The sequence below is a fragment of the Cygnus olor genome, chromosome 16 (genome assembly GCF_009769625.2).
Source record: "Cygnus olor isolate bCygOlo1 chromosome 16, bCygOlo1.pri.v2, whole genome shotgun sequence".
Lineage (NCBI taxonomy): Eukaryota > Metazoa > Chordata > Aves > Anseriformes > Anatidae > Cygnus > Cygnus olor.
Genome location: NC_049184.1, coordinates 13,974,805 through 14,112,872, shown reverse-complemented (window position 1 = coordinate 14,112,872; position 138,068 = coordinate 13,974,805). Strand labels below are relative to the sequence as shown.

The following is a 138,068-nucleotide window of genomic DNA, read 5'->3' as shown; positions in this document are numbered from 1 at the left end:
CTGACAGCTGCCTTCACACCGACCCCAAACCAAGACAGCAGTGCCTGGCTCGGGTGCCTGGTGTCAGTGGGAGCTGTCAGCAGGAACAGATTTTGGTCTGCTCCGTGCCTTTATGGACATGGAGAGGAACGAGAGCCCGCTGGCTGCCTTGGAAGCCATGCCAGCAGTAACCAGTGGTTTTCAGATAAATTTAGTTACAGCGGTTGGTGGATGAGCTCCAGAGGCTGGTTCTGTGTCCCCTGCCTGGTTTCATGGTGGCACTGGTGGCCAGCACCAGCAGTGGTGCTGGGAACCATTGGTTCTGCTGCTCCCTGGACACCAACTGTCCATGGGCAGACTGGTAGCATGAGTCTGGCAAGCTTGTGCTGACTTCTGCATAAAGCCAATATCAGGAGATGCACAAAGTCAAGATTTGAGAGCAGATCTGGGCAAAAAGAAAATCAAAAAATGCTAAAAAGCTGGGGTACTATATGTGTTATTTTTTAGTATTTGTGTATTTATCCCACTTGCCTTTGCCTGCCTGGTCGAGATGCCGTAGACATGCCTTCTCACCGGGCAATGCCTCCTTGCTCCCACCCGCAGCCTACAAAGCTGCCCTCTAGCAAAGAAGAGGAAACTTCAGGATGCGGAGGCCGAACACCTGGTGTCGAAGCGAAAATCCCACCCGCTCAAGCTGGCCTTGGACGAAGGCTACAACGTCGACAGCGACGGCAGCGAGGAGGCTGAGGCGAAGGAGTCTGGCTCCGATGAGTCGGAGGGGACGCTGGAGGAGGACGAGGCGGAGGTGGTGGAGCAGGAGGAGACCCGCAGCCCTGAGCCAGCAGAAGGTGCTTTGTCATTATTGATTGCTGAGCTGCGTTGTGGAGATGAATAAAGGGCAGTGAGTGTTAATAACCAGGAGTTATAGCTCCTCTGAATCGCGCGTTCCGCAATTATTGTGTTTGGTGGAAGCAGGGCAGCAGAGCTCTGGTTAAGCAGTGATGGGTTACAAGCAGATTGTCTCTGGAGTCTTCAAAGTGAGAGCTGCTCCATCAGGGACGCTCCCTGGGGAAAGACCCCTGGGAAGCACAAAGGAGCCGTGTGTGGTGGCGAGGGCGGCAGCCCGGGCTCCTCCATCGCCGCCCCGGTGCAGGATCTGGCCATCCATCCTCTTTCCAAGGAGACGGGTGACAGGCGGATGCGCTGGGTGTCTGTCCAGGGTCCTGGCACCGCCTGGTGCAGAGCCCCTGGTTTTGGGAGCAGGGGGAGCGCGGGGACAGCTGGCTGCTGATGGTCGGGGGCCAGGAAGCAGTGTACATCTGAGCACCGTGAAAGCTTTCGTGAGGAAATCCCCTTTCTATCTGCCCTCCCCGAGTGCAATAAATTAGGCTGCTCCAGGGGTATAACAGCAAGGCTCTGGTTTCAATTAAGCTTAAGGAAGACAAAGAGATGTTTACAAGCTTATATCATTACTTTATTTTCCCTTTTTTCCCCTCTCTTTTTTTCTCTCCTTTTTTCTTCCTCTCCTTTTTTTCCTCTCTTCTTTTTCCTTCTTTTGTCTCCTTCCCCCCCCCCTTTTTTTTCCATCTTCTTTTTCTTCTTTCTTTTTTTACCTCTTTTTTCCTCTTCCTTTCCCTTTTTTTCCTTCCCCTTTTCCTTTTCCCACTCCCCCCCCCCCCCCCCCCCCCCCCCCCTTCTCAGAGAGAAGCCCAGCAAAATCAACCCATTATGGACAAAAACCAGCAACAAGCACATCTGGGCCCAGCAAGGCCAACTATAGCAGCTATCAAGAAATAATTGCCAACTCTCTCCTAAACCTAGGCCAAATAGCGGAGGAAACCCTCGCCATCGAAGGGCAGCTGCCCGAAGCAGAGCTGCAGGTCTCCAAGCCGCCGTCCAACGTTGTGCACCTGGTCCACGAGGACGCGGGAGAGGAGATGGTGGAGGAGTGCGACAAGGAGATCATCATCCAGACGGAGGACGCGGAGGAAGTCATCGAGGTCACCAGCGAACGCAGCAGCAACGAGTTGTGTCCAGAGCACCGGGACGACGCCAGCTGCGAGGAGGCCTGCAAACTGCCCAAGGCCATGCAGGCTGAAGGAGAGGAGGAGGAGGAGGAGGATGAGGAGGAGGAGGATGAAGATGAGGAGGAGGAAGAGGAAGAGGAGGAGGAGGAGGAAGAGGAGGAGGAGGAGGAGGAAGAGATGGCTCCCGAAGTGATCTGTGAAGAAGCTCCTCACACTTCTCAGGACGCCCAGAAAAGCCACTGTGAAGGGCAGTTCAGCCCGAAGCCCGAATACTCGGTCATCGTGGAGGTCCGCTCGGACGACGACAAAGACGATGACGCCCGCTCCCAGAAGTCAGCCGTGACCGACGAGTCGGAGATGTACGACATGATGACGAGGGGGAACCTGGGGCTGCTGGAGCAAGCCATCGCGCTGAAGGCCGAGCAGGTGAAAATCGTGAGGGAACCCAGCCGGCTGCTGGGAGAGCACGTAAAGCACTTCCAGGTGGACGAGAAACAGAGCAAACCACTGGACAGCATCCGAAAGAGCTACTATGGCAAAGGTGGGGTATGGGGGTGAGCCTCCGTGGGTCTCCTTCCTTCCCATCCCCAGGGACAGAGCTGTTCCGCTCCATGAAGAGTGGGCTGCTGGGGTGGGTTCATGTCCCACAGTGGGAATTTAGCTACAAATCCATGCCCAGAGAAATGGGGACATCCTAGAGGTCAGCAGTGAATGCATGAAATGATGGTGGTCTCTGGGTCTCAGCAGGGGAGTTACCGGGTTAAAGGGCTCTGTCGGCCTTGCAAATCTCAGCCTGGGCTGGAGGGCCGGTTTCAAAGCCAGATGGGTTTTGGAGCAAGGGCAGGCGTTGGGCATGGCCAGGCAAGGGGTTCACTGTGCACTGCAAGCACTGCTGCTGGGCTGCCTGCTCGGTCTAGAGAGCAGCTCTGTGCTGCCAATTTGTTTCCAGTGCTACAGCTCCACTTTCATAAAAAAATCTCCAAACCCAAAGGTTTCTCCCTCATTAACTGGAAGAGTGGTAGGAGGCATCCGGGGCAATTTTGCAATGAAATGTTCCACACCTTTACACCTCTTCCCCTCCAAATCCGCTGACCTGCCTCCCACAACCCCTAGATCCCTCGAGACCCGAGAAGAGAGAAATCAAATGTCCGACGCCCGGCTGCGATGGGACTGGCCACGTCACGGGACTCTACCCTCACCATCGCAGCCTCTCTGGTTGTCCGCACAAAGACAGGATCCCCCCTGAGAGTGAGTACATGCTCGGGTGCCCAGCAGGATAGCACAGGTTGCTTAAATTAGTCCGGAGCCGTATTTCCTAGAGGGACTTTTACGTCTGATGGGTAGAGTCATCTCAAGGGTAATGGGCACTCCAAGGAGTCCAAATGGTGTGAATTTTGCAAATGAGTCCCTAGCAGAAGTCTGACGTTAACCCCTGGGGTATAATGGTGTCTCTGGTGTGGTATGGTGCTTTTCCAACTCATTCCAGGACGCTTCTGTCCACCAAGGTGGTACTGCTCTTCATGGGAAATGCTAAGGAGATTACAAGAGAGTCAGACCCTTCTTAAGATTTTAGCACCATCCTGTGGAGGATGAGGTCCCTTCTCTGAAAATCAAAGGTGCTTTGAAAATGACTGCCCACCTCCAGAGATGTGTTGAGCAGTTCCCACCTTTACACTGAATTTCTTGTATTTTTCTCTATTTGGGATATCATATTTGGAAGGAAGAGAAAGTGTTCTCTCCTGATGTCCAACTGTGATGAGGGGGTTGCCATCCGGCAAAGGAGAGGAGGTGCTCAGGACGTGTAAGGCAGCTGAGTATCCTCCTATGCTCTCGTTGCTGTAAAATTCATGAAGCACTATACTGAGATTCATCTCTTCTCCAGGAAATATTTATCAGCATCATAACAGATTTTTATACACATACACATAGAGAGAGTTTATTTCTACCTCTCTACCAGCATCCTAAATAGTTTTCCTTGTGCATATACATAAAAATCAATGTTGTATGTTTACGATAATGGCATAATAGACCAAAAAATGAAACCACCACACTTCTTTATCAGTAATTTCAAAGGTTGCAGACCTGCTATAAAGACAGACTTGCAGGAAACGAGGAGGAAGTACAGCTATCTCCGCACAAGTTCAAATGCAAGGAAAAATATTAATAAATAAATAACACAAGCTGTGTGCTTCAGAAAGGCTTGCAAATCAAATTATTTTCTTTACTTTTAAGGTCAGCACTGCAGGAAGCAATAATCCTGAAGATTAAAACTTTAAAAAAAAAAATCAAACAAAGACTAGTCCTCAGGATAAAAGCAGAGATACAACTTCAATCACTTAAAACTACCTGAAATGGGGAGGCCTGGCTCCAAAATGATGGAAGGCAGGAGGGGCTGGTTGGGGAAACTGGACTGCAATCAGCAAACAGGGACAAAGCCCAGGATGTGCGCAGGGATGCTCTGACCTGGGCAGTTCTGCTTTGAAAATCTCTTTTTTTTTTTCTCCACGCAGAAAAATTCTAATTACAGCATTTCACATTCCCTGATTTCTAGGAAGCCAGCGTACAAGTCTTGATGATTTTCTTTTTTTTTTTTTTTTTTCTCTGATTTTTATCGAGTTGTTTTTGCCTCCCTTCCCTTCTCCCCCTCCCCTTCTCGCTCCGAAGTTTTGGCGATGCACGAGAACGTGTTGAAATGCCCCACGCCAGGCTGCACAGGACAGGGTCACGTCAACAGCAACCGCAACACGCACAGGAGGTACTGCCTTCCACTTCTTCTGCCCTGCAGCCAGCCCCAGGGGCACAGGTTTTGTTCTGGAGCTACAGCCCTCGTGCTGGGAGATGCTCCAAGCAGGATGGGCAAGGAAGGGGTGATCCTAAGACAAAGAATAATACGGGAAAGCACAGATGGGGCAGGGATTTCTGGCTGGGAAGTAGGGCAGAGCAATGCTTCCAGGCTCAAAGGTGGATGTCATGGGATGGGGGCTCAAGGAGGAGACACATGGAGCCAGGGGAGCAGAGGGTGCCTGGTGATGTTTGCTTGTGTGGCACTTTGCAGGATTTTTAGGAATTGACACAATACTTGGGCTGAAATTAGTCCACAGTACAGGTGAGCTGGGAGTTTAGGCCCTGCTGCTCTATGCCCTCAGCCCAGGTGTAGCCAGGAGGGGACAGGCCGGTGCTTTGGGATCAGTAATTATACCCCGTGCTCTGGCTTCAGTCAAACCCCAGAACTTTTACAAATGGGAAGGCTACAAGGAGAGGGGATGGTGTTGTTCAAGCTAGAAACCATCCCAAAAGCCAGACTAGCCTGCGCTACAGGGATCTGCTCACCAGTTTGTGATTTATTCATTGTGCCCACGCTTCATTAGCACAGAGTGCCAGTTCTGCGAGCATTACCATGCCGGTAGACACGAGGTGAGAGTTTACTGTCACCCATCCAGACGTGGCTGGGGACCACGGGGGCAGCCACCCTGGTGATGCCTCCCTGTAGCTGTAATTGCTAGAGGAAAATTAGGGAAATCTCCTGGGTTAATTGAGAAACATGGTTTGCTGCAAGCAGTGAGATCGCAGGGAGATTGAAGTGAGGGGCTGCTCCCAGGGGGTTATGGAGAGGGCTTCGAGCAGGGTGCTTTGCTCTGCCAGCCCCAGCCCTGAGCCTGGCGGGGGTCCCTTGGTGGTGGATTCTCTGGGGATGGGGGCACCTGAGATGGTTTGGGGCTGTAAACCCCTTACACTGCTTGTAAGGCATTTCTACCTTCCCTGAGCAATCGCTGCTAGAGCCAAGCTGGTCCCGAAGAGGCACAGCCAAGCTCATGCAAAGGGTGAGTGCAAGCAAAAGCCCTCGTAGCCCCCGACCGACCCCAGGCACCGTGTGCTGGCAGCTGTGCACATCAGAAGTGCAAATGTTTCCCAGCCAGCACCCCTCAGAAGGCTCCCTTCAAACAGCCTCAAAAGAGACAAATAAACACAAATCAAAAATGCCATTTAACTGCTAAAACTCCCCGAAGAAACCAGCCTGGCCTCTGCTGTGCTCAGCCCTGGGCAGCTGCCTCCCTCCTCCATCCCCGGCACTGGTGATGCTCCGGGGCTTGCCCCAGAGAGATCTGGCAGCTCTGCTGCTTGGCAAGACTAACAGTACACTGGGATAATGCTAACCAGAAAAGCCTTAAATGCAAACATTTTTCTCATGGGCTCAGTGCAGCTTTGGGTCTCTGAAATGAGAGAGGATTTCCGTGTGCATCCCTCATGCTCTGTTTCCTTCCCTCTCCCTTTTTTCTTTTTAACTCACACAGTTTATCTGGGTGCCCCATTGCTGCTGCTGAAAAATTAGCCAAATCACATGAAAAGCAACAAACCCAGCCTGGTGACCCTTCGAAGACCAGCTCCAATTCTGACCGGATACTCAGGTACATGGCGTGGGAAGCCAGCACCGGGGACCCGCGCCCACAGCGGGAGCCAGCTCGCTCCAGCTGTATCCTGATACTGCTGAGTCCTGTTATTATGATCATAGGTCTCGCCAAGGTGGGGAGATATTTAATTGATGATCCCAGGGAGGGCATTGAGGACAATGAATTGCTTCTGTAGCATCAATTAATGCTGAGGCTACAGGCCAAAGGGTTTTAGCAGCGCAGCAGAAGGCATTTGTGCCGATAGCGCTGCAATGCAAACTGCCAGAGAATTATGGCTATTATATTAGCATTATAAGTAGGGTGGGCCTAGGGAGGGGGAGGAGGAGATTTCGGCTACATATAAATCACTCGATCACAGTTTCACACAAGTCCTCCCACTTTTCTTCCTTAGCCCGCACGGGTCAGAGGAGAGGAACCTGCCACTCATTGCCAAACCGCCCGCATTTATTTTGTAATTTCACCCATCTCTGTCTTCCTGGGAGAAAGGGCTGTCTCACAGCAAGGATGTCCCTGATAGATGCTGGCTTCCGTAGCCGACGTGATTCATGAGGCTACAGATGGATTGTAATATGGTTAGTTATTTCACAATGAGAGCAGGAGGATAGGAACTGCAGCACGAGCCCTTTCCATGCTGCGCTGAGCAGCGCTCCCACCAAGGCATCGAAGTCGGATTAATTTATTTATTTGCTCCCCAGGACTGCTGAGCACCTCGGTGCACCGGCGCTGAGTGCTCGGTGCTTTGCAAAGGAAGGCCATTCGGGGCGATTACTTATTTATTTGCAGCGGAGCCTGCGATGGGCGCAGCGTGCTCTGAGCACATCACGAGGATGCTCCATGCTCCAAGGAGCTCCCGCTCCGAGGACTCGCTGGTGGAAAGAGGTCACGGGAAGGAGAATAACAATGGGCCATTTATATACAATTTATATGCAAGACAAATTGATTCATGATAGGCAGCCCGGCAGAAGCGGGGCTTTAGGAGGGACTCTGCAGGCAGGGGAGAGGCGCGCTCGGCTTGGCTGTGCGTCAAGCTTCCCTTTGCGGCCATGCTGCAGAGGGGCTCAGAGCTGGATTGGGGTCCTGATGCCTTCATGTGCTGTCCTTTGGCACAGCTCCCACGGGCGAGTGGCACCTGGGTGTTTACTCACTGCTGTTGGAAACATGCTGCCATGTCACAGCAGCCTGCGGGGGTATTTTGGATGACACCTCAGCTTTTGGTTTAAAAAGAAATTAAAAATGAAAAACAAACCAAAAAAAAGAAAAAAAAAAAGAAAAATGAATTTAATGGACCCAAACCAGGTGCAGACTTGCTGAGGGACAGAAAAGGGCTGTCACTGCCAGCTCTTCCCCTGCAGCCCCTGGGGATATCCCCACCACGTTGGTCCCCCCGCACTACCCCAGCCGCTGGTGCCACCTCGGTCACACAGAGGAAAAGAGAAATTACCAGTGCTCATTGTTTCGTCCTCAGGCCTATGTGCTTTGTGAAGCAACTGGAGATCCCTCAGTACGGAAGCTACCGGCCCAACATGGTCCCAGCCACCCCCCGGGCCAACCTGGCCAAGGAGCTGGAGAAGTACTCCAAGGTCACCTTCGATTATGCAAGTTTTGATGCTCAGGTTTTTGGCAAACGCATGCTTGCCCCAAAGATTCAGACTAGCGAAACCTCACCTAAAGCCTTTAAATGTAAGTTGGGCGCAGGGAAGGGCTGGGTTTTGCATTCTCTGCCTGTCTCAGCACCTCGCGTGCCGTGAGGCCCTGGGGAGCATCGCTTCGGGGTGCGGGGAGCGTCCTGGGGCTGAGCCTTGTGGGGTGGGAGGAGAAATGGGGACGGGATGGGGAGGCTGAGCTGGGTCCTGCAGCACATCCCCGCTGTGGGGAGAGACGCACGGGGCCTGTGGCTGCTGTGAGAGCTTGGCCTGGGGGAGAGGCCCTCGGGCTTCGGGTTTGGGAAGAATTGCCTGGAGCGGTGGGAGCATTAATCTGAGCGATGGCTCCAGGTGGGATAAGTTACACAGTTGTCCTCAGTTGGTCCCCACTGCTTTGCAGTTCATATCTATTGATCTGCCTTTTCTCATCTAGCTAAATGGATTATAGTTCTCCTCTCTTTCATCTTACGTATGACCCGCTCCACCCATTTGTCTTCTCGGCTGCGCTGGGCTCTCCAGCGCTGCTCCTATCGATCACCCCCTCCCATCCTCCTCTCCCTGTCGCAGCCACCCACCTCTGCTCCGCACCGAGGCTCTTGCACTGGTTACAACACTGCGATGACAGTGTGGGTGAAAATGAAATTAAACCCTCTGGGATGGGTTCTCAGGAGCTGTGCAGGGAGCCAGCCTGCCCCAGCCCTGTGCCAGGGGACCAACGTTTAACGTCCCCCCTCTCTTTGACACCAAACATGCTCCTGAAGACATCTTGCTGAAAAAAAAAATAAAGATTTAGGAGACCAGTTTGCAGAAGTCAGCAGCCTCAAGAGGGCTTTCTGTCTGGCTAATCCCACTTCCACAATCCTGTTTAATCCTGATGCAGCTGCTCTCTAAAAAGTGCTCGTACTTGAAAGCATCCCGGTTGTTGCACTACAATGGAAGCTGCCTTTATTACAGTACTAAATCTGTAAGGATCAGACAATGAAATTGGATGGAGGCCAGAGAGCACAACTGCCACTGTCATCCTGGGTTAGGGCTGATGGAAAAGTAATTTGTTTCCCAGCACAAGTGATTCTCTTGCTGAATAGATTGTGTTATTTGCAATATTAGCAAAGAATTTTCAGGGTAATTGTACTGACAAAAATAATTCCAGCAAACCCACTAGGATAATCCTTTCTATTTTTTCTCATCACTTATTTTACTAATTTGCTGATTGCGAGTCTATTAGTGGTAGAAATACTTACGAAATGGAAAAGCATCGCTGAGTCTACGGTGTGAAATTGAAATTGGCATCTCGCGATCCTGGATATTGTCAGGTTGGGCTGGCAAACACCCGCACTCCGCAGCGAAGATGTGGATTAAACCGGACTCAAAAATAAGCAGCCATACACAAGAATAACCATTTGGGCAAGCTTCCAATGAGTTAATCAAAGCGACAAGATGAATATGATTGCCAATCATAGCAGGGAAATCTGTTCCTTTCACTGAGAACTTATTTTAAAGAGATCTTCATCCAGAGGGATTTATACTCCCCTGCATGTGTGTGCATCCCTCCCATTAATGTCAACGTGCATTATATACGCACACAGCCAGGAAGAAAGCAGTCCTCGGGAACATTAGCATTTTATAGTGCCTTATATTTCCAGTTTGTGATGGCAATCGTGAAGTCACTCTGCTCTGCAGCCACAGCTGCCCGGGTCGTCCTGCTGCTCTGCCACCAGCAGGACAAACCTCACGAGTCTTCCCTGGGTGAGACTCCTGGGTTTTCCCTCAAAACGTGCAGAGGGAAATGAAATGAGAATTGGAAAATTTTGCTGATTGATTCCGAATACAATCCTGCGGTGGTTCAAAATCAGATGATCCCATCTGCACCCACTGAACTGCTGACTTCAGAGCCCTCCTAAATGGGTCCAGTTTTTAAATTTAATTGTGGGTTAACCTTGGGAGCTACTGACTTTGATTTCATAGGGTGCGAAGAGAGCATAGCACCTCCAGGATCGCACTGCTATGTGCTGTGATATACAGTACCAGTGCGGAGTAGTGACCATGTGTGGCTGTGCAATAAATCTGGTTACTCAGACGTATTTAAATTATATGTCAGCTGTCGGAAAATCCATATTTCACCAGTGTCATCCTCAGAAGCTCATATTTCATGGCCATGGGTTTGCTACAAATGTAATTTTTTAACTTACAAGTGTTCAAACATGCTGCAAGAAGTCTCCCTGCAAGTCAGCCCCGTGGCTAAGTTAGGAACAGAGAGAGAGAAAAAATAAAAGAGCTGGGAAGCTCCTCTGGGCTTTCTCCTTCAGCACCTTCCACCGAGGGGTAGCTTTAATGAAGAAAAGTGGGTTCTGGGAGGCTTGATGGCAGAGCCAGCTAATGAACTGACTTTTCCCACCAAGAAACCATCACACAAGATCCCAGCAGCAGCCAGCATTGCTCCTATTGCACCTCCCTGGCAATCCAGGGCTGGTAATAGCAGCGGGCTGGCGCTGCCGATGCGCTGCATCAGACTGACTTGCCCGTGCCAGTGATACCTTAGCCTTGTGTTGTTCCTTCTCTTTTTATTCCAGCCAAACCTTTTCCAAAGGCCTCCTCCCCCAGCCACAGCCCCTCCAGCAGTTACGTGAAGAGCACTTCATCTTCCTCCACAGGCTTCGACTACTCCCACGACGCCGAGGCCGCGCACATGGCCGCCACCGCCATCCTCAACCTCTCCACCCGCTGCTGGGAAATGCCCGAGAACCTCAGCACCAAGCAGCAGGAGGCCCCTGGCAAGGTGAGCTTCCAGCTGCAAGCGTTGGAAGGCAAAAAGACCTTTTTTTTTTTTTAATCCTTCCCTTCCGTTTTGAGCTTTAAATAGACAGAAATGACAGGCTTATCGCTTGCCACCCTCTCCCTCCCGACGTGCTTTGGGTGATGTAGCATTTAGAGGACATAATCTTGGCTTTTTGTGTGTTCTGGAGCTGCATTGTAGTTCAGATTTACCCTTTGGAGGTGAGACTCTCCCAGGGAGATGCCCAGGGCTGGTTCCAGTTGCTCGCTGCTCAGTGTCTGGTGCCATTTGAGGTTTCCCAGTTGCATCCAGGCTGACCTCCAGCTGCTTTTCAGAGGAGCGTGGGTTTTCCAGAGGTCCTGTGCCACACTCCCAGCTTTGGGCAGATGTCTTGGAAGCCACAAGACATCTTAAATAGCACTGGATGTCTGTGTTCAGGCAATTGATGCAAGATGCCATGCTGCTTTTAGTGGAGGGGTGCATTTGCACGGCGTGTTTCTGAAAACCTTTAGAACCTTCTCAGGTCATGCCCATGGCAGGGGCAGGAGCTGTGTGGGCTTTAAGGGCCCTGCCAGACCAAACTGATCAGTGGCTCCGTGATGACTGACTGCAGAGAGGACAGGACACGAATAACCTGTTCCCTAACCTCCCCCATGACAAACGGGGAGAAGATCTCCTTAGGGAATTTCTGGCAGATGCTGACGTTGGGCTTATTTCCCCCTTTTCAGTCCATGGACATTGAGGTGGATGAAAATGGGACTCTGGACTTGAGTATGAACAAGCACCGCAAGCGGGAGAGCACCTTTCCCAGCAGCAGCAGCTGCAGCAGCAGTCCCAGCATGAAGTCCCCAGACGTGTCCCAGCGCCAAAACAGCACCAGTGCCACGAGCAGCACCATGACCTCCCCCCAGTCCAGCCAGACCTCCCGCCAGGATGAATGGGATGGGCCCATCGACTACACCAAACCAAACCGCCAGCGGGAAGAGGAGCCAGAAGAGGTGAGCTCTGGACCTTAGGTAACACCTCACGGCGGGTTGAAGACCATATTTTCTTGCACAGTTCTCCTGTTTTCCCCCAGCACCCCTAGTTAGCTCTCTGAGCCTTGGGAGAGATGTATTACTGCTTTTGTTGGTGTTACCAGACATCAGCTGCAGACTATGGGGCAGGAGGCAGAGCTGTCCTGGGGTGAACGTGTGCTCTTGGCTCCACTGAGGAGCTCTTGCAAAGGAAAAGCCCACTGTGTGCTCTGTTCTGGGTCTGCTGTGCTTGCTTTGCTGTAAATCCTTCCTTCATTTGCACAAGAGGAGCTCCTGGTGATGTTCCCCAAGATCTGATTTCTATGTGCCGTTAGCATGGGTCCCTACATTTCTCCTACAAAAGGGGGAAATTGCAGACTGTTTGGTTTGGGGACCGAGGTGCTTACAGGGCTCAGCAGTGTTGCCAAAGCTGCAGGAGCTCTGAGCTGGGATGAACCGTTACATCCACTTCTCCTGGCACCATTACATCCACTGCATGCCCTTCTCCCGGCTGTTCTCTTGCAGTCAGAGCCAGCAGCCCACTCGTTTGCCTCCTCGGAAGCTGATGAGCAAGAAGTGTCGGAGGAAAACTTTGAAGAACGAAAATACCCAGGGGAAGTTACTTTAACCAACTTCAAGCTTAAATTCCTCTCCAAGGACATCAAGAAAGAGCTGCTCACGTGAGTCCTGCCTTCTTGCCTCTTTCTCCGATGCATATAAAACATGTGCTCAGGGCAGCCAGGCTGGCAGCAGACAAAAATTGTAGGAAATACCTTTTAAAACGTACCGTCTCATGGAGGTTTTGAGCTTCGGGGTGTCTCATTGAGAAGGCAGGACTTCTGCTTAATGCAGAGCAATGAGCTCCATCACCGTGAAGCTGCAGGGCCACCAAACTTGAGCTCTGGCTGTGGCAGGACTGCTGCCATGCTGCATTTTGCATTACAGAGGGGTCTTAACTAAGCTCTCGTCTGTGTATTCACAGTGTTGGATGGGGGAGAAAAATAGACCCAGATCTGTTCTATCCATGCTGACCCTCCAAAGGTTAAGGTTTAGAGCTGGACCCAGGCGCTGCAGCCTGGACCTGTCTCTGCCCCAATGCCCCTTGGGATCCGTTTGGAGGTCGTGGTGCTGAGGTCTCCCCTCCCAGACCACCCTGCGGATCTTTTTCCTGCACATCTGACCTTCCCGTATGCTAAAGAGGGAAGTGTGGCGAGCCTCTTTTTGCTGACCCTATACAAGCTGCTTTTTATTTGGCTGCGCCAGCAGGAACCTGAGGGAGCCATGTGGACAGGCGGGGAAGAGGTCTGGGGAGGGGGGCAGAGCAGCAGCAGCAGCTTCCTAAATGAGCCAAGCGCACACCAACTGCCCTGTGCAAAGCTCTCAGGGCTTTTTTAAAACCCAGCAGTGATGTGAATAGCAGTTTTTGAGGTAGAACCCTTTAGTTGTATTAGAAAGGTAGAGAAATTTCCTAAACAGAAACAGCCCCGGAATAAATAAGCGGTGTCACAGCCAGCCCGCAGCCACCTCTCCCCATTTAGCATCCTCTCTCCTTCCTGGCCCCAGGGCTGTAAGAAATTAGCTGCAGTTAATCCAGGAGCTGGCTGCGTCTGTTTGAAGCTCCGTGTCTGGGTGCAGACCTTGGGCCATCTCCCGGCACCGATGGAGGTGTGGAGGTGCTGCTCACCTCTTGCCTGCCCGCAGCCCCCCTGCTGGCACACGGCAACACATCACTTTCTTCACATTTGCCATGTTTTTTTCAAAATTGTGGAGGGTCCTTGTGATCTTCTGGAAATAAAAGAGGCACGAAAAGAGGGTGGAAGTGGAAGAGCCCGGGTATTTGCCCGTGAGCAGGGCCGATGGCAGGGACAGAACCCGAGGAGGGTTTTAACTGACTGTGTGCGTGCGTTTTCGGGTGAATTCATTCCCTTCCAGCACTTACACTTGTGGTGTTGTTGTTGCCCAGTTGCCCTACCCCAGGCTGTGACGGCAGCGGACACATCACGGGAAACTATGCCTCTCACCGCAGGTGGGTTCGCCTCTTTTCCATGGCTCAGACTCTAAATACAACTTTATTTTTTAGTATATTTTTTCACCATGTGGACGAATTTGGTTCTGTTTCCTCCCCACCTTCTGTTGCCCCTCTCCCTCCCCACGCCCCAGGCCTTTTTCTTTTTCCTTTTTTTTTTCCTTTTTTTTTTTTTTTTTTTTTTTTTTTGCTTATCCAGATATTCCATCTCTTCTCTTTCAGCCTTTCTGGTTGTCCTCTTGCTGACAAGAGCCTCAGAAACCTCATGGCTGCCCACTCTGCTGACCTCAAGTATGTTTGCGCTCAACTTGGATCTCCTTTTTTTTTCTTTTTTCCCCCTTTTTTCTGTCTTTTCCCTCCCTGCCCCCCCTTTGTGCTCTGCTTTTGCTTTTTTTATCCCTTCCCTTCTCCTTCCAAAAGCCGATAAGAGTCTGCCTGCAAGGTGCTCTTTTGGACCCCAGCCTCTCGCTGTCGTTTTGGGATGGCAACAAAATGAGGGAAGACATATTTTGGGGAGAGGGGGATCACGGAGCTGTTCAGAAATAACTCAGACCCCTGGCAGGTTCCATTGGACACCTTAGAAATAAGCTAATTTCTTTTTCATTTGTTCCCTTTTAATTCATCATTTTTGTGTGGCTCTCAAAGAATCCAAAGCCAGGATAAAGGCACACCCTTTAGGACTGGGTAGAAGCACAGCTGGGAAAATACTGCCAGGACATTGCAAAAAGAAGACATTTATTTTGGAGAACCCGGTGTGCTGATTTTATTGCTAAATATAAGGGGCTGTTGGGGATAAAGTGACAGAGATTTGGGTGTCTGATTGGTGGGGCAATGATGGCAGGGCCAAGCAAATGGTGCTGGGCAAGGTTGGATCCTGAGCAGCTGCGAAGGGGCAGATCCGAGTGTGCATTTGCTAACTGGGGGCAATGGGCTCGTGGGCACCTGGATGTCCGCGTGCCCAATTCTGATCCTGAAGGGAGGAATCTAGCCACGGTATTTCCATTCAAATATGTTCCTCCAAATCCCGTTTTCAGCTTTGCTCCTCTCTTCCCAATGCTCCTCGTTTTCAGGAGGAGCTGCTGCTTCACAGGGGAGTTTCCCAACTGCTCCTCAGTTTGCATCCCCTGTAGAAAGATTTATTAGAAATTGTATTTAAAATCAGCAGAGACCATGGGGGGACCCGAGCCCTTCCCCACCCAGAGCACACCTATGGGGGAGAATTAATGGTGAATGTTTTTCCCACATCTTTGCCGTGAGCCAGCCTATCTTTGCAGGCTGGTTCCCCTCTTAGCGTCCTGCTTTGCTGAATCCAATTTTGGGATTATTTTGACGGTGAGATATTCATAACCATAACCAAGGAGGCCTCTGCAGGGGGCTTTGCATTGCATAGGTTCACCATAGAAAAACTAAGTCCTGTGTCCTGTATGCAGCTGGTGATGCTCAGAATAAATAATAGCCAGGTGGGGGCCCCTTTGCTCAGTAAAGGTGATCAGCAAAGCCCCAAATCCCCTTACAGTGAGGGTCTGGGACTGCTGCAGGTGCTGGTGCCAGGAAACCATTTGTTAACCTCCCGTTCTGCACCAGAGAGGTGGAAAAAGTAGCTGGATTAGGTGACATTAATAGAATGTGCCAGTGGATGGCAAGGACTCTCCTGATTAGTGCTAAGTACACTTAATCGTGCATTATAGGTGATATACATTTTGGAAGAAGCTCTTAAGAGAGCTTTGCTGAACTGGTGTTTCTCCAACAGCCTTAAAGAACAGCCTGGCGATCAGGCAATTAGTGGTGAGATATTAAAAGCTCTCAGGAACAGCGCCCATGCCCAGTATGGACGTGGTGAAAAATGGACCAGAGTCATCATTCAGCGTCTAGAATGATGCACTGTCCCGTGCCCCTCGGGCATCTGAAGTTAGTGCTTTTTTATCAAAATACTACATAAAACAGGTAACTCCTGGCCCAAACAAAGCCTTTCAATGTTATTTTCCAAGTGTTGTCCTGTTTGTATATCCTGGTGAGGACGGAGGCAGGGAGCGGAGGAAGGAGGAGGATTCGGAGATGTTACAGATCCCGCAGCCACAGCTCTTTCACAACTTCAGATAAGGCCGTGTCAGCATTTCCATTATAAATTCTATTTCAGGGGGTTAATATCCCTGATATAAAAAAATAGCTCCAGGCTGGAACATGCAATAAAAGGTCTCTGTCGGAATGATTTGTCTCCAGATAATTAAAAATAAAAATCAAATCACTTCTTTCACCTCTTTAACAGTCCTGAAAGGCAAGAGGAGTTGGGTGTTGGTGTTTCATAATTTCATCCCACCCTGAAGCTAGAACAACAAAGAAATAGTTTTGCTTCCTACCCTACCAGGCTCTAATAGGGAAATGTCATGAGCATGTAGTCATCTCCTAAGCCTCTAATGTTTGAGCTGGAGGATTTGCACCCTCACCAGGTCCTGCTGGATGTGGCCCTGTCCCTTCTGCACTGGACCCGGTGCTTTGCTGGGTCTGCAGGCGGAGCTGTGCCCTTACACCATCCCCATGTCACCCTTCTGGGACCAGGACAGGTCCCTGCTCTCCACACAGCCAATATTTTCCTCCAGCAAAGACTCTCAATGACCTTTAAACCCCAAACCCTCAGAGCTGAGACAAAGAGGAGCGTTTTGATATTTTCTGATTTTAAAACCAAATCAAACGGGGGTTGAGAAAGTGGGATATTTTCTGGTTTTAAAACCAAACTAAATGGGGATAGAGAAATTGGGGGCACAAAACCATCCCCCCAAGAGCAGGGGCCCTTTGCAGACAGGGAGCAGCTCAGCACCCCCCCAAGGACCCTCCTCAGCCCCATTCACTTGACTGGAGCAGCGCTGGCTAATTGGCAGGCCGGCACACGCGTCCTTGGTGAGGACTCCTCACCTCTCTTGCTGGTCCCCATGACAACTTCTATGGCTCACCTGCGGCGTTCGGAGCGGGTCTTTGTGCCGGTGGCACTTCAGAGCCCCTCACCTCCCTCGCTTCGATGGCCTTAATGACGCCGTGCTCGACTCGCACCATTATCTGTGCTGCCGCTCGCAGCCTTTGTGCAGCTCTGTGTGATCGCAGGCGTGTTCTGCCAGGCTCGACTCTCATTCACGTGCCTGAGTGCTGGCTGCTTACCTTCAGACCCGTGGTTGTGGATGGGGTCTTCAAAGAGCCCTCTGCAACAGGCAGAGGTGGGGAGGGGGCACCTGAGGGTGCTGGTGATCCCACCTGAGGTCCCCTGCAGGACTCCTGTCCCTACCCATGGTGTAACAGAGGGAGAAGACCGAAGGTTAAGCTCACCTTTTTCCTCGTTCCTTCTTCATTTTTTTCCATTAGAGGCATTGGTTGGTTTTAGAGTCTGTTTTTGGGTCTGCCCCCAGTGAGCTTAGCCCCCGGCTGTCACCCAGACCTGAGCCAAAACCTCCCGATGGGCTTCCTCTTGGCATCAGCCAAGGTGGCCCGGGAGGAGAAACCTCAACAGCCGAGTTGTCCATGGCTGAAAACATTTTTCTGGTTTCTTGGCTGCACTCACATCCAGCCCAATGGTCCGGGAGGGTACCAGTGTCTCCTTGCATCTTCCCCAAGAGGACGGGCACTATTCTGGAGTGTTTTACTCGCCTCTTTTGTTACCATCACCTAAGCTGTCCCCATCATTCTGGGCACCACAGTACAAGAAGGACATTAAACTGTTGGAGAGTGTCCAGAGGAGGGCGACGAAGATGGTTAAGGGCCTAGAGGGGAAGATGTATGAGGAGCGGCTGGGGGCACTGGGCCTGTTCAGCCTGGAGAAGAGGAGGCTGAGGGGGGACCTCATCGCGGTCTACAACTTCCTCGCGAAGGGGAGTGGAGAGGCAGGTGACCTATTCACTGTAAACACCAGTGATAGGACCCGCGGGAATAGTGTTAAGCTGAGGCGGGGGAAGTTAGGCTGGACATCAGGAAGAGGTTCTTCACCGAGAGAGTGGTCGCACACTGGAACAGGCTCCCCAGGGACGCAGTCACTGCACCAAGCCTGTCTGAATTTAAAAAGCGATTGACTGTGCACTTAGTCACATGGTCTAAACTTTGGGCAGACCTGTGCGGTGCCAAGAGTTGGACTAGATGATCCTTATGGGTCTCTTCCAACTCAGGATATTCTATGATTCTGTGATTCTATGATTCAACAAGAAGGCGGGGATGAGGCCAGGACCCGTGTCCCTCCCGATGTCCCCATCCCTTCCCACCAACCATCCCCCCAGTGCCCACACTGGGCATGGGGGTTTCAGCGCGATGGATGCCACGGACCCGACGTTGTTCCTGTGGAGGGAGAAGGGACAGGGAGAAAATCCTGCTTCGGTGCTGCCCAGATTTCTCTGGCACGAGCGGTGCAAAGCCTCCAGCCCTGTGCGTGTCCCCTGGCTAATGGGAGCCTCCTTTTCTTCTGCAGGTGCCCTACTCCTGGCTGTGACGGCTCTGGTCACATAACAGGAAATTATGCATCGCATAGAAGGTAAGCTCTTCCCTTAAATTATTTTATCCTTAGCCTCTTACTGTTTTTTTTTTCTTTTTTTTTTTTTTTTTTTTTTTTTTTTTTTCTTTTTTTCTTTTTATTTTCTTTCTTTCTTATTTTTTTTTCCCTGCAATGGGCAGAGTTGTAAAGTTCTGAATAAAACATTAATGTTACTGACAACTGAAGCCTATTTTCATCTCTTTAATCTGACTACTTTTTTTTCTTTTTTTGATGTTTCCAGCATCTGATTAGAAGCTCCCTTCAATAGAATAAAAGACAAAGGGTCAGATTTTAGCTGATGCAATGTTCCTGTTAATAATGCTACCTATTTATGACTTCTATTATCACTTTAGAGCATTAATAGTGGAGATCTGAGCCTTCTGTTTCAACAATTCCATTAAACATCGCAGGCTGTTAGCAGATATCTTCTTATCTAGACACCGTTAATTACTGTCCATCTCCCTCAAATATATATATATATATATTTTCTCCTGACTTCTGGTGATGTGAAGCTGCAAATCCAGAGAGATCAAAACAGTGTGCGAAGTGCAGGGGGAAGCTGACTGGAGCGGGGGAATTGCGTGCGCAGGGCCCTGCCTCTCAGACAGGCCTTTCTTCTCTTTTCAAACACAGTCTGTCAGGCTGCCCTCGTGCCAAGAAAAGCGGGATCAAGATAACCCCGACAAAGGATGATAAAGAAGACCCGGAGCTGATGAAGTAAGTCTGGATAAAACCACCCTGCATCCCCACCGCTCAGAGCATCACCTGCCTGGGGCCGGGCTCCGGCACTGTCAAAGCTCTTCCACATTATTCCCCTGATTTTTTCCCTGATGCCAGAAATGTTGCTGCAATTCTGAAATTGGATGGGAAAATTGGGAGGTAGGGGGGTAACGATGTTTTGTTTTTTTTTTTTTTCTCATTGTTGTTTGCAGATGTGAAAGGTAGGTTGGCTGGGCACCGACGGTTCCTTTCCTTCCTGTGCTTTATATAATTCCTGAGAAAATCGCTGGTGTTGGGAATGAGGGTAAAAACACGCAGCCAGGTGAAATGTTGGGGGGTTTTCAGGGTGGAAATGGGCAGGTGAGGGGTGCTGGTGGGCTCGCTTAGCTTCCCAGCACCGTGTTGGGTCAGGACCTGGTAGCAGTGAATAAGATGTGTTTTGTAGGGTCTTCGCCACTGCTGAGCGTTCAGAGCGAACTGAAAAAGCCTTTCTCTGCTGCCATGGGCTGAATTTTTCAGAACCACACAGGGGAATACTCCTCCTGGGAACAGGGATTTGAAATCCCTTAGCCCACTTCAAACCCTCTCGTCCTGGCTCTCGGCACACCGCAGCACCACGGGCTGGGTGCCCAGGGGCTGCACCGTGACCCCTTGCACAGCTCCAGGATGTCAAAACCTTTATGGCAGGATGGGGCCAGCCCCAACTCCAGGATCCTATTTTTGGTTAACCCAGCACATCCCCAGCCTTGCCAGAACCCACCCAGTAACCCAGCGGGTGCAGGAGGAGTGGGGTGAAAAGAAGCATGGGAGGCCAGAGCAAACCTTTCAGTGAGTTTCTGGACGCTGCTGGAGCAGCCAGGAGTGCTGGCACTTCTGGCCAAACCCCTTTGGCTCAGCAAACTCCCCAGACATTTTTCTCCCTATTTTAGTCCTTCCCTTGCCAGGGCAGCTCTCACCCTCACCGAATTTCGGAGGGCCAGGAGCAGAGGCTGAGCTGGCTGCTGCTGGCCCCTGCGCTCTGCCAGGGCTGCGGGGAGCCGGGGCACACGAGCTGGGGAAAGGAGCTGTACGAAGCAGATGATATTTGAGCCATCTGCTCTGTTCTCACTCCTCTGTCTCCAGGAAGGAAAGCCTCCGAGTTAAATGAACTGTGTGCCTAATTAGCAGGAGTTAGCAGAGTTTATTAAAAATTAAGCAAACTGCTCAATAATCTGCAGGAAAAAAAAAAAAAAGAAAAAAAAAAAAAACAACTTTTGGACTCAAATATCCTAAATTGCTGGTGGCGTTGCAATGCTGCTCCATTAACTGGTGTCCTGGCTAAGGACAGGAAAAGCAGCAAGTGTGGTCGCAGGGCTGCTGGGCTTTTGCACTGCTGGATGCACCCAGTGGCTTCCCCAGCACAGCTTCTTGGCAGGAGCTCTCTTCCCAGGGCAAAGGGAAACGGGGCTCCTGTAGGGCTGGTTTGTTATGGTGCAGCTGGTGCTTGCACAGGGATGCGGGAGGAGCTGTCGGTGCAGCTTCTCAGAATCGAAACTCCTTCCTGGTGGCTGGGGCTGTCCTGTACCCCAGGGGTACAAATGCTGGAAGCTAATGGGGAAAAGTAACATGCTGGAGCATCAGTAGGGATGGGATTTTCTGGATCCCAGAGAACTGATGCTGTCCATCACCAAACTGACCTCTGAGACCTGGCTGTGGCTCCGCTCCCCTGTTTGCAGCAGGATGGTGGGGTGCAGGGGGGCGTGAAAGCATCCCCTGATGTGCTGCAGTACAAGCAGCAACCCCCGGTCCTCCAGTATTCCCAGAATGAGCATCATCTCCTTGACATGTGCAAGACAGCACGGTGCAATGGTCTCTTCACTGCTGGCTTCCTCCAGTCCTTGGAAGCTGGAGTTTTGTCTCCGGCACAAGGTGCACCCGGTGCACATCCCCTCAGGGATGCGTTAAAGAGCTTTGCCTCCAAATCCTTTCCTCTGCCTGCACCGAGTGCCTCTTGGAACCCGGCCGAGTTTTGCACGTCACCACCAAGGAGAATGTCATTTAGTCCCTGTTGTTTTGCTGCTCAGCCTTCAAGCAATTTGCTACAGATGTGATAGAACAGATCACCTCAACCTTCAGCCCAGCCCTGGCATAAAGCGGAAGCATCCGTGGCTGCCTAATTGATCGAGCACTGCCGTTACTTCCGTTAAATAATAATAATAAAATAAAATATCCAAGCCAGCTGTTTTGCACAATAAGGCTCTGGTTTATTTTTTAAAAAATGGAAGTGTAATGAAAGTTAAATTAACAGTGTAAAATATGTAACGGTTGGGCCATAACAGCTGCATGCTAAATGCTGGGGTTTGTTTCTCTCTCTCTCTCCCTTTTTTTTCCTCTCCTTTTCCTCCTGAGGATTCAGTAATTTGCTCGTGATCATATAAAAGCAATGATGTTATGAATTTACTGAGGATCCTGCTGGCAGGGATATTATAAGTGAATTGTGCTGCATTTGCAGCTGATTAAAATTGAGATCAGCATTTTTCAAATTATCTTGGGAAAATAATGGGTGTGCGGCTCCCCCTTCTGCTGTCAGCTCCCTTTCGTACGAAACATAAACAATAAGGGGAATCATTTCTGTGGCGAAACTGCTGCAATTTTCAGGAGCAGCTCAGTGGTTATTTTGTTGGGGAAACCTGAAGCCCCTAATTGCTTTCAAACTGAGGACAAGAGGTTATTTTCACCATTTCTTGCCTACTTTTTTTTTTTCTTCTTCCCTTTTATAGGGTAACCTCCCTCAAGTAATAAACTTTTAACTGTATTTGTAATTGACTAGCATCTTTAAGCAAGTGCAAGGCACAGCAGAAACCTTAATGGACACTCAGGGCTGTGCTGAGCGGCTGCGTGTAGTTGGTGTGCCATTGGGCTGGCGAGCAGGGGGACGGTGGCTCCTTTCACAGCACTTTTTGCTAATTAACACTGGCCGTGTCAGCACTGCCACCCCACCTCCAGCACGATTTAACCGGCCCTAATCAGTGCTGGAGGCACGGGGACGGAGGGTTTGTGCTGGAACGGACAGCAATTCCTGCTTCCAAAGGTGTTTGGTGCGAGCGTGTCCTCCTTGGGGGGGGTGACAGGACCCAAAGTCAGGACCCAGGTGGCCACCTGGCACCCGAGGCGCCCACCCAGCACGGTTTTTGACCTTCCGTGTGATGGGTTGGGACTCCCCGGCAGCTGCTGTTCACCTGTTTTGCTGCAAGTGTGGCGCTGATGTGGTCTGCTGGCTGGCTTTGGGTCTTTTTGGGGGGACAGCCATCTGCCTCCCATAACCATTGCTGCAAAAACAGAGCTTATATTCCCTGAAGTGGGGTTTCCATTACATATTTGGTAGAAGTAACTACATGTTTGTGTCCCTGTCCCCTGGTTTTGGACTTAGAAAGCACCTCTCCTCCCGTGCCATGCGGCTTCTACCCTGCAGCACCAGCGGGCTGGCGGGGAAGGCTCCCTCTGGCACTGTCCTGCTCTGCTGCCCTCCATCCCCTGCTCAGCTCAGGGATGAGCCCTTGCAGTGACAAAAGGTCTCAGCCTGGTTTCGTTGCCATCTCTAGCCATGGGAATAGCATGTAGAGCCCAGTGAGTCCCCCAGATTCTTAAAACGCATGGGAAGAGACATCCCAGCTGATGCAAAGCGGTGTGATCTTCTCCATCATTAAAGCACCGACCAAATAAAATCCAGATGAGGTCCCCAAGCATGAACACTCACTTCCCACACTTCCCCTTTCCTGCTCATCCCTATTTCCCTTCCATCCCTCTTCATTCCTGTGCTGTATTTTTTTTTCCCTGTGCCCAGGTGTCCAGTTCCTGGCTGTGTTGGGCTTGGACACATCAGTGGCAAATACGCCTCGCACCGGAGTGCATCGGGGTGCCCCCTCGCAGCCCGCAGGCAGAAGGAAGGATCCCTCAACGGCTCCTCGTTTTCCTGGAAATCGTTAAAAAACGAAGGCCCGACCTGCCCTACCCCTGGCTGCGACGGCTCCGGCCACGCCAACGGGAGCTTCCTCACTCACAGGAGGTAAAGGATGGACTTGAGGTCACCCCAAAGGTGGCAGCAGTGCCGTGACAGTGTGACGGTTTGGGGACCAACCTGCCTGCCTGTGAACGCTGCCCGAGCATCGTTCAGCTCTTGCTGAAAGGCCCCGTAACTGCTGCCTCTGATGCTGGCCTCTGCCAGGTTGCTTCAAGGGTTGTGTTTTCTGCACAGGATAAAAATGCTTGGCAATGCTTTGTTCTTGTAACTTTTCAATGGCGAGGTGTGAATTGACCAAAGTCATGAAAAGCAGTGATAGAATGTCATTTAGCACGCCAGCTCAGGAATTTGGCAACCAAAATGGGGGCTTGATGCCCAATCCATCCAGACTCGCTTCACCTTCCTTGCCTGTCATGCCCTCTCTTTTAGGAAACAACACATTTTTTTAAAAATCTTTGCTCAGAGAAAATTGCTCTTGCTTTATAAATGAGGACCTTTGTGGCATTATTCATAAAGCAATTTCCTCTGCACCATAAAAAGCTTTTAGAAGGGCTGTCTCACAGCATGAGCTCCACCAAATGGTACGCACTCTTGTTGGGAACATAGCACCTATAAATATGGAGAGTTTATGAAACCCATTTTTACTTGCTTTTCAGTTTGTCAGGGTGCCCACGAGCTACTTTTGCTGGGAAGAAAGGAAAACTCTCAGGGGATGAAATTCTCAACACAAAGTTCAAGACCAGCGATGGTAAGGATTTTCACTCATTTTTTCTGGCAGGTGTGTCACGTACTGAACCTATATGCCTTGTTCTTTGCTGACTGAAACCTGAAAGCCTCAGTTTTACTAGAAAATCCTGTGCTACGAACACCCCTTTTGGGGTTGCCTCAGTGTTGGGGGTGCTGTGGCACTGATGTTGCTCCCTGATTGACACAGGTGAAATGGCAAAGGAGATCCCATAGTGAAGTAGTGCTGAAATCGAGATGTTTTTTCAAGTATTTTCTGGCATTTTCACAAGTCCCTTTCAGTCATTTTGCTATTTTCACCTATTCAAGACTTCTAATCTCACAGCTATTTCTGGATCTGGAGTTTTGTTAGTGATGGCACTATCACTATTTCTGGTGAGGGGTTTTGGTATTGGGCAAGGTTTGGATGTTTTACTTGAATTCTTATACAGATTGGAAGATTAATTTCTTCTAGAAAGGTTCCCTTATTTTACTAGCCTCATAATTTCTAATTAAGACACGCATTCATTTTTCAAATTACATCTTCCTGACTTAGGACCAGACAGAGCGAACTGAGTTGTCAGGGCAGTCAACCTTGCAGGGCGTGCGGATGCGCTGGGCTCCAACCGCTATGCTCTACTTTGCTTTTGCATTTACATATTGACCTGTAAAGCACTATCGAACCGTGCTGCTGAAAGCCTCGCTTAAAAAATAAATAAAAAATAGAGCAAGCGAGATGTGCGTCCCATGCTGAGGACATGAAAGCAAAGGCGAGGACGTTGGGAGGTGTGATGCCTGACCACACGAAGGGGCTGAACGCCTGCCGCTTTCCCTCCTGCAGTTCTGGAGAACGATGAAGAGATCAAGCAGCTGAACAAGGAGATCAGCGAGCTGAACGAGTCCAACTCGGAGATGGAAGCTGCCATGGTGAAGCTGCAGTCACAGGTTTGTGAGCGTGGGCACGCGGCCGAGCTCCCAGTGGGTGCCCTCGTGGGAGGGCTGCTAACCCTGCCTGCTCCTTGCTCTGCAGATCTCCACCATGGAGAAGAACCTGAAGAACATTGAGGAGGAAAACAAAATCATAGAGGAGCAAAACGAAGCCCTGTTCCTGGAGCTCTCAGGGTTGAGCCAGGCTCTAATCCAAAGTCTTGCCAATATCCGCCTTCCGCACATGGTAAGAAACTTTGTCGGCGCCCGGCCCTAAGCGGGGTGATCGAGGGAGCAGAGCGAGGTCTGGCTCAGATAAGGCTTATGGACCATTAAAGAGGGGGAGAATTTCTCTATGTACACCTACCCGTCCTTTATAAGATCAGTGCTTTTGCCTTATCTCTGAAGCTTGCATTATATCTCCCTTTTGTTGTCATTTTCTGCTGATCTCCTTTTGTATCTATTGTTCTGTCTCATTACATCTGGGAGCATTATCACAAAATAGGAAACTTTATCAAGGGCACCCAGCGCCTTTTAGGCTAAGACAGCACAAGCAGAGATCAGGAGGGATTGGATTTCAACGTCAGAGAGACCTTACAGCTCCCATTATAATGCAGGTAGTTTCAATTCAGTTTTGAATAGCTGGCAGCCAAAGAATAGCATTCTTAAAGAGAGTGTATTTTGTTTAATTTAACAAGGTCTAACAGCCCACAGCATGTTACCATAGAGTTACTGCAAAATGAAAAGGCTGCATTAAAATAGTAAAACCACAAAAGGCTATTAATTACCTTCCCTCTATTCCCAGGAATATAATTACTGTTGTCAAAAACAGGTGTGTGCAGGGGGGGCTGCGTGCTGGTGGGGAAGCTGTCCTCTTGCAAGCCATAACGACCATCACGATGATCAGAGGAATAATCTTTTGATTTATTTTTTTCTGCCATCATTTTTTGGGAATCCTTTTCATTGGGGACTGTATTTAAATTCAGGCTGGTTGGAGACATGCCATCCTCCAGCAGAGCCGTTTTGGACAGTGTTCACCCAGCTGCCTAGCTGGCAGAAAACTGCTCACTGAGTGCTTTTTTTGTAAAGTATTTGACTCATAAAGGTCAAATAAACTGTTCAGCAAATATATTTTCAAGGTTTCAGGCAACTCCAATTAAATAAGGCCCAGGAGACTTGTATGCTTATTTTATTCCTGTTCTTTTTCTTCCTCCTCCTTGTTACTTTTTTCCCTGTTAACCCTGAGATAGATGCTTGCAAGGCTTCCACGATGCCCCTCAAAAGCCAAAGCTGTACAGCAGCAGCGGCATGCTGGCATGGGCAGACACGAGCCCAGGGTGACCTGCTCCTGTCCTAACTTTGCCTTTGATTCCCCCTGGGATGCTGAGCAGTGCCTGCCTCCTCTCGTCCTCCAACCTTTCATTTCCATGGCTTGATTCAGCCTCAAGCCTGTCAAACTGCCTGCACACACTTAACCTGGTGCTGTTAATTGTTCCTCATGGCCAATGCATGAAAAAATGAGTGACCAGTGAAGACTTTGTAGGATCAGGGCTTGCACAATGACTTTCCCGTACCCACAGCACCATGCACAAAGAGTCTCTGATGTTGAGACCATTGGCGGTTGGTAAGATTAATTGCAAAGAAAGATTTCAATCCTTTTCTGCTCTACTGCTAACACTTTTATTTGGCTTATTTTGGCTGCAGGAGCCCATTAGCGAGCAGAACTTTGATGCGTACGTGAACACGCTGACCGATATGTACACCAACCAGGAGTGCTACCAGAACCCGGAGAACAAGGACCTGCTGGAGAGCATCAAGCAAGCCGTCAAGGGCATCCAGGTTTAGTGCCGTGGGATGGAGACGGGCAAGCAAACAGACTGTAAGACGGAACTTTCCCTCCAAGTATTCAGGTTTACAAGTTGTAAAACTTGTTTAATGAATGAAAAAAAAAAAACACACACAAAGGACCAAAACGTAACCAAGAGGCCATTTCTGAGACGTGGAACTGATTGAACTCAATGTTCTCGTTTACTTAAATTTGGACCTTCTTAGGAAAAGTGGGATTTTTCTCCCTGGACCACGAGGTAGACCAGGATGGAAGGTTAAATTCTCCAGTAGGCTGTGGGGCTCGGCAGCTGGTGAAGAGCAGGCGTCTTTCATAAGCTGCCATGCTTTCACAGAGTTGATCCAAGGGTTAAAACGTTACAAGAACAGGGTTTTGTCTGATCCAAGACTAGCGTATGACTGGCTCAAACCCTCATGTTGTCTATGGTCGTATGTCCAGATCACCTACTCACCCATGAATTACGTTATATGTTGCTATAAGTGCTGGAGCTGCAAGCTACCTGTAAATCTGAACCTGTGCTGGGCCTCCCAACCCCAGGAGTTCAGATATCCACTGGGCATGGGAACTCTTAAGTATTATAAAGTAGCTTATTTTTATTTTCTGAAAGAAATCTGAAGAGCAGTTCTGGATCTCCAGTGGAAAGCGCAATGGAAAAAAGGTTCTCAGGGAAGCTTTTGGAGTTTGCAACTACAGTATTCCTTTGTCTGTCTTAAATATGAGAATAGCTATTATGAATAGGCCAATACCAGATATTTCATACAGAAGAATTCTTAATGTGTCATGGTCCGGTGTATATGATTTTTTGGAAGTCTGTTTGATGACAGTTCTGGTTCTTTTCATTATTGTGATCATCCTTACAGTGGCGCAGTACTGCCAGTCCAGAGATCATACATCAATGCCAGAGAACGTTTGAGATTGCGATGAACAAAAAACAAACAAGCAAACAAACAAAAAAGCAACAAAAATAGAAATGTTAATTGATGGCCAGCAAAGTGCTTACTTAACGTGAATCAGCAATTTATTTCTTGCAGATATCCACAGGGCAATGGGTTTTTCTTGGTTTGGCGTTCTACACCTTGTGCAAAATCACAGCACAAGTGCTGTTCTGGAGGAAAGAAAAAAAAAAAAAAAAAAGGAAAAAAAAGCATTCAGGTATTGGGTGTTGTTCCAAAGAAGCATTTTGTAAGCAGCTCGATACGTGCAGCTCCATGAATGTCGCCGCCATGCTCCAGCCTCCAGCTGAGTGTGGTGGGGCTCGGGGGCCATTTCGGCACCTTTCCAAGAAAAGGAGAGGTGGGAGCTCCTTTTCTTAGAAAAAGAAAAGGAGCTCCCGCCCAGGGCTCGCCGCCGCCCTGGTGTAAACGCCTTGGAAGTGGAAGGGGCGAAACCCCTCCGGGGTCCCAGCACGGGGGGCATTCGCCCCCCGCACTGCTCCTGGTGGCGTTGGGGCAGAGCAGAGGTGGGGATGATTTTGGTGACCGATGCTAAAGGCGAGGCCGTGGTGGCGTTTCGAGCCCAATCCTGCAGTTATTTGGGGCGGAATCTGTGATTTGGAGAAGCCAGCGGGGAGCTCGGCCTGGGCTGGTTCCCCTGGGGAGCTCAGCGGGTGCACGGCCACGCCGAGGCCTCCGTGGGCTCAGACTCCGTGAGTTCGCTTATTTTAGAACCCATTCCAAGTGCAAAACTACAAAAGAAAGGGGAAAAAATAATAATAATAATAATTTGAGGTGTTAAAAACACAATGTTCTTAACATGTAAATAGAGTCCAAATTGATTGTGACTGCAATTCAGTTAGTATTTAAAAGTAGAGAAATTGCACTTCCTGGAAGAAAGAGAGGAAAAAAAAAAAGTAGTTAGTTTAATTATCCTGTAAATTATTTAATTTTGGCAAGATGTATGTAATTTATATTTACAACACCTTATGTTAACTTTTTCTATTTATTTAACTTTTTTATTTATTAATTTTATACTTACTTTAAACTGGACACCGCACCATAGAAAAGAAGATAAAAGAAGCAAAAAAAAAAGTTTAAAATTAAAACTTTTGACCATAAAAAATGATATTCCAAAAAAAAAAGAAAAATCCCTATCTACAACTCCTACTTGTAATTTTGATGCAACCAAGTTATTTTTTATATATTTTGTTATTTATTCTTTTAACGATGGGAATTTTTTTAAAGATATTTTATAACTGAGACATTTTGATAATTTTTGGTTTGTTTTTTTGTGGGGGCAGGGGCACCGGGGGAAGAGAGACTTTTTCAGTTTTTCTTTTCTTTTTCATTCATATTGTTTCAGGCACTGATAACAGGAAATGAAAATTCTGTATTTATTATTTATTTAATATTTAAGTCGAAAAAAATGAACTGTGCTCTTGTTGTATATTTATTTTGTCGTTTGTGTGTCGGTTATGTGATGACTGAGTACTTGTTTATGTGAAGGAATACTGTTAATATTTAAATAATAAAGAGTCACATTGAAAGTTATAGCAGGCTACATGTTATTCTGTGAAAATGAATACTGTGATCTACTTTCCTCAGGAAATGTATTTTGCAGACAGAACTTCCTTATGTACTGGCAGGGTTATTTCGTAATAAAACCCAGTTCTGTTTGTGACTTTAGTTCCTATGGTCTTTCTTCGAGCTTCTGCCAATGTCCCCGACGTGTCCCCGAGCAGGGGTCGCATCCTGCACCCCCAGCACTCAGCAGCCCCATGTGAGCAAAGGAGGTGCCGGGGGAGGACGGTGCGCAGGATGGATGCTTTCACCCTCTGGATTTACTAAAAAATCACAAAATTGATCCTTTAGCTTAAAATGCTGGGAGGCGGTTGTTCTTCTCAACAGGATTTCCTCGCTTTTATTTGCCTGGCTCCCAGGCTGTCCTCGTCAAGGAGCGGAGCTGCTTCGCTGGAGAAAGAATCTCGCTTTTGAAGCTGTGGCAATGAAGGGAATTCATCACCGTGCTCTTCGTCGGAGGAGGCATTTCTGAAGTGGCCGAAATTCACTTTAGCTCTGCTGGAGTTGCAGCTTCCGAGGTGAAATAAGGTAAATCACATTAAGGCCGCTTGGAGCTGAGCGAGTCGGGGCAAATGGGAATTTCAGGCAGGTCTGTCATCGAGAAATTCATTTCTCTTATTAAGTGAGCTGAGCCTCCTGGCTGTCCCCGCACAGGGGCACGAGCGGCGCTGGGTCGTGCTGGAGGTTGCGGCAGCGCTGCAACAGCACGGGCATGAAAGGCAGAGTGAAATGGAGGCAGATGGTTAAGGACTGGAGCCAGAGAAACTTGGAGCAAGGTTTTGGGATAGAAACAAGATTCCTTAAAGCCTTTCCTCAAAGATGCACGGCCGTAGTGTTCACTGGAAGCTTTTTTCTCCCTGTCGGGTGTCTGCGAGCTGCAGACTGGGCGAGCGGCAGAGTTTGGGACAGGTTCATGGGGATGGATCCTCCTGGGACTGTGCTGGTGGCTCTTGCTTCATGTCTGTGGGTTCAGGGCTCGCAGGGCAGGCACCTGGCTGCCAGTTCTGCTGCCAGCTCTGCTCCCTCCCTTTGCAGGGCGTGGGCTAATTGCAAAGTGCAAGGCAGGGGGCAATTAGAGCCTTGTAGCCTCAAACGTCTGAGCAAAAACACCCTTGGGAGCAAGGACTGCTGGACAGGAAGCTCCAGGAGCTGGACGTGGACGCTTCTGGGGCTCCACGCCAGAGACACAAAGGTGTCCTGGGACTAGAGCTCCGCATACTTGGCCCCATGCAGCCCAGCATCGTCCCCACCATCCGACCAGCGTCACCAGCAGCTCTCCAGAAAAAAAAAATATATAAATGAGGCTGCCACGTTTCGGGGTGTGAAAGCCACTCCAAACACAAAACCAAAAAATTCGCATCTCAAAGACGTGGGGCTCACCTCCCTCAGGACAAGGTCTCTTTGAGGCTTCGCTGGAGACCTCGTGGAGCTCGTGGGGTCCTGCCCTCTCCACAACGAGCTGCACAACTTAAATGGGAAAAGGGGGCAGACTCGTGTGATGGCACGCCTAAACTGGCTGGCATGGCTTTTTTTCTGAAGGGCATGTCATTGTTTTGGGGGGGTGTTGATAGGCTTTGCACCACGAAGCAGTTCATTGTGCCAATATTTGATGATGATGATCGAGCTAATAGGCACGCTCGCGTGTCCTCTCCTAACGAATTGGCCGTGCTGCATAATGGAGTGGTTGGATTTGTGTTAAATTGCAGCTTTGGGAGCCATCACTGTGAGATGTTATCTTCTCCGAACTGACGTCCTTTATCGCAGGGAAGGGAATTGAATTGGTTTAAGATGGTACACTGTGCGTTTATAGGTGTGCTTAGGAGAGCTCTTAAGCCTCCTCCGACAAGCGGAGGGTGAGAGCTGCACAGCAGAGGAGAGCGGGGCTTTGCTTCAAGGATGAAGGGAAAAGCTCCTTGTCAGCATACGATCGTTTCTAAACATGCCAATAAATCATTGACCAACGAGAGCGTCATTTGGCCTCGCTGATGCCACTGTTAATTGTTAAAAGCTGCTAATGACCCTTCCCTCCGTTCTGCTTAAGCTTCCACATTGACCCAGCCTCTCCTGGAGAGCCACAGGCTCTGGCAAGGGCTTTGGGGGGGAGCAGAAAGGGATTTCTTTCCCAGCCTTGTGCATTATTTCTGATTCTCTTCCCCTAGAGCTCCTCTGGGTGATGTCTCAAGGCTCCCAACCGATGCATGGCCTCCTTTCCATCTGCCTCCTTGCCACCAGGCTGCCCTGTAACACCCAAGCCCCTCGGCAAGCTGTGGTGGTCCTGGCACCACCTGCATCCTGCCCACCCCACCAAAAACCCTCAGCGGACAAGGGGTGATCGTGCACGGTGGCCCCGAGAAAGGCCAGCTATGGTCACATCAAGGGTCCGAAAAGACTGGTGTGGTCGGGATGGGGTGGCCTGCTCCTCCATCAGGTTCTCCACCAGGGAGAGAAGACAACTATGCTTTTTGGCAGGGAATTCACCTCCTTGGGCCCCGAGAAGATGGTGCTGAGGGTGCTGGGGCCACCACAGCCCCCCTGACCAGCACTGAGCCCAGTGGGGCTGGCTGAAGGGCTCTGGCCTGCACTTGGCAATGCACTCACTTCTCCTACACTTGGATGAGGAGATATATCCTGAAACAACCTTCCGCTTTGTACAGCGGGGCTCGTGGGACTGGGGCTGTAGGAAAGCACGCGGATGATGCATTCATCAGACAAATAGCTCTCGTTATTCCAGACGCCTTCACACCCTTCTTTCTGCAGGACAAATACATCACCGACTGCTGTAAAAATGGTACTATCAGATTTAAAGGCATTTTCATCCCTGTCAGCTGGAAAGTATAGCAAGCATTAAAGCCTGCATTCATTTGTAGAACGGCAATGCTCTTTTGTTTGAATGTCAGTGACGATCTGGAGCACCACGAGCCATGAAGAAACAAAGCAAGGACATGCAAACTGCTCAAGATCCAGGACTGGCACCAAGGGTCAGACCACGCCAGGAGGAGCTTGGACACGCTCAGGTTTGGTGTCTGATCCCGCAGCATTGGGGGACATACGGGGACAGACTCAGCCAGACCTGGCCATGGCTAACTCCAGCGCGCCCTTATCGAAGCCACGATGTGCCAAAGCTTTTCCCTGCATCTTCCTGCTCCCAGTGAGTCCCAGAGTCCCCCCAAAATGGCATGAGACCAACTAGTCTGGACCCAAAGGGGGCTACCCTGGACTTTGCACCAGTTTAATGGTGCCGGCCTCAGAGGATTTGGTTTTGGCCCAAAGCTCATCGAGCCCAAGATTGAGAATCAGCTCCTCAGGTTTTGCCATTGCCAGAGGACTCCTCGGGCTTCAGCATTTAATAATCCAGCCCAAGCATGCTGAGGCTGTTCAGCAATTAAATAACATAAATCCAGAAGCTAGATTAATAAACAGTCTAGTCCGTCTAGAGCAGTCTACAGGGTGGAGAGATAAAACTGTAAAATATTTATTACTGGCTCCGGGATGAAGTCATTAATTTAATAACTACCCATTGCTTTCTTCTTGCAGTTGTTAGCAGTCTGGAGGTTACAGAAGATTAGGTGGGAAACTCGCTGCCTCCCCGCTGAGAGGAGCCTTTCCCATGAAAGCCGGAGCCCAGCTCCCATCTGTCACCCTATTACGTCGGAGGTGGTGAATGTATTACCGAAATACAACAAAACCCAAATTTCTGCTGGCCACATGGCAACCCTCCATGAAATTTAATGAGGATGCTGCCCTTTTTGCACGGGGCCATTTCCAACAGCTGTAGAGATGAAGGCAGAAGACCTTCGCCTGCGCTCGCTGGTTGCTGGTGCCTTTGAGCACCGACGCTCCGCTGCCTCTGGTCCTGCAGCGCTGGGAGTGTTGTCAGCTCCCTCCTCTGTGCTTTCTCAGTGGGTTTTCACGTTTTTGTGGGAGGGAACACAGGCATTATTTCGGTCCCTGCTGTGATCTGATATGGGGGAGCATCCAGGACTTAGATATCAGCATCCTCTTTAGAGTGATTATGGACGGAGCCTTCTGATGAGCAAGCTCCCCCGCTGACAACTCCAATCCGCGGCGATGCTGCGGCAAAAGTCGGGTGAGGGGGGTGAGGGAGGGTGCCTGTTTGTGTGTCCTTGGCAGATTTTGTCATTGTTTCACCCGGGGACAGTGAAGAGCTTTCTTTCCAACAAAGTGCCGTGGGGAGGCTGGGTGCGATGCGGGGACGCATGCTCCCGCCAGCTCTGGCTGGCGAGGGACCGAGACGCTGCTGATCTCCCTGCACTGACTGCGGAGGTAACCGAATCGCCTAAATAACTTAATTGAATCATTAGCCTCCTTCGGAAAATAAATAAAATACAACCAGGTGTGTTCTGTGAGTGTGGGGTGCAGACCACCCCACAGCGCACACAGTGACGTGGGTGCAGGCACAGCCAGCCCTGCCAGGGCAGCCTCCAGCTGCAGCATCGTGGGGAGGAACGGCTCCAGCAGCACTTGGCACCTGTCCCTGTCCCTGCCACATGGCACGGCAGGGTGCTGCAGGGCTCCTGGCCAGCTCTGTCCTGGAGGAGCTGCAGGGAGCATTGCCCACGCTCCTGGCTCAGCCGCCAGCCTTGGAGAAGCCCCTTTGCCCCAGGCATCGCTGCATCTCCTAAAGCCTTAGAGGGCAGCAGAGCCACACGGAGCCATACTGAGCAAAGCAGAAACAGGTGGGAGCCCTGAGTGCCTCAAGGAAGGATGAGAGGTTGACTGGAGGGATGGCAGCAATGGGGAAAGGCACCCGTGTGCTCCAAAGCAACAAGGAGCATCTGTAGACCAGCAGCGACGGATGCTGATTTTCAACTCGCAGTTTTTTTTTTGTGGCTGAGGAATGCAGCAAGCACCAAGTAGCCTTGTTTTCAGGTCACACACCAGGTAATCTGTTTGACTCAAATTATTCTCGATGACTGCCTGGGGCAGAAAGCAAAACAACGTCCCTGAAATAATGTTCTGGCTTCTCCGCAAAGGAGACACTCGCATGAGGTTTGCGGGCAGCTCGGAGCAGGCAGGTCTGAAACTGGGTCTCCAGGCACTGGAGATGAGAAGCTCTGGACAGGTGGATGCCTTGGCGAAGACGTTATGCTACGGCTCAGAGACATCAGGCTGTGTTTTAGCATAGGCAGAGTGAGATTTCAGTGGTACCTGAAGCAGGAGGGGAGGGGGAAGGAGAGAGCAAAAATGCTTGTGCACCAGCCAGGCTTCTTTAGTGCAGAACGGCACAACAGACCTGCTAGACATTTCTGTCGCCACCAAAAAAAGTAACAGAGACACTTCTGCAGAGTGCTAACCTCAATTTTCCCTTACAACGGGCTAATTTGCAACTGTCAGCATAAGCATCTTTGTCCTGACCATCCTGTACTCCGGTCCATGTCCAACACGGGCAGGGCTAATGCAGAGGCCCTACCCCGGTATCATGTCATCGCATTACCCTTTCATTTCTCTTATCAACGGCACCAGTCAGTTCCGCTCCTTTTTCCCGGCCGTTATCACAACGAGCCAAGGAAGTGCAGAGCTTCAGCCAGAAGGAAAAAAAAAAAAAAAAAGAACAGGTGAAATTCTGATGTTGTCAGCTAAAATAGTTTCCAGATGAGCTCTGCCCACAAAGAGGCTGAATCTCAGGGATTTGGTTGCCAAATGTTGCATTTGCTCCCCATCCCTCCTCTCGGCTTCCAGCTCAAAGTGGAGCCATGACACTGCAAAGTGTTAATAGAATTAGTTCCCTGCTACAAACTGGTCGCTGGGGCTTGTTAGCTCAATTGTTGATGCTAAATTCTTATCAGAGTCACCTAAAAGAGCACTAATCTAGAAAGGCTGAACTCCCCGCCTGGGAAATTTAATTAAGCCCCAAGTAAAACTGGAAAATCGTTTTGAAAAGAGAAGAGATGAATGCAAAACGGTTTTCATCATTTGACTCTGCATCTTCGCAGTTCAAACCCTCGCCTGTGATTGCAAAGAGAGTTTTGCTGGAGCAAAGGCTGAGTGAAAGGCAAGACGAGACTGATGCTCACCCAGTGAAAACAGAAAAATACTGATTAAGGATTGCTGAGCGCTGGGACCCACAAATGTAAAGGAGCACAATGCCCTTCCAAGTGAAACAGCAATCTCCTTGAGTATGATTGTGTTATGTCTTTGGGTTTATGGATTTGTAACTATTTTCCATTTGCTGTGCAAAAGGACTCGTGCAACTTTCATACTATTTGTTAGAAGACACAGCCAGGTATTAGTACCAGCGTAGGCGGTGCAGTAAGACCTTGTGCGGGATATTGTGGGTGGTTCTGGGACCTGTCTTTGGGAAAACAAAGGATGAATTTACCCTTGAACAGGTGCAGGAAGGACCGGCGGGGTGATTAGCAGAATGGAGAACCTATCTTTGGAGAGGAGATTAAAAGAGCTCGGCTTGTTTAGCCTAGAAAAACAAAGGTTAAGAGGGGATATGATTACTCCTCACAAATACACTCAGGGTGGGAGGAAGGGGAATGATTTAAGATAGAGGATAATGCTGGTGGGAGATCAAATGAAGTGCACCTTGGCCAGGAATATATTCCCATTGGAAACGTGAAGATGCTCTCCTATTGCTGGAGGAAGGGAATTTGGGGAAGGCCTGCTGGCCGGGCAGCCAGTCCCTGTGGTCTTTAAGGGAGATGGAGAAAAGTTGTGGCTGGTGGGGTCTGACATCAATATCAAGAAGAGCTCAAGCACCTTGCTGCTCTATGTCCCCAGCTCTAGGGACTTTCCGTAACTCTTTCTCATCCCCAGAGCAGGTGGTGCAGCCTGGAGACTGCTCCGTCTGCTGGCTGCCTCCGTGCCTTCGACCACGCAGGACTTCATAGCAGCTGCCCTCCTTTCAGCTCCAACGTCTCAGCTAAGTGAGATGAATCCAGGTCTTTATGGGGCCTTTTTTTCCAAGTGGCAGTGGTTATGCACGGGGCAATACAGTGGAAATCAAGACAGATGTGCTTCCTCTTCGTGCAGCAATTACTCACAGAGCCCTTCGATAAGTGAGACAAGAGGAAAGCTTTAGGAGACACAGACGCACATATACCCTCCGCATGGGCAGGAGGATTTCAGGTGATCTGCTGCCAGTCTCTTTGTAGTAATACTTGTGCAAATGCACATGTGCCTGCGTGTATTCCCATGTATGCATGTGTGTGTATGTGTTTATATGTACAAGCTTCTGACCGTGGTGTAGTGCCAAGGTGACTAGAAAAGGCAACAGGCATATTTTGCACAACTTAAAAAAAAAAAAAAAAAAGGAAATGGTGAAAATATAACCCTATAATTTAATGCTCCTCCAGCTCTTAATTTACGTGAGCCATCCTGTCACCCACAAATTGCTGTGTTGACTTAGCCAGCTGCACTGCAAGGCTGCAGGTCAGGCAGAGCTCAGCCTGTTGGCCCCTGGCTGGGCGCGAAAATTAATTGTTACTATTTGCTCTTTCAAATGAATAAAACCATCCCATTTTCACTGACCGTCCCCATGGTGGAATTCAGAAAGTTAATTCACGTTGGCTGGTGTTTTAGAAGTATTTATAAAAGAAATTTGTTTTAAAAAGGAAGGAGGAAACAGTGTAAAGCAGGGAAATCAATACAGGGGAAGCAAGAAAAAGCGATCAGCTCGCCCTCATGAAAACTGCTTGCTCTCAGCAATTAGGGATCTCAGCTAACGAAGGCTGCAGACCTGATCCTTGCTGGTGAGCCTTGGAGCTGGGGGGGATGCCGAGGGGCAAGCGCTGAGCCCCGCAGCAGTGGCCGTGGTGCTGGGGCCACCTGCCGGTGCGGCTGCCGGAGGCGCTGGGTCCCTGGGGTCCCAACCCGACCCTTCTGTTTTCCTAAACGTGGGGATTTTTGCAATAATCCACATTCCCCACATAAGTGGAGAACTACGTGTTCAAAGAACCCAGGGGGGAAAAAGCTCACAGGGGAGCAGAACAAGCAGGTGCCAAGGGGAAAGCTGGGGGTGAAGCCATGCGGCAGCAAAAGCGTGCCTGTGTGGTCACAGCTCTGCCTTACTCTTCTGTTACTCATCCCTCCTATGTTGTGACTTGGGCCAGGTACTGCAGACACACTTCTGAGTTAGAGCTGCAGAAAATAACCCGTCCCTTGGGGGTGCTCATCTTCCTTTAGCCGGCCCCTCCCCAAGGCTGTGTCCTCGGACACATTTGGGGTGCAGGCAACCAGGCAGGGAGGGACTCGTGGCGTGTGTCTTCCCTGGTGCTTCTCCTGGCTCTCTCCTGTAATTCTCTGGAAACAGACGGGCCGCATCTCACAAATCTTGGAAGTGAAAGGCTGTAAAGAATCACAAATACACCTGGGAGGTGCAGCATATTTGGGAATCTCTAAAAAAAACTCCTCGAGCTCTTTCTGGTCTTCTTGGGGTCTTGCTGCCAGAAGAGGTGCTGCCGCTGAATCTCTCTCCCTCAGTAACAGTTTGCTGGGAGGTACAGCAGTGACCCCCATCACCTCTGCCGCTCTCACATCACATCACATCACAGGGAAATTTTTACCCAGCTTTTATTTTAACTATTTTTTCAAGCAGCTCTGCTGGGAAGGGGAGCAGATGCTGAATGGAAGCCCAGGAATCATATGTGTAAGGAGTTTGTCTGTTCTGTGTTTGCAGATTTCAACCGTGTTGCCATTATGCTTGGGTGCTTTTCTTATTAAACAAGACGAGGCAAGCACAATCAACATGTACTGTTTTGGTTGAATCAGCAAGGAGTTCAGTGCTCACTCTCCACAAATAATCCCATTCTCCCAGGCAGCTGTCTTCTGCAAAATGAAAGTGCAGACATCTACAGTATTACCCAGTGCCTGCTTGCACGGAGTCTGCTGTTATCATGTTAATGAAGGGAGCTGAGATAATCACCTTAACGCATAAATACAACTCGGATGCTGATTCACTTTCTCCTATTTGAGTCCAATTTGCCAGGCTATTTCTTTTTTTTCCCCCCACTGCAGGTTTGTTGTGTCTGGAAGGACATCATTTTTTTTTTTTTTTTTTTTTTTTTTTTCCCCCCCACAAATCATCTTCAGACAAATCAAGAAGCCTCTTGTCTAGATGTGGTTATTCCTTCTCATTTCGCAGCCATACACAGTACCAAGACCCTGATCTAAGGCTAGTCCAGACAATTTTGTCTGATCTGCAGCCATGGAGGTCAGACAGATCCCACAGCCTCAGCTGACATCGTGTGGGTCACTTACAGATGAAGAGACACTGTTAGAGGATAATTTCTCTTATTCTGAGATGGGTGAGAGAAATTACCTTTCCCCTATGTTTTGTCAGACCCTGCCAGGTTGGTTACAACCAGAGAAGGAGCCTACATGGTTGGTTATAATTCAAATTATGTGTCTAATGCTCAGGCAGATAATGTGAGGGGACAGGATCTCCCTGCTGCACAAATGGTGAGTCGGATATTGGGGCAGTCTTGCGATAACCCTCCATGTTTCCTACAATCCCCAACCCCTAGAGCCAGGTTAATAAGCATCTCACTTACTTACTTCTCAGCAAATTTCTTTTTCATATCTATGGGTGCCGAAAACAAAGTAATAATAAAAAGTCCTAGCAATCCTAGCAATCCAATCCTTCATAGGCTCAAAATGCAGAATATCAATTAGCCCCCAGAGTAATGCTTTTTCCATGTTCCCATATTTTTTTTTCTTCCAAGCCTGACTAATGATAGCAGAACATCTGGTGTTGGCCATGCTTCACGTGGGAGGCTCAGCTACGGCACGAGGACTGCGTGTGCCAGCCGGAGACTGGCATCTCCCCAGCACCGCCGCTCCCACTGCTCCCGCACCCTAGGGAGCGGATCCGCACCCCAGGGAGCCCCGGTCCCAGCAGGAGCTGGGACAAGGCGCTGTCGCAGCGGGGTGCGCTGCGGAGGCGCCTGGCAGGGCGCGAGGACTGGGAGAGCTGGGTGCTGAGCTCAAAGGGCGGGCGTAGAAAAGAAGCTGAGCCCGAAATTAGGGCAGGGTACAGGGTATGGGATCGGGGGGAAGGCAGCCACAATGGGATGGGGACATGGGCACGGGGCTGTATTTAGACCCAGTCCATATTTAGGCCAGATCTGTGGGTGCAGGCTGTTGGCACAGTCTCTCTTTAGGCCTGGTCTGCCTTTAGGCCTGGCCGGTATCATAGAATCGTGGAATCATCCCCGCTCTGCTGGCCCCACTGGCACTGAGCCCCACTCTGTAGCTCTGCTCCGTCCTGCAGCCCTGGCTGGGGAGGCTCAGCCTGTGCTGAGGCCCAGTTTGTACTTGGGCCTGGTCCATATTTAACTGTGCATGACCTGTAGGGCTGCTCTCCTGGCTTGGTTTGAGGCTAGGTCAGGTCTGTAGGGCCTGTGTGTAGGCCCCACATGCAGGCCCTGTTCGTGCATATGATCATACACAGACCTCATGTGTCAGCCTCAACCAGTCCCATGTACAGGTCCCATACATGGGTCCCATACACAGGCCGCATATAGGGGTCCCTACACAGGTCCCATACACAGACCCCATACATTGGTCCTATACAAGGGTCCCTTACACAGGTCCCATATGCGGGTCCCTACACAGACCCCATACACAGACCCCGTACATTGATCCTATACACAGGTCCCATACGCGGGTCCCTACACAGATCCCATACACAGACCCCATACATTGGTCCTATACACAGGTCCCATACACAGGTCCCATACGCGGGTCCCTGCACAGATCCCATACGCAGACCCCATACATTGGTTCTATACCCGGGTCCCATATGTGGTTCCCATATACAGTCCCCATATACGGGTTGCATACACAGGACCTATATGTGAGTCCCATACACAGGCCCCATACACGGGTCCCTACACAAACCCCATCCCCAGTCCCCATACACGGACCCCGCCCACACCCAGGCCGCATTACAACTCCCCCCACCCCCGCCCCGCAGTGGTACAGCCCTCTCCCCGCGCCTCTCCCCCATGGCACAGCCCCGGCAGCCCCGCTCCCCCTCCGGCTCGCAGTGGTACGCCCCACGCCCCCCTCCCCAGGCCGGTGGGGCGGGCCGCGCGTGCGCAGTGCGCGGCTGGCGCTCAGCTGGGCTCTGTTTACAGCGGCGGGGCCGGGGGGGCCCGGCGGGGTCAGAGCCCGGGGGTGGGGGTCGGGGGCGTCCCGGCCTCGGCTCGGCTCGGCTCGGCTCGGCTCGGCTCGGCTCTCACAGCCTGCGCCTGTGGAGGTCGGGGGACGATGGGGGAGGGGGGTGCTTAATTGGGTGAGGGGGTCGTAATTTGGGGTGGAGGGGTCGTAATTTGGGGTGAGGGGGTCCTAATTTGGAGGGGGGGGGGTCCTAATTTGGGGGGTGTCGTCACTTGGGGTGTGTGTGGGGGGTCATAATCTGGTGTGAGGGTTCGTAATTTGGGATGGGGGGTCTTAATTGGGGGGGGAGACTTAATTTGGAGGGGGTTGTAATTTGGTGGGGGGTTAATTTGGTGGGGGGTCTTAATTTGGGGAGAGGGGTCTTAATTTGTGGTGGGGGTGTCTTTTGGGGTGGGGGGGTCATAATTTGGTGTGAGGATTCGTAATTTAGGATGGGAGGGTCGTAGTTTGGGGTGGGGGGTTATAATTTGGAGTGTGGAGGGTCTTAATTTGGGGTGGAGGGTCTTAATTTGGCTAGTTTGTAATTTGGTGTGGGGTTAATTTGGTGGGGGGGGTCTTAATTTGGGACGGGGGGTTGTAATTTGGGGTGAGGGGTTCTTACTTGGGTGGGGGGGTTAATTTGGGGTGGGGTCTTGATTTGGTGGGGGTTTGTAATTTGGGGTGAGGGGTTTTTGATTGGGTGGCGGGTTAATTTGGTGGGGGAGTTTCTTAATCTGGGCTGTGGGGTTCTGTGGGCTGCCCTGGGGCTCTGCCGGGGTGAGGAGTTGTGTTGGTGGGCCTTGTGCATTGTACTGGGGCTGCTGCCGCGCATCTGCTGCTCCCTGCTTTGTAACAAACCGCTTTAATTTCATTGTTCTGTTTCAGGCGTCTGAACGCAGCCGCTCATGTCAGCCTCGTTTGTTTGTTTTTAAGGAGGAAGATGGCAACAGGCAACTGAAGGGATGCTTCAGCGCTGGAAGGCGGCTTGATTTGGTACCTGTACTGTGATCTGTGATCATCGTATCTGCACGTGAGCTTCATGCCTGCTCAGAGCTGTGGAATTCAGCGTTTGGCCAGAGGAGTGTGAAAAGTGCAACTGTGCAAAGTGTGGATGGAGAGGATCTCGTTTTAAAAGGTTTGTTACGAGTAAATCGTGCTCCAAGTCTATGTGCTCTCTCCTAATTAGAAGGAGGCAACACAATTAAACAAAAACGTGGAATTACTTGAGGAGGAATTTGAGTGAGTCAGTTCTGTGTTTTGCTTATGAAACATTCATTTTATTGGAAGGCAACTAGTGTTCAGTAAAAGTAGTAATTTCAGAAATAACTGACACCTGTTACAGCTTGGATATTTCTTGATCCCATTAGAAAATGTCTGCTACTTGTAGAACGTGGAAGAACGGTTGTTGATCACAAAGCTGAGCTAAAACCAGGTCGGACCCGTTGTCCCAGTGGGGATTGCATACACTGGGAGGAATTTGATTGGCATCCGAAGTGGAACGTCGTTAAAGACTGGGGATTTATGCTTTAAATCTGAAAACGCAGATTTTAATTGCAGGAAGAGCTTAAGTGGAAAAAAGAAGCAAGTGTAGGAACTAAACGTACAACAGGTCAAGGGAATTAACACCTTCAGGGAAGAGAGTATTTTAATGCAGTGTTAGAGAGAGTGTGTTAAAGACAAAAGCAGTCCTCAGTGTGCAGTTGCAGTTTGATGATTTGTATATAAGAGGGGAAAAAACTTGAATTGGCTGATGAACCCACCTAAGTCTTAAATTTGTGGTGTTTCCACTGTGAAGTAATACAGCACAGTAGTTTTCTGTAGAGAAACTGAAGGAGTTACAATAGAGAGGCAAAGGGAGGCTTTTTTTTTTAAGTTGTATTAATAGTCTAAAACTGGATTGATATGTTTGAGACAAGAATGTATTAAAAACTGGCTCGAGTTCCCTGTCGAAGCATGTGTTGTTTTGTGTGTCTCAACAGCAGGTAGTCAGGATGGTATGTTATTTGAGTAACAGTGAAACTTTCTTAGATTCCTGCAGGGTTCTTTTGTTTCCTCTGAAAATGAAAGTGTACAATTTGCTCTCTGCTGAATGTAACAAATAAGCCCCAACAATTTAGCTGTAGGCAGATCTTCTGATCCCAGGAATGAATTCTAAAGCTGCTGCTTCTGTGGTTATTATTGTGAGCTACGAAAGGCATTGTAAATAAATGCATTTAAAAAAAAAAAAAGTTGTGCTTTCTGAAAAGGGATTTTTTTGTAGGTGGGGTTAGGGGAAGGAAAGCTAGAAGAATTCAGAGTAATAAGTTCTTTTGTGTTCTTCTCCCTGTATATTTTCTTCTTTAAAACCTGCAGATACTGTACTGCATGAAGCATATATCTCTACTTAGTGTTCTGCACGGTCAAGGGGGGTGCTCGCTTTTCTTTCCCTCACATCACGGGGTCTGAACTTGATGCTGGAGATGACAGGAAAATCAGAAGTGTTTGTACTTCTTAAATCTGTGTTACTGAAGTGTTTTCAGATTGGGGGCTAGCTCATCTAGGACTTCGGAGGACCTAAAAAATTCCGCTGGCTTCAGTGAAACTTCTCTCTGCAGTTGCTGTCCCTGTCGTTGTCCTTTACTGATGACGATGGTGCCAGCTGTGAAGATGAGCTGTGTGGAAGTACATTTGCTAAAGAGAGGAAGCTTGTGCTTATGTCTAGGCCAGAGGTTTTTAACCTCCATGAACCCCAAATCCTGATGTTTTCTTTGAATGTGCAACTGGAGATTTTCCGGTTCTCCCTGCTTGTCTCATAATTTCCTCTTAACACTCTTGAAAATAAGTCTGCATGTGGCAAGAGCTCTGGCAGGGAAGCCAGACTTGCATTATTGCTCGGATTTGCAATGAAGAATGACCTATAAGCATAACAGCTAGAATAATCTGTTATGTAAAAGGGTTCAGTGGAACAGCTGACACACTCGTAACGTGTTGCTGTTGTATTAAGACAGGCGTTGCACATCTGAATTGTCTATTATGATTTTCCCTGCTAGTGTCAGGTACTAGATGCCAGATCTGCTGCGTTTTGTTCTTCGTTGTTTGACAGGGCAGGGTGGTGGTGGTAATGTTTTTCTGCTGCTTCTTGTCCTTCATGTACCTAAAGGTCTCTCTCAAAGGACTTCATATGCAGCAGCATAACTTAGCATTCAAATGCATGCTCTATACCTCACCTTTCCTTTTTCTTGTTTAGTTTTAGTGTTTACAGAACACTTGAAGATGGGAGGTGCAGTGAGTGCAGGAGAAGACAATGATGAGTTAATTGATAACCTGAAGGAGGCACAATATATCCGGACAGAACTGGTAGAGCAGGCATTCCGTGCCATTGATCGAGCAGACTACTACCTGGAAGAGTTCAAAGACAATGCCTACAAGGACTTGGCGTGGAAGCATGGAAATATTCATCTTTCAGCACCCTGCATTTACTCTGAGGTGATGGAAGCTTTGGATCTGCAACCTGGGCTGTCGTTTTTGAATCTTGGCAGTGGCACTGGCTATCTGAGTTCTATGGTTGGACTCATCTTGGGTAAATACCTTTTCAATCATGTTAACTACTTTCATTAGTTCCAATTTCAAAAGTTTTTTTTGATTTTTAAGAGGGAAGCGTTCTTCAATTAATGAAACAAAATGTTAGTAAAGTAAACAGTGCACTAATCCAGCTGGCCAATTTATCAGGATTCTTGCAGCCTTCTTTCTGGAACTGGATGGTGTCCAGATTTTTGTGGCAAGTTGGAGCAGGCAGCAGTGAAGGTACACGGGTGGCTTTAGTAGATTCCCACAGGACTGGGCGCAAACTTGGGTTTGTTGCCAGTTAACTGAGATCCAGTTTTGGTTCTTATCAACATATAGGTGGGAACAGCTTGTGGAAGAGCAGTTAGTGCATCAGAACTGGCTTTGTGACTGCATCTACAGTAGGTACGAAGTGTCAAAGAACAATCTTATAATTGCAGCTTGCCCTGAAGTATTTCTGGAGTATTTTTGAAGTGATCAATTCAGTTCTGAATAAAAAGCATGAGTGATAAATAACATCTGTTTTTTCCAATTTATTTTTGTTGTTAATTGAGGTATAATTTGTGGTCACTCTTCCTGTTTCCTTGGATGTATTGATTTTTAGTATATCAACAAGGAGGTATAAAATAATATATTTCTGAGGGCTTTATTAAAACATGCAGGCTATTCTACACGTGCAGGTTTTTTCTAGGTGGTCAGTTTTACGACAATAGTATTTCTTCACTGTTGGTGTTCTCGTCCTCCAGAGGAATTTCCTGCGTAGTTAAGACCAAATGATTCAAACTGTTGCAAAACACCTTTATTTGCTGACAGGAGCTGCGAGTGTAGGGTTGCACTTCCCATTGTAGTAGTAAAACATCTGGCCCTACACAAGCACTGACTGACACTCAAGGAGTAATCTGATACAGGAAGTGACTGAAGCTGTGTTCAATTCTGCTGGATTTTGTGTTGTTGCCTGTTAGCATTACCTGTTGCCTGTTTCTTCGAAATTTTCAGGTCCTTTTGGTGTTAACCATGGCGTGGAGCTCCATTCCGATGTGATTGAATATGCAAAGCAGAAATTGGACTTCTTCATCAAAACAAGCGACAGCTTTGACAAGTAAGAACGTTGAATGCCTGTTCAGTTTCATTTTGTGTGCTTGGCTGTAGTCGTGGCAGTTCTTGCTCCCATGTGGCAGCTCTGGATTCAGGGTAATGTGAGGATCCTGGCTCCTTAGGCTTGCTGAGCTTCAGTGTGTGACCTTCTAAGCTGATGTGTGTTTGGGGGGTGGTGGTGGTCAGAAATCGCTGTGGTGTTTTCAACAGCAGTTCTGATGGTGCAGAGCTTAGAACAAGCTGAAAAGGGTTGCTTATTTTAAAATGCAATTGCAGGTAACAACTTGAAACCCACAAATGACAGTAATAGTTATGTTTGTGATCTGAGAGCATGCGTGGTTATTCAGAAAAATATGAACTGATTTTTGTGGTGACCTAATGTGTCTTATCTGAGAAGAAGAAAAATGGTATTTTAAAACAGGAGGGTATTTTTATAGTGATTAAGTTAGTACTAAAGCTGCTTGGGATTTGATTTATGTTCTTTCTTACAACATCCATTCTGCTGCTGTCAAAAGTAATAACTTTCTAGCAAGATAACCACTGCCAAAAGCAACCTCAGCAATGAAAGTTGTAGCTGTCATATTTTTGGATCTGTCTCACAGTTTGTTCAGACATGGAAGTTAAATATCTCTGGCTACCTGGAAGTCATCTTGTTGTGGGAGGAAGAAAATTAGTCTTTAAATGCTGGAATTTAAACTATTCCATTTTGAAATTGCTGTTACTGCAGTACTGGAAAGCTGCCGATGAAAGGGCTGTATTTTCCTGATGTTGGCAACCGACTGAAATTTTTCTGCGTGGAAGGTGCTTGCACATTGATGACCCCACCTCCCCAGAGAGTCACATTGCTATTGTTTGAACAGGTGTTTTTAAGGGAGGCTTTTCTCTTCTCTCCAGACAAGTAAAAGCAAAAGTCAGCTGAATTCAGAAATCAACATGACTGGAAAATTGGCATTGCTGAGAGAAGTGGCTGCTGAGTTATTATGCTGCTAAAACACCTCGTGTAGGAACTGTTAGCCAGCTGCTAGGAATGTCTAGCATGCTTGGCAAAAGCAAAAAGCTTCAGGAAGTATTTAGGAATAAGTAGGTGCTACACTGAGGTGCCTCTCAAGATGCTGGTAGAAAAATGGATATGTTTTACAACTTCTATCAAGGTCAGCTCTGAAATGTAGAGCTTAAAGCTTATGTAGATTAGAGCATGTAAGAAAAACAGAAGCGTCATAAAATTACTCGTTTTGCTTCTAAACTAAATCAGAAATTCAATGGACAAAAATTCCTTATGAAGGATGAAATCAAGCTGCTTTTGAAGCTAATGGCAAAGCTCCCATTGGCTTCAGCACATATATTTCTGAAGCATCAAGCTTCCCCAGAACATCTGAAAACCATATAAAAGGTTTTGAAAATGCCAAACAACTGGTACAGTAGTCCTCGAGACTTCTACATTTAGAATTGCAGGCCAAATGTTTATCTTTAGATATTATAACTGAGTCAGCATTAGCTAACTGAAAATAGCTACTTCTGAAGTTATATGCAAATCAGGTGTGAAATCTTGCATCAATACCCTTTGGAAATTTTTATCTATGAGTTCTCACCTTAAGGTTTTTGTGGTTTCAGGATTTCCAGCTGTGGTCTGTTCTGGCAATCCCTAGAATACAAGGGCTTGGGAGGAAAAATGCCATGAAACATTTTTTTGAGTATTCTTCATTCTCATTTTTTCCAGAATCATGAAAGTAATTCATTTGATATATTGTAATATTCCTGTATGATACACAATCTTCTTAATTTTCAGATTTGAATTTTGTGAGCCGTCATTTGTTACCGGCAATTGTTTAGAGATTTCCCCGGACTGTACTCAGTATGACCGTGTTTACTGTGGTGCTGGAGTACAGAAGGAACACGAAGACTACATGAAGAACCTGTTGAAAGTTGGGGGAATTCTTGTCATGCCTCTAGAAGAGAAGGTTGAGTGCCTTTCTACTCATGTTCTTCTTCCAGTTACTTTTAATTCTGATTTCAGTCAATAGCTCTTCCTTCAGTTTGCACTTCTTACCGCTTCTTTTGGTTCAGAACTGGGAGAGAAGTGGGAAAGCTGGGTGACCCAAACTGCCAGTGTACATATTCTGTGCATATGCATATTCAAGGGAAAAAGATACTTGGGGCCAGTCCCATCAGGAGTTCTGAATTTTCTGGAGGGGGGGGAAAAAAGTGATCCCTCTTTTACTATCTAATTTTTTACTATTACAGTTTCTAGTACTTTAACCACTTGTCCAGGTAGAGGAGTTGTTTTTTTCTGTTTAAAAAATCTAATTAGTTCACACACAGAAAAATAACATCCTTGTTTTGGTTTAGTTAACTAAGATAACTCGTACTGGTCCTTCTGCCTGGGAAACCAAGAAGATTCTTGCTGTTTCTTTTGCTCCTTTGATTCAGCCCAACCACGCAGATTCAGGAAAATCAAGGCTTGTTCACTTGCGTGAGTACAAAAGTCCTTGGCTATGGGGGAGATTTTGTCTGCTCTTTGTTCATAAGATGCATCTTGCTTCCTTGTTCTTAACATTGCTATCAATCCTTTCCATAAAAATTACTCCATCTGCTTCCTTCTTTGAACAGTCTTTAAGACTCCTCTGTTGGATCCCAGTCTATCTTGGAGTCTATCTGCTGCTAGAATCAGAATTGCATAATTAAAATTCTAAATATAAATGACCTGTTGTGAAATTGTACCTAAGCTTCATGGGGTATTTGGTCATTGTCTTTGCATGTTCAGACATCTTTCAGTCTGGAATCATGTACTGTCACAGTTCTCAGGCACTGTGCCATGGTGATGGAAAATACATGGGCAGTACCTGTGAACAAACATCCCCTACCCAAAGGCTCTCACTGCCCAGCAGTTAAGAGTAATCCTGAACCCGGAACACTTGAGAGAAGTAAATTGTGCAATTCCTGGTTCGTTGTTTGAAATGCAGTCATATGCAATGGCCTCAATCTTCAGATTAAGACTGTGTTGTAGAGAGGCCTCTTAAGAATGCATGAAGACAAAGATACTCATGAAGAGATTAGTCAGGCTTTGTTCTTATTCTGGAAAGGTGTCTTTGTGTGACAAAAAGCACCTCAGTAAGCAGTCCGTACAGTACCATAAAGTCCACTAAGAATGTGTTTGAGCATATTTTTTATGGTGTCTTTGTAGAGAGACCTGCATTTATTACATGCTGGGTTTTTTTCTGATTCCTTCATCCAGATTCATCCAGATCACAAGAATGCTTGCTTTTCACTTGAAGATGGTTTTGATTTTTTTTTAGCATATAGATGTATACATTAGTATATTACTTTTTTTGTACTGCGTGGATTATGTTCTGCACTTATTTGCTGCCAGTATATAAATGCATAAGACAGTAGTCTTCCAAGCCGTTAATGTGGAAAGTATTTTTTAATACAATAACTTGATGTTTGCTTCTAAAGTTATTTTTACCAATAGATTTCCAACCAGTCTTCACCCCTTAAGTCTGAAGCAGTCTTTGAAGAGCATAAATAGTACTCGTTTTGTAAAAGAACAACTTGGCAAAGCTGAAATAACTTCACAATAGGGAAGTCATTGTGTGGAAGAGTTAAATAGACTTCACTTCTAGTTATCTACAATAGGAAAATATATTGGTTATTAACTAGTCACAGTATCAGTCCTTAAATCTACATTTTTATAATCTTTAAGATTTGTATATTAAAATAATTGTGAGGACTTGACATCAAGACACACAACTCTTCTTTCATCCCATTCTTTCTCTCCAGTTAATGAGAGAAATGCGTAATTAAATTTTGTTTGGAAAGTTACAATACAGTTTATCGGAGTTGACAGGAGCTGAATAGAGCTGTTTTCGAAATCGCAGCAGGGAATTCAAGTGGCCTGATTTAATCTGAGCAAATGCAGCTTTTCCTCTGAGTGCTCTTGAGGGGAATTTCTCTGTATCTGTTCATGGTTTTCATTTTGTTTTAGCCCCAGTGGCTGTTCGCAGCCTCCAGGATCTGGCTCGCATAGCCATCCGAGGAACCATTAAAAAAATTATACATCAAGAAACAATGAGCAAAAATGGAAATGGGCTGAAGAACCCCCCAAGATTTAAACGAAGACGTGTGCGTCGCCGTCGCATGGAAACTATTGTTTTCTTGGACAAAGAGGTCTTCGCTAGTCGTATCTCCAACCCATCAGATGATAACAACTGTGAGGAGCTCGAGGATGAGAGACGAGAAGAGGAGGAAACCAAACCCTCTGAACTAAAGCCAGATCCCCCTGTAAACTTTCTGAGGGAAAAGGTCTTGAGTTTGCCTTTGCCTGATCCCTTGAAATATTACCTGCTTTATTACAGGGAAAAGTAACTTGTTCTAGAAAGTGGGGAGTAGGCAGAAAATAAAGTACTACTTAGGGCTTGACAAATGCATACCACTTGCTTGCCTGCTAATGTGACCACCCAAGGCAGTAGGCTAGCTGGGGAATGTGGCTGCTGTATACTTAAACATTATAGCTTTTTTTTTTAAGTTTCCTCTTTCTTCTTGGTTGTGTGCTATAGTTTGATCCTGCAGCAGGGATTCCTTAGGAAGCAAGTTGGTGAAATGCTTGGCTGCTTACAGAAAGGAGGATTTAATTCCCTGAAACTAACTGCAGAGAGATGTTCTAAAAATCTCACGGCTGCTCTACCGAATTGCAGTTTTTAAATATTCTTATACTCTTAAGCAGTTCCCTGAAGACCTTTGCTGTCTCTGCACTCTACCGCTCAACCTGTCATGTATTTACCGTGGCGTGTGTTTAATGGAGGGTGAAGATTATTAGTAAAAAGCTGACCCAGTAAATCTTTTTCTTCCAGAAACGTGAAAAAGCACAACTTTTATGGATAAGAAAGAAAAGAATATTTGGTGTTACTCTTGAGGCATCCAGGTTTTGAATGCAGAAGGAAAGCATCAGCTCCCCTTTGGTTGGTCTCAGTTTTGCTTTTAAACAATATATCAGTTTTCAGTAAAAGGTAGAAATGTTTTACAGAAAATTGGTTTGATTAATGAGAAACACCTCTTTTAGTGAATTACAGTTTAATGAGATGTGAAGCTTTCTTTTAAAGCCGTGGAGTCAGGTGAGGAGTTGTGAAGCTGATTAGCTTTGACAGGATGCTCGTGTAGTCAGGGTTGTGAGTGTAGTCTCTGGAAATCTTTACAGAGTAATTCTGAATGGGGACGAGGGTAGAGAGGAGATGCGTAGGAGAGTTTGTGACTATTGCCTGTAAAAGCAGAATCTGTAGATTTTGCAGTAAGTGTGAGAACTTGCGTCTGTTGGGCTGAACAGAGCGGAGTGCAGGGCTCCAGCCTGGGCAGAGTGGCTTGTGCCCTGGGAAATCAGCCAAGCGTAGTTTTGTGGAGGGTAAATGGAAACTGCCTAGAAAGCCAAATCGATGCAGTTTGTAGATGTTCCTTTGTGCGCCCCGCCATAGCAAGGTGGCTAGAAGACAGCTCGTGTACATCTAATCCATATACAGTAGGTGGAAGGGGTTTGATTGTCTCAGTAGTTTTTATTCCTGCAGCGATGAAATAGATGCTTTACCAGACTTGCATAGAAGGACTTTACAGTCTGCAGTTTTGTGGGTGTAGACTTTTAATTTTTATTCCCCATTCCTCCTGTAATGCTGATGGAAGGAGATACTGTGTTTGGAAGGGGAAGTTGACTTGGTTCAGCCTGTTTGAAAAATCTACTTAAATCAGCATAGGCTGGAAAGAAACCTTTAAGCCTGTGTTGATGAGTAGTACTCCTAAACCTGGGAGTAAAAAAACAAAGCAAACCCTCAGTAGATAACAAAGCTGTTTAAGAAAAGGGTTGGCCCATCAAAGCACTTAAGGTGGTATCACTTTGATACCTGTTTTGAAGCTGTCTCCTCAGTTTCCGAGGAGGAATGAATGAAGACTGTCTTGCCAAAAATGTGCTGGGTGTTCAGTTAATGGTACTGAGTTGCACAACTTGTTTAACAATAGTGTTTCAAAGTTCTATGCAGCTTTGAAATTGTACAGATAACTCTCGTACATCTAAGCCCAAGCTGGAGAACTCTTCCTTGCTTAATAGGCTTTTTTTGTCTTCTAGAATATTATCTGATCAGAGTCATGTGGCTGGTGGCCATGTGATATGAAAGAGTCATAGGCTGTATTTTGCCTCTAGTTTCCTAAGTCTTCACCTCTGTTCTAAATGGTACCCCAAGCTATCCTGCTCCCTCAGGTTTTTGTTTGTGCATTTGGAATGGGGCAGTTATGTGGCCACTGAGCTGATGGTTTCCTGCAAACTTGCAAGTACCCATCTTGTAAATCTGGCAACCACAATGAATTTTTTTTCATATTCAGGATTTTCATCCACAGGGTGATAAATGGAGTTGTAATCAAATCTATATAGAGTTTCTTTGTGCCTCCCCAAAGACTATCATCTCTGCAGGTGTTAGGCATTTCTGCTTAATAGCTGTCCTACCAGGTGGGCACCTTTCTGTATTGTGGCACAATTTACATGTCTCTGCATACTAAGTACAGGGGGCTTCTTACTTTTGGCTAGCAGGTTACCTTTTGGTTTATCAATTGCAGAGTTTTTCATGGAGGTTGTGAAGAAGTTACTTTAAAAAGAGACTTTTAAAGTTCAGGTCATGTTAGTAAACCTTGCTGAGATAGTGTTAAAGCTGACTGTTTGAGGAAGAATCTTTTGTTTAGCCCTCTTTGATTTTTTTTTTTTTAACCACACCCCATCCCCCAATTTTAAAAGATATTTTGTCAGATTTTTCACCAGATTTGCCTTTTTATTACATTTGCTAGATTTTTGTAGTCTTCTGTAAAATGCATAAAATACTGCTATTTTTCCTGGATACGGTTAAGTAAATATATATACAGGAAATGTATGTTCTGGGTTGTCAGATTGTCCCCTTGTCCAAAAAAAACCACAGATCCAAACAAACCTATAGTAGAATTTTTCTGTGTAATAAACTTGTGAAGTAGTATTGCTTATAGTGTATAAATGAAGGGGAACCATAAATGCATTTTTCCCTGTGCACAAGCATTTGCACTGTAGTTTTGTATGCGTTTTTAGCAGAGTAATTGTAGTATAATTGTTTTTGTATAGCCTGTAAGCTCTCTAGGAATTTTATCTGCTTTGACTGTTTCTTTTTGTTTTAAGTAATTTCTACTTCAATTGTATCTGACTCCTTTTAGGTTTGATAGTGCAGTAAACTTGCAAAAAGAAACGAACTTCAAACTGCTTTAATCATTAGTGTGTAAGCTGAAAAATCTGTGTATAGAAACAAGTTAAATTGGCCTGAGGCATGCAAAAGTGTTACACCATTTAAAAACTTTCATTAGTAAGTGTTTCTGTATCAATAAATTCAGTAAAGACTTTTTAGCCTTCTTAACATGGCTTTGCATCGTGTTGTGATTAGAATACTTTGTAGATAAGTGCTTATTTCCATAATTGAAGGTTAAGATGCTAGAACACTAGAAAAAGCACTTAATAATATGGTGCAGGTGCGTAGTTTTAGATGAACTTAGAATATAATGAAAAGAAACCTGCCCATCTGATGATTTCCAAATCCTTATGTAGTGGACTTGTGCAAGATGTGTTTTGGAATCAGTGTACACAGCACTGATCTTGATTTTAATAGAAAAGAGAGCTCACTTACCCAGCCGATAGGCTTGTAGACAACAGAGACATCAAGAGGTCATCAGGTCTGTTCCTCTGCTTTGAGACAAGATCACCAAAAGCAAACACGACAGTACCTTGTTTAATGCATTCTGAACTACCGCCATTTCTGCAATTCCCCTTTCGTCTCCTATGCTGTTTCAGTGCTTAATTAATGCAGATTTTAGGAGCTAGTTTCAAAGCTTTCTTCTGATAATACTGAGAATAATGCTTCAGCTGTAATAGAAAGCTGTTCATAATAGCAAATCCAGCTGTTGCCAATTAAATGTCTGTTCACCTTTATTCCATGTGATAGTTCTTTGTAGACTGTTTCTTCCTGTTGTCTGTCTGTATGATAGATGTCTTTCTACAAGCTATAAAACGAGCCTAGTACAGTGTTAATGCATTCCTTCACATGATGCTTGCTAGAAGAAAAAATCCTGTCCTGTTTTGGAAAGCCATGGATGTGTCACATCAAGTAGATTAAATTTGTCAAGACAGGTAACGTTTATATTCACTTCCTACTGAAAAACACATCGCAGTTCCCTGGGAAGTAGTGAACTCTTCAGGGGGTGTACTCTTATGAAATCTTTTTGCTGGGACAGAAGTGATAGTTAAAAACAAGGGTGCTTAAAAGAAAAAGCAACACCCACATAAGCAAAAAAAAAAACCAACAACAAAACAAGAACAACAAAACTCTTCCTTGTGTTCTTCCAGTGTGGAAAAAGCCTTTCCAGCGCAGGCTGCAACTGCTGAAGCACGGGATGCAAGTATTAACTTTTGTTCTTGTCATTTAGGAGTTAACTCTTGTTTTTTCTTCAGACCTGCACACTCCTTTTTTTTAAACAATTTGTCATGTTGTTGGAAAATAAAATGAATTGATGCAAATGAAAGGGAACTGTGATCATTAGCGTTTTGTAACATCTCACAAACATCCCGTTTGTCATGAAGGGGAGATAAGGTAGAAGAGGAATGCTCCAACTTCAAGTGAAGATTGCTCCTAAGTAGATTTGGGTTGCAGAACTTGCCTTTATGTACTCAAATGTACACCCTGTTGTATGGCCATTATTAAATCTGATGACTTTGCCAAATATCCGTATCCCACAAAAGAAGTAAATACCCATCAATCCATCTGGAAGCTGTCATCAACTGCACAACCAGGCCCTGGACATTGCAAAGACAAGTGCATGTAGAAACATGACTGATGCATAGCCCAGTTCTCTTAACATTATAAAGAAACCTGGAAGGGAATGAATGTGTTTTGCAGGTGGTTGATTTAGAGCTCATAGTTCATGCAGCCGGACATAATTGGAGGCAGAGGGCAGAAGTGTTGTATTTGTGAAGCATCCAACTGTGCAACAGAAGATGGCGAATTTCATAAATGCTGAAACACGGTTAGAAGAGTGGTTTTGCTTATTTTCCTAGAAATACTTGTAGAGCACTCCTAGGTAGTTATCCTGTCCTAACAGAGTTCATGTTTTGGAAACAGATGGTCCGGGGACCAGAGCGGAAGACAATATGACTTAATTCTTGCAGATTTCAGTGACATAACCTGCGTCATCTTTTTTAATGCACATGCAGGAAGGAGCTGCACTTGACCTCTCAAATCGGAATTAAAAGCTGTCACTTACCTGGAGCACTCAGGGTGTTATTTAAAGGCTGGAGCAGATGCTGATTCTTTTACGACCTGTTTTGGTAAGAAAGGGCTGGGTGGCCACTAGAGGACACTATGCTCAAAAGCATGAGTTGGTCCTCGGGGGAATGGGGGGGGAGTTCAACAATTTCCCTGGTTTTCAAAGTGGTGCAAACAACCAGCAGATTGCTTGAGCATCAGAGGCAAGAAACCTGCTGCATAATGTCCTTTGCTGGCTAGAAGAAAATAGCTTTTACCATGTATTAAATGACTCCTGCTTAAATTTCTAAGTGCTCGAGTATAATGCATCAGCTATTGTATAATGGCAATTTGTCCAACGGCATATGTGTCAGCAGAAACTAAATACCTGCAAGTTTTCTGGGTGAGGAGGAGACCAATAATCTTATTACTGTATTCTGGAAAGTGCTTTCTAAGCCTTGATTTACAGGGTCATTGAGAGAGGGAGACTGGCAAAAATAACCACCTGAAAAGAAACTACAGAAAACAACACTTGGACCACAAATGCTCAAGTGACAAAGTATCCGAGGGGAAAAGAGAACCAGAGAGGTGATGTTGCTGTGGTTAAGTACCGTTTTGCCATGTTAATTGTTTTGCAGTTCATACCTTAAAGCAGACTTGCAGGTTCATAGAAAACTTTGGGTTGGTCCTCCAGGTAATATGGCATGATGGCGCGTCTGGACTTCCTGAGGTGGCTTTATATCCTAACGAGCCTTAATGTTTCACATTTCTGTTAAAACCACGCATTTGGGATCTTGTATAGTAATAACTGAAAACTTAAAGACAAGCCATTGGCACTCTTAAGCTTCTTTATAATGGTAAAAATGATTGATTAAATGGGGAAGGAGTCTTCCCTTTTGCACCTCAATTTCCTTATCCTTCAATGGGATAAACAGAAGCCTGTATTTCCTGCAGGAGTTACTGCAATTCAAACGTGGTTGTTTCCATTGTTTCTTTCCCTCTTCACCCCTCAATTGCCCTTGTTTTTTCCAGATCCATAACATTTTTCTAAATTACATCTTTGTAGTATGAAACTACATTAGCTAAAAAGTCTTTGAAATTAATCAGGTTTTACTTTGTGTAACATGACAGAAAGCATACAGTCAGGGTTTTTTTCTCTTTATTTGCAGGTTATTTATCTTTGTTAGTAGTCTCCCTTTTAAAATCCTTTGTCTGTAGCACTCCAAGTTCCCACAAACAGTGGGAGATGTATTTTACCAGATGTTATACATACATGCAATAACTATCCTAAAAGTCATACCGCCTGCTACATTTGACAGAGGCTGTTAGATAAGATGCCATCCTTAGTCTGCAGTGAGTGTTAAGGCAAAAATTTTGACATAAAAGCATGATCCCAGGCTATTCGAGTCCTAGCAGTTTTTTGTCATTGTCCACAAAGGTGCATTCTGTATGCTTTTAGATAAATGGCTAAGGAGTTAACCTGCTGTTAAAAAACAAGAAACAAGGCAAGAATAAATCAAAATTAAGACTTAAGATTTCAACACCACAATTAAAGAGGGGTGGGAACAGTCTGATCTTCAATGATGTACATAATGGCAGGGAGGGTGGGCGGTTGGACTGTCAAACTGCCTTAATTTAATTGCAAACACATGCTGATGAGTCCCCTCCTCCCGGACCTCAGGGCTGGGAAACTTTTTTGTCAGCTCCCTGCAGTTCAGAATTGAGGAAAATACACTCGGGCAAACACCATGCTGATCAAATCTTCAGCTCTCCTAGGCTTTTTGTGCTTTCTCCTCTTGCTTAGTTTCTCCTGTTCCTGCCCCAGTCGCTGCCTGTGCTTCAGGACTACGGTGAGATGCATGCATCTGATGTTGGAAACCATCCCCGACATCCCTCCCCAGACAAACATACTGTGAGTAGCTATTTCATTTTACTGCCTTTCTTACCTGCTTGGTCTCTAGGAAGGAGAAAGAAAAAGCCATGGCTAAAGGCATGCTTTTTCTCCTATTTGGTGCAGAGTTGTCTGCAGTGCAAACTGTTTCAGGCTTTCAGAACATAGAAAAGAAACTGCTTCTTTTGGCATCAGTTAATTGATAACACGACAATCAAGGGAGTTGAAAAATGCATAAGAAGAATGCCATGAAATCCCTGGAAGAAGGTTTTGGAGAATCAGAGGTCACAAATATTAAACTGTGCTCATAGAAAGGTACACAGTTTATGTTTGAGAAGGCTTTGTGTATGAGTGTAGGAGAGAGAGAGGAAATACAGCAGTTCGGGCTTTTGTCTCTACAGAACAAAACACCTAATTTTTCATAAATACAACCCTATTTCTTTTCTAGACTTTAAATTTTGGCTTTCCTGTTTCAATCTGAACTATACAAACCACATGTAAGCTTTATTAAGAAAACAGCAATCGGGGCATCTCACAGGCTCCTTGAGAAGTAAAAATATACCTGTTGGGTTTGCTGTTCCTTTTGGGGAGGGAGCTGCTGGGTGTGTCCATTCAAACAGAAAAGGTGTAGGAAAAGGGCATGTAACACTTCCAGACTTCTAAACAGCTCTTAGTGACAGGTCCAGAAGAGCACCTTCCTCTCATTCTGTATAGTATATCCTATTCTGTGGTATATCCTGTGCTAAGGGTGTCTTTAGGATGCAGTGGTGAATTTTCTGCAGTGACAGAATTTTCTCTTTGCACTTCTCTTAGCTGATCCCTTAGTTTGCAAGACCTTTTTTGTAAATAGCAGGAAAGACTTCTCAAAAATTCATCTCAAAACCGTTAAATCACTGCTGATTGTAAAACTTTTCCAACTCTAGTGGGTTGAGAAGCTGTTCTCTGTGCCCATAACAATCCAAATTTGGTCTCAGCCAGAACATCTATACGAGCGTGTCTCCTGTAAACATTTCTCTAATATTACTAATGCGATTTATCTGCGGGCAGCCTAAGGAACATAATGCAGGCAGGATGCTGGCGTTTTAATTGCTGCCATCCAGATCTGCTTGGGTGGATGGAAAAAAAAACACAGAGGTCCTAGCAGGACTGGCACAAAGGAAATGCCTACTCTAGCTCTGGCTGCCAGAGCTGTGCTGGTGCAGAAACTGATGGCAGCTGGGCTACGTGGGACTCACCCCAACTTGGGGCAGACCCAAATCTGGACTTGCTTTCTATCGAGGCTAATGACGATGTAGTTATTCTGCAGAGTAATGCTGTCTACTCTATGGTTTGTTACGCGTTAGGGGGGTTGTAGCTATCTGCTCTACAGTAACTTGCAGAGTTTCCCTCTCCAACTTGTCACCAGCCTTTTTGTCCCCTTACAAGTTGTTCTTGAATGGGAAACTGGGGTTTTAAGCATTAGCTAAATGGTATAGGTGTGAGGTATGAAAGCAGTCATATTTCAAGATGAGATGACTGTCTTTATAGGGTGGTATTTTTGAGGGAGTTTTATCTGGTATATTCTCTTCTAATACTGCCTGCACAATTATAAGTAAAACCCATACTGATAAGTAGTGATTCCCATAGATACAGAATAATAGGAGCCTGGTTAAGTTCTCTCTTGGCAGATCACATGCCTTTGTACGGTGTGCAGCAAGTAAAGATGCTGACTTTCTGACAATCTTGAGGATTTAATGTATGGAAATGCATTTGCCATATAGCATCCCATTGTATCTGTTATAAATACCATTTGACTAATTAAACTTTAAAAAAAAAATCGGAAAGATCAAAGAATGCTTCTTAACCAAGGCCCTGGTTACTCCTGGTTACTCCAGCTTTTAGGTACGTTAATCTTTCTCTTGGGAGAAACTGTTACTGCTCAACGTGAACACTCAGAATTCTAGCAAGAATATCTGATCGTGGAGTTATTCTGAGTAGAAAATGTGGGATTGTGATATTTTCCACATTTGCCCTTTGGTATGAACAGGACCAAGTCTGTGACTGCAGATTCAAACACCGATGCGAGGCTCCAGCTCTGTTCCCTCGCCAACCAGCTGCAGCTTCCAGATGGGCTTTGCTTTGAAGTCGGGAGTTTGGGACTTTCTGACTTCCGTGACTCCGTGCCACCCTCTCTCAAACAATCCTTGAAGAGCAGGGAAGTCTTCTAGCCGGCACACGCTGTGCTTCAACAAGCCCTGCTGGCAGATGGCCCCCTCGGGGCGGTAGCCAGCTGGCGTAACTTGGAGCAGCCCATGGCCGTCTCTGAGTGATGCTGGGACTGGCATGGAACCAGCTCCGGGATTGATGAGCTGTTACTGGCTCCTCTTTGGTCGCCGTTTCCCTCCTCCCTTCCCAGTCCCAGCTGGGTGCAGCCGAGGATCTGGCCCAATGTCTGGTTTTAGCAACAGTCTATTTGTCTTTGGTAATGAAGTCTGCTCGTTTTATCCTGAGCAGAGAATAGGATGGCAGGAATGGCTACGTGTGTACAGATAAGTAAGCTATAAAAATTCGTGGTGTTTAACTGCAAACGTATTTTGGCTGCTGTCTGTTCAACTGGAACGCGATTATCCAGATGTGATCTGCTGGTTACCGCTGGGATTCGAGCAGTTTCTTTAGCCAGCAGCCCAAAGAAGGGAACAGCTGTGAAACATACACTCCGAAAATTTCAATAGGTCTTTAACCTTCGAAGTCATTTGTTCTACAGAGTGACATTTGAAACAATAAACTTTGAAACGTGTGGGCACGAGGGGAAGAAATCCATGGAAAGAAGTTCCCCTCTGGCTGGCAGCTAATGGATTGCAATCCAATTATCCGTGGGTTATTCTCCTTTTTGCATTATGCATAGCACGTAATGAATGAGGACTTCGAGAGAAACGTAGCTGAGGGCACCAGCAAAGACGGCGCAGTAGCTGGGATGCGAACGCACTGCTGGCATGAACTGGAGGTGACCCAGTTGTTCACAGACCTGGTTGCTAATTGGGCAGCATGGGCACGGCCACTTTGACGAGCTTTGTTTCCCATCATTGCTGCGCAGCGTGCTGCATGTTGGCTGCCTGCTCGGTTCCCCTTTTCCTCCAGTCGGATGTTACGCAGCAGGAGGGAAGGCTGCGCTGGGACAGGCTGCAGCACTCTCCGTGTATCTTAAGAAGCATATTTGCAAGAAAACCGTCTACATTTGTAGGGGGAAGGCTTACTGAGCAAATGAGTTCTTGGAAATGCTGCTCCCATTGTGGTCTCTGTCGTGCGCTTTCGGTCTCTCAGATGAAGAATGGATTAGTCATTTCCTCTGCCTGTGATAGTCTTAGATGCAGTCATTGAATGTACACCCACACATTCTGGATGTTCCAGGTGTGATCTCCTTCCGACTTTTGCTGCAGTATTTAATCATCATTAAACCTTTGGAGGTGACCAAAGTCTTCTGTATGTTCTATTTATAAAAGTTACTTCATCAGAAGGAAGATGGGGAGGGAAGGTATTTGAAGGTTTTGTGTTTTTTCTTTCCTCCCTAGGAGCATTCCAGCATCTTTTGGTGACATCATCCTAACTCTTGGGTTTGTGGTTACCTCAAGTGTTCAGAAATCCTGTCTTCACTGACCTGTAGTGCCCTTTCATCTGGTTCTCACTTGAATATCTGCACTTTCGCTGACTGCCTTGGTCTCACAACATCCTTCTCCTCATACTTGTACCAGGACGTTTTCCTGTGCTCTTTAAGGCCGCTTTCTCAGAGTGGGCTACAGCAGTAGATTGGAGAAATCAGTATTTTTTGGTGAAAGAATGCATTTATATTCTGGTTAAAGACTGAAATGGTCATGCTCTTAAAAAAGAAAAAAGCCAACATCGTTACTGCAAAGGACTTGGTATTTAAAAATGCCATTAACAGTTCATTTAAGCTGACATGGTGCTACTGCTTTTTGGGTTTCCTGAAAAAATAAATATATCTTTACACTCTGAAACTTTCTTTCACCACTTCTGGATCAGGCTCAGGATACAGTTCAGGAGGAGGGAATATTGTCATTATTTGATGTGGGCAATATCTTGAATGGATGGTGCAAAGGAAATATTCATTAGGCTAAGAGACTCCTCCTTGCTGACATGAATATCCAAGAATAGATTTAGCTCATTTGATTAGGATCAGACCCTAATCTCCATACCAGCTGTTGATACATAATAGCTCAAATTATCTGAGATTGATGAGGTCGACAGTTTGCTGTGTAATCTTCCTACTTTAATACGTGTTCAGGGCCAAAAGTGTGTTTTGGAGGTGTTTTGCGCACCTGCCTTTTGCTGGTGAAAGCTATGGGATGCTTGGTGGCGCATGGCAAAATGATTCCGGCAAGGAAGAAGCACCAGCAGATGCCTTGTGCAGCTCTTCCAGACACGTTGCACAGCCCGACTTCCTCCAGACCCTGACCAGAATCGCATCTTTGGTAACTGGGCTTCCGGGGGGGCTGTGGGGAGTGCCTGTGGTGGTCCCAAACCACCCAGAACTGCCAATAACCACTTTTTTTTGTATAAATGAGTGCCGTAGTCTTGTACAGTTGAACACGTGCCTGTGAGTGTGTGCTGGCTTGTGTGCACAGAAGAACGGGGATCAACACAGCAGCAGTCAACGCACCAAGCTGAATTCCTGTCAAGCTCTTGCTCCGGCTGATGAAGAGGGAGCCCTTTTAAAAATCTGCCCTGTTTGTGGGTGCTGAAATTTTAAAAAGCCTTTTTCAGGAATGCCTGTGGTAACTTCTTAATTAAAATCTAGCATGCCCATCCCTCTACTTTCAATCTGTAAGAAGTGTACAAAAGGGAATAGCAGCTTGTTCTGCAGCATGAGGCTCTCCGCATATGCTTGCACTTCTCTGTTTCATCCGTCATCTTACTATCTTCTTCATCAGTATTTCCATGCTGAATGTGTTTTCCTTCCTCTTCACTCCTCAAAGAGTCAAATCTTGATGGCTTAAACTGGAACGCCCCAAAATAGCAGAAACTTGGAGCCCCCCCAGCCCGGAGCCCCACTGTGGTCTCCTCTCCCTAGCAGAGATGACAACGCTCAGTTGTCCTTGTAGGGATTCACAGATGAAGGCTGTCATTTATTAAAGCCGTTTGGGGTCTTGTGTGCAAGAGGGACGTTCCTGAGCTGGGGAGCTGATGACAATGAGTCTGGAAGACTTCATTCCCATCTCAGCAAGGCTGTTTTCCCTTCCTGCCAGCACTGTAGCTGTTTGGCAGCGTGGGGGAACCTGCAGAGCTGACTCCGATGTTCTGTGGATAAGTTAGATAAACGAGCATCTTCCTGACAAGTGCTCTGGCTCTTATTATAAGTGGGAAACTTGACTTAAAAAATCATGTTTAGAATGTCTTACGCACCCCAGGAAAAACTGGGAGGAACCTCGATGTCTTATCTCCCTTTGTAAAACAACCTTTACTCTCAATGTCTTTGGTGATGATGGTTGGTTGGCTGCCACTTACCCAACCACTTCTGGGTTAAATGGCCCCAAACTGACAGCGCCATTGCTGTGCACAGTGTTTTGAACACAAAAGATACTTCAGTGAAGCAAACCCAGTAATTTCCACAGAACTGCAGTAAAATACCTCGTGTAGCTAATTATCTGGTTAGGTAACATAGTAATATATATCATTCTTTAAAAGCCTAAATAGATTAAACAGAAATGGAAGTTTCTTGTAAAAGCTGTAGATTGCTTTATATGCTAATTGTTGTTAATTATTTAACACAATGATTTCAGGAACGATTGCTCTGATAACAGCTGAGAGGATCGTAAAGATTTGAGTGTAAATACCTGTGTCCCCAGGCCATTTGTAAATTCTCTCTTTCTTGGTAAGCCTCGGGGACAGGGCTGAGAGTTCCCACAGTCAGGAAAGGTGAGTTATTTCACTAGCAGATCCGAGATTATCCATGCATTCCATCCAGATTCCTGCCAGAGCCGTGGTGCTTTGGCACGAGGATTTGGTGAGGTTTTCTGCAGAGGCAGTCAAGCTGCTGCTGTCTGGAGGGTTCCACGCTGAGTGGTGCGGGACAGCCGCTGTCCCAGGGCACTGGGTGTGCGCTGGTTGTGTGAAGGTAGGAAAAGGTCTGGGATACTCTCTTGTAACCCCAGACTGTCAGCTTTGAAAGCATGGGGGAGAGTTAAATCGCAAGGGACTTCCCCCCGGCCCCCCTGTTTTGCAGATCCCAAGGTGAAGGAAGCAGGCGGGAGGGAGGGAGCCCAGCTGCTGACATCCACAGCAGCTGGGACAGGCTGGCACCCGAGCAGCTGCGTGGTGGGTCCTGATGAAAAGCACACTGCTTTGTTAGGAGAAACATCAAGTTTCCAAAGCGAGTACCCTGGGAATAGGGAGAAACAAGCGTTTCTGTGTAAGGGACAAACTCTGCAGGGAATGGGAATGCTCTCAATCACTGCACGCAAGCCAGGAATTTCCCAGGGCAGCCTTACATAGTGTTCTTTCACTAGCTGAGCTCAAGGCTAAGGCAAAGTCTGGAGGAAGATGCTGTGGATGAGCCAAAGTTGTTTTGTTTGTTTATTTTTCTTTTTTTAAATGCATTGGCAAGGATGAAGATATGGGTTCCTCTCAGACTGTTGCCATTGTGTGATGGAAGGCAAACCAGAGTGACCCTTCCAAAGGAGTGCAAAACAGATGAGTTCAGAACTTGGGGTCCAGGGACTCATTTTAGATCTTACCTGGAATTGAAAAGGGATGAAAAATCAAGGCATTTCATTAAAATAACATGCTAAGCTTTATTATTTGCTCCTTGAGGGTGGTGGTGGGGAAAAGTTCCTGTGAGTTTGCAGTGCATGAAACCAGACCTGGTGCTCACCCAGCAGTGGGAACCATCAGGAGGCATCTCTGCCCCTGTGCTTCTCACCGGCAGGAACACTGCTGATAAAAAAGGTGCAGCCAAGCTGCAGTGCTGAAACCTTTATTAGCGATGCGTGATTGCTCTTGCCAGGCTCTGCAGCCCAGGCTTGCTTTATTGCTCTCACAGGTGAAAAATCCCACTCTCTAGGAGGTCTGACTTGCTTAGGGAGCTGCAGACTTCCCCAGCACCATTTCCATGGAGTTGTTTTCCGCAAGTGACCCAAAGTGAAAGCAATCCTGGGAGTGGGGGAGCTTGTGTTTATTTTGATGGCTTTTCAGAGGTGTTTTCAGTTACCCGTGGTTCTGGGTTTTGCTTGTAGTTTCGGCTGGGGAAGCCGTGCTCTTATGTGTGAATGCTGGGGTGTGAAGGATTGTAGTTCGCTGTGTTCATTAAAATAGTCGGATTTTTTTTCCCACCAACAGTCTGTGACCCAAGGTGGTGTTTTACACCTCACTATCTGCTTCCCACTGCCTTTCACGAGCATCAGCAGCCTCAGCCTTGACTCCTGTGTGTTTCTCGCATTTGTTTGTTCCCTCCCCTATTACCTGTAGCCAGCTGCTTGGACTAATTACACTCTCCTCGCAGCCCCCCAGGGAGGCAGAGTTGGTGTCTGTGTGTTACAGTGCATAAATCAAGTTTGCATTTCTTCACCTTTTCTCGTGGTCTAGTTTTTCCCTCATTTCCTTTTAATGAGACCGTGGAGAACAGTGCATCGTGCTATCGCCTTTGCCGATAGTTAATTGTATTTGGCTTTACGGTGTCAGCAGTGGCCTCGAAAGCTCTAAACAGATACCATCAAATTCACATCCTCAGTGAAGAGGGATCTGTGACACCTTCCGACAAGGAGAGCAAGAAATATGCGTTCGAAACAATGGAAGTAAAACTAAATGCACCAGAAAATGTCAAAGGTAAAATTATTGTTAAAAACTGCCATTCTAAAGGGGGATTTTCCCAGACTGCAGAGTTTGCAGTGGACAAATGTTGCTTGCAAGTTACATATGAAATACTTTTTTCAAAATGCTGAAGCTGTGTGCCTTCCTGCCCTCTAGCTCTTCAGTGTGTGATACTTACCACTAAGAAAGGGGAGAAAGTTCTCTTATTTAGTCTACTCATTTCTTTGTTCAAAGCTGAAAAGCTACAGAAATGGGGAAAAAACAAGAGAAGAGACAACTTCCACTGTCATTCTATTGCATTCAGTGATAAATGGGGTAACAAGGCAGAGATTTAATATTTCAGCGTAACTTGAGTTCAATAAAAATACTGTATTTTTTCTGCCTAAAAGTAAGAAAGCTTAGTGGGATTCTTTTTAACATAAAATAACCTTCTTTGCAAACTGTTATGTGGAAGAAACATTACATCTTAAACTAAAATCAGCTTTAGTTACTGTGTATCCTCCACTCCACTACTTGCTCAAAAACCTTTCAGCCCCCTTGGATACTCACTCTGTTTGTTTACAGCTATCTGCAGTGAATGCACTTTGTTATAGTCTTACATAGGCCACAATTCTTGTCGAAGCTCATTCTAAAAATAAGTGTTGAACATTTAGCAATATGTATAATTCTTGTTTTAAACTGTGACTCCAAATGCTCCTTAGTTTACCACCAGAATGACAGGCATTTCAGCACATTCATGTGTTTTTCCCCTTAAAGCAAATGCCCTTAAAAGGCTGTCTTGAACAGAAATAGCTGTGTGTTCACTAAAGGTGATAGTTCAGGCAGTATGGGAGAAAAAAAATAATTGTTGCGCTTCGAATAGAAACTAACAGCAAAAAAACTGTTGTCAGTCTTTTGCAATTTGTTATAATATGCTGGACCATGCAAGGTGCCAAATCGATGCGCATTCCCTATAGAAGTGATTCTACTTGGTTAACCAGGTTAAACCACTTAGCTCTTATTTTATTATCTCATTAGCCATCTAAACAACATGTTTTAGGGTTCCAAATCAATGTAGATACATGGACAGCCCTTGAAAATTGCCAGAATCCCCCGGACTCCACTAATTCTAATTGAAGTTGGCACAAATTTGAAATGCAGGCAGCGATAAGCTGTTCTGAGTCTTGGAGCACTGCGGAGCAGAATGTGAAATGCTTATTACATGAGGTTATTTGATCAGATTTAACCATTTTAGGACAAAGACAATTTTGCTGTGGACCTAAAACATGGGTCAACATGATTATGTGCATTCCTCTACAAACCAGCATGAGATGCAAGAGCAATTGTACGTGAACTTGGGGCGCTGAGCAGCAGACCTTGTCCGCAGTTCACGGAATTGATCACTTGAGTCCTTTCAGCCTTCAGTTTTCTATGAAATGAAAATAAATTTGTACGTTTTATAAATGTAGGGTTGGTTTTGCAGGCTTTCAGCCGATTTTGCAGGCAATGGTAGCCCCCCAGCCACCATCCCCACTCTTCCTCCTCTTCTTCCTCCTCCCCATCCCTGATTGTTGTCTCCGTTTCTCCAGTCCTGTAGACCTGACACAACAGACTCTCCCAGCAGTCCTCCTCCCTTTGTTGCTGATTGCTACTGCCTCATTTATATTATGAGTGTACTGATTGTGTTTTCTGCTTTCAGAGATTTACGTTTCAACCACATCAAGGAGATACAACCCGGAGCCTTCAGGAGACTGAAGAACCTCAATACTCTGTAAGTCCTGCTCAGTGATCCTGCAGTGAGGTTATCTATTTATTACATTAGTACTAAATGCTATCATGGTTTAAGGATGGTCTTGGTCATAGTTATTTCAGCCAATTTGCCCATACCCAGTTAAAGCTTTAAAATTCTCTCTGTTTTACCCTGGATCATGTGTCTTACCCTTTCTAATTAAATGTACAATTTAATAACTTTTTCATTTTGGTAGTTAACCTGTCTTTAAAAAAAGAAGATTCCTTGTACATACTCTTGCTGCCTGAGGATGTTTCAGCAGGTATGGCTTTGGAGCAGCCCATAATGGCCTGGACGGCAGAGGGATGCATTAAAAGTGTCTTTATTTCCATAGTTGCCTCAAATGTTTACTGAAGTGAGTGTGTCCTTACAAATGCCAGTCTGTCACTGTGTTTTGCCACAGAATAAATACCTACACCTACCCTTTTGCAGATAGGGATGGGAGTAGAAGGCAGTTCCTTGAGCCTGGCATCCCAGCCAGGGCAGGCATGCTCACGTCAGTCTGCTATACTACTTTATTAACGAGTTTCTTGCTCTGCTCAAAGGAAATAATGGGAGCCTTTGCTGCTTCTTGCCTTAAGGCTGAGAGTTTGAAGATAGATATGAGTACATCTGCACTATGTAGCCAAGAAATCGAAAACAAACCAGCCCCCAATCAGAAACAGAAGCTGTGTCAGCACAGCAATGTGCTGGATGTAATTGGCCTGTTGAGGCTCAGATCTGATTATTCAAGCTGTTACATGGCGCTAAGAGCTATAAGATTTCTAGGTTCAAGCTCTTCGTGAGGCAAACCAGCTAGTCTGAGAGTCTGCACTGCATGACAGATGCATTCATATTTCCTGGGTTCAGACATTCGTGGCCCCAAACAGCAAGAGAAAGTCCAGATTATTTTTTTCTGTCTGACCTTGAAAGATCTGAAGTCCCTGGTCCAGTAAAGATATCAGTGCTGAAAGATGGCAAGACTGGGCAATAAGAAGTTCAGTCAATTGTAAGAAGTTGTAGAAAGAGTAACAATGCAGGAGTAATTTGTCATAGAGAGCTGTTTAAAAGCTATATTTTAAAAATCAGCGTTTGCTAAAGTTTGTTCCACTGTGTGTAGGAGACTGATCGACCAAACCAAGCAGCATGACTGCAGGCTGCTTTCAGCTGAACCCTGGGGAAACCAAGGAGGCTGGCAGGCTTGCACAGGAGAAATGCTCCACATAACGAACAGAGTTCTGTAAGAGATGCCAGGTGCTGTCCTCACAGTGCTTAAATGTAGTCAGGTCCCTGGCATGTGCAAGACTTCTTCTTACTTTCTAACTCCTGCCACTCTGCTACATGGGGATATGCAGCCTAGCTGAGAAAGACAGACCCATGTCTCAATAATATCTGTATGCTCCATGACTTTGTCCAATCTTTTTGGTTACTGCTTACACACGCTCCTGGGTAGGGACCTCCAGGGCAGGAATTCCATGAACAGATCCTGAAGGAAATAGGCATGAATATACACTTACTGTCCCTAATCTCGTAGTTATGGATGCCAGGGCAGTAAGAGGGATGTGTTTTTGCACAGATGGTGGACAGGCTCTCACGCTTTCCCTAAACAGCATCCTGCAGCTGTCCTCGGAGCCAGAATATACTGGGTTGGCTAAAAAACACTGCCCTAAGAAAATACGTCATTTTTATATTTCAGTTCTGAAAATCAACTGTTCTTACAAATGAAACCTTTCCATTTAGATAGTTCATTTACTTTGTTTTATTTCCTGCTTTGGCCAGCAAGCTGGAAGAATCAGTTATTCTCAAGCTCGCAGGAGTTATCGGGTTCCCCATAGGTGGGAGTTAACAGAATGGAAATCAGACCTTGTGCTCCTCATGCAAGGGTCTCTCCAGGAACTTTGGTTTCTCCAATTCCCATATCAGAACCGACAAGAGCTGAAGAATTTGCTGATGTTTCTTAGATGGTAACCTTTTGGCTCAGGACTTGCATAGGTTTTCAAGTGATAAAGAGAATAAATCCTTAAAAATCCCTGAGAGACGTGCTGGGGAAGTTTGGCCAGAATATTTGAAGCACATGGTTTAGAGGACAGAGCAGCTCAGGTTCCATATGCAGGAACTCTGAGATTGCTGCTATCTGCCGTGGGATTTACAGAAATAAAGTTCCTTAACCAAGTAAAAGCTTTTAAAAGAGCCTGTTCCTGAAATCCTTTGGCCTGGCAGAGGAAGGGCAGCAGAGCCTGGTGCAGTTTCTGTTTTGCATCCCCTTTTGGGCAGGATGGCTGTACAATATCCAAGTTTGACAGTTTATAAACCACCCTGATAAGGAAACCTTTGTACCCTGCGTTGGAGAGAGAGATGCAGAGAGGTGGGCTGAGAGAAGAGCCTGCCCTGAATGTCCCGTGGAGCTTTTAAACATCCTGAGTAAAGTTCAGACCTTCCCCTGGCTCTCCTCTCTTCTTTCCTCTCCCCGGTGCAGGAGATTTGGTAAATTACAGAGCACTACTGAAATTAAAAACAGGAGCCCTGTTTGTCTGTGGAGGAGCAACAGTCATTACATGCTCCTGCCTTTGGGCCCCTGGTGCACCACCAGAGGTAATAAGCATTTATCCTAAATGCTGCCCCACTGAGACCTTGCTTGTTGGCTGTCCGCAACGTCGCGTGCACCAACTTTCTTGGGCAAAAAGTCTTAAATCTGTAAGGTTTTCTCATCCAGTCCTCTCCCTTCCCATGTAGCTGCCGGTCTCAGAATCTCCTTTGTGTATTTTTAAGCCGTTACTATGTCACCGTAGTAAAAAAATGTAGAGCAGCAGGGAGCGGGAAGGAAAAAAATTCTCTTGTATGCCATCCGCAGAGTGCCGGCAGCTTTGCAGCAGCTGTTTTGCTCGAGTTGGCCGATGCCGGCCGCATCGCTTAACCCAGCATTAGCTCACAGCAGGTGCTGGGCCCTGGAAGAGAACAAACACGTTGCAAGCCCGTGGTGAGAGGCAGTGTCTGACTGCCTCCCAGTCTTCGCTCCTTTAGGTCATCTCCGGGTGGGGATGGATGACGACACCCCTGTGTTACTGCCCTCTTGTGTGCTCCCCCAGGAGGCCGGCACCCTGCTGCGCTGACCCAACCGGGCGATTGCTGTGTTTTCACGCTAATGCCGTCACAGCCCAGTAGTTGCTGCTGTTTGTCCCTCCAGCTCGTAGAAACCTCGAGCCCTGAGACCAAAGCAGTACTTACTAACTTCCCCAGCAGGTTTTTTTGTCCTCCTGCCTGTATCGTGGGCACCTGAGGGAACAGGGACTCTGAAGAGGCCACGTCCTCGCTCACATCGTGCTTCTCTTTCCGCCTTAAGTTACCTGTTTTCACACTTGTCTGTCTCTGTAAGTGCTTTGAAAACTATTTAGGAAGCATTATGTGGGAACAAAAAGCACTTCTGGTGAGCTCTGCAGCTCTCCTTTAGGTGCTGCTTTCAGGGTTGCTGACAGGGACAATGTGCAGGCTGCCTCGGATCCTCCGGTGGCTCCTGAGGGAACACGGCCCCGTGAGCAGGAGGGGACGTCGGAGCCTGATGGATCTTGAAATAAAGGTTTCTCTCTCACCTATGGGAAATGGCTATTCCAAATCATCCTGTCAGCAAGGGAGAACGTATAGCTGAACATTAAACTAACTTTTTCTCCACCTTTAAATACGCTACACGATGATTTCTGGTAATGGCGCGAGGGAAAAAAGTAGCTGCTATGTCACGACGACTGCAGCATGTCGTTTGTCAAAGGAAAGGGAACATGTTTTGAGTATGAATGCTGGACTGTCACATCATCTAATACATTCTTCAAAATAGAAAAACGACTCAGTGAACGCAACTTAAGCCTGCGCTTGGCAACCTGGAGGCAGGGTGGAGAGGGAAGAGGGAGGGACGGTCAGAACACAGAGCCTAAAGGAAACTCAGTGGGAAATGCTCTCTTAGAGGATATGGGCCAGCTTGTGTGGGGCTTGTGTTGTATCCCAAGCCTCCCAGAAGAATTTTCAGGAATAAAACCTGTACGATTGAGTCCGCCTGTTCGTTCTGAGCCAAATTCGCCAGCTGTCCTGGAGGGGAGTGCCACATCAGTTTGCTATCTGTTGGTAAGCTCCAGGAAACGTACTTCTGATATTTTTAATTTAGCTCATTTTGCAATGGGTTGTGCTTGAGACATACATCAATAATGATCTTTCCAGCTTCTGTCTGCCAAAGCGTTTATTCCCAGCAGATCCAGTTAGCGGTAGAACTTAGCTTTCAATTCTCTGCAACTTAAATGGGTAATTGGGCATTTTGCTATTGATTGCAGCTGGGATCCGTATCCAGGTCATGCAAATCATGGCCAGGATTTTGCACACTTCTTCGCTTGGGTGAACTGCACAGGAGTCAAGGAACAGACAGCTGTCCACAAGCCATCTGAAGTCTTTCTAGGATCCAGATGTGCTGTCTTGACTATGTATTTCCCTGAAAGTAGCTCTTTGGAATATGTACAGTATGAGGGACTTCATAAATTATCTCAGTTTTGAGTGTATTCCAGGACATATCCTCCTGTTACAATAGGGAATCCTGAGACAGGAAACAGAGATTGCTTCTTCCATACGCTTTTTAACCTTTAATCAGGCAATGAACAATTTAAGTATCAGACCATGAGATAAGAGACCTGCACGGTGCGTGCTGTTTGAACTCCCAGAGTTTCTCTTGTTTGGCTTGGATCACCCATTCTGTCCCCTTTTAACTGTCCTAAACAACAGAGACACCAAAATGGACTCGATGAATGTTTTTCGATAGCACCAAAATTCAGCCAGTCGACAAGCTGCGATTTAAAATCTCCCTGCATTTCAGTCCAGGTCTAAGCTCTCTGCGTTAAAGGGTCTGTGTTAAGGGGTTAAAGGGTCTGTGTTAAGCCAAGGATCCCACACTGTTGTGGTGTAGGGGGTGCTCCTCAGCCCATCGGCGTGCCCCTACCCCAAGGGTCTGCTTGCTGGCAGCCCTCTCGTGTCCTCCGTGAGTCGAGCAGTCTATGCCAGCCGCGTGGCGGGGGACAGATGCCTGCATCCAGGGGAATGATGTCCCAGCTGGCACCTGTTTATCAGCCTATCCAGCATCCTCAGAAGTGGGGCCAAGGATCAGATAGCAGAGAACAGGCCGCCTCCTTTCTCCCCTGGCTGAAGATGAAAGTGTGCTGATAGAGGGCAGGGAAGGAAGCGTGCGCCGCTGGTGCCTGTGTTGTCTTTGTCCTGTGGGTAAATAGACAAAAGTCCTCTCCTGCACCGCTCTCGAGCAGTCCTCGGGTGTTCGATCATCAAATAAACCTTGGGGTTGCTTTTCAGGGGCCGAATTTCCACTCAGCATATCTGGCTGTCAAAGCACGACAGCGTGTTCCAAGGGCTTGACATCATTTTTGCATCCTTATGAGTGAAATCGGGTTTTTTAGCCTCAGTCGTGTGTGTTGAGCCATTGCTCGCAGCTGTGCAGAAACTTGCCAGCATCTTTCTGCCTTAACCTCTTCGGACTGCTTGTCCACGCTGCTGGTACGTGCAGCTTGGAAGTGGCATTCAAGTCCATGGTAGCAAGATAGGTAATCAAAAGAGGATAGTAAGATTTTTCTCAAATCCTTATTGCTTTGGCTTCCAAAAATGTGGTTTTTGTTTCTTTTTCTCCCCTTCATTCAAGTACCATCTGTGCTTTTTGCACCTTTAATGTAGTTCCTCACCTGAGGACAAGCTGGTGGAGGGCTGGCGCAGCTCAGGTACCTTGTGAAGCTGCCGTAACACAACTGTGTTTCTGAGATCTTTCATCGTTGCATCCCTGGGGCATTCGATTGTATCTTCATCTTCTTTTCCCACGTGTTTTTGCCATTTTTCCCCACCTCTTTGTCTTTTCTCTCTATCCTTTACCTGCACAAATGTTCCTCCCAGGATGGGACCTTTGCCAGAGGCTCTCTGATGTGTTGTCAACCTGATTTTCTCCATCAAAGGAGGGGGGCAGAAAATTGGGCTTTCTGCTGGGAAACCACTGAACCGTCTTCCCATGTGCTGTGAGGTAGTGGATCATTTCTGAGGAATACAGCGATCACAAAAAGGAGAGAGAGAATGAACTTGTAAAATGAGCTCCATGGGCAGCCTGGCCTGGTTTTGTGTTGAATTTGACCTGATATCGGAAGGTCCAGCTGCTTACAGAGGGAAGAGCAGTTTTTCCTAGAAAAACAAACCTTTGCGGTGCAGTCACAGCTCTCCTCTTTGTCCCCACGTCCATTTAAGAACTTAAAAATAAGCGTAGTCAGTGAGATCCTTAATCCTAGCCATCGGGCTACGAAATCCACTGGTGGCCACCGTGAGGTTTGTCGGATCCAATACCGTGGGGAAAAAGACCCCCACGAGCGCGGTTCGACAGCCACGATGAATAGTTAAACCTCATCCATTAAAGAGCTATTTGTAAGTGATTAATTTAGTTTTCTTAGCGTTGGGCTTGGCAGCGGTCGCAGAGGAGGTTTCTGTAGCGTTCGGCCATGTGGTCACCGCTGTTGCACCCAGCGTAGCTGTTACAAGGACGGGCTGCTTTCTGCTTGTTGGCGCAGGCAGTCATTTGCACGCACAGTCATGGTAACTAAACACACAAGTCAGAGACTGCCTGCCAATGTGATGTTGTCCATAGGTTTTGTATTAAAATCTGGCACGAGGCTCTCCAGATTGAAAGAGGCTGTTTCGGAATAGCTGTGGGACTCAGATCTATATCATTTATTTACTTTTCGTACGTACATATTTGTATACAAAGTGATTAAAACAATGCCTTACCATTTAATAACTGTTATAACCTATGAAGTAGCGTTTCAGACTGCTTTTGTACAGTTAAAACTTGGTTCTGCATGCCCCTGCTCACACGTTAACACAACCATGCATCCCCCAAAACCTTCTGTAATTGTACAAAAATGGCAGCAATGATTTAATTTGTCCCTTCTCTCTGCTTTCTGCTGTCTCCCTTCCCCTCATTCTTTTCCTGGCCAAAATTGTAACTTTTGGGTGAAAGCCACTGTGACAAAAGGTAAGGAAATGTTTTTGAATGTTCCTTACTGGAATGCACCTCTGGGCAAGAAATGTTCTCATTGACTTAACTGTTGTGAGCATCCTGACTGCAGGCTGATAACCCCTTTAAATCTTAAATCCTATGAAACCCGTGGATTAAGGATTTTTTCAGTGGCCATCCAGTAATACAAATGCCACAAGTCTCTCTCACACTGAATTCACCAGCTATGTTTTTTCTGTCTTGATCTGAACAGGCTGCTGAACAATAACCTGATAAAACACATTGTGAGAAGATCCTTTGAAGGTCTGGAGAACCTGAAATACCTGTGAGTTGCTGTCTCGGTAGTTTCTTAACCCCTTGGAAATTTAACAGCCCACTCCAACGTTTTCCAGTGCAGGATGCACTTTCTGTGCTCAGAATTTCTGGATGCTGATGTTGCAGGTGTAAAACATTGCCCCTGAATCCAGTCAGAAAGCTCTGCTTTGGATTCCTGTGTTATTTAAAATACAACTGCTGAGCAGTTATCCTAATGCTTTTTTTCTTTCTCTCCTTTTGAAAGCTACCTTTATAAAAACGAAATTCAGAGTATCCAGCAGCATGCCTTCAATGGACTCCGCTCTCTGGAGCAGCTGTAAGTACAGACGAGTGCTGTTTGTCGCTTGAGTGTGTCGTGCAGAAGAGCTGAGCTGTTGGCTTGCCTAATCCCAATGCTGTGTTTCTGTGTACCAGCCACTTAGGAAGGAGTAGGATGAGGTTCTACTGTTTTGAGGTCCAGCTTTGTAACACTGCACTGGCTTCACTTGAAAACAGCTGGTCCCAGTATTGATTTGAGGTAGTTAATACCAAGGACTCTTCCTACTGACATCCCGTATGTTTTCTCCTGAAACTAAACCTCTGGAGCATAAGAAGAGCCCAGCTGTGCTTTTAATTCCCTGTATGTCCGAGGATCTTACAGTGGGAGGAAAATGGGGATGTGTAGGATGGCTTGAAACAGAAGGCAGCTGGCCTGCTGTGTTTATGTCTGCCGTGACTTCTGGAGCAGAGCGTAGGGTCTGGCTGTTCTCTTGAACTGATGGTGCTGGTTCAGTTTCTCTCTTATCCAAACCTTTGCTGAAAGCGAATGGATGGAGTGCGAACTGAGAGCTGGGATGGGGTATTTATGGAAGCCACCAGGGTGGTGGTGCTCGCATGCGTTAAATCATCTGGAAATTCCAATGGGGAGAAGAAAAGATGGATGCAAACCAAGTAGTGACCTTCCCTCCAAGCTGCGAGGCTCTCTAGGATGAAAGGAGCCTTATGAGTCTTACTGGCAGCTGGAGCCTCTCACAGTGACATTCCTGCATCCTTAATTGCTCCCCTTCTGTGTATTGCAAATCCACGCTGTTTATTCTGTCGAAGAAGTTTTGTTTTTTGACCGTTCGGGCTCCATGCTAAAGGTGAGATGCGAAGACTGACTCTTCTAACGGGGCTTGCTGAACTGGGGTTGGATTTTTCATGTCAGGTGTCATGATATATTATGTGTACGTGGATAAATTTGTGTGTGCTGGAAAGAATGCAAGCATAGGTATTTGAAGTACAGCAATTATTTACATCATCGGAGAACAGGGAGCAAAGGTGAAACCACTAATTCATAGATTGGCCCAAACGACAGAGTTTATGGGGCTGGAATGTAGCTAACAATTTTGCTGTAAAAAGAATAGGATCCAGCTTGTTCTCTAGGCTGACAGCAGAAGTGGATGGGGTGTAGCTGCAAGCTATAGGTACTATAGGTATTATAGCTATAGGGCATTACAGGCAAGCTTAACAATAGGTGTGCTGCCATCCTTGTGTATGGTATGTTTTTTCCATCAGACAGCTCAGCAGTGATTCCTGGGAGAAAACAGGAAGCAGAGACTGGCTCAGCTGTGCTCAGGGAGATGATGCTGGCCTCGGTCATATTTTAACGATGAGCGTTCCAGACTTGATGTCACAAATAAAAGAAAAAAAAAAAACACAACAAAGCCACAAAAACAACAAACAACCCTTGGAAAGGCTCATCTGTTTTCAATCTCGAAGGCAGGCATGGTTCCAAAAGAATTAGCTTTGCTCAAATCCTACCCCGTTTTCCTGTACCCCACGAGCCAGCTTTTCAAGGAAAGTGTAGCCCGATTGATGGACAATATCAGATGCTTTCCTCAAAGGCCAAAGCAATGACAGCAGACATCTGAGACTTATTACAGTACATGCGTTTCCCTCTCCCCACTCTTGCCCTCCACTGCAGGATCTGAGTCACCGTGCCTGTTTTGTGCTCTGATAGCGATCCATTTATTGTGAATCCTTCCATTACAAATCAAACAGCCATGCGGAGGCTTAGGCAATTATTTCTCATCCCAGTCAGCTACAATAGCAGTGAGTATTTGTAGACCCACGATTAATCAGTGTCTGTTGGGAAATGTATGCTTGTGTAAAAATCGGGGAAGAATTTGGGCAACTTGGAAACTGCCCTGAGATGCATTTAAAGGTCAGGAACACGTCGGTTATGTCAGTGCACGTCACAGCTAAGGGGAGCAGGGGATGTCAGGTACCTTGGTGTGGTGCTGCAGAGCCCAGCTTTCCTTGGCTGATGGCAAGGGGTAACTTGGGGCAGTGCGGGAGGTCTCTGCGGATGGAAGAGCAGGTTGGTTGCATGAGCAATAAATAGCAGGGCTGTTCACATTAACGAACCATTTAGATGATAGTGTTCCAGCCGACCGCATTATCTCTGTCTTTGGAGGCTGTTTTCCTTCCACAGAAGCAGAATAGCCTGATGACAGCAGTACCCAAATGTTTCTGCTCTTGCTTGGTAGATGTATTTCTGGGAGCCCCTGTTAGCATCACAAACAAACGCAGGCTGGAAGAAGCCTCTGGATGTCTCTAGCCCAGCCTCCAGCTCCAAGCAGGACCGACTTCAAAGTTTTATCAGAATGCTCAGGGCCTTTTTCTAAAAATTAATTCTTGGCAAACTCGTGATCCCTCTCAGACATGTTTAAATTTCTAGGTTGGAGACAAGTGCCTTAGAGTATGGCTATTTCATCTCAACGATCTGAGGCTATGTAGGGGGATGTCAAGGCACTAGGAGCAAGGCAGGCAAAGTTCTTGGATGGTGGTTAGATGGGGAACAGCTGCTGCAGGCTCTTCATGAGTTTCATTCTTTCACAGTTTAAAGGAAGAGCAAAGCTGATCTCCCCAGTGTGTGTTACAGTTTATAAAGAGAGAGTAAACAATTGAGAGCACAGGGAGAAGCCAGTGTTGGCTACTATTTTTGCATGTGAAAATTGGAGATACTAAAGAGAATACTGGCTTCTAAACATCTGTCCTGAGACGCGTGGTGAGTGATTAAGGGCAGTTGGTAGATCAGTCTGGGAAGATCTTATATCTTTTAAAGTGTGATCCATAACCCTGTCCTTTGTGCTTTTCTGTGTGACAGCTACCTGCACTTCAACAACCTGGAAACCCTGGAGCCAGAGACTTTTAGTGACCTGCCTAAACTTGAAAGGCTGTAAGTAAAGATGTGACTTTCATTGTAAGTGGGGGAGAAGACAGGTAAAAAAAAACCTTCATTTTGTTTAACAGTGATGTTTCTGTAGTGTGAAGCAAAGTGTGTTGATCTCCAAAATGGAGAGAAATATGGAGAGAAGCATCCTTAAAGAAGCAGATTTTATGTACTTGGGAAGTAGAATGGTTACTGAAATTACGTGGGAATTTCTCGTCTTGTCTAATGTTCACATTTCCATCTAAGTAGGTATAAATCTATAGAAAGTCATTTTTATTCTACTTGTCAGGTCAACTTAACTCACAGTTGGGCAGTGGATACAAAAAAGGAGATGGAAAAGGAACAAAGTCATAAGAATGTCTGACAAGAAAAACGTGCATCCTTCTTGAAAGCAGTTAGGAAACTGAGTCCAGTGTCTCCTGCTCCCCAGTATTGCTTGTAGTAAAAATGTAGCTACCAGAGGAAAGGCTCACATGGTGGTTCCCACTCCATGGTGAAACCAACAGACCCTTCTGTGCTGCATGCAAACGTGCATTACACCCGTACTTACTAGGGAAACAAAACCGAGGGATCCAAACAACCCTCTTTAGAAAAATTCAGACCTGGATCAGTACGCTGTGGCTGACCTCAGTCTCTGTATTTGGTCCAACAAAAATTCTGCATTTAAGTTTCAGAGGAAGGTTTGTCAGCATCCAGGCTGTGCAACCAGGCTGAACCCCCCTGTACATGTACATATGCAGACGATTGCACTCAAGTCACACTGCTTTTGTATTTCTTTCCTGTTCCACCATCTACTAAAATTACTTATCTGTAGTCAATGGTCTTTTGAGAGTATTATATGTAACTGACATAACTAAATTTCCTCCGTTAAGGGAATGGAGAGTTAATTATTCCATCCTGGTTCCCCTGCTGTATTTCAGTGCAGTTTTTTTCTAAGAACTGTTGAGTCTTATCTGCATGCTAGGACTCTGGAAGTGAGAAGTTGCCTCAGCTTCATTCAGAGTAAACCCAGGTTCGGCTGCTGTTGTCTGAATTGGATTTACTCATGGATTTGGGTTTATAACGACACTGAGTTGTCTACTGGAGCCTTACTTCAATAGCTGCCCCTGTAAACTCCCATATCTTCTGCAGGGGGAAAAGGTCTCTTGTAAACTGGAGCTGACTATGGCACAGAAAACACAGGGTGGGTCCAGCCTGCAGGGATTTTGTGCCCTTTCTCCTCCTTTTGCACTGCATAAAGCAGATTAACTTTAAGGTTCCAGTTTAAATCTGTTACATCACATCTTGAGTCACCGTTTCCAGTACACACCCGCTCTCAGCTTTGGTGTATTGCATTGCACTCGCACATGAATAAAATCCCTATAGCTCATGGAAACAAACAGTAAATTTAAAAATCTGAGCTCCATTTTGGTGAGCAACCTTTGTACTTCAGCTGAGTTTTGACCTGGGTTGTTATCATCTGTGTAGTGCAAATACTGAATAATGTTTTGGCATGGGTTCTTCCATTGCAGATTCTTGCACAACAACAAAATTTCCAGGATTCATCCAGGGACATTCTCTCAACTGGAATCCCTCAAACGACTGTAAGTAAAAAACATTGCCTGCAAAGAGCAATTGTTTATCTTCGATCAGACGGCCAGGATCTGAGGAAAAATGTGCCTGGTTGGCAAAGCCTTTAGTTGTTGCACTTCTAAGGCCACTGTGAAGTTTATAAAACAGTTTTGGTTGGACACAAGAGCTGATTTAACCAGTTAGGAGTTACTTCACGCTGGTGTCTAATTAAAGTCTAACTAGAAGCTTACAGATCAATAACGCTGCAGAAATGAACGTTCCTGGAAAGTCTTCCCAACCCTCTGCTGTCCTACGTGCTTTAAACTATAAAAAATTCTGCAAAAATGTGGGAAGTCCAGGCCATGGATAGGACCTCAATCATGTCTTAGATCGGCATCTAACAGAGAAGGAAAAACCATAGCTGTAAAAGAAAAGAAAAAGGCCGTTTTACTCAGAAGGGTGCCACAGTGCATGATTCTCACCCCATGAAGGAATGTCCTGCTGTGTTATTCCCATGTAACCCGTCTCTTATTCTTACTTTTTGCTTGCTTAAATCTCCTAGTACTTGGCTTTGTTTGTGTTTTATGATCTTTGGAAATGGTGCATTTCCAACAGGGGGGAGGAGGGAAGCGAAAACTGAAGAATTTGGGGGTTCTGCCATGATTTTATACCCCGAGAAAATCATGTGCTTCTCACCACAGCCCTCTGTGATCTCTGCAAGCAGGTAAAATGCTTCGTATTTCATTAACAGGGAACAACTTCTGCCTGCATGCGTCAGCGAAAAAGGCGTGGTGTCCATAAAGGGCTGTATCATGGCCTTGTGAGAAATCTCACCTTCTCAAATGTTTGTCCATTAAGACATTAGGCCTTTCTCCTGTGTCTTTTTAGATGGCTAAGACCCATATACTGTAAAACTGTCAGAGGGGAAGGAGGCATAAGCTAATCTCCCCATAACCTCCTTTATCCGTGCGCATGGCACTGTATGGCGTAATGAGGTCAGTGGAAGGAATGGCACGGGTGCACCAGGAGGTCACCATTGCTCCCATTTGACACGGTTCAGGCACGTGTTGCAGTAATTAAAGTCCTTACAGTTGTGCACAAGTGCTGCAACCTCTAACAACTGGTCACAGAAAAAGGTTGGTCCCAAGCACGCTAAAATCAAGGGGTTCTTTCAGCTATTTCAGTACTCTGGCTAATGCCGAGGGAATTACTGTGCGCTCATTTGAAAGCATCACACCTTGCACTCCATATCATGTGTTTTGCTTTGTGCTCTTGCAAATAAACTGTGGAATTAGATTTTAGCTACCCTAGGGCAGCTGTCCTGGCTAACTAGGACAGTTAGGTGCACCGCGTTACGGTTGCAGGCCAGAAGGAATATCTGCATGTCGTGCAGTGATATTTGAACTAAGAGCACAGAAAGCTCTAGCAGAGGCAGTGCTACCTGCCATTCCTACACATTTAATAAAGGTTGAAATTTCCATGCTCTGAGAAATTTCAATATTTCATTGTAGCTCGTTTAATAGAATAATTGTCACTTAAAACTGGAATGACTGATAGACAGCAGTGTTTCAACAAAATCATTCTGACTTGGTTAAGAATTTAAAAGCTATGGGAATTAAGTATCTCTGATTTTCATTTGGGACATAATCAAATGCAAGGAAGAACAGCCGAGTGGTCCTTCAGTCCAGGGCTATTCCGCTCTCTTGAATCAGAGGGATGCAGCAGGCAGGGACACGGGCGGGAGGCTGGGGACTGAAATGTCTTCCCCTTGCTCTTGCAGGCGGCTGGATTCCAACTCCTTGCTCTGTGACTGCGACTTGCTGTGGCTGGCAGAGCTGCTGAAGAAATACGCCGAGCAGGGCAGCATTCAGACAGCTGCCACCTGCGAGGCTCCTCGGGAGCTGCACGGCCGCTCCATCGTCACCTTGACGGCTCAGGAGTTCAACTGTGGTGAGCCCTGCAGCCACGGGGCTGGGCTCTGGGCTAGGAAATGCTTCTTCCGTCTCTTTCCCTTCCTCTCTTCCACCCTGGGATCCTGCTTTCTCTCTCCTGTCACTGCCAAACCAGAAATGTCTCGCTGGGGTCAGGCTAGTTATCAGTATAATGCGGGGAAAGTCAACAGTCGCGTGTCTGTTGAAAGCTGCTCTGTTTTGTCTGGCAGTTGTTGTCTTGATTTTTAGAGAGCATAGGGACAGCACAGGATCTGCTGGAGTCAGAGGCTAAACCAGAAATTGGGAAAACTTGTCCTGCGTTAGGCTGAATGGAGTGGGAATGCTGCAAGTCTCAATGGCTCCAAACAGCTGAAAACCCAAGTAAACACATGGTGGATGAATAGCCGGATGCTTTGCCTGTGGCAATGTGTTGCATTTGTTAATCTGTTATTCTTTAAATTTAGACAATTTCTTCATGAACTAATCCATTTTGAAATGAAAGGCTTTGTTCTGAAAAATTGCAAAATTAAACATTTCATATAGAGAGGACGACAGAACGCTGACTTTGGTCTGCAAGCATCAGCAGAGCTTTAGCTGTGGTTCCCTGATACTTCCCTGCAGAAGGTTTGGTTTGAGGTGTTCCCCCTCGCCAGACACCAGCAGCCCCCCAGTAGGTGCCAGTCCAGCTGTTTTCGTGGTCCTGCTGGGAGCCAGATGTGACATCAGCTGGGGCTTGAAGAAATTGAATTCTCCTGAATTCCACTTTTCTCCTACAATTTTATATAATTTTTTTCGCTTTGACCACGTTGCAGCTTCGTTTAGGGCGCAGCTGTGCAAAGGGTTGAATTGGCACAAACGGGGCCCGTAACCTCGAAGGGGTGGAAGGAACAAAAAGGGCCCAAAGGCAGCAGCTGGAACACGGGCTGGGACCCGTTGCAATGCTGTGCTGCACCATGAGCTGTCCCTGCCGTGCACCCGGTGCCGTGGTACAGCCACGGATGGAAATTTGTCCCGGTTCAGGCATGGGCGCACAGTGGGATGTCTGTCAAATTAGCCAGGGCACCTGGTGGGAAGATTTTGCTGGCATTAGGCTTTTATGCTGGTGTTGTGCCAGCTGGGGAAGACAAACGATGCATAATTCAGCATAAAGCCCTCATGATGCAGGCAGCTGATATCTGAGTCAGTGTGGAGCCTGCTGGCATGGAGTTAACCCACTGCTTCTGAGCAGATGTGAGCCAGCAGCGCGGATTTGCACCAGGTCAGCATTTTGTATCGTGGCTTGTGGTGGTTTTGGTCTCACCCTGGAATCCTGGAGGTTGGCTACCAGCTCGTGGGCTTGCAGGCTAAGGAATAAGAGCACCGGCCTTACACTGGAAAAGTTAGCAGGTTCTCACCTAATTTTTTTGAATAATCCATCTGGTTTTACTGGTGAGTGTAGAGATTGTTAGATGAGAAAGCATTCTGCTGAAACACGATGAAGCGTGTCAGACCACGGGCACAAATTCCTTCCTATTTTAGCACATCCTTTCAGCTCGTTTGGCTCGCTGAGTGCTTGAGTGCATCTCAAAATGAAGCACGTAGTGAAAGGCTCAGCTGAATAGGGCTGGGCTGATGAATTAGGGACATAATGAATGAAACCCTGTCAAAAGAGAAGCGGTGTGATTTGCAGAGAGCTGGTGCTCTTTGGATGGAGCAGGCGGTTGCTAAGAGCAGCAGGGTGCCAAGGGCAGAAAAACGACCCACGTGAGGGTGCTGCTGACTTACAGGTTTATTTGGGGAGAGCCAGGGATCAACTTTTGGGGCAGCTGTAGTGATCCAGCATGCAGGCAGGTCTCTTTTACTCCCAGTGCTGCCTTGGGCTGTGCAGGGTGCTGATCTTTCCTAGCAGCTGTTGATAATAAGAATGGCCACTGCGGTCCTCCAGGGCTTGAATAAATGATGCTCTTCTTTTCCCTGGCATCTTTAGTTTTGCTGCTCTTGATGAAAAGTCTTGGACTGGTTCTGTGTTAGATGCCCGTGTGCCTGGGGCTCTGCTGATGCCTTGTGCCCAGGGGCTGCAGGATGGGTGTTTTCCCCCATCTGTTTGGACTGGTTTTGTGCTACTCTCAACTGTGGTGTGTTAAAATGGTCTCTTGCAGAGAGGCCTCGCATAACCTCAGAGCCCCACGATGTCGACGTCCTCCTGGGAAACACGGTTTATTTCACGTGCAGGGCAGAAGGCAACCCAAAGCCTGCGATCATTTGGCTCCACAACAAGTAAGTCGCACACAATGAGCCCCGGGATAGCAAAGGTTTCTACCAAGCGCTGAGTTCTTCAGCCTGCAATTACAAAAGCTGTTTCATGCAATGTTAAAAACTAGAAATGAATATTCCATGGGTTGTATTTACCTTCCTTTTAACAGCATTCTCTGATGACCGTGTAATCCAAGTTATCATCTGTATTTAAAACGTTTCATGTGGATTGTAGTGGATTCCAAGAGTTTATAACTTTCCCATAAACACACTCTGCAGACTGAAATTAAAAAAAATAAAAAGGAGAAAGGTATTTTGTGTTGCTCTAAGCCATGATGCTTGTTTTTTCTCATTGAAGGCCTAGTGTGCTGGGAGAACGCTTTTCTATCAGAGTGAAAATTACTGTGCTCCTCCGAAAGACAGACTTTGCAAAGCAGTGTGCAGATTAATGCTATATGCAGCAACGCTGAAAAAATATATGGCTTTGCTAGATGCCAAAGCATTTCTGGGAAATGCTACACAATAAAATATTCTGTGCTCAAGCAGTTACCCACTGAGGAAGTGAAGTTACTTAGCTGCTTTACGAGCTTCTTGTCTGTGGGAGTCTGAATAGGGCCTGGTTATTAATAAAAATGATCAATGTATGCTTCTTCAGCTAACTCCCCACCAGGCAAAGTTTCAGCACGGAGCAAAAGTTTATGGCTGAGTGAAGTCCCCTGGAAGGAAGGTCTTGTTAGGGAAATGCTGGCAGGCTCCCAAAGATAGCATTGTAAGAGGGGTAATGATAATAAATGTTCCTCAAACAAGATATGACTGCAGTGAGGAGGCATCGGGGGAATTAAATAAATGTCCAGCAAGCATATTAGTTTGTGTAGTGGATTCAGCTTTTGTCCTGGGGGGGAGAGAGGTCCCCTCTCCCTTTTCAATCATCCGCAGCCATCCAAGATTCCTTCACTCTGGGACAAATGGGATGCCGTGGTGGGACCTTCTGCCACGGGTTGGGCTCCAGGAGTCACAGGTCACTGCAGAAAGAGGGAAGATGCTTCATAGCTTTTAGGTCTCGGATGGGAGTCCGAGCCATGGTTGGGTCCCGTTGAGACTTACTTGGAGGTTTTTACCCCCTCCTGAGGCCCTTGAGCCCACTCGAATAGAAATGGCTGCACACAATAACAATATGCATTCATTAGTATATTTGCATTTAGCAAATAATGAGAACAAGCTTTGCAGGCCTCGATGGCTGACAATAGCAGCGATGCTATTGCTCAGGAACAGTATGCTCTCCTGATGGGCCGTAAACGTCGCATGTAATCCATGGTGAGGGAGAAAGTAGCTCGCCCGGGGAGTGAATCAGAGCTGGAGCTGAAGTTCAGTGCTCTAAATCATAACTCTTGCTATAAACTTCATGAGGCCTCAGAGCAGTGCCAAGGAACACCAATTTACTGCAGTGCGTGCAAAGCCCCCCTGCCCCGCTGGCAGCTCGTGGGAGGACCCCTTGGGCTTCTCCCCCTTCCAACTTTTCCTGTTCATGGCTGTTTTTCAGTAACGAGATCGACATGAAAGATGACAACCGCCTGAACCTGCTGCAGGACGGTACCCTGATGATCCAGAACACCAAGGAGTCAGACAAAGGCGTCTACCAGTGCATGGCCAAGAACATCGCCGGAGAGGTCAAGACACAAGAAGTTGTTCTGCGCTATTTTGGCACCCCATGTAATTGAGCCTTGTTTATTCCCTACTGGCCCATCTCAGAAGCATGGGGAGGGCTGGAAGGGGAGCTGAGCAGAGTCAGAGGGGAGGAGAGTAATGGCACGGCACGGGCTGAGCTGTGGGGTGGCTCCTTCATGGGAGTCAGAAACTGGGGGGGTAGAGACTGGGGGTGATTTGGGGTTAGGGAGGGAGTTGGGGGGCTGGGAAGAATTCTGCAGCACGGGGGTATCAAGTGGGGAGGGGACACAGGAGTGGGGAAGTGGCAGAGAACAGGGCACTAGCTGGGCTGCATGAAGGGTTCAAGCAATTTCCGTCTGCAACTGAGCAGGCAGCAGGGCTCCTGGTTTCTGAAGCACTCATTTCCTTCCAGCCAAGCCCACTTTTGTGATCCAGCCGCAGAACACTGAAGTGCTGGTTGGGGAAAGCGTCACCTTGGAGTGCGGGGTCTCTGGGCACCCCCACCCTCGCGTCAGCTGGACACTTGGCACAGGCTCTCCTTTACCGCAGGATCCCCGTTTCGCCATCACCAGCTCTGGAGGACTCTTCATTCAGAACGTCACCTTCTCCGACCAGGGGCAGTACAATTGCAACGCCAGCAACACCGAGGGGTCCATCCAGGCGACAGCAAGAATCATAGTGCAAGGTGAGGAGCCCCAGGCTGATGCTGTTTTGGGAATAAAGTGCTCGGTCCAGGTGTGTGCATTTAATCCCTGTGCGTTGTGACTCGTTAATTTTTTCACTCCCATGAGCTGAGAATTAATCTGAGCTTGCTGCCTGAGTTCTTGCCTGCTACTCAGCCGTTGCTTTCCTCTCCAGATTCTCCCAGGTTTCTCCTTGTCCCCACCGATCAGACAGTAACCGAGGGACAAAGTGTGGATTTCCTCTGCTCAGCTGAGGGTCACCCTCCACCCGTGATTGCCTGGACAAGGGCAGGTACTGCCTCACTTGGCTTGGGTTTTCTCTCTCTTCCATGCCACCATCCATAGGATGTGGGTGAGAAGAGCTAAGCTATAAGGTCACCCATGGAAACCCGTGGAAAGCCTTGAGCTTCCTCCTCCTGGGACCTCCTACCGCCTTTGAAAAGGTGAGGTCTGGAAACTTCAGGCTGGTAGATATCACCGTGTGCCAGCTCTGTCAGTCTCTGATCTGCTCCTCCTGAGGAGCAGGAAGGCACTGGTTTACTGCTGACACACTGCTGAGGTTTCTTTTAGCTCAGGAAAAAACTCTTTGGGCCAACAGGTGGTGGGGAACTTTTAAAATCTCAAATGATTGTTAGCGCTGGCTGCGCTGAACTGATCCCATCTAACATGCTCTGGGACAGAAGCCAATAACGCTTGGCCCAGAGGCCCTCCAACTTTTCCTTATGCTTCACAAGCTATGATTAATGGTTTAGTGCTGCGGAGAATTCATGCCTATTGTATTCCAGCTTCCACAGCAATAGCCCTGACGCGGAGTTAAGGACCAGCTGAAATTCCCCTCCACCGTGTTCTCCATCTCCTTTAACCTGATTTCCTTCACTGCCGTGATCTCTCTTAGAGATGTAAAAGATCACGGTGACAAGAAGTAAAGTTAAGGTGATTTTTGTAGCTGTATTTGCTAGGTCACTCAGCAAGGCAAAAATTAACCAAGCTTTGAAGTGCTTTTACAGAAGATATGCTAAGACCAGGACAGTAGGAGGAGAAGTACAAGAGCACAGCTCCCACAGAGCTCTTATTTGGAAGAAAGCAGAATATTAAAGAAAAAGTAACTAGATAGAGAAGTTTGAGGGAGGGTTAATAAAACATTTTCATTTTAAACTTTCCACCTTAAATAGAGAAAATATTAATGATGTAGTTTCCAAACTGAAGAAAATCAAAATACTGAATTAAAGACAACGTTAAATATTCCCATGTATTTGATTAAAAAGACAGTTTGGAGATTTGAACGCGGATTTGCTATCCATCAGGTGTCAGTAAATCTGCAGTTTTCACTAAGAAAAAGCTTGAGGAAAGAAAGCACCATCTCCTTTCTATTGCCTGGACAAGACAACTCAGTCATCTTCCTGGGTGTGGGAAGAGCAACGTCTGCCCACTCCTCACTCAGCACGCTGAGGCTGGTATTTCAGGGTGCCTGATGTCATCTCGGGGAGGAAATGAAATTTTTACCTCTCACGCAGATACCTGCTGTGAGATTTCTCTCCCCATCACTGCCGATTAACAAATTTCTCTGCTTGTTCCATCAGGTGGGCCGTTGCCAAATGACCGGAGGCACAGCATCCTCTCCACGGGAACCCTGCGGGTGATGAGGGTCGCGCTGCACGACGAAGGCCAGTACGAGTGCCATGCCATCAGTGCCATCGGGGTGAGGACCCTCCCCGTGCAGCTCTCCGTGACCCCCAGAGGTAAGCTGCCGGGAGCTGGAGGTTGTGAGAAATAAGGGCTGGCAAACCTTAACTCGTTAAGTTAATGTTTTGGTAAATAACAGTTTCTGACAAGGCAGGGATTTGCCCTGATGCTTGTGGGATGGGAGTTTGCTTTTGCCAGGGAGCGGACGTCTAGCCATGAGAGCTCAATCTGTTGGTGGGAAACTTTAAAGAGGTTTCCCTAGTGCCAAGATTTGCAAATTGGAAGAAGCTGCTTCGCTTTTCCTTACTTGAAAGTTTGTCTAGTTGTCTAGAAAGAGTATAATCGTGGGAATGAAATCATCTGGGGTGGCCAGTGAATGGGAGAAGGGATTGTATCGGTTGCATAAAAACTAAGGCAGGGTTCTGTGAGCAGAGGTGACCTTTAACGCCCATCAGATGAGCTCTGTTATCGGACCAGTTTGGGTGAAAAAGGGAGACCTTTAATGTGTTTGGGAGTTTTTACTAAGAAAACGTTTTTTGGTAAAGAAAAGGAAACAAGACTTTTGTTGGAGAATTTACAAAAATTGTATTAATTAAATTCCTAGTAATTCTTTTTTTTTTTTTAATTTTGCTTTCCTACAGAATAAATTGTGACATTCCTTTTTTTTTTTTTTAATTAAGTATTCTGCAAAACAAAACAACAACAAAAAACTGATTACTCCTCAGCAAGATTTAACTCTGGCTCCAGATACATTTATCTTAAACATTAGCTATAAGGCCATAGGTTCAACCCTAAATTTAGGTATTCTAAAATCAAGCCTTTGTAAAAACAAAAGTCACACAGGAATGCCCTCGTGTTTTCATTTTGTTTTTTATTCCCATATAAATAATCTTTCGAAACAAGCAAATGCCCTTGCTCTTTCACAAGCATGACAGAATTTTGGTAATGGTAGACTGGATGGAAGGAAACTAGAAGCATGAAATTAGTAATGCTTCAAAGAAAGAATTCACAGAATATTTTAAGACCAGCAAGATCAATGTAATTCCTTAATCTGGCCTAACACTTCCCAGACAACCTCATCCAATAATCCCTGAATCAATCCACAATCAGCATTTCAGCTAGAGCATCTTTCCTAGAAAGTCCTTTAATAATAAAAGGTTTTAAATGACAGAGAGCCTAATACGTTCCAATATAATTGCACCAAACAAAGACACACGGGAGTAGAAAGTAATGGATGTAAATGATGGAGGACTTGGTGTAGGGACAGAGAATGTGCATCTTCTGACGCTCTTCGAAGAGCCCTTGCAACAGCAAAAGGAGCCCAGCAACTCTGTGCTCTCAACAGTGACACGTTTTGCACACAGACTTGTTTTTCTTTGTGTTTATTGTGCTTGTAACTTTTTTTTTCCTGTGTTCCACAGTGATCCCCGTGTTCCTTCATCCCCCCCAAGACGTGGTGGCAGAGACTGGCCAGGACGTCGCGATCACCTGCGCTGCCCAAGGGGATCCGCGGCCCACCATAACCTGGGTCAAAGTAAGAGGCGACACCACTCAACGTGGCTGAGGAAGGCTCAGCAGCTCTCTCGTTAAACTCTCCCAGCTGAACTAGTTAAATCAGTATCTGCAATGCACAGGGAAGAAACCGCATTCGCTGTAAGGACCAACACTTCCACTGATTTGTGCTGTTAAATGGTCTGAAATGGTTTCTCAGGCTTGAAGCCTCGCAGTGCACATGCCTGCTTTCTCTTGCTCTTCCTTCCAAACAAGTAACTTGAAGCCAGTGACCTTCCAGGATGTTAGAAATGCTTGATTGACTATTCCTGGAAATAACTGAAAACTGATTTTTTCCTAAGTAGTTTGTCCTTATTTCCGGGATTCCCACTGGTGGAACTGGATGATGCTGGCTGGCTCCTGCTTTGGTGGGGCAAAGCCATGATCCCTCACAATCATGCTGCAGTCTGGCTGCTCTTTTGAAGAATTCATTAGATGGAGCTCTTCAGACTTTTTCCTGCTGTGCCATATCACACCTGTGACCTCCAGTGGGACCTGCCCTGGCTGTGAGCACAGTCAGGCATGGAACAAATCACAGGGGAAAATGCTTGAGCCTCATTTACCCTGCAGAGGTCTGGTGGGAGGTGACCTGCAGCTTGCCTTGGGCTCCAGCCAACAGTGGAACAGAAGGAAAGAGTCTGGGAGGGCAGCACAGTAAGTTTTAGATTGGGCCAGGGCAGCAGAAAGGTATTAAGAAATAAGAGAATAAAGAAGTAAAGCTGGAGCCACTTATGCCACCAGGCAGGTTGAGAGGTGGGGCTGAGCGTGCTGCCTTCTGCAGCGCTTTGATCACTGATGCTGCACAGAGCCAGCAAAAATTGGCATCTGCAGTTGAAAGCCAGCAAAAATCCATCAGTTTCAGGTTGCCCCCAAACTGCAGACATTTAGACTTAGTTACGTGTCACAGAACTTCTGTGCCAGGCTGTCTGTATGAAGTGCAGGGAAACTGTGCTGTGTGCGCGCCCTGCAGCGAGCGCCTGGGGGCAGACTGGGGTGAGGGAGCTGAGCAAGGAGGTCTTTGCTGCGGCTCCAGGCAGGAGCAGCTGCCCTTGGATGGCTTTCTGGTTCCTCTGGAAGAGCAATGCTAACATCTGGTGGCCGCGTTAGCTCATCGCAGCCATCTGTGGGGTTGCTGAAGGTTGGGCTGATGGAAGCTTTCCACCCACTGACACCTTTTCTGTCTTTTGACGGTGCAACAGGAAGGGATTCAGATCACCGAGAGCGGCAAGTTCCACATCAGCCACGACGGGACCCTTTCCATTCAAGACCTCGGTGTGGCTGACCAGGGCAGATACGAGTGCATAGCGAGAAACCCCTTCGGCTTCACCTCCAGCGCCATGCAGCTCACCATCACCGGTAGTGTATCTCCTCCTGGTGGTCCTTTGGAGCCTCCTCTTGCTCTCGTGCAAGCAGGGGCTATGGCATCATCATGGCTGCAATTTGAAGGGAAAACACTCTTATTTCCTTAGCTTCTTTGCACGCAGGTCACCCACAGGCGTGCTCGAAGCCGTGCACCTCCTCGCTGCTGCCTCAGCTGAGCTGCAGTTGCTCAACGCAGAGCACAAGGTGTTGTCCTAAACCACCGGCTTTGTCTCATGCTGCAGTGAGCTGTCAGCGTGCCTGGAGTTCCTGCCTCTGCTGAGGGGGAGAAACTTATTAAAATGTGCCAGCACGCTCACCAGTCAGCGTCTGACCGTAACCTCGCACACCAGGGGATGGGGAGTGAGAACAACACTGTCACTGCAAATACGGGGGTTGAAACATTCCCTGCGTCCCTTAGGGATGGGAAATAAGTCTCGGGTTTTCAAGCAACTGCTCTGTGCATTAGGGAAACTGTAATGAATAAAGAAGAGCAGCACTCCTCCGCTAGTCAAAGCAGAGGTCAAGTGCGGCCATTGTGCTTCTTAGAGGGTGAGGAAGAACTGATAAGGAAGAAAAAATAAAAGGCCGGCAATAAGGTTAAAAATTTAAGTGGAGACCTTTTCTCAAGCACACAGGAGTGACCATCATGAATACTGAGGAGCTTATTAGGTGAATTTAATAGCATTTTCTATACAGGGTCGGTATGCAAGGAACCGAGATAATCTGAAATTTCTTTGTTGCTTGAAATTATTCGAAAGATAATTTCTGTGATTTATTCTTGATTCCTACCTCATTTTCCAGCTGCCCATTGCATATACCAGTAGTCAAATGAGAACTGATTTGCTTTGCTGTGAAAATGGCCCTGGCTCAAAAAAATGCATTCTGTAGTCATCTTTCAAGAATTTTTGTTTACTTCTGAAGGTATTCAAACAACAGCTTTCATTTTTGTTTTAAAATGATGTGGTTGATGTGCTGATACTAAATTTGAACTTAAATTAAATTAGAAGTGTTCCACAAATGGAAAATGAATGTAGAAGCAATGCTTTCAAATGAATTTCATGAATTTTAGAAGTTTCTTTTGTGGGATGTAAATGCATTTTGGGGGGGTTAACCCGCTGTGATTTGTACATTTTCTTTTTCCACTTTAACCACCAACCAAAACTGGTATTTATTTGCACAGCTGTACAGGAACAGATTCTGAATGCGTGTTCCACAGCCGCCACCTGGAAAAATCACTTTTTTCAGTCAGTTAATTTCTTCTTCAGAATATCTGTTTAAAAAAAAAATTAAAAAATCATGGTTTCATGGTATTTAAATTGCAAATGCAAATGGAATTTGACCTGCAGTGGAGTTACTATGGTACCTGTTCTCGTATGCAGATTTTTTTGAGTTTGGACAACAAATTAATATCAAAATAAATGTAGAATTTTTTATTTTCTCTATGTGCTTTGGAAAGCCACAGATGTCGGTCGCAGCGGCGACACGTTTGTAGCCACCTCCATACGGGAAGCTATCAGCAGCGTGGACTATGCCATCAATTCAACACGTACTGAGCTGTTCAGCAAGTAAGTGCATGAAGGGCCAAGAAGTGAGGCGTGAAGCAGAAATGAGATAAGAAGCACTGAATTAAGCTTTCTGAAATCTCATTTTATTGTTGACAATCCACAAATGAAAGCTACGGCACTGTTTCAGAAATTGGAGGTTGAAGCTATACCACGTAGATGTAAGGATGTGCTAGAAGGCATTTGGGGTCCTGGAAAAATCTGATATACTAATACCACTTCTTATGTCACATATATCTGCTACGTGCATTTTGTCAGCTGGAGTTGGCTCCAGAGACAATGCACAGAAAAAAAAAAGAGCAGTCATATTATAAATGCAATTGACTTTGTGTAGGGAGAAGAAAAACACTAATATAATCCTTCTTACCATTTCCGTAATGAAAAAAGACTTCTGAGAGAATGACAATTCCTTCCTCTTCCATCCCAACATATGTTTTGATGAAAAAATAAACACTTTGTATTAAGCCCAAAACCTCAGAGTTTCAGCTATTAAAAAATAAATTACTATATAGCAGGAAAAAAAAAAAAAAAGGGAGAGATACTGAGGAAATTAAATACGTGTATTTTCCTCGGGGGAAATATCTCTTCTGTAATCATCTGTAACATTCAGGCAAACCACATTCATATGCACTAGTTTTGGGGGTCAATCACCAGACCAGGCTTAGAGCCTGATTCCTGCAGTCTCACTGCTCTGAACACAGGGTATTTATTTTAATGTTCCTGCATCTCTTCTAATTCCTTGAAACAGACGCCCCAAGACACCCAATGACTTGCTGGCTCTCTTCCGTTACCCCCGGGACCCCTACACCATTGAAACAGCCAGGGCAGGTGAGATCTTTGAAAGGACCTTGCAGCTGATTCAGGAACATGTGCAACAAGGCTTAATTGTGGACGTGAATGTCACAGGTAGGAGAGATTTCATTTCCCTTCTTAACCATGTGAGTAGGATTAAATTAAAAGAACAATGTGTAGGTATCTAGAAAGTTTAGAAAGTGTAATGTTCTACCAAGAGTCTAGATTAATTGTGATTATGTCAAGAAATGTGCTGTCTGGGTCACAATTCTTTCTAACATCTAATGGTTTTCATAACAGCCAGGGGCTGTTCTTGTGGTTGCTGTACCAACCTGGTACTCGTGAAAGTGGTTCGGTTCCCCATTTTGCTAAAGATCTCCCAATTGGCTATGAAGACCCTAATATTTACTAATATTTACCCGTCTACCTTTCTCAGCCCTAAAAAAAAGGGGGTCAGGCATCTGAGTGACTTTGTGGATCTGAGTTTCAGTTCCTCAGCAGCCTGGGCAGAGGTGATTCCTGCCCTCCAAGTGGCAACAAGAAAAATACCGAAAACCCTGGAGTATTTGGGTGCTGTAACAGAGGATGGGGATTTCACTTCTGCCTTTCCTCTCTGTGATCTCACTTTTAGTACTTTGACCTTTGAGCTGCAAACTTGGGCCAGTTCCAGCCTCCCCGGTTCCTTTTATCAAAGCAGGATAGCAAGCAACAAAGCAATGCACCACATTGCTGCCCAAAGGTCAGCATCCAGCAGCGGGGCTCCAAAGTTTGCTAGCTGGGTCTTCCTTTGTACCCATCAGACGTTTCCATCCGCTGCATGTTTCTACCTATACGTGTTAGTCAGCAGGCACGTATGTTTGGGCCCGTAAATACTTTTACCTGCCTGGATCCGCTCCAGGCTGCGAGGAACTGCAGGGCTGGTCCGGGCTCGTCGGACCGCCAGCCTTCCTCCTCGCTCCCCGCCAGCATCCGCACAGCGCAGCATTATTCAGCGCTTTTCGCTCTGTGCAGCGCCCTGGCAGTCACCCACAGCTTCCCTGCTGCTCGTCACGTAGAATTGGGCTCATCAGGGATGCTCGAGGTTGCGGCAATAACCCAGAGAGATGGGAAATAAACCCAGAGCAAACTGCAGAAGATCACCCCAGCTGTTTGGCATGCCAGCCACAGCGCTTCTGGTTTCCATCTCTGCGTGGTTTGTACTAAACTATTCTCCCTCCTTCTCTGTGGGTCTGATATAATCCTGTGCTTCCAGACTTTCTGTAAATTACGTAGCGACACCACACTGAGATACGGCCTCCCCGTGCCCATCCTGAGGATCCCAGCAGCAGGTTTCAGGCAGCACCCTTACGTGGGACAGCAGGAACCGGCTGTGGTCCGATGTGGTGCTCTTTGTTTTCCTTCCCAGGTTATCGTTACAATGACTTGGTGTCTCCTCACTACCTGAACATGATCGCGAACCTGTCGGGCTGCTCTGCTCACCGCCGTACCCCAAACTGCTCGGATATCTGCTTCCACAAGAAGTACCGGACCCACGACGGCTCTTGCAACAACCTCCAGCACCCGATGTGGGGTGCGTCCCTCACGGCCTTCCAGCGGCTCCTCAAACCTGCCTACCAGAACGGATTTAACCTCCCCCGAGGGTTTTCCTTATCAGAAGACGCCAGGGACCTGCCCCTTCCTTTACCCCGCCTCGTCTCCACCACCATGGTCGGGACCGAGACCGTCACCCCTGACGAGCAGTTCACGCACATGCTGATGCAGTGGGGCCAGTTCCTGGACCACGACATGGACCAGACGGTGGCAGCCATCAGCATGTCCCGCTTCTCGGACGGGGCGCCCTGCAGCCAGGTGTGCAGCAACGACCCGCCGTGCTTCTCCGTCCTCATCCCCGCCAACGATCCCCGCGTGAGGAACGGGCGCTGCATGTTCTTCGTCCGCTCCAGCCCCGTGTGCGGCAGCGGGATGACCTCGTTGCTGATGAACTCCGTCTACGCCAGGGAGCAGATCAACCACTTGACCTCCTACATCGATGCCTCCAACGTGTACGGCAGCACAGAGCAGGAATCGAGGGAACTGCGGGATCTCAGCAGCCAGAAAGGGTTGCTGAAGCAAGGGCAGGTCGTGCCCGGCTCGGGGAAGCCTCTCCTTCCCTTTGCCGTGGGGCCACCCACCGAGTGCATGCGGGATGAGAACGAGAGCCCCGTGCCGTGCTTCCTGGCGGGAGACCACCGCGCCAACGAGCAGCTGGGCCTCACGGCCATGCACACCCTGTGGTTCAGGGAGCACAACCGCATCGCCACGGAGCTCTCGACCCTCAATCCCCACTGGGACGGAGACCTCCTGTATCACGAGGCGCGGAAGATCGTGGGTGCCCAGATGCAGCATATCACCTATGCCCACTGGCTGCCTAAGATCCTCGGGGAAGCTGGGATGAAGATGCTGGGTGAGTACAAAGGCTACGACCCCAACGTCAACGCAGGGATTCTCAACGCCTTTGCCACCGCTGCCTTCCGCTTCGGGCACACTTTGATCAACCCCATCCTGTACCGGCTGAATGAAACCTTCCAGCCCATCCGCCATGGCCACGTCCCCCTGCACAAGGCCTTCTTCTCCCCTTTCAGGATCACGCAGGAGGGTGGGATCGACCCCCTCCTCCGCGGGCTCTTTGGGGTTCCTGGGAAGATGCGGGTCCCCTCCGAACTCCTCAACATGGAGCTGACAGAGAAACTCTTCTCCATGGCACACTCCGTCTCACTGGACTTGGCCGCTATCAACATCCAGCGAGGACGAGACCACGGCATCCCACCGTACAACGACTTCAGGGTCTTCTGCAACCTCTCGTCTGCACAGGAATTTGAGGACCTCAGAAATGAGATAAAGAACTTGGAGATCAGGGAAAAGCTCAGGAGGTACTGCAGCTTGGACTTGGAAGCATCAGAATTGCTGCAGATCAGTCAGTGAAAAGTGTCTGCTCTTGCCAGAACACCCCTTAAATAACCTCCCAGATATCACTGCCCACAGATATTAGGATAAGTTAATAACTGTGGTTTAAGAACAGGGTAAGATAAATCAGGTCTCTCTGAGTGATCAGGCTGGTTCTGAGTGAGTTGTTGTCAGGCACTGGTGTGGTGTAGTTTGGGAGCAGATTGAGCCTTAGAGCTGTTTTCCAGTGAGACTAAACTGCCTCCTATCTGCACTGGCTACCATTAGCTTACTCTTTCCAGGACAGACCTTTATCCCATTTCCGTTTAGATAAGACCATTAGAAATATTGCCCATACTGGCATACAAATTCCTACAATGGGATCAGATTTGTCTCCACTCTTTGATAGTCTCTAAATGATTTTTTTTTAAATATATATTTTATCCCTCAGCTTATATGGAACTACCAAAAACATTGACCTGTTTCCAGCACTGATGGTGGAGGATCTTGTCCCTGGTACCAGAGTTGGACCAACGCTGATGTGCTTGTTAACAACACAGTTCAGCAGGCTGAGGCATGGAGACAGGTATAGTCATCAGAGTCAACCTAAAGTCTTTGGTATTCTATTTGAGGACATTTGCCCCCTTTGAGGTAACAACAGAACCTGTCATTTTTGACTGTTGCTTCTTTTATGATACTAGGCAGGGTTTCCTCTGCCCGGTATTTGAGGGAGGACTTGCCACAGTTACTGTCAGTGTGTCCTTTCATGATTTAACAATTCCCTTTCCACAGGACACTGGACACCACTGAGGATGTGTCCGTTGTCTCCTCAAAATGCTGAAAATATCCATAGGAGCAAATTTCCCGTTCGCTCCTTGTGCAAGTGAGAGCCTTCTTGGCCTGGTGATGCACTTAGGGCAGGAACACTGCAGACCCACCCACACATCTCCCAGCCTGCTGCAGCAGAGCTCTTTGGAGCTTGGGATTCTCCTGCAAGGGGCTGTATGTGTGGGGTGGTGGCACTCAGATCTGGCCAGCAGCTCATGGGGGTTCGTGGCTTTACAGTTGTCTGACAACCGAATAAAAGCCCCTTTCAGTGGTCTCAGTGCAGCCACGCAGATGTAGAGGAACTCTTCTCCCTCTCCCAGCCTCACTCCCTGTCCTCTTCTACTCCTGAGTCACGCTGTGATTACCACACACTGCAGGTTTTGGTATGAGAATCCTGGAGTCTTCACACCGGCGCAGCTGACTCAGATCAGGCAGGCGTCCCTCGCTCGTGTCATCTGTGACAACAGCGACCACATCCAGCAGCTGCAGAGAGACGTCTTCCGGGTGGCGTCGTACCCCCAGGGCATGGTTGGCTGCGAGGAGATTCCCGCGGTGGACCTGCGCTTCTGGCAGGACTGCTGCGAAGGTGGGAAGGAGGCTGATGGCCCTGGGGGGCATCACCCAGTGCCATCTCTTTGTGTGAAATGTCAGGAGCTGGTTTCATGGTGCACCATGAGAATCAAGTGTTAGGCGAGGAGAATAGCTGCGATGGATTTGGCCAAGGGTCCACCGAGTTCAGTGCTTCTGTGTCTGGCGGCAGCTGATAGCTCGTGCTTAGGGGGGTGAGACTGAAATAGGGTGTAGGCATGGTGATCTCCACCACATATAGCCGAGCAAACACATTTGGGAGCGGGTAAAGCTCCTCCATTAAAGCGCACATCCTGCCATGGTCTCTTTGTGCTATATTCTGGCTACAGATGTTCTCCCAAGACACGGGAATCCCTGCGCGGTGCACGCCCTGTTATGCACCTTTGCTGTCTCCTTCACTCTGCTGTAAGAGAGGCACCGAGGGTGGGTGGGGAAGGAGAGCAGCACTGACTTGTTCACACATCACTTCAGGATGAATGGTTCATTAAAGACGAGTGCTCATGCACGCTTTCCTTTCCTTCCCAAGACTGCCAGACACGTGGGCAATTCAGGGCGCTTTCTCAGCGCTTCCGAAGCAAGAGGTCTCCTGGATTCAGCTACCCAGAAGAAAACCCTGCCAAGCATAAGCCTGCCTTCCCCAGGTGCAGTATTGCCCCTTCTTTTGTTTCTGTTCTGAAGTATAAGAGAATTTTTAATAACGTACTCCATTCGGGCCTTTAACATTGGCATTCTGCACTGAGGCCTGGAGAGTTTCAGTAAGTCAATGCTGAGCTTGATCAAAGTCCTCTGACACTTTAGCACAAAGCATGACTCTGCTGTTCAAATATCTGGGCACATCAGTGACACCATAAGTGGCTGTTTAACTGACCTCCCTTGGCAGGCAAAGCTGGTAGTTGGGCTCTTCTGCGCCCCGTTTATTATTTGGAGGCTGATGTTGGAGAAGGCAGAACGATTCTGTAATCCAGGAAGTCAATGTTTCTGTAATCCCTTTCACTTTTTATCCCTCTCCCCAGAAATGAGGTCCCTTCTCCAAGCTCTTCTTCCAGAAAGAATCTCGAGTCCCTTGTGGGTGAACTGGAGAAGACAGTTGCTTCCCTACGGAAGCAGGTAAAACTGTGTGCTTTGATATTTGTCTTCTCTGGAGTCTGGAGCAGGATTTAGCTCTCTGCAGCTTCTGTGCCCTCCAGAGCCACAAGCAACCATCTGACCAAAGGGAGCTGACAGGTACAGAGGAGGTAGAGCTGGGAGAGGAGATGGAGTCGAGCTCTGTGAGCTCAGACCTCCACAACTGCAGGGTGAAATGCAAGTTTGAGGCTCAGTGAGATTGACTTGAGCTGGCACTTTTTTGTTCTACTGGAACAAGTTACAGATTGTCTGTGCAATAGTGCAGACTCCTCCTAGAGCTGCTGGTTTTATATCCCCACCAGGTGAATGTCCTAGAGAGCCAGCTGAGGTGGCACCACAGGAACACCAGCACGTATGGACAGGGGAAGAAGACTGGAGACAAATGGAGAAAAAGATGACCGTGTTGCCTCTTTGTACAAGGTAAGTGTGTTTGTTCTGGGCTGGGGTCCTCCAGGAGGATGTGGTGGGACACCCGAGCAGTCTTCACCTACAGAAGAGACTGCAGAAAGGGATGGAGCAATCCAGTGGTGAATGGGACAAGAGGTAATGTGCTTAAATGCAGCAGGTTAGACACCATTTCTAACAGTAATGATTAGTGACTCACTGGAATGGGTTGTCTGGGGACCTTGTGGCATATCCATTCCTGGAGGTCTTTTAAGAACTGGTTTGGCAAAGATGGGGAAAGACATAAGTATAGGATGGACGAGGTGGACTGGGTGAGGTGTCTGAGGTCTGTTCTCTGGGACTCCGGGTAGATTTCTTCTAGCAACGCTTAATACCACAGCCCCAAATCCAACAGCCTCCCTTTGTGGCGAAGAGATATCAGAAAGCGTAGCGATGGAGTGGGTGGACTGGTTCCTCCTCGGGGTAACGAGGACACCTGGGCAGGTGGAGCAATCCATTATTTGCTTACGTATTGACAGAGATTTCCCCCCCCGAGTCACTCTCTCTTGAAAGCACCAGTCCTCTGTTTGCTCAGCTCCAGCCAAGGGAGCAGGACTGCTGTAAGCACCGCTCAGCGCGGGGACTCCTGCCGCTGCTCAGCTGTGGTCTGCAAGACCTCTGGTTCCCCGTGCTCAGGGTCACGGTGAGCACAGGCTGAGATCCTTTACCACTTCCTATAGATATCCCTGCAGCTGTGGAGGAGAGGATAAACAATTTGCTGGCACCTGCCAGTCTGGAGGAGGCATTTAATAGTTTTTACATGTTGCAAATGATTACTCTAGGGACAAGAGCAGAGGAGTTATGCAGAAGCATTGCTTTGCCAGGCAGTGTGTGCTAGGAGGAGCATCCTCTGGAAGTCACATTACAGGAGAGGGCAAGCAAAGCCTGGTCTGTGCTGATAATCACAGTGGAAAACAGAAGGGGAAGCCTGTAGGCTGGCCATGCCATTTCCAGCCTGGTTTGGTATGTGGATTCTTACAGATTTACTGGCCAAACATTGGTCCCCGTTAGAAATTTGACAACCATTGGTTGCAGTGTGACCCGTGTAAATTGGCTTTTTCTTGACATCGTTTGCAGATCCTTGAAGAGTACTGTAGGGTCTACAGGGTCCCTGAAAAGTGTCTGTGTGGTTTTAAAGGATTACTGCTGGTTTTATACTGCAGTCATGCATACCCGAGGCATGCCAGGCACTGTACCAATGGTGAGCTCGGCCTCCAGCTGCCTCCCATGGAGTTTTTCTGTTTTCCTACACCATTTCAGGTGCCCAGTGACCTGCACTCCTGCTCTCCACCAGCCAGCCCAACCCACTCCCAGAGGGCTCCGAAAGAGCAACCCACGAGCCCCCGCGATGCTCTGCCTCCTCTCCTGTCTCCTGCACCGCCTCCGTCCCAGGACGACCGTACTTCTGCCTGCATTGAGCCCCTGCACTTACTGCTCCGAGCCCTCCATCTCCCAGACCTCCTCTGCTCGTCAGCCTCTGAGACGGGCTCTGGCACTTGCCCTGTGTGATGGTGGCAGAGCAGCAGTCTGCCGAGATGCCACCTTCTGCCACACGTCCCCAGGAAATGGAGGATAGCCGAGGCTGCTTCAGTGTCACTGTCGTGCCCTTCTCTTCCCACGCACCCCATCGTCATCCACCGCCCTACTCTGCAATGTCCCTGGGCACCCGATTGAGGTTCACGATGAAGCACAACCTCTCTCAAACGCGCTGTCTCCGAGCCCTTGTGCCAGGAAGCATCTGGAGAAATCCGGGTGGGGTTTAAAAAAAAACAACAAAACAAAAAACAAAACAACAACAACAACAAAAAAAAACTTGCTGAGATCAGCCACCGTTCTGTGCCATCTGTTTGGTAACAAGTGGCACGTCCTGAGTTATATTACCCTGCGAGTGACCTCCAGTTATGTGCCCAGCGCTCAAACATGAACCACATTCTCCAAGTTTCTGCCTGTCCGAGGGTTTTAATTAGATTGCTGTTTCTCTCCCTTTTTTTTTTTTTTTTTTTCCTCCCAAAAGGCTCTTCGCTGGAAGATGTGTTTTGAGTGTAAACGTAACAGGACCTGGAACAGAACCTCGGATAATTAGATGTAATGGGCGCCCTCGTTAGTGGAGGGGGGAGCTGCTGGTTTCCGTCAATTAGTGCGGAAGAACATGATGTGCAGCGTTTGACACATTGATGAATGCAAAGTGCTGTTTGTGTTTATTGCTCCTAGGTGCTCTGCAACCAAACCAGGAGTCTGTAACCAGCTCCACAGAACAGGTCTTCTGGTTTCCTTGCTCTTTGGAGGTGCTTTTTAGTGGTGCTAGAACTAAGGTCCCTGTGTGCTCGCCATAGCCACAAATCCGTGGGCAGGTTGGTTTTAATACGTCTGTGAAAACCAACCACAGGGACCGAGAGAAAATACTTGACCCATTAGGGATCTGTGCCGTCCTTACCTTTTTCACTTTTCCTCTGTCCTCCCACCTTTCTTCCCCCAGTGCAAGGATCAAAAACTTTTTACGGATATGCTTTTTTTTCTCCTCTGTTTTTAGGTGTGTTATAGTACGAAAGGGATTCAAAGCAGCAGGGATGCTCCTGGAACTTAATAGAAAAATAAAAAAGATACTGAAAAAGGTGGTGATTTATCAGCTGGTTCCTGGCGTGGGACTCGGAGCCGTGCGTGCGTGTGCTGTGTAGACGGAGGTTTGCAGTGATGAGTGTGTGCTATGCATGTCTGCTGAGCTCGGCTCGGAGGCAGTATTTAGTCCTCAGGGATGTTTGTCATTTTGAAGTACTCTTTCATTTAGGTGCAAATCAAGGTCCAAAGCCTTGTGTGTTATAAATCAGCTGCACTCGTCTATCGGTCGTACCACTAGAGAGTCTAATCCGGCAGAGGTCAATAAAGGTAAATCAGACTCCAGTCTCCTTCTGCAAACCACAAGTTTACCAAGTCCCCATTCAAAACAGCAAGGCATAAACGTTTGGTGCTCGATCTGATCAGATAATCTCTAAATGCATAAGCAGGCAGCCCATTTCCTTCCCCATGGAGCATGACGTGAGGAGCAGGCTTGTCAAAAGTGCTGCTGAAGGACAACAGAGGGGAGGACGGCCGCTGATTTTTCCCCCACTGGAGTTGCAGACCCTTTTTGTCCACCATCCTCTGTTTTTCTCAAGTGGGAAAAATACACAGAGAAATTAAATGTCTGTGTGTGCCACCAAGAGCGTGAAAAATCCCCAAAGCCATTCAGGTGGAGACTTCGAAGTCGTATGGCACAGCCCTACCTGGGAAGAGGCTGCTTCAGGGCCTGACTGAAGTAGCAGTCCTCAGCTTGGACCCACTACAATAAATGTTCCTTTTTTTTTCCAAGTTGCTTTGAAAACCCAGCTGCACACCCAAAGCGAGCTATCTGCAGCAATTACAGCAGGGGAGGATCAAAATAACAGGCTCAGGGGCAGGAGCTGAGTTCCTGGGGGAGTAGCTCGCACCGAGCGCAAACCTCCCCCTAATTAGATGAAACATTTAAGTGACAAAACCCATGCAGGGGCGACTTGGGGGGGCCGCAGTTGGGATTTCTCAGCAGAGAAGAGTGTTGCAGGCAGCTTAAAGTGTGCTACCCTTATGTGAGGTGTAAATCCATCCTTCTGCAGCTGCTGGGGGTTGGCAGGGGCTTTGCTGTGTGTTTGTGTCCGGCTGTGAGCGGGGCTGCTGGTGCCACGGGTGTGCAAATCGGCCACACGAGGCTGTGGGTGAGGGCTTGGCTGCAGGGGGCACGCGAGTGCCTGGGGCTGATGCTGGTGCTGTGGCCGATGATGGCCAGTGGGTGCTGGGGGGGGGGGGTCCCATCCCTGCCACAGGCTGGGCAAGATCCTGAGGGATCTGGGAAGCGGATTCCTTGGAAATCCCTTGTAATGAGAAAGGGAAATCAATGGGAAGAGGGGAATGCTTCAGCGGGGTGATGCTTGGAGGCCAATGCAGACCCAAGGGAGAAGGGTTCTGGTGTGCAAAACCCCACAACGTTCCCCCATCAAACACCCAAACCACTTCAGGTCTCTTCTAGGTTATTTCCCTAATTCTTTTTAACCCTTGCACATTTGTGGATGCAATTATTTTCCTCTAGAAAACAAAAACACCCTCCCACAGCCCGAGACTATTAACCGGAGCCTGCCACTTCATCACAAGAGCTGCTTACAGAAGCAGAGAGCTGCGCTCCGGCAACGAGCGTGAGAGCAGGCGTTAAAATAATAATTAAAAAGGAAAAAAAAAAAAAAAAAAAGAGAGAGGGAGAAGCCTTTCTCCTTCCCGGCCGCACCGCAGCTCCAGCTGTGCCGGTCTGCCAGATGTGCCCGCAGGTGCGCGCCGGGGCTGCCGCCTGCAGCCGCGTCCCGCCCGCGCACCCACCCCAGCAGCCACCCCACCAGCCCGACCAGTTTCACTTTCAGAAATAGGAACTTGGCGGCGCCGGGCGCCCAGACGCACATGCCGGTCGGGACGAAGGCGGCGAGCTGCCGGCACGCGCAGGGCCCGGGGCCGGCGGGATGAACCCCAGCGCACCCCTTCCTCCGGCTTCCCGAAGGACATAGGAAAAGGAGAGCAGCGGCGGCCGGGCACCACGTCCCCCTCCGGGGATGGAGCAGTTCGTCCGCAAGCGTTTGACCTTCTTGACATCCTTCTGGAACAAGCTGTGGCCCCGCTCCGGCCCGGATAGCTGCTCGCTGGGGTACTTTGGTTCCGATTCTGTTTCGCTGCACTCGGAGCCCAGCTCGGTTTCCTTCATCCCAAAGTCCTCTCTCTTTATCGCTTTATACGCTTTCACAGCCCGCAGTGCAGACGAACTGAGCATAAGCGCAGGGGACAAACTGCGTGTCCTCAGAGAAGAAGGAGAGTATGTCTTAGCCCGGAGGCTGCTGGGGGAACCGGCCATGGGTTACGTCCCCGCCGCCTACGTGGCCAACCTCAGTCAGGGCTCCTCCGCTCACCGGCCGTAAGTACCCGGGGCTCGGACCCCGACGCGTGTCCGTGGCGGGTGGCAGGGTGGCCCCGTGGAGAAAGGCAGCAGGAGCACAAACTCCTCGTCCCCAGCTTTTACAGGGCTGCCGTGGGACCCATCGAGGAGGTTTTCCTGCTCCTGAGAGCGATATTAGTGGGGTGGAGGTGTTCGGTGCGTGGGGACGCAGCAGGGGCAGCGATGCCGGTTCCCCTTCCCTGGTGTCAAACCCTGGCAAGGGACCGGGTGGACCAGGAGGAGATGTGCACGGGGGTAGCTGCGGTGCCGAAAGAGCGGGTCACCGCTTGCTCCAGCTCCTCTGCCTCTCTCCCTGCATTCCTGGGGAGGCAGCAGGGAGGGATGGAGCTGGGGAAGCTGCCAGGAGCTGCGTCTGAGCCCTGCCGGCTCCAAAGAGCCCGGGAACATGGGGAGAAATGGTTTGGGTTGAGACCCGCCGGGGAAGCCTGAAGCTTTTTAAGACCAAGCTGTGCCTGGGCTGTTCTCATGCACCCAGGACCTGGGGTTCCTTCCCTGTCGCCGCCTCTCCCACCTGCACGGAGCTGGGTTAGCCTCCCAGCCCTCTCCCAGCTGGGGAAAACCTGGGCTTGTCGTTGCACGAGACAGCCCGGTCCCAACACGCCAGGCAAAGCGCCCTGAGAGGCTGCTGCTCTCCTGCACGGGGTCCTGAGTGGTGCTCAGCGGTGGGGATGCAGGCGGAGGTCATCACCATGCAGGCTCCCGCTGTCCCCCAGCTGGGGGTAAAGGAAAGCAGGGGCAGGGGCACAGCCTGCAGCCAGCGGGATGGGAAAGACCCTCCCTCCCCACCCTGCCTGCGCTTTGGGGCAAATCGGCGAGATTTAGGACCACGCTGTCGAGAACCTGGGGTTCAGCTCCGCGCTGCGTTCCCGTTGCAGAGAACTGTTCAGCAGGCTGAGACTGAGCACGGGTCTGTGCCCGTGGGTCTGTCCATGTTTGTGGGACCCCATCCCGGGGATGGGGGCGAGGACGATGCCACGGGGCCGGTGAGCAGCCGACGTGCGCGGCTTTGCAGCCGGAGCGAGCCCTGGGCACACAGACTCTCCGGAGCCGCAGGTCGCAGCTGGGTGGTAATTTGTTCAGCTGCAGTAAAGCCATCACGTATAATTTCCTGCACGGCTTCCCAGACGCCGGGGATCCCGGCTAATGACGAAACCTCGGGCTTTGCACGTCCCGGCCGCGTTGGGCTGAACGAAGCAGCCTCTTCCCCGGGCTCGCGTGCGTCACGCGGGCGTTGGGCCCGAGCTGCCAACCTGCCTTTTCTTGCCGGGGGATTTTGTGGCATGAAAAGGGGGGGGGGGGGTTGGCTGGGTCCTCCCCGTCTTGGCTCAGCATTGCTGTCATACCGTGCCGCTGCAGCCGGGAGAGGTCTGCGTGGGTGAGACATGGGTTGGAGGGCTCTGAGAGCTCCTTGTGAGCTGCAGGTCGAGCACTGCGGGGAGCTCCTGCTCCCCTGGCAGGGCAGGTGGGTGCAGCCCCACAAAAAGAGACAGAAATTCCTAATTTTGCTGTTTTCTGAGCTTGGAAGGAAGATAACGCAGCCCATATCCCTGCCTTGGTGCGTGCAGAGGATAAGCTGGAAATTTGTTTTACTTGGAGAGGGGTGAAAGATGCCTTCTGCCAAGCACTGAAGATAAAAACAAACAAACGAACAAACAAAAACAACAAGGAAATGGTTTGAAGTTAGGAAATTTAGGAAATTGTGCTAAAATGCAACAAGTACCCATGAAAGCAAGGAAATGAAGCAGCCCCGGGTGCAGGCTGGCCACGGTGCACGAGGGCAGAGGCGTTTACAGGCTCTGTGCCACTCGGGAGGTGGCTGCTCGGAGGATGAGCAAGCTGGGGGGGGCTGCTCCCATCCCCTGGCTCAGCTGGGGCTGGGTGAGGGTGCTGGAGCTCTGGGGGACTGCTGCAGCCCTGGCTGTGTGAACCCTGTGCGTGCATAACCCCGCTGCATCCTGCCCCGGCCCTTGGCCCTGGGGGTCAGGGACCAGGTCCTTGGCCCTGGGGGGGCCCTGGCCTGGCTCTGACCGGCCTCTGCTCTCCCCCCAGCTGGTATTTCAGCAAGATCAGCCGCAGCGAGGCCGAGCAGCTCCTCCTCTCGCCTCCCAACCAGCACGGCTCCTTCCTCGTCCGGGACAGCGAGAGCAACAAGGGCGAGTACTCTCTCTCAGGTAATTTTGGGGCAATTACCCAGAGGAAATGAGCACAGGGAAAGGAGCCAGGCCGTTCCCGGGAGCAGCTCCTGGCTCAGCCAGCACAGGGGCAGAAAAATGTGGAAATACGTTTAAAGTTTCTTGTTGAAAGGAGCTAACTGCTTCCTAAAGGCAGGGGGAGAGCTAATGGGTGCAGGCGTGGAGTGCTGGAGGACCGTGGCAAAGGAAAGTGCCTTGCTCCTGCCAAGGGTACGAAAGCCACGAACAGTTTACCGCTGTTTAATGACAGTTTTGCAGCCCTAACTCCCGGAATTTCATTCCAGTGGCTTTTGTCATCCGAGGATTGTCTAAAAGCACGCTGCCACTCCGGGTTGCCAGGGCCTGGGCAGCTCCCTGGGAGGTTCAGCCCGGGCAGCATTGCTCCCCTCTGCTCCTCTCCAAACCAAACATCTCCCAGAAATTCCTGGCAAGCCCCACGTCCCCAGAGTCCCCACGCCGCGGCGTGCCTTCCGCAGGTACAGCCGCTTCTGATTCATCGACCTCGGTGTACTCAGGTGCTCTCTGAGCAGCTCGTTTGCATGGGGAATGAGTTCCTCTGCCAAAGCATCGCCTCCCCGGTCCAAAGCCACCCACTGCCAGGAGCCTGCTGAGCCGGGAGCTGGGGGAAGGAGGGGGCGCAAAGCTCCGGGGCGAACTGAGTTGCTTTAGGGGGAATTCAAGAGCCTGGGAGTGGGAGCGGAGGGGTTCAGCGGGACGCGGGCAGGAGCTGAGATTTCCCCCTCCTGGGCTCCCTACAGTGCGTAACCACGCCAAAGTCAGCCATTTCCGCATCTGCAAGAGCCCCGGGGGCAGCCTGTACATCCAGAAGGGGCACCCCTTCCCCGACATGGAGGAGCTCCTCGCCTTCTACACCGAGAACTGGAAGGTCATCCAGAGCCCCTTGCTGCAGCCCTGCAGCCCCACGGTGCGTACCGGCTCCTGCCGCTGCCGTCCGCCCCCTTCCCCGGATTTTTTAATCTCCTTTTGGCCGAGCTGGGTACATCTGCTGTTTTTTTTTTTTTTGCTGGCAGGTGCCTGGCAGGTTTGACTTATTTAGTTACTTTTTGCCTAGAAGACTTCCAGAGTGGGAAGAGAGGAAAGGAAAGGAAAAAAAAAAAAAAAGGAAAAATAGAAATAATGCCTATCCCTTTGGGATCTGAGCTCTGTTAAACTAAAAATTTAGATACACCATTAATTCAGCTGTCAGCTTTGCTTTATTGGCCATGTTAAGGGTGAAGGTATTATTTACGTGTATGTATAGCTGCCCTACCCTGGCTTTTTGTCCAGCCAAAATGCACAAGCTTTTCTGAAATGTTTGCTCCATGACAAAGACTAGAAACCACGTTGCTACAAGTCCCTTCGATACTGAGTCAGGAAATAGCTGTGCTTCCAAGTTTTTTGAGAATATAATAAAACCATATTGCTTTTACATGGTTTTCATGCTAATTACCGTGGCACTCATAAATCCAACTGCGATACCAATCCCAAATTACCAGCTCACTTCCTGATTAGAAGATTAGAAATACATTCACCAATTGTGGCTAAGAAATAACAATTAAACATGTGAATAATTTGAGAGTGAGATAGAAAGGCATCAGATAAAAGAAATGCTTAATGACCTGAAGTCTCGATCAGCCATCGCATGCAACGATATTCATTTAGTCACTTTTATTTAGCGGTGGACAGAGAGAAAAGCCACTTTGGGGGGTGATGAGGGGGATTTGAACACCTCAAATTCCTGATATTTACACAGTCCCCGTGCACGCCGTGCCCCCTGCAGAGGCTGCCCCGCGCTTTGTGCCCCCAGGGAGCACTTGGCCACTATTGCACCGTGCCCGGGGCGCTGCCACCGGCACCGAGAGCTGGTGCTGGCCGTGCCGCAGGTCCCGGCGGGTCCAAGCGTGCCGTGCCCCTTCCGCAGACCCCCCCCGAGAGGGACGGCTGGGAGCGCCCGCGCTGGGAGTTCACCCTGCGGAGGAAGCTGGGCGAGGGCTACTTCGGAGAGGTGTGGGAAGGGCTGTGGAGGAACTCCGTGCCGGTGGCCATCAAGATCATCAAAGGTGCGTGGGGGAGAGGACGTCGGTGGTGGTCTACGGGGTCTCTCGGTCACTGACACAACGTTCACCCCCTTTTGTTTCCGAGCTGGCAAGTAGCCGCTGGTCTGTGGATCCAGCCAAGTGTGGGCTGCGCCTCTACAAAATGGCTCAGTCCAGTGGGCTTGTGATAATTGATAAGTCAAATTAAGCTAAGTTAATTCAGACGGGTTTGTGATAAGTCCCAGTGGAACAATGACGCTGAAAATGGGATCCAAAGCCCCGTGGGAAACATCTCACGGGTGTTTGGATCGGAGGTGCTGGGTGGGCAGGTATCAGCCCTGAAAACAGGGGTGGGCTGCAGGCGGGGGAAGGTCCTCATCCCAAATTAGCGGTGCTGAGCACCCAGTGTCTGGGTGAGAAAGTGGCTCATGATGGCCGCGCCGGCTTTCCCCCCCCAGCTGACATGAAGGCAGAAGACTTCACCAAGGAGATCCAGAACCTGAAGCGCTTGAGGCACGAGAAGCTGATCCAGCTGCACGCTGTCTGCTCGCTGGATGAGCCCGTGTACATCATAACTGAGCTCATGCGGAAGGGCAACCTCCACAGCTACCTCAACAGTGAGTGCCGCTGGTGGCAACATGGGGAGTGGGCCTCTGGGCCAGAAGGGCTCCAGGTGGCCCTACAAACTCGAGTGAGGACCCTAAGAGAGAACAAGCTCTGTCTTTGTCCTGTTGTCAGCCGTAATGCAGAGCAATCCTTAGGGGCTTGGTGGAGGAGGTCCTGGGTGACCCCAAGACTGGAAGACACAGTCTGGTGTCATCCCTTTGGTGTCCCACCAGCACGCAGAAACCCCTCGGTTGTGTTTGGGCAATGCCACCTGTGCTGGGAGTGGTTGGGTTGGATGGTTAACTCTGGTTAGATGGGACCTCAGATTTAAGGTTCTTCACCTCCCCCTGGAATAACGGGTCCCATACTGCCAGCGCAGGGTCTTCTCCCAAACCAGGACACCTAAAATAGATGTGGCTAGATTGCCCCAAATGCCTGGGTCATTTGGGTTAACAGGTCCTGAAGGGAAGTCCCTGGGCACCTCCCACCTGCTCAACATCGCCTGCCAAGTGGCGGATGGGATGAGGTACCTGGAGGAGAAGCACATTGTCCACCGGGACTTGGCGGCCAGAAACATCCTGGTGGGAGAGGAACTCACCTGCAAAATCGCCGATTTTGGGCTGGCCCGGCTCCTCAAGGTCAGTCAGCAGGATCTGCAGGCCACCGAGCTGCCCCAGGCTGCAGCCAGCCTCTGCTGCCCCTTCTCTAAACCACAACCCCAGCAAGACCCCAAAAGCAGCGGCTGCATTCCTCATTCAGTCCCTCAAAACCGTTCTCCCATTCCTTTCCAGGATGACATCTACTCCACCAGCAGCAGCACCAAAATCCCGGTGAAGTGGACAGCCCCGGAGGCAGCCAACTACCGTACCTACTCCCTCAAGTCCGACGTCTGGTCCTACGGGATCCTGCTCTACGAAGTCTTCACCTACGGGCAGATCCCCTACGAAGGTAGCGCTGGTGGGCCCCTCCAGCACCGCTCCATCTGCACTCCAAGCAGCTTTTCCTTCCACAGTGGAGCTGGAAACACCTCCTGTGTCATGAGATTGTTCACTTTGGGGATTGCTTAGAGGGATTTTCGGTGCTGGCAGAGGGGGTGCACAACCCAGGGGGCTGGAAGGTGCTGGGGGCTGGATGATCCATCCCATGCTGAGCCTGTGGCTGATGCCATTTTGTAGCAGCACTGCTTGACATCTTGGCCCGTTGCAGGTCACGACACACCATCGGGGTGTCCTCTGGCGCCGTTAGAGTGAGGGGAATCTTCTCCTTCCTTGCAGGAATGACGAACCAAGAAACCGTACGGCAAATCACCAGGGGCTACCGCCTCCCCCGGCCCAGCTCCTGCCCCCCTGAGATCTACAGCATCATGCTGGAGTGCTGGAGCGGCAACACGGAGGAGCGGCCCACCTTCCTGGCGCTGCGGGAGAAGCTGGGCTTCATCTACAGGCGCCTGCTCAACTCCCTGTCCTGAGGCCCCTTCCCACCACCCTTCCTGCAAAGCCCCCTCCACGCCAGCTCTTGCCGAGTGGCTCCTTCCTCCTCTCTCACCCTCCACCAGGGCTCCGAGGAAGGCACGTCCCCCCCAAAAAACTGCCCGTGGCCCCTCTCGGTGAGGACGCAGGGAGGTGGCCAAGGGAAAAGGCAACGAGGTGGGGAGGATTCGTTGCCGGAGCTTGGCCATGTCTTGAGAAGCCCCGTGGCAGTGAAGGCATCACCCCAGGTTCACATCTCCGTTCAGCCAGTAGGGAGGGAGGTCCCTGCCGCTCCCCACACCCACATGAAGGTTCGCAGTTTGTGTCCAGTCGTGGCTCCGCTTGATTTTCTTGTAGCGTGTGTCCGGTGTATTTATCAATAAATGCGTGCGCATCCATCTGTCCGTCCATCCATCCACCCACCCATCCGTCTGTCCGTCCACCCATCCGTACATCCACACATCCGTCTGTCCATCCACCCATCCATCCATCTGTCCATCCGTCCATCCATCCATCCATCCATCCATCCATCCATCCGCCCGAGCTGGGGCAGTGCCGGCTGCTCTGCCCTCTCCGCGCTGCCCCACCAGAGGACGGAGGTGTGCAACCAGCCCTGCTCCTGCGAACACAGCTGGAACATCTCCGGGTGGGCTTTAAGCCCTCGGGAGGATCAACCCCACTCCCGCAGGCAGCTCTGCTCCAGCTCCTCGTCTCGGCCACCATCGTGTGGCTGCTCCAAGGAAAATGACTTATTTAAAACCGTGCCTGCTCAGCCAAGGTGCAGACAATGGAGGCAGGTGCAGACACTGTTTATAAGATGCTGCTTCACCCGGTTTTGCTGCAGCACAGAGGCATTTAACCCTTCGGCATGGTTTCCTAGGGCTCCCCTGCAACACCAGGGCATGGTGCCCACCGCGCTCTGGCAACCTGGGGCGAGCGGAGCTGGATGGGGAAATACTGGGGAGCGAGAGAATGCTTCTGGCCTTTTGTCCAAAAATCAGTGCCCGACTACAAGTGGAGACACTGGAAAAGAGCTGCGTCTAGACTGGGATTTAGAGTCGCCGTTGATGCTGTGCTCTGGGGGTGCACAGACACCCCCCTAGAAAGGCTGGCCATGGGGACGCTTGTCTTTCCGTCACACCCACGGTGCAAATCTCCCATCACCTCCATCACCGAGCCCCCGCTCACTGCCGGGGTGCAGCATCCCAGGAGCATCCGAAACCTCCTCCCCACCAGAGCTGGGGGCAGGGTTTCTCCTTTTGCCCACCCCGTGCGTGCTCCCTGGGGCCGGGCTGTCCCTGGCAGCAGTGAAAGGACTCCTTGAAAGGCAGCCCCGGGAGCGCTGCCAGGGTGCCTGCTGCACGCAGCATCCCCCGGGGCCGGGGGGCAGGCAGTGGATGAAAGGCAGCCCTGCACAGCTGGGGCTGTGTGGGTTGAGATTTCCCCCTGCTGAGCCCGTTTTGCCTGATTGCAGGAGGGCTGGTGGTCGGTGGGACTGAACTGCTGGTGGGGTTGGAGTATATAAAGATAATAAAGTTCAGGCAGTGCTCTCCTTGTCTGAGGAGCAGCTGTGCTGTGCGAAATAGCAGAAAAGAAGCTGGTGTGAGTTGAGTGAAGCCCTGTGGATGAGGGGCCTGGGAAGGGGAGGTGGGAATGTGGTCTAGGTGTGCTGTGCTGGGGTCTGGACACGTTTCCTTTGGAGCCCCAGAAAGTTCCCAAGTCCCTGGGAGCTGCTCTGCTCCTGAGCCCAGTCTGTGTCCTGGGAAAGCTGCAGCTCTGGGCTTGACTGATCCCACCTGGATCAATCCGGTTGGATTTGCCACGGTGTTTGGGAACGGTTTCAAGAGGCAACATTCATCTTGCAAAGCGTTTTGCAGCCTTATCGACCACCTCTGCGCTGTCCCAGTCTGATGAGAAACCAAAGAGCGAAGCTGTGGCTGGCAGGTAGGGGTTCGCTGCATGCCGGGAAGGGGCTGGGATGTGCACGGTAGGGCCCTTGCAGCAGGAGAAGCAAACATGCAGGTCTCGCTGCCACGAGGTGGTGCTAAGAATGAAATAAATGGGAGGCAGCGGGTGTGCGTGGGGCTGCGGGATCTCTCCTGCATGCACTCAGCCCGCAGCAATGCAACAGCGGCCGGTGTGGAGAGGGGACACGGCCAAGCTTGGTGGTGCCCACAGCAGCTTCTCCTTCCTCCTCTGCAGCCGCACTAACAGGCGAGCTGCTGCTTGCGTTTGTCCTCCAGCATTGCTGCTGGGTGCTGGCATCTCTCTGAGTCCGTGCTTGTTTTGGAAAGGAAGATGTGGTTGGAGGGGGAGCCCTGATTTTCTCACCTTCTCCCAGGGTCTCAGCCTGGGCAGGGTGCTCAGCTTCCCACCAGGACTGGAGATGTGGTGGGGCACCAGGCTGTTCCCAAAATCTGGCCGGAGCTGCCGGTGCCCAGACCTTTCCGAAGCTCCCTGGGGTGGGCAATGCAAGCGGTGCTGTCACAGGCATCCGCCTGCTCTGGTTTCAGCAAGGCACGTGCCCTGTTGGTGGATTGGAGCTGGCCGAGTGGCATTTGAAAACAGTGCCAGGCTAATGCAATGCATTTCAGCTGTGTCACTTGTTCCTATTTTTAACGTCCCACATTGGCTTTTTGTGGAGGGTGAGGGGAATGCAAGCTTCTGGAGAGGAAAAAAAAAAAAAAAAAAAAACACATCCCAAAGCAGTAAAAGCAGGAAATGAAAGCAAGTATTTCTCATGCTGGGCTGCTGCAAGAGCTCTAACAACAGAGGGGTGGCACGAGGGTGGCTGCAAGGACCAAGGGCGAGTAGAAAGCACGAGCTATTTTTGCCCAAATATGCGAGTTAATCAACAGCCAAAACGCTGCGTCCTGTAAAGCAGCACGAGGCAGAGCTGAAGAGGGGATGTCTGTCCCTGGTGGGGTGCTTGTGGCACCCAGTGACTCTCCTGCTGTCCTGTGTTGATGCACAAAGCATCAGAGGAGGGGGGGGGGGGGGCCCGAACTGGCATTCCCCGTTCATGATCTTGCTGGTGCTGGTACCTGTGCCCTCTGGCACGACCCTGCCTGGTCCTGGCAAAAACACTCGGCCTCTCCTTGGGCCACTCTCAGCATCTCTAGGTGCAAAACCAAAAAGCTGTGTGCAGACACGGGGCTGCTCTAAGCTCTTCTAAGAGGTTTGGCTTTATTATTATTATTACGAGCGGTGAGAAAATAGAGTAGAGCAGAACAGTTCAGTTGGAAGGGACTTTCAAAAATCACCTAGTCCAACTGCCTGACCATTGCAAGGCTGACCAAAAATTAATGCATAATATTGAGGGCACTATTAACAATAATAATTACTATTAAACACTAACAGGCATGGGATTGACTTTGGTTGTCTTTAAATACCCCTCCAAACTATGGGGAGCATAGCACAGGGGGGCTCTGCATGCACATACATGCAGGATGCCTATGCCTGCTCCCAGTGGCCCCCATCCCTTCCTCCTGGCACCCTGCAAGCGATGCTGCCTCATTCAACCCAAGCTGAAATTCCTTTTCTAAAGAGGAAATTGCAAAAACTTCGGGCTCCCTGATACCTGGCCCCACATGCAGCGTGAGGCTGGTGCTGCAGTCGCTGCTCCCAACCCGAGCGGCCTCGCAGCGGGAGAGAGCTCAGCCTCGAGAGGGGCCCCTGGGTGATTTGGGGAGGGCTCAGACGTGCTGGCTGGGCTCCAGTTTGCTCAGGCGAAGTTTCCCTGTAGGGTTACGCCGGGACGGGGCTCGTGGCCTCGCTGTGCTGGGGCCGCTGCCAAGCGAAGCGAGAAGCCCTGCCCTAAAGCACTTGGTAGTAAAATGCAGCAAATGTGGGCCAAACCGGAGATTTGGTCCCCTCTGTGGGAAAACTCAACATGGAGATGAGGCGGCCACACAGTGAGGGTCAAGGGAATGCCTTGCAGCACCCTAAATCAGGATGGGAGAGCCTTGACCCAGCCGGTGGCATTGCCTAGAGCTGGGTGAAGCCAGGCAGAGGGGCCAGCCAGAGCCCAGGGATGTCAGGATTGGTGCCCTTGCTTTGCCACGGCCTCCCCTGGGGGGGGGGCCCACTCGGTCTGGACCTCGGCGTCACGAGACAAACAAGCAAACACGGCAATATTGACTTGATCAGTCTGTGTCCACGCTTCAATCTGCAGGCCATTTAAAAAAAAAAAAAAAAAAACAGAAAGAAAAAAAAAAAACACCTTATTTTTCCAAACTGTGGGGCTTCTCCAGGGAATTAATAGCAGATACAACCTGCTGCTCCCCATCCCGGGGTGAGCAGCAGCAGACGCTGGGCTTGCCCCCCAGGGTGGTGCTTGCCCCCCTTGCCACCCCAGCAGCCAGGCAGCACCCCTCGACTTGCTTTGCTCAAAAAGGACCCCCCCCCCCCCTTTACCCTCCACCCCCTCTATTATCCTGTGCTTTGTGATGTTTAGAGGCTGTTGTGCATCCCATGGTGGGCAGCCACGTGTCCCTGTGTGTCCCACACGTTTGCTGCGGGCTGGCAGTGCCTCAGGGAGCCCCTGCAGCACCGACACAGAGCAGGGCAGCCGCCTCTCCCCATGCTGGAAAACCGCTCTGACAGCGGCGGATGGAGCACACAGCTTTGCCCTTTGCCCCCCCCCGGGATGCTGGGGCACAAAGTCACCGTGGCCTCGCACAGACCTCGTGCTGGGAGCAGGGCAGGGAGCTCCACATCTGGAAACCTGCCCTGAGGTTTGCTTGGACTCCAGCAGGAGCTGGCACCTCGTCCCTCTCACACCCAGGGACCTCTGTTTGCTCCCAGCCCACGCACAGCAGGCACCAGTGCAGGGCAGCAGAGAGGAAAGAAAGGCTGGGGGGAGACTGCACGGAGCCGGATCCTGCTCACGCGCAGGGGGCACATGCAGTGAGTCACGCTGGCACGGCCACAGCTGGCTCAGAGCTGCTCACCCCCTGCAAAAATCCCTCCCCGCGTTACCCTACTGGAAATGCTGTGGTTGGAGGCTGCGCTGTCTCCTCCAGCCCCATCGCCATCCCCGGCTCAGCCCCAGCCTGGCAGGACTCCCATCCCCGGCGAAAAACAACCCTCAGGGTTTTTTTAAAAGGCTGCTCGAGTTTATTAGTTACCATTGAACAAGTACAAAGTACAGAATTGTGTCACCAAGTCTGCGCAGAAAGGTGTAGTTGCGTTAAGAAATATAGTAAAAAAAGCTGGTGTAGAAGCTGCTGGGGGTCTGCTGCTTTATTTTGTTCCCCCGTAGTGCTTTCATCTCTGAGCAGCCCGACTCCTCGAGGGGCTGTGCCTGCCGGCACGCTCAGGACGAGGGTCCGAGGCTGGGCTCGCTGGTGTGCCGCCTCCGTCCTGCTCCTGCTGCTGGCACCAGCGCACATGCCAGCTGCCCTGCCGGCACCTGCGGCGCTCCCAAGCTGTGGGACAAAGCAAAAAAAAAAAATATTTAAAAAGGGGCAGGCTGATGCCAGGGCTTTTTGTTGTCACCCTGTGTTTATTTCCACAGCCCAGGAGCGGCTGTGCTGGGCAGGGAGACCCAAGGGATGTCACCCAAAGGGTCAGGACGTGACAGGGATGTCCCTAGCTGCCCCGGGTGGCTCTGTCCCCGGTCATCTCATCCCAGTGCCACGCTGGAGGAATGCGCTCACCTCTCCGAGGACTCTGACACGGTTGTCATGGCCGGGGGATTCGTCTTCCCGAAGAAGAAGCTGGCCCACCACTGGCCGGGGTCAGATTTGGGCAGCCCTGGGGGGATGGCACAGGTCAGGGCACCCCGGGCAGCACTGCCACCGCCCCGCTCTCATCCCAGAGTCTGGGTTTTGCCTCCCAGGAGATTTGCACAGCTCCACGCTTCCCCCAAACATCCCAAACAGATTTCCAAGCGTGGGATGTTTTTGCTGAGACCTTTAGGGGATGCAGCTCACCACGGCCCACGGAACCAGCCGCGACCATGCACGTACCCGGGTGGTGCGGGATGACCTCCCCGTAGTCTGAGCTGCTGCAGGAGCTGTTGCTGGACGTGGAGCTCAGGCGCCCTGCAGAAAAAAACCCAGAGCCAGCAGTCAGCACTGGCCCTTGGCACCACGAGACACAGAGCCCTGGTGCCACAGCTCGGGCTCGCCGCTGGCTCTGTCTCACTTCAGGGCTCGCCCAGTTTTAGTGCCAAGCCAGTAAAAACCAGTAGGAAGGAAATACTGCAGAGATTACACGCTGGCCAACATCAGGTAGCAGAAAAGCATGTAAAACCCGTGTAGGAAACCACTTCCACCCCCAAGGACGTTTCTGAATGGCTTTGCATTGTATGCAACACTTGGAAGCCTTTATGGATGTCTCAGGGCCAAGAGGGTGCAGATTTCTGCCCATAATCCATGCAGTTTTAGCCCGATTGCTATAAACCTGTTACTAGTTTCAGCTCCAGGGAAATATTTTAATCCCCTCTGGTTTAGGCAGTCCCTCAAACCAGAAAGTTGCCCCCCCCCCAAGGAGAGGCACCAGGAGCTGCCATTGTCCAGGCTGGTTTTGGAGCTCATTTTCACAGCAATGGTGCACGAGGCATTCGAAGCCAGCCCCTTGCCCACAAGGTTAGCAGCAAGGAAAGGGGTCTCCAGCTAGAACGAGCTACTGAGCACCTCCTTTCTTGCCAAGGAGCTCTCGGGGGGCTCCTACCAAGACCCCGGCACCCCCCCCATGCTCTTACTTCTGCGGTAGTTGTGCGTGGCCATGAGCGAGCCGCTGGATGGGATCGATGCCATGGTGCTTGGTCTTGGGTGCTGCACGGACCTGAAACCTGCAGGAAAAGGGGCGGCCGTCACTGCGGGGGGACCTGCTGCAGCCCCCACCCTGCCTGGGACGGACCTGGGACAGCACCCAAAAAGCTGCAGGGGGTTAAATTGGGCAATTTGGTGACTGCTCTGGGGATCTGACAGCACGGTGACCCTACACGGGTTATGGGGGCTACTGCGCACAGCCCCACTTGTGCCCGAACCTGCAGGTGTGTGCGAAGCCAAAATCCCCACAAACATCTGCGTGCGCAGCCCCTGTGCGGCCCCCCCGGCCCCTGCTGGATGTTCTGCCTCTCTGCACAAAGTTTCTTTCCTGGTGTCCACGTTTGGGAGTTACAAACCTCAGAGCTGAAAGCCCAGGCGTGCTTTGCGGGGGGGCACGGGCTGGGCCCCCCTGGCACGCAGGGGTGGTCCCTGGGGGGAAACTGAGGCACGGGGCTGGCAGGGCTGACCCACGCGTGTCACCCCGAGGGGACCCGCAGCTGCCGCACTCGGGGTGCTCAGCCCCGGCCCCAAACCAGCCCCTCCCGAGCACCCCCCCCGCCAAATTCCCCAAATCCCCACGGGCTGCCCCATTTCCCCACCGACCCCCCCCGTGCTCCAACGAGCCACCCTTGAGGCCAGGTGCCTCCCACGCACCTGCAGACCCCCGAATCCCCCCGAACCCCCCCCCCTCGCCCCCCTATTAGCACCACCCAATGCCCACCGCCCCCTCCCGGATCGCCTGCAACGCCGAGCACCCCCGCGGCCGCGGCGCACCTGGGCGGGCAGGCGCTAGGACCCTGCGGGGTCGCTCGGCGGCGGCTGCGCCGCCCGAGGAGCGCAGCGGCCGCGTCCGCTCCGCACGGCCTCAGCCGCGGCGCTGCCGGCCCCGCCCCCCGGGCCCGCCCTTATATCCCCTCGGGCCACGCCCCCCGCGCCTCGCCGCCAACGAGGCTGCGGGGAAAGAGAGAGGGCACGCCCACTGGCATCGAAGGGGCGGGGCTGGCGGGTGGAACGCCACGCCCCCTTGGTCTGGCCCCGCTCCCTGGCCGGGCCGGGCTGGGGGCTCCGGGTAGCGGCCGCGTTGGGGCCCGGTGGTTTCCTGACGGTGTTCCACCGGTCGCCGGGTTTTGGGGGGGAGGAGGTTTAAAAACATAAAGGTTTAAAAAATCGCAGGCCGTGAGACCTTTGGGTAGTCAAAAAATGCAGAAAAAAAAATCAAAAAATGAAGAAAAATTTCGAAAAATGCAGGAAAAAAATCAAAAAAATGCAGAAAAAAATCCCAAAACGCACTGAAAATGACTAAATGCATAAAATACCCGGGGAAAGCAGAATGTTACAGCAGATCTGCGGGATGGGAACGTGGTCGGGAACACGGCAAAGCCAAAGCAGCACCGAAAGGTTGCAAAAATCCCGCACGACATCTGCAGGGGCAGCTCAGGGTCATCTTTTAGTCATTTAATCATATTTTTTTTCATCATTTTTTGGGGGTTTGAAGACAGAAGAAGCCCGTTGCCCAGCCCCGAGTGGTTCCTGCGCAAACTCTGCCCGCGGTAGGGTTTCACCCCAACCAGCCCGTCATTTTGGTGGTAAATCCGGATTTATTTGTTAAGCACGGGGACAAGCAGCCAGCATCAGGCAGGTTGCTCCGTTGTGCTGACTTGGTGCTTTCTGGGCAATGAGTTTGCCAAAGGCCGCGATGGACTTTGAATACACAAATGCGAGCATTTCGCATTGGTTTCGCATGGTTTCGTGCCCAGCATTAGGATTTGTTTTTCTGCCTCATGCTCTGGCAGAGGTTTGGTTTCAGGGGTCCCTGGGACCCCCGGGCTGGCCCTGCTGGGTGTTTTGCTCCGGCCCCACTGGCTGCAAAGCACAGAGAGCCCTGGGGAACGGGCTTGGGAGATTTATCCGGCCTAGGAAATGAAAAATTTGGGTGCTTCAGAGCCAAGAAGTCACTTTTATTTTAGTGAAGCCTGGCATTTCTCAGGTTCCTCCTCAAATCCTTCCTGAGAGATGCGTCTCTGTATCCTATGCCCCTCTAACAATGTACAGAGCAATAAAAATCTGTCTAAAATATACATAATATAAAAATATAAAAATATACAGAATATATTCTGTAATGGACTATATTCTCCATGGCGAGGACAGGATGGCTAATTGCTTTAATTAATGATAGAGCAGAGATGCACAAACACTTCCTATTCCCTTTGTGTACCGACACCGCTTCCACCCACGGTCGGGGCTGCTTTTTAGAGGATTTGCTCATAAAAGAGCAGCAGGGTCACGACAGGCACCTGGAGCAGTCGGGGCTGGGAGTGATGGAGCAGGGGACGAGGATCCAGTCGGGTTTCCCAGAACCAAGCCCGTGCTGGGTGCGCTGAGAGGAGGGTAAATTTCATTTGTATTGATCAAGAATCAATCATTTTAAAAGCAAGCAGCTGACAAGGTTTGGACAGATTTTTTTTCTTTGATTTTCCACTAAAATCGAAGCCAAAACCGAAGTCTCTGACTGCGACTCTCCTTGCAGTTTGCTTTGGAGCATGTTTTGTTTGCTCCCACCCATTTTTTTTTCTTTTTTTTAATCTGGTTCTTGGGGCTCCAGCTCCATGTTATAACTGGCAACTGTCTTTTGTTGTCTGCAGGTTGCGTGTGCCATTGGGGAGCAGCCTTTCATGTCACCCTGTGCGCTCGGCAGAAACATCTGGAAGGCAGCGAAGGCTTTCGGAGGCATCCAAAAGCTTTCGGAGCCGAAGGAGCTGCTGGGATCCATCCACGCTCGCAGATGGGGACCTTGGGGCACCCCAACCAGCGGGCAGCGAGGCTTGATGTCCCTGCCAGACCTGGGGGCTGGGACACCCCGGTGGATTTGGGAATTCACCCGGTGGTGACAGGCCCAGCAGCCCCGTCCCCACCATCCCACCCAGCAGGAGGCAGCGACCAGAGCCATCTGTAGGGCTCCAGGGCCTGATCCTGCCCACCGAGGATTTTTGCCCCATTTCCACTCTGGCTACAGGCAAGGGCACGGCTGTGCCCACCTCTCTCATCCTGCCCTGCATTTTTCCTGCCTGCCTTGCTCCAAGTGCAGGATTTGGGCAGCTGCTGCCACCTAGGGATAAAAACCACCCGCGATGTCCCCCAGGACCCTGTCCCTCACCTCCCTGTGCCCACCCGTGTTGGAAGCGGATGAGGGGGAGATGTGAGAAAGAAATTGCTCCAGTCTGGTGTTTGGTCAGCAAAACCTGGGCAAATGGGAAAATCCTCTTGCAGAAACCAGCAGTGGTGCTGAGCGGGACCCACGCCTCTACAGAAAACTCTCAGAGCAGCGTCTCCCTTGTGGGACTGAGGGAAAAATTCACTGCCATTCAGTGAAAACAAAACATATGGGGAAAAAAAAAATCTTTGCTAAATATACTTCATTGGGCTTCGAGGGGGGTGGCTCAGCAATGAATTTGCTCATTAAGTTTTCTGATCCTTAATTCTCCTTCTGGATGCACCCAAAGCCTACGCAGTTAGCCAGCCACCCCCGTTAGCAGCCCTTCACCTCAGGTGCTCAGCAGATACGGGCGGCCAGGGCTGTTTTCGCTCGGCGGCTGTGGTTTAATAAGAAAAGCTGTCCCCTGGATTAACACAGGCTTTTCCTAACTCGGAGATGTGCCCGGCTGCCAAAACAAATACATCAATCTGCTGCGGCTCGGTGTGGCCCCGGACTCTTGCTGTAAAAACCCATGAGGGCCAGGAGCTCCCTGACACCCTGCAAGCAGCGTAAAAAACCGCAGGGCAGAGGCTCCTCATTGCTCCAGGGCTTGACCTAAATCTGCACGAAGTGGGGTGCTACACCAGGGTCCAGCCCCTTCTCAGCACCTGGGGAGATTTACGGGATCAGATGCTGCACCTGGGCATCAGAAGTGTCAGGGCATCCCCGAAGAGATGCCTCTGAGGTGCTGCTCTTCTCCTTCCCCTGAGTTTAAAAAGATTTCAGAGAATGGATGTGTCCAGCCCGTCTGCTTCCCGGGCTGCCAGCGGAGCAGATCGGGCTGTTTTATTCTCTTTTCTGTCAGCAGCGCCTCAGAGAGCAGGAAGAAGCAGAGTAGCGATGCTAAAATGACAGTGGGGAAGGTGAAGAGCACTGAAGGAGTGGAAATCTTCGGGAGATATCCGAGTTCAGATGAGGGGCTGCTGCATTTACCCGGGGGGACGTGGACCTGTAACCTGTGGGTGCTGCTGAGCTAGGTGAGGTGGGACATGGGGGCTGGCAGGGCTGGTAGGGGACAGACCCTTCTGGGCTGATTTTTGGATGGTTTTTCCCTCTAGGACCACCATCCGTCTCAACCTGGCTGAATTTTCACACCCTGGGCACATTGCTCTGCTTCCTTCCCGGCTCGACGCTCAGGCTTAGCAATGTCCTCTGTTCCTCTGGATGGGAAGTTATTCCCATGACGGTTATTTCTGTAAGTTATTCTTCATAAAGGATGGGAAGTTATTCAGGCGGATGGGTTTAGCCCCAAGAGGGAGGAGTTCACCCCACAACCCCGTGCTTCCTGGCCATGATTTAAATAGCTCCAAACCTTGGCACCCAGGGCCCTCCGAGGCTCTCCGTGGCAGAGCTGAATTTTGGGCACGAATGCACACAAAGACTGGCTGGGGGGGAAGGAGGTGGGTGCTACGGGGGGGATTTCCCTGTCTTGATCCCATAACTCAGCTGCTTGGTGCAGAAGGGGGTTGTGCACAGCACGCTGCTGTCCCTGCAGGGGTGTCACCAGACACCGTCCCCAGCTGGCCGGGTGGTGAGAGGGCTTGGGCATCTTGTTATCACGTCCAAGGCTTATTTTTAAACTGCTGGCTCCAATTTAAAGCTATCAGCAGCATATGCTGACTGCAGGACCTCAAAATACTCTTCCCCCCTCCTCCTTCCCTTGTCTTTCTGCCCCGTATTTTTGTCTTTTTTTGCCCCTCTCTGGGTCTGCAGTATGAGCATGAGCTGAGAAACCTGCTTGCATGAAAGGTTTCATGAATTTTTCTCCTGTTTGGTGCCTGGAGTGCTCCTACACAAAGATATGGAGCCGGCCACAGCGTGTGCCATGGGGTGTGATATGTGCTGTCACGGGGGTTCAGAAAGGGTGACCCCAAAGCCAGCCCCGTGTAAACGTGCTCCAGAAACCACTGGGAGATGCTGTGCAGAACCCCATCCCATTGCAGCAGGGGGTTTGATAAATGGGAATTTTATTATTTATGTGTGCTGTTGTGGGGGTACTCAGGACTGCCAGGGGATGCGTACGGTGTAGGTGAGAGGATGGCCAGTGCCTCGGTGCTCTGAGCCCGGCCACCTCCAGCACACAGTAACCTGTAAATGCTGAAACACCTGGGTGCAAAGCCCCAAAAACTGATGTGGAAGGAGCTGAAACCCCCACCACAGGAGGAAGGAAACCTGAGGGCATTCACCCTGTCCATAAAGCTGCCCTTTGGAGGACAACCGCTGCCCCTGCACGCTCTGAGCACCTTTTCCAATGGCCATCACACGAGCACAGCACGAGGCCCCGCAGTTCTCTCCAGATATCCCTAGTGCTCTGCAGGGGAAGCAGGAGGAAAGCAGGGCCCCCTCTGCTGCTCCTGTGACCAGCAGGGCTCCAGGGGGGGCTTTGCCTGGGTGGGCAGCCCTGGTGGCTGCTGGTGGCACTGCCCCAGCCCCTGCCTCCCAAATCGCAGGAGCTCCGCTAGAAAGGAACACCCCCAGCGCCAAGGCAAACCCAGGCAGGCAGCCCAGATCCATACCAATTAATGGCACTGCGGATTATTCGTTCTCACACCATGCGGGGCCTCTTTGAAAAAAAAAAAAAAATTATGTCTGGGCAAATGGGATTTTTTTTTTGCAGAGCTCAGTGCATCAGAGCCTAACCCGGGGCTTGTGGGGCTTGAGACAATTATAAAAGGGGTACGGCACCTGCCAGACCCCATAGCAGTACCCAGAGAGAACGGCCTTTTGGGGATCTCAATTATCTCAAATGATCCCAAATCATTTGGAGATGGATTTTCTGGAGGGTAGATCCAATCCTAAGTAGGATTTAGGGAATTGTTTCAGCTGGGACAGAATCTGAAGCTGGATGGATGGAGGCAAGGCGTTAAACTTCCAGCCACCGCAGGTTTTGCCTGCTCAGGTCTCTTTTATTTCAAATAGCTGAACATCAAAGGACAGATGAGCACTATTTTTTTTTTTTTTGGTCCAACCTTGTGGGGATGCACTTCCACTCTGGTGTGACAATGGTGGTGCCCGCAGGGATGGCGGGCGTTGGGTGTAGCCCTGCTCTCCGGCAGGATCCGGCCCGAGCTGCGGCTTTAAGTCCCTCGGAGGCTGGCTGTAAGGTGGCTGAACCTCGCCCCGATTATCCAGGTCTGGCAGCTCTCTCCTCTCCCCGTCCCCTACTATTTATAGTCCGGCGGGCTGTCAGGCTCCGCTGCGCTGCCGCTACGGGCAGCCCCATTTCTGTGCAGGCAGCTTGGTCGCCAGCAAGGCTGCCCTTGCGTAAAAAGAGGAGATTATTTCTTGGCAAAGCACTAAAAAGTGGGAGGGAAGAACAAGGGACTTGTACGCTCATCCCTGCAGTGCATTACCACCCGTGTCCATCCTCGGCACATCCAGACCTGAGGCAACACCACTGCTCCTGTCCCAAAAAGGTCTGGATTAATTTCTTTAAATACTGTTTAAAGCCTTCCTTTTCAAAGCTTCTTTTTACTTTTTCTGGCACTCACTGGAACGCTGCATAAAAGACATCCTCCCTGTCACGTTTCTAAGAAAATACCAGTGAACTCTAACATTCAGAAACAGGAAAGTCTCCCTTTAAACATTAATGAGAGGTTAGTACCATTTTAATCTACACGATGTTTAAGTGTTTAACCCTGAGACTATGAACTAACAGTACCTGACTAAGCTGTTAAATTCACTGAAAGATGGTGAAGGCCATGCAATCGGTCTAGACTATTACATAGCTTAATTCAAAATTAGCATTCTTTTGACCTGTATTTGGCTTTGGGACACAGAAAATTTTGCATTACCTTGTAATTGCACAGCCGACACAGGTATAAATATTCTGACCACGACGTGATATTTTTTAACACAAAGAAAATGTCCTGATAACGCTGAAAGAGATTATTTATGGTTTCCTCGTCCTAGGACTGGAGCCCCATCCCCTGTTAAATGAAACGACATTCATAAGCCACAGATTCTTGAGCAAGAGCAATACATATTGCAAGCACAGGGGCATATTTTGCTCTATTTGTTCCTTGCTTCTCTGTTTGCTCCTGGGCTAATGCGTTTGCACCGAGGCAGAAATGTGGGTCAGTGCCTGCAGGGCTGTGCCCAGGGACGTGTCCGCCCCATGCGTGCCCGTGCAGGGACCCCTGCCCACCCCACGCTCGGGGTCAGCCCTCTGGCACAGCTGGCCCCGAGGGGACACAGCGAGGGCTCCTCTCCCCCACCAGTCCTGTAAAATCACCCCCAGGTTGCCACAGGGGGTCCGAGCCCCACTCGGTCTCTATCTGCCCCACTCCCCTGGATCAGGAGCTCCCTCATTTCCCCTCTCTTCCCAAAAGCCCTTCCTTCCACCTCCCTCTGTCCCTCTATCTTCCCCCCTTCCCTCCATCTCACTCACCCCTCCACCTGCTCCAGCCCTCCACCTCCCATCTTCATCTTCCATCCCTCCAGCTCTCCCCTCTGATCCCTCCATCTTCCTCCCATCCCACCCCTCTACCTGCCATCCCACCGTCTCCCTCCTACCCATCTTCCACCTTTCCATCTTCCCATCCCTCCATCTCCTGCTCCTCCATTTCCCCATCCCTCTCTTCCTCCCATCCCTCCATCTTCCCATCCCTCCGTCTCCCTCTCCTCCATCTCTCCTCCATCTCTCCTGCATTTCCCCATCCCTCTCTTCCTCCCATCCCTCCATCTCCCTCTCCTCCCCCTCTCCATTTCCCCATCCCTCTCTTCCCCCCATCCCTCCGCTAGCTCCCATCCTTCCATCTCCTTCCCTCCCAGACCCCGCTTCTCTCCCCCCTCTCCGCCTCGCCCCGCTCCCTCCTCCTCCTCCTCCTTCTCTTCCTCCTCCTCCTCCTCCTCCCCCCCGGCGCGCCTCCTCCTCCTCCTCCTCCTCCTCCTCCTCCTCCCCCGCCCGGTACCGCATTGCCGTAGTGCGGGGGGGTCGCTGCATTGCGCTGCCGCCGTCAATAGGTGGGCCCCTCCCGGGGAGATAAAGCCGCCGGAGCCCAAGCTGGCAGCCTCTGCCGCCCCGACCGCCGCTCCGGTAAGAGCTCCGGGCCCCCCCCGGTACCGGCAGCGGGCTGCTAAGAACGGGGGGGACCGGGCTGCGAGGGTGGGGGGGGGGGGGTCCGTGCCGCCGGGGTGCGGGGGTGCAGCGCTGCGTGCGCCCGGGGTGCTGCGGGTACCCCCGGGGGGGACCCCCCCCCGAGGGAGGGAGAGGATGGGGCCGGGCCGCTGCTGCGACCCGCAGGTGCCTGATCCCGCAGGTGGGAGGTACCCCCCCGCTTTCGGCTCCTGGGGGGGGGGGGGGGGGGGGGGGAAGAATCTAGAAAGAACAAAAAATCTGTATTAAAAAAAATAATTGTAAAAAATAAAAAATCTGCATGGAAATATAAAAAATAAGAAAATCTATGTTAAAAATCTAGGAAAAAAAAAATCTATACCAAAAATCTAGAAAAAATAAAAATCTAGAAAAAATGAAAAAAAAATCTATATTAAAAATCTAGAAAAAAATAAAAAAAAATCTATACTAAAAATCTAGAAAAAAATAAAAATCTATACTAAAAATCTTGAAAAAAATAAAAAAATCTTAAAAAAATAAAAATTCCATAAAGAATCTATAAAGATAATAATTCTATAAAGAATTAAAAAAATCTATAAAGATAATTCTATAAAAAATAAAAAAATCTATTAAATATCTATTAAAAATATATATATATTAGAAAATAAAAATAAAGCCCCGTTCCCTCAGGGGATCTGAGCCCTGGGTGCCTCAGGGTGCTCAGCGGGCGCTGGGCATCCGCGGGGAGCTGCGCAATGGCCGCATCCAGCGCTGGGGCTGCTCAAGGGCAGGGGAGGGAGAGCTGGGGGGCACCGGGGCCGTGGCCGCCCGCACGGGTGAATTTCTGGGTGAGCAGCAAAATCCCGCTGACCCGCTTTGCTTCCACGGGCAGATTCCTAAAATTGGATTTTATTAGACGTCAAAGGAAAGCTCCTAATTGTGCAGGGCTTGTGCAGCGCTGCGGCGCCATGGTAACCCCGGGAGATGCCAGAACAGCTCCCCGGCTGTATCGATTTTCATTTCAAGCCTCCTCCCTCCGTTTTACCCAGATTCAGGGCAGCAGAATTTAACCAAATCCCCCACTGGGGTCCAATCCTTGTTGCCCCTGCCCCGCTATGCCGCGGACGGGGGCTATTTTTGTCAGCCCCGCTTCGCGGGCACCATGTCGTCACCCGAACCGCGCGTGGCTTTTGGGGGGGGGGAGGCGAAGGCACCCGGCAGGGACGAGCGCCCACGGCTCCTCCCAGGACGCCCACGAAACGGAGGAGATGCCCTGGGGCTTGGAAAGACCTAGAAGGCAGCGGCGGAAGGGGGAGAGCCACGCGGGAAGGATTTTCCCCGTGGGAAGGGCACCTTCGAGGCACCGGTGACGCAGCCCTGGGAACCGGGGGTCTCCGGGAGGGCGGTGGAGGGCAGACGCCGAAACCGTGGCGTCTTGCTGAGGGTCGGAGGCTGGACGTGGTGGCCAGAAATAGCCCAGCCAGCCTCCTCCGGGGGCGGCTTGGATCCGTCCCAGCCAGGGCAGAGCCGCCAGACGAAGCCAGGCACCTCCCGGCCGGGTTGGGGCGCGTGGTCCAGCGGGGCGAGGGGAGGAGAGCCTGCCCCCGGCGCGCTGGGGATGCTGTGGAGGGCAAGGGGGCCTCTGCTGATGCCTGCCTTCTTCTCCTGCAGCCTCCCCAAAAACGCAGCTGCGCCCCCACAGCCCCCCCCGCCGCCCGCCCGCCACGCGTAGCCCGCCAGCATGGGGAAGGAGAAGACGCACATCAACATCGTCGTCATTGGGCATGTGGACTCTGGGAAATCCACCACCACCGGGCACCTCATCTACAAATGCGGGGGCATTGACAAAAGGACCATTGAGAAATTTGAGAAGGAGGCTGCCGAGGTGAGGAGCCCGTCCCCCCGTGCGCCCCCTCCCCACCCCCAGGGGTGCCGAGACCCCCAGCTCCGTGCCGATGCCCCGCAAATATCCCAGGGGCGATGCTCCCCTTCTCCTGGGGCTGCCCTTCTCGTACCTTCTCTTTCTCCCTTTGTTCCCGACATATTTTTCCCCTCTGTATCCCCAACTCCCCTGGCTCCTCCGGCCTCGGTAAAATGGGCCATTTGGGTGCTCGCCCCCCTCCTCCCTGGAGTTGAGCCCACCACCTGGTGGTCTCCCCGCTGCAAGGTGCTCCTGAAGGGGCTTGGCGAGATTTGGAGGGTGGATTAGGGATTGCAATTCCTAATTCCAGCAGCAATTGCGAGGGTTTTGGGAGAGCCACAAACCCTAGTGCTTCAGGGCATGAAATCCCCTCTAAATTTTGTGCACAAGGAGGCAAACCAAAGGAAAATCTCCTTCCAGTGCCTGCTGGAGCACGCAGCACCAGCTGGACCCCCTGTTTGATCCAGTTTGTTTAAAAAAAAAAAAACAACCATTCCCATTCTTCTCTAGCATGGTGTCTGATGTGTGTCTTGATTGGTAGCCTTTGATATAGAAAAGCTTACGGGAATTAGAAGCATTTTAGTTGAATTCTTTTGTTTAACTTCTCTAAAGGAGGCATTTGTAGCAATATAATGCATGCATTTATCAGGCTGTTACACTGTAAAGCATCACCCAACACGTATGGCATGGCAAATGCAGAGATTAAGGAGGAAAAAATAATCTCGGAGACAGAGGAAAACGTTGTGGATTGGAAACTCCGGGAAATTAATGATGGTAAATTCTAGAGAGGTGGGTGAGGCAGGGAAAGCCGGGCTGTGCTAGTGATAGGGCAGATCTGGTCTCTCACAAGATGTCTTGTCGTCATCGTTCCAGGAACCTTTAATGCAGACATCCCTTCATTTTTTCTGGCCAAGATCCTATATTAAAAAAAAAAAAAAGGGGGGGGAAAAAAAAGAGGAGGAAAAAAAAAAGCTTTTCAGACCTGCAATTCCTGATAAAATGTTTTGCTGTCTGTCTGTCTCAACCCTTGGAATTTGCCAGTAGCAGCTGAGCTAAACCACCCATTTTCCTGCCTCATTGTCAGCCCCTTTTTGCAGCCCTCCGGAGAAAAGCTTCTTCCTTAGCATAAAATGATTTCTCTTTCCCCCATTTTCAAAGGACTGCTGATGTGCCTCAGTATATTTCCACCCCTTTACCTCCAGCTCAGGTGTGGTGTGATGAGGTTGTTGTAGACATGATTGCGGCTATTTTAATTGAACAGACACTTCCCCTGACTTGCCAGAATATGCGGGGACTGGAAGCTGCTATTAATAGCCTATTGACTGAGCTTACAGACTCCATTTTCTGATGCAGGGCTGGGGAAGGGTTTTCTTCCATTAGGTGGCATTCGCAGGAAATGGAGGCCTGCGTGTACCCAAAAAGCTATCAAAAAAACAGGGTCTGATTTTTTTTCCCTGAAATAGAACATTTTTTTTTCCTTTTGACTTCAAGGGCAGGGGTAATAGTATCTCTAAAAGTAGAGCTGTTCTTTAAAAAAAAAATTCATTATTTGTGGTCTCCAAGTAGAAAGCTGTCCCTCTGCTGGGGTTTGATCAAGGAAAATCAGGCAGTTTCTGGCACTGAACAGTGAAGGTATTGTGCAAAGCTAGATAATACTGTGTTTTTTCAACAACAGCCCTGGGTAACTGAATATACCCCATGAAAGGAGGGAAGCTGTTTGCTAAATAAAGGATCTCATTTGTCTTCACGTTACGTCTCTTGGTGCATTTGCAGAATATAGACAGCTTTTTGTGGGTGCTGATGCCTGCGATTCCTGCACGGGAATCCTGTTTTGTAGGAGCCAGGGTGCGGGGCAGCTGGGTGCCCCCACAACTTGCTGCACCCTGGAGCATGCTCCGTGCCTCAGTTTCCCCACCCATCAGTGAAAAGGCTGCTGATTGCTGAAAGGCCGTGGGGTCTGCTCATTTAGCTCCTGCCTGAGCACTCCCCATTATTAATGCATTGCACAAAATGAATTCATTTTCCTTAGCCCCCCTCCTCAGCTTGGGCAAGAAGCGATCACGCTCGAATGATGCCTTTCATCTCCCCCAGCAAGGGAGGGAGTGGATGTGCATGCTGCAAAGGGTTAACCTCCTGCTCTGCCCCCCTTGCTATAGGAGATGCTCAGGAGCAGAGATGTGATTCTGGATTGTTCCACCCACTCCCCGACCGCCCCTCCTGCAGGCGTGAGAGCTCCGGGCTAGGGCTGCGGCATCGTCCGCTCACCCGCCGTTCCCCCCGAGGAGGGGGAGGCTTGCCCAGGCTTTAGGGTTTTGCCTGTAATCCTCCCGAGCGAGCTGCAAAGTCATCGCAGCACTCGGCTCTTACGTAAAGGGACCGGCGCCGTTAATTCCCCGTGCTGCACAAGGTGGGGGGGCATGAGCAGGAACCAGGGCAGAGCACTGCCCAGCACCCCGCTGTGGGTGGGATGTGTCCAGGTGTGATGCTGCGTTAGCCTTCCTGGCGAGGAGCAGCACCGGAGCATTAGCTGCCTGCCAGCAGGAAGCGTTTCCCTCCGGAGCGGTGATTTATAATGGCCCATTAGGAATTTTATGCATTGATGCTCCAGAAGAAATCCCTGCTACAGAGAGCGCGGCTCTGGGTGAAGGGGGAGCGTGCTGTAACATCTCTGTCCTTGCGCAGCGGTTACAGCACATTACATCAGCAGCAGATGACCTATTTCTCTAGCTGAATTCTATTTGCCATCTTAGAAAACTCCCATCTCAGCCCCAGACCTGAAGATCGATGCCCATTAACCGTCCCTCTGGGCTGCCCCGGAGCATGGCATGGCCAGGAGGGAGCTCGTCCTCCCCCCTGTGAGCAGGATCCCAGCTCAGAGCTGGGGATGTCCGGCCCTCCCCCGTGGCACGATGTCGAGGGACACTGAACCACAGGAGAAGCTGGTTCAGAAGCGACATTGTGGTTTTACCAAGGCGTGTGCTTTATCACAGGACAGAGATTTATTTTCTTTTATATATATATATTTTTTTTTTGTGGCTAATCTCGCCCAGCATGATTTTCTGCGCTACAATGTTGGCTGTGATTTTGGCCATTTGGCAATGACAGTTGGTCTGACTGCAGCTCACAGTAGCTTTCCGTGCAAATTCACACACTCTGTGGCAAAAATCAATCACATTTCTCTTCAGCTCCTAGCAACAGTCTTTGCATTTCATTTTCTTTTAACCCGTTCCCCTGCTGCACCCCTGTCACTTAGGGGCTCCCTCGCTTTTTCGTGCCCTTTCCCTCTGAGCAGATGTCTCACAGGTTGGGATAATAGATTAAAATACAACAATAAGAAGCCTTCCAGCACTGCTGGGTAATTCTGTACCAGGATGATTTCACAGCAGCCATGCAGGGCCCTGACATTTCATGGAGGAGACCTTGAGGAGGCTCCAGCTCCTCCTCAGCTGGTCCCACCACAAACCCACGTCACAGCTCTTCCAACTTCTTCTCTATCCCATTAAAGAACGCGTTGAGAACAATATCTGCTTTCACCTGTATTTATTAGTAAACAGATCAGAGCAGCCATTGAATTTAGAGGGTTTTACCCTCAATGTTTGCAGCGTGACCCTTGGCCTTTGTGGCTATGGGAGCTGGGATGGGTCCTGGTGCCTGCCTTGCCCTGGGCTTGCACTTCTCACCAACCTTGCCTTTGTGTTGGCCAGATGGGGAAGGGGTCCTTCAAATACGCCTGGGTGCTGGACAAGCTGAAGGCCGAGCGTGAGCGTGGCATCACCATCGACATCTCGCTGTGGAAGTTCGAGACCACCAAGTACTACATCACCATCATCGACGCGCCCGGCCACAGGGACTTCATCAAGAACATGATCACTGGGACCTCCCAGGTGAGAAATGGTGGCCACGAGCTACTGGAAGAGGGGGAGGCTGGGGCTCTCCAATGAGCCTGGGGTCACGTAGGTGCTGCTGGAGCCCTTTTGGAGGAGGGTATTTGGGCGAGCAGTCAGCCAGTGGTGTTGAGCAGGATCTATGCAAGAGGCCAGGTGACACTTGGGGACCTTGCTGTGATCCTGCACCTCCTGGATGTCCAGGGAAAGGGCCTCCTCAGCACAAAGGATGGTTAATCCACACCATTTACCCTACTTGGATGAGTTGGGGATGAATGTGACCTCTCTGAGCTACAGGCTGTTATGAGAGGGTGTCTCCCATATTATTTTAGCCTCACACAACTCAGATATACAAGAAAGGTTATGTAGTCCCTTAGCTTCTATTGGCCCAACGAGACTCTGCAGGTCTTTTCTCTTTCCTTTTCCTCAAAACAGCTGTCTTTTTTCCATAAACCACATGGCCATACTCTATGGTTGATCCTCCCAGGGCAGGGCAGCATCCCCTCACTGCACTGCAAGGCATTCCTGCCTCCCAGTGCCGCTTCTGGCCCTCACCCAGGGACACTACTGGAAAGACTTCAGTGGGATTTTAGGCTCTACATCCCTGGGTGGACGAGATGAGGTTCTGGTTGGACTCACACAGCCTAAAGGAGCCACCCTGATTTCCAACACAGGTTGCAAAACCATGCGTGGTTGGCAAGCGTAAAATAACGCAGGTCAGGTTCGAGGTAGACCAGTGGGGTTTTGGGTAGCAGCTGGCAGGGAGCCTGCCCAAGCCGTGCTTTTATCCCACATCCATCTGGGGTGTACTCAGAGCTCTCCGGAGCAGCTCTCTGGGGACAGGAGCAGATCACCAGCTCTCTCCTCGCAGGCTGACTGCGCCGTGCTGATCGTTGCTGCTGGCGTCGGCGAGTTTGAAGCCGGCATCTCCAAGAACGGGCAGACCCGCGAGCACGCCCTGCTGGCTTACACCCTGGGGGTGAAGCAGCTCATCGTTGGCATCAACAAGATGGATTCCACGGAGCCCCCCTACAGCGAGAAGCGCTATGACGAGATCGTCAAGGAGGTCAGCGCCTACATCAAGAAGATCGGCTACAACCCAGCCACGGTTCCCTTCGTGCCCATCTCGGGCTGGCACGGTGACAACATGCTGGAGCCCTCCCCCAATGTAAGTGCGCGCATCGTGGTGGATTTTTTTCCCCCCACCCTCACCCAGGCTGAAGCTGACTTTGGTGCTGTGAAAACCACAGGCACATTCTGTGCCTCCGTGGTGCATAATGGCCCATGGTACCAGCGTAGACGTGTTTGTCACGTAGCTGTGGTGGTGCTGAGCTGGGATGAATGGGCGCGCTGTGCGTGACCACGCTTGTTGCTGTGCCGTGGTCAGATGTCCTAGTGGCTGCCCACGAGCATCTCCAGGAGGTGATCTGCACAGCTGTGCTTCTGGGATGTCATCTGAGGGTTGCACATCGTCAGCCCCGTGGTGACGTTAGAGCCATCCGCAGCGATTGTCACGCTCAGCAGGAACACCGTGTGTGTTTTTAGGGCATTGTTTTCCCAGGCAAACAGCACGATCTGGTCGCCAGCTTGGAACAGCTCCCGCTGCACAGCCGGGCTCCTCCACAACGAATATCGGGTGCCTTTTCCCATCAGTGTCGTATGCCACCGTGGCAGCAGTGCCCCATGTTCCAGTGCTGCGACCCCGCTCCTTAAGACGAATTTTGCTTGGGAAAGTACCAAATTTCCCACGTGAAAAGCATGGTTTCCTTGAGCATCCATTTAGTGTTGTTCTTTGGCCAGCGGATTCTTAAATGGCCTCTTCCTGCATGCATCAGCGATGGGGATGGTGGGGACATGACAGCAGGGTGCTTTGGGCGGTCCCCTGCCATTACTTTTCATGACAGCAGGGAAGAAAGAAGAGCTTGAAGAGGGATGGGGGCTCCTTGGCACACAAGCTGCCAACAGCAGTTGTTACTTGGGCATTTTTTTTGGAGAAAAAGCTACCCCAGCTTTATTTTTCTAAAGGAATTAGGGGCTAGACAGTTCTGGCCCGAGGAAGGTCCCTGCTCTCCCACCGGTTTCTGATGACCTTGAGCAAGTTGCTCAGAGCAGAAATCCCCAGCAATCCCCTGGTGAACCAAAGGAAATTTGATGCTTTAGAGGGCATTAGGACTTGTGGACTAGGGGTCAGAGCTCCATGGCAAGGGAAGCAGCATGTCTGGGTGTGAGGGAGGTCGGGCATTGTGGTCCTGAGCTAGAGGAAAGCTGCAATGCAAGCTCACGGCAACCCAAAACGTAGCTCACGGCCTTGCTCAGGAAAGGCAGCTCCCGGGAATCTTGGGGCTGGCTTGGAACGAGCATATTTGGGGGTGTTGGGGAGATTCCTGTCCCCTGAGGAACAGGGTTTGGACAAGGTCAGCCGCGGCCATGCCAAACGTGGCCGCATAGTTGCTGGGTGCCTCCAAATCGGGCTCCAAATGTCAGCAGCTGCTGGGCCGGGAAGATGATCCTGAGCAATTCTCCTATTAATAGGCTGCAGAGGGCAGGCATGGAGCAGGATGGGCCCCGCTGGCCCCGTTCCTCCAGACGGGTCTCGGGGCGTGATCTCAACGTGACGTGCTGCCCGGCAGGGCAGGGGCTGGGATAAGCAGCAGAGGAGGAGGTGGGGGCATCGGGAGGGAAGGAGGGCTGGGCAGGCTGCAGGGGCTGGGTGCTCAGCAGGAGCTTTGCTGGAAGGATGCGGGGACATCCCACGCGGTGGTCCCCAGGGGTCCTCCCACTTCTGCGGGGACAGAGCTGGGGACCTAGACCCCCTCCCCACTGCTTCTAGGGAAGTGCAGGCGTGGATCTCTCCCTTCCCATTTCTCGCCCGAAAAATCTCTGATTTTTCTCACTCGCACGCTTCTGGCTGGGTTTCACCGAAGCACAAGGCAGTGGAGCGACGTGTCTGCCCACCAGGGGACTCAGCAGGGAGCCAGGATTAGTGGGGTGGCTGCAGCAGCCCCAGCCCACCAGGGTGCAGGGATTTGGGGCCGGAGCCAGCCCCATATGGGGGGCTGCAGCCCGTGGCCCCGATGCGCAGCGCCCCAAGGCCAAACGACAGCTGGGCTGCGCTCGCATCCAAGTTTGACATTTACAAGCTTTTTTGGCAAGCGGGGTTTTTGCATCCGGCCAGCTTTCCGCTGCTGCAGCTGACAGAACTGGGCCACTCGGGGTGGGTTTGGGAGGCTCTCTCTCCGGGGGATGCTGCAGCTGAGGGCACCCTGCCTGCGGTACCAGGACCGTGGTGGCCCCGCGGCTGCAGCGGCGAGATCAGGATGCGCAGGGTGCGCAGGGGTGCTCAGGGGGTGGCAGGGGGGTTAAAATCAGAGAAACGTGACTGCTTTGTGAAATGAATTTGGGGAGCAGCAGGAATAAGAGCTCAGCATTGATTAGGGCAGCTTGAGCTTGCAGCACCCGGGGCTGTCAGCACAGGGCTAACACTTACCCTTTCTGGCTGGGTTAGGTCGGACTCCCCTGCCACGGAGTGGTGGAGTAGGAACAGTTCTTGGGAAGTAGGTATGGGGGTACATGAGTGATGTTTAACTTGGGCAGCCCTAGGAGGCAGCACGATCCTATTTTGGTAGATGCTCCTCATCCTCAGGCCACACCGAGGTTTTGCAGATGGGTTTTCCCCTGGGGTGTGTCCAAGTGCTGCCTTAGCCGGCTGTCAGGACATCAGATATTCCCGGGATGTCAGATGTTCTTGGAATGTCAGATATTCTCAGGATAATGCGTGGAAAGGAGAAGGGACAGCTCCCACAGCCAGGTGCCACAGGGCAGAGGCTGCCGGTCCTCCCTGTCCCCAAGGCGGGCAGTGGATGGGGCGCAGGGGGCACAGGGGTGGCCGTGCCCCCCCGGCAGGGCTGCAGGCAGGTGGCTGCAGGGACAGCTGCTCCCATGGGCGCCCGCTGGCATTTTGGGCCACGTGGCAGCCGGTGGCAGGGAAGCTCTGAGTCAGCGCAGGATGGATACAAAACAGGGGGGGTTTGTATTTTTTGCACCCCTAGTCCTGTGCCACTTCCCACTGGTGATGGTGCCTATGGGAAAAGCCCCGTCCATAACGCAGGCAGCGTTTTAAATCCACGTGGAAAAATACTGTGTAAGCCCCTCTCGGTGGAGGAAGGCGAAGTGGCCTTGCAGGACTCTGATCTCTGGTGTCTCAGGGTGGTTTCAGATCCAGCACCAGATTCTTGCTTGCTGCAAGCCCAGGCATGGCTGCACCTTTCAGATGTGCAGCGTCACTCCAGGAAAGCACCGCGGTTCCCTGCATCAAACCGTGCCCTCTGCTGAGCACATTTCATTACATCTCTGTTCTTTTTTTCTTTTTTTTTTTTTTTTCAGCCAGTTTTAGCTTCAAGGATCCAATGTAGGGCAGAACTATTTATGAAAAGCAATCCTGCCCCTCAGCAGCCTTGAAGAAATTCAGTTCCCAGCCCGAAGGCCGGGCGCTTTGTGCCGGGGGGCAGGATGGTGTGGGGAGGCAGCACTTGCGGGTTAGGAGTAGGGGCTGCAGGTTTGCTGGATTTAACCGTTTCCACCCTTTTTCTTCTGCTCATGGACGTCTTGCTCGTTTCTCGGAGAAAGGGGAGAAGGTGGGTGGAGGTGGAGCAAGGTGTGCAGATGAACCTGCAGGGATGGGGGATTGGAACGAGTACCCCAGCCCCAAGTAAAGCCAGGACACATCTGGACCGTGTCCTGGTGGAACACCTCAGTGGGATCATCCTGGGATGCTGGGGACGGGCACATTCACTGGATGCTTTTTCTGCTCTGTTTCCAGATGCCTTGGTTCAAAGGCTGGAAGGTGGAGCGCAAAGAAGGCAACGCGAGTGGGGTGTCCCTCTTGGAGGCCCTGGACACCATCCTGCCCCCGACCCGCCCCACAGACAAGCCCCTGCGCCTGCCCCTGCAGGACGTCTACAAGATCGGAGGTGAGCAGCAGCCCCACCAGCATCCCTCTTTAACCCCAGCCTTCCTTCCACAGGAATTTGAGAACGATGTTTCCAGGTGTTGGGAAACTGGAGGCATTGAAATCCTTGAACTTCAAATAAGATGGGGGGAAGGGCGGTGGCTGCAGGGCAAAGACCCCATTTGAGATTTGGGTTGGAGGTGGACGTGCCCAAAGGTGCCCAGGCAGCACAGAGGGGCAGCGGCTTTGTGGTCTCACCCCAGGGAACACCCGATGCCAAAACGGCTGCAAATTTGGGTGTCCCAGAGGTCACGGCTGGCGAGGCGAGGTGGAGACCTGCCAGGAATGAGGCCCAGCAGCAAAAAAAGCCCTGGGGCCTGGCTGAGGGACGAGGCCAGCGGGGAGGGCCACCGGTGAGGCCGCTGCGCGTGCCTCCCAAATGCCGGTGTCCGTCACCGGCACCTCCGCCTGCCCAGCTGCGCCGCGGCACCAGCCATGTAGGGAGACACTTCTCCGAGCTATAAATGTCCCCTGGGCTCACTGACCTGCTGGCACCGCTGGGCAGTCCTGCTGATGGCTGCTGGGCCAGGCAAGCATGGCCATTTCCAGCTCTCTTCCACATTTTTCCAAGGGCAGGTGTGCTGCAGGAACCAGGCGAGTTGAAAGTTGCCCCCGTGGTCTCGGGCATTTTAAAGGTGAGGGGCGGTGGGCAGCTCTGTGTCCTCCCCTAGCCCAGCTGGGGAAAGGCAGGTAGGGTTCTGCCATTGGGTTAGACAGATCCTTAGAGAGCAGAGACACTTTGGGACTGGGGGAGGTGGAGGCAATAGGGCTGGTGTGGGGGACTGGATGGGTCCCACCAGCCTCCCCAGCTGCTTTTCAAGGTTGCTTCTCCCAGTCCTTCTTCACTTGACTCCAAAGGTGAGTTTTTCCAAATTCTCCTGATGATGCAAAGTTCCAAAGGTCCCGTTCATTTAATTAGCCACCCTCGTTCCTTACAGCTGGGACGGTGTGGCCAGCAGGGCTGTGCTGTGGCACACATGCTGTGATGTGCCTGGTCCTCTGCACAGGATGGCCACAGCTGCTGCAAAGGAAGAGTTTTCAGCACGCATGGGTTGCTCAGAGCCTTCTAGCTATGTGCTGGCCCTTTTTTACAAAACATTGGGTAGGAAGGGCTGGTTCATGGTAGTTTTGAAGAACCCGATGCTGATCTTGCGACTAATAACTGTTTTTCAGTTTGGCAAGAGACAAACATAGTCTTTGGTGAAAACCACTGGAGATACCTTGCTTTTATGGCAGCCAGGCTCTGGCCATGCTGCCCAGGGATGTGCCAAGCAGGTTACATTTTATTCTGCTCTATCCTTGCCCCACAGGGATCGGCACGGTCCCTGTGGGCCGAGTGGAGACCGGCATCCTGCGGCCCGGCATGGTGGTCACCTTCGCTCCCGTGAACATCACCACCGAGGTGAAGTCGGTGGAGATGCACCACGAGGCGCTGAGCGAGGCCCTGCCCGGGGACAACGTCGGCTTCAACGTGAAGAACGTCTCCGTCAAGGACATCCGCCGCGGGAACGTCTGCGGGGACAGCAAGTCGGACCCGCCGCAGGAGGCGGCACAGTTCACGTCTCAGGTCAGCTGCGTAGAGTTGAATTCTACCCTACCCTACCCTACCCTACCCTACTCTACTCCATTCCCATGGGAGGACCCTGGCCACCTCGCACGGCTGAGCTGGAGGAGATAACGTGCTGGGGAGCAGCGTATCTGCCAGGCAAAGCTGAATGTTTTAGATGTGCGTGGCAGCTTGCCCAGGGTTTAGGACTCGAGTTTGCAATCTGCACACCACTGCATGTGGAAAGGGCTCCTTCCTTTCCAAAATTCACCGGGCTCTGGGGTAGAGCAGGACTTGGTAACCTTCAGCGACTGGGTACCTGCACCCATGTACTTCTGCCCACTGAATAAATAAATGATAGCTTAAATGGCATTTTAAACAAAGAGAGGGTTCTGCCATTAAACCAGTTAGCTTTTCTCTGTGTGTGGCATGAGAGAGCATTGATTTCCCCACCCTGCTGGTCCCGAGCTGTGCAAGACCCTGTAGACAAAGTCCCTTTGGGCAGTGACCCTGACGTTTCTGTGCCCCCAGGTGATCATCCTGAACCACCCCGGGCAGATCAGCGCTGGCTACTCGCCCGTCATCGACTGCCACACCGCACACATTGCCTGCAAGTTCGCCGAGCTGAAGGAGAAGATCGACCGGCGCTCCGGCAAGAAGCTGGAGGACAACCCCAAGTCCCTGAAATCGGGCGATGCGGCCATCGTGGAGATGATTCCTGGCAAGCCGATGTGTGTGGAGAGCTTCTCCCAGTACCCACCCCTCGGTAAGGGAACGGCTCCTTCGTGGTTTCCCGTGGAGGAGCGTGGAGGCTGCATGGGTGCTGACCTCGCTCTGGCCATGCTGAGCCTCTCCCAGTATCCCTGCTGGTCACACTGGGGAGGGAGGGGGAGCTGAGTGCATTTCATTGCTCCTCCACGTGCAAAATCTGATGCACAAACGGGGTTAGGGCAGCTGGGCTGGTACAGGCTCTCTGATGAGCTGTTATCAAATGCAGGGCTGGGTTTTCCCACTGGGAATAGTGGAGTTTTTCCTCCAAAATTATTGAACCCCAAAAGCGGCTGTGCAGGAACATTTCTCAGCTTCCTTGTCTCTGCCCTAAGAAAACTGGTCGGGAGAAGAAACAGGGAGAGGACACCTTTTAGTGCAGGGATAGTGCTTCCCTTGGTGATGGTGCACATCTCGTTTAGCAACGCAGAGAGCAGCTGTGATTTAAATTTAATAAATAGTCATTTATTTATTTACTTAAAAAATAGTCATTTAAACAGAGAAGGGCACCAGGGCGGTGCTCCTTGGCGGTCAGCACAGGCGCTGGTGGCTCAGGGCTGGTTCCCTCTCCGAGGACAGTGGTAATGAGGGATTCACGAGGTGGGCTCAGCTCCGAGGGGTGCACATCCCACCTGGGGGGGTGGCGCGGCCGCGTGTCGCTCACGTCCCCCCCTCTCCCCCCAGGCCGCTTCGCTGTCCGTGACATGCGGCAGACCGTGGCCGTGGGCGTCATCAAGAACGTGGAGAAGAAGAGCGGTGGGGCCGGCAAAGTCACCAAGTCCGCCCAGAAGGCCCAGAAGGCTGGCAAATGAATTGTGGGCTCCCAGTGCATAGCGCAGAAACCATCCCTGACACCAGGACGCTGTCACCGTCTCCCCCGGGCGCATGTGTGCACATCAGCTTGTAAGAGTTTATATGTCAACGACTGGATGCTCACCATTAAGGTCCAGTGGAAATTCTTTAAAAGGAAAAGCATGTTCCAGCGTTTGTGAGGCTTCATGTTAATTTTACCAATAAAACTGGTACAACATCCACAGTGGAAAACAAACAAGCAAACAAACAAAAAAACAACCAACCAAAAAAAAAAAACAAAAACCACCAAACAAACCAACTGACCCCGAAGGTGTGGAGCTCTGTGTGTGTGTGTGTGTCATTGGGAGGGGCTGCTTTGCTGGGCTCATGGAGTCCCGCATAGGGCAGGTGCTGGTGATGGGCACAGGCAGGGCTGGAACGGGTGGCTGGAGGACGGAGGACCCATGGGCACCCCAGTCAGGGTGGCACCCAGTGCCCAGCCATTCCCCAGCTCTCACCCCTTGACCAGTGCAGGTGCACGGGCTGATAACCCCTGCATAAAGCAGGGGCTGGTCTTACAGCAGGGGTTTTGCACTCTCCTTAACCCACTCAATCCTCTAATATCGATTATCGGGGACTTTATTATCATTTTTCTACGCAGATTAGGTTTGAGTAAATCCCCTAAAGTTAAATTATTTAAAGAGAG

The 138,068-nt window shown here is 49.6% G+C and overlaps 6 protein-coding genes across 15 annotated transcripts in view; 5 read left to right on the top strand and 1 right to left on the bottom strand.

Moving 5' to 3' along the window:
* MYT1 (myelin transcription factor 1) overlaps positions 1-28,605 on the top strand; it is a 61,901-nt gene extending 33,296 nt beyond the window's left edge. For 3 of the 6 annotated variants that reach the window (XM_040575553.1, XM_040575557.1, XM_040575556.1), the window contains exons 6-23: positions 583-827; positions 1,681-2,547; positions 3,120-3,254; positions 4,671-4,761; positions 6,299-6,412; positions 7,881-8,095; positions 10,629-10,834; positions 11,560-11,829; positions 12,373-12,527; positions 13,811-13,873; positions 14,096-14,164; positions 18,315-18,377; positions 19,011-19,094; positions 22,921-23,142; positions 23,754-23,845; positions 24,662-24,765; positions 24,851-24,994; positions 26,452-28,605. In XM_040575553.1, coding sequence (XP_040431487.1) covers positions 583-827; positions 1,681-2,547; positions 3,120-3,254; positions 4,671-4,761; positions 6,299-6,412; positions 7,881-8,095; positions 10,629-10,834; positions 11,560-11,829; positions 12,373-12,527; positions 13,811-13,873; positions 14,096-14,164; positions 18,315-18,377; positions 19,011-19,094; positions 22,921-23,142; positions 23,754-23,845; positions 24,662-24,765; positions 24,851-24,994; positions 26,452-26,592 — 3,280 coding nt within the window. In that variant the 3' untranslated portion in view covers positions 26,593-28,605. The remainder of the gene's footprint in view (positions 1-582; positions 828-1,680; positions 2,548-3,119; positions 3,255-4,670; positions 4,762-6,298; positions 6,413-7,880; positions 8,096-10,628; positions 10,835-11,559; positions 11,830-12,372; positions 12,528-13,810; positions 13,874-14,095; positions 14,165-18,314; positions 18,378-19,010; positions 19,095-22,920; positions 23,143-23,753; positions 23,846-24,661; positions 24,766-24,850; positions 24,995-26,451) is intronic. The other 3 variants (XM_040575555.1, XM_040575554.1, XM_040575558.1) reach the window with 3 other exon arrangements.
* An 11,549-nt stretch (positions 28,606-40,154) lies between these two features.
* Positions 40,155-53,197, top strand: PCMTD2 (protein-L-isoaspartate (D-aspartate) O-methyltransferase domain containing 2). Its single transcript, XM_040575559.1, has 7 exons — positions 40,155-40,336; positions 41,170-41,371; positions 43,463-43,795; positions 44,776-44,878; positions 46,661-46,832; positions 47,221-47,344; positions 48,857-53,197. Exons 3-7 carry the CDS (start codon positions 43,489-43,491, stop codon positions 49,234-49,236), a joined length of 1,086 nt encoding a protein of 361 aa, XP_040431493.1. The 5' UTR covers positions 40,155-40,336; positions 41,170-41,371; positions 43,463-43,488; the 3' UTR covers positions 49,237-53,197.
* A 1,282-nt stretch (positions 53,198-54,479) lies between these two features.
* LOC121078895 (peroxidasin homolog) lies at positions 54,480-98,839 on the top strand. 2 transcript variants are annotated; one of them, XM_040575552.1, is made up of 23 exons: positions 54,480-56,067; positions 65,525-65,596; positions 72,874-72,945; positions 73,180-73,251; positions 76,066-76,137; positions 77,643-77,714; positions 79,463-79,632; positions 81,752-81,869; positions 83,386-83,555; positions 83,923-84,195; positions 84,369-84,485; positions 85,774-85,932; positions 87,298-87,410; positions 88,627-88,783; positions 90,252-90,354; positions 91,100-91,257; positions 92,549-94,052; positions 94,517-94,651; positions 95,271-95,479; positions 96,008-96,122; positions 96,495-96,588; positions 96,909-97,026; positions 98,311-98,839. In XM_040575552.1, exons 1-22 carry the CDS (start codon positions 55,904-55,906, stop codon positions 97,002-97,004), a joined length of 4,215 nt encoding a protein of 1,404 aa, XP_040431486.1. In that variant the 5' UTR covers positions 54,480-55,903; the 3' UTR covers positions 97,005-97,026; positions 98,311-98,839. The 2 variants fall into 2 exon arrangements, with proteins under 2 accessions (XP_040431486.1, XP_040431484.1); XM_040575550.1 differs by having other exon boundaries at positions 54,481-56,067; positions 90,246-90,354.
* A 2,508-nt stretch (positions 98,840-101,347) lies between these two features.
* On the top strand, positions 101,348-108,753 carry SRMS (src-related kinase lacking C-terminal regulatory tyrosine and N-terminal myristylation sites). Of its 2 annotated transcripts, none has more exons than XM_040576083.1 (8): positions 101,348-102,010; positions 104,102-104,223; positions 105,003-105,169; positions 106,166-106,304; positions 106,739-106,897; positions 107,343-107,524; positions 107,678-107,834; positions 108,161-108,753. In XM_040576083.1, the coding sequence occupies exons 1-8, from the start codon at positions 101,655-101,657 to the stop codon at positions 108,352-108,354; spliced, it is 1,476 nt and encodes a 491-aa protein (XP_040432017.1). In that variant the 5' UTR covers positions 101,348-101,654; the 3' UTR covers positions 108,355-108,753. The 2 variants fall into 2 exon arrangements, with proteins under 2 accessions (XP_040432017.1, XP_040432018.1); XM_040576084.1 differs by having other exon boundaries at positions 101,349-101,746.
* A 4,697-nt stretch (positions 108,754-113,450) lies between these two features.
* Positions 113,451-116,023, bottom strand: PPDPF (pancreatic progenitor cell differentiation and proliferation factor). 2 transcript variants are annotated; one of them, XM_040576051.1, is made up of 5 exons: positions 115,909-116,023; positions 115,065-115,154; positions 114,328-114,402; positions 114,016-114,112; positions 113,451-113,784 (listed from the first exon to the last, which is right to left on the bottom strand). In XM_040576051.1, exons 2-5 carry the CDS (start codon positions 115,117-115,119, stop codon positions 113,673-113,675), a joined length of 339 nt encoding a protein of 112 aa, XP_040431985.1. In that variant the 5' UTR covers positions 115,120-115,154; positions 115,909-116,023; the 3' UTR covers positions 113,451-113,672. The 2 variants fall into 2 exon arrangements, with proteins under 2 accessions (XP_040431985.1, XP_040431986.1); XM_040576052.1 differs by lacking the exon at positions 114,016-114,112.
* A 7,203-nt stretch (positions 116,024-123,226) lies between these two features.
* Positions 123,227-137,677, top strand: EEF1A2 (eukaryotic translation elongation factor 1 alpha 2). 2 transcript variants are annotated; one of them, XM_040575986.1, is made up of 8 exons: positions 123,227-123,425; positions 125,115-125,328; positions 129,069-129,248; positions 130,120-130,416; positions 134,068-134,218; positions 135,567-135,823; positions 136,334-136,568; positions 137,255-137,677. In XM_040575986.1, the coding sequence occupies exons 2-8, from the start codon at positions 125,185-125,187 to the stop codon at positions 137,380-137,382; spliced, it is 1,392 nt and encodes a 463-aa protein (XP_040431920.1). In that variant the 5' UTR covers positions 123,227-123,425; positions 125,115-125,184; the 3' UTR covers positions 137,383-137,677. The 2 variants fall into 2 exon arrangements, with proteins under 2 accessions (XP_040431920.1, XP_040431921.1); XM_040575987.1 differs by lacking the exon at positions 123,227-123,425 and adding an exon at positions 124,791-124,809.
* The last annotated feature ends 391 nt before the right edge of the window (positions 137,678-138,068 follow it).

Bases quoted from the DNA above. Each gene is read 5' to 3' on its own strand.
- EEF1A2 (XM_040575986.1), top strand. From the start codon at position 125,185: ATGGGGAAGGAGAAGACGCACATCAACATCGTCGTCATTGGGCATGTG. The intron at 134,219-135,566 runs GTGAGCAGCAGC...CTTGCCCCACAG, and splicing joins GGACGTCTACAAGATCGGAG to GGATCGGCACGGTCCCTGTG. The intron at 135,824-136,333 runs GTCAGCTGCGTA...CTGTGCCCCCAG, and splicing joins CGGCACAGTTCACGTCTCAG to GTGATCATCCTGAACCACCC.
- PPDPF (XM_040576051.1), bottom strand. From the start codon at position 115,119: ATGGCATCGATCCCATCCAGCGGCTCGCTCATGGCCACGCACAACTAC. The intron at 114,403-115,064 runs GTAAGAGCATGG...TTTTTTCTGCAG, and splicing joins CACGCACAACTACCGCAGAA to GGCGCCTGAGCTCCACGTCC. The intron at 114,113-114,327 runs GTACGTGCATGG...CCATCCCCCCAG, and splicing joins GGTCATCCCGCACCACCCGG to GGCTGCCCAAATCTGACCCC.
- LOC121078895 (XM_040575550.1), top strand. From the start codon at position 55,904: ATGCTGATCAAATCTTCAGCTCTCCTAGGCTTTTTGTGCTTTCTCCTC. The intron at 65,597-72,873 runs GTAAGTCCTGCT...TGATCTGAACAG, and splicing joins CTGAAGAACCTCAATACTCT to GCTGCTGAACAATAACCTGA. The intron at 90,355-91,099 runs GTAAGTGCATGA...TCCTTGAAACAG, and splicing joins CGTACTGAGCTGTTCAGCAA to ACGCCCCAAGACACCCAATG.
- PCMTD2 (XM_040575559.1), top strand. From the start codon at position 43,489: ATGGGAGGTGCAGTGAGTGCAGGAGAAGACAATGATGAGTTAATTGAT. The intron at 44,879-46,660 runs GTAAGAACGTTG...CTTAATTTTCAG, and splicing joins ACAAGCGACAGCTTTGACAA to ATTTGAATTTTGTGAGCCGT. The intron at 47,345-48,856 runs GTGAGTACAAAA...ATTTTGTTTTAG, and splicing joins ATCAAGGCTTGTTCACTTGC to CCCCAGTGGCTGTTCGCAGC.
- SRMS (XM_040576083.1), top strand. From the start codon at position 101,655: ATGGAGCAGTTCGTCCGCAAGCGTTTGACCTTCTTGACATCCTTCTGG. The intron at 106,898-107,342 runs GTGAGTGCCGCT...TTGGGTTAACAG, and splicing joins CCTCCACAGCTACCTCAACA to GTCCTGAAGGGAAGTCCCTG. The intron at 107,835-108,160 runs GTAGCGCTGGTG...CCTTCCTTGCAG, and splicing joins CGGGCAGATCCCCTACGAAG to GAATGACGAACCAAGAAACC.